Source organism: Coturnix japonica, chromosome 11 (assembly GCF_001577835.2).
Source record: "Coturnix japonica isolate 7356 chromosome 11, Coturnix japonica 2.1, whole genome shotgun sequence".
Taxonomy (NCBI): Eukaryota; Metazoa; Chordata; class Aves; order Galliformes; family Phasianidae; genus Coturnix; species Coturnix japonica.
In genome coordinates this window covers 11,380,130-11,524,308 of record NC_029526.1, presented here as the reverse complement: position 1 = coordinate 11,524,308, position 144,179 = coordinate 11,380,130, and the positions used below count along the sequence as shown (strand labels likewise).

Below are 144,179 nucleotides of genomic sequence, written 5' to 3'. Positions count from 1 at the left end.
TCTGTACCTGTAGGTGTGCACACTATGCACACAAAGGAAGGTACATGCTAACAGGAATAGTCTCACAAGAACTACTTCCCTGTGGTGGAGACAGCTATTTTTTCTACAGCACAAAGGAAATTTTAATATTGGTCCATGTATAAGACAGAATGTATGCACTTGGAAAAAGCTGAGAATCCTTTTATGTTCTGCAAGGTTCTCAGGTTATAAAATGTAATACTATAAGATTCAAAATTAATTTAGATAAATAAAAGAAAGGTTTCCATAAGCAAAGTGTTAAAATTCTACATTTATTATGTTTTTACCACAGAACAATATTTATCTAATACATTAATATATGACAATACATTGATGCTGAACCTGATCTATGGGAAGCAAATCTCCAGTGAAGCTCATGGTCATGTAAACTACTGTTCTGTTTCTAAGTACAACAACAAATCACCTTCTTAATTACATCTTCTTTAAGATGTAAAGTGGTTGTGATCATTGAATTACTGTCAAAACTCTGGGATTATCAACAGTAACTGCAAAGAGACCACAGAAAGAGGAAAGGATGAAAAAGGTTTGGAATGACCATACAGTCCCAAAGCACCTAGATGATTCTCCTCTCAGAATGTATGTGTAAATCATGAATTTAGGATATGTACATTCTTTGTGCCAGTCCAGCATAATGGCTCAGGGACAACATACTGATAATTTACATACTCTTATTAGAAAAAATCCAGGTGAAGTAAACCAGTACTGCATGTAAATTCTTCCATCCCTATCAAATCTGAATGGTATGCTAATGAAAGATCATGTGAAGATATAATTTGCAAAAGTAGAAAGAAGCAAGATTTCCAGATGAAAGGGAGGATTCCTGGTGGTCAAAAAGTCTCTCTCAAGAACAGATGTATTATAATTGCTATAAGGCCTGTATGAACACCCTACCTAGAAGCAAAAGAAGCTGTCATCACATTACCTTCTAAACCCACGTATGATATTCAACAGATCAATACGTGCCTTTCAACAGTGCTAACTGCAACAATAGCATTGAAATTTCTATGTTTGTTACCCTTTTTTCCATACATATCATTGATCTGATGAGACTCAAAGCAGTCTGTGTTAGCAGTTCCCCCATTTGCAGATGACCCTGAAACATACGTTCATTAACACAGTTTGAATGCTGTAAGCCTTTTACTTTATGTGCTGGGAAGAAGCTGGGAAACATGATTCTTCCCATCCTTTCAAGTTGCATTCCTCTTTTTCTATGCATAAGCTGGAGAAAGTCCTTCTCTGTATCGAAGGAAAGATGAGAAGCAACCTACAAAAGGGAAATATCAATCTTCCCATCTTCTACCATTTTTACTGTTCAGCTGCTATTACTCAGATCAGGAATCAGTATAATTACAGCAGTTTCACACTTCCAATTTTGTCTAATGCCAAAGAAGATGGCATTAATGCTATAAAATTACTGCTATCACACAAGGTTGACTTCTGTACCTCTCTGGAGGAAGGAACTTCAATATACTTCCTCCTCTTAAGCCACAGCAGTGGTTCACAGCACATTGTGTACATTCCAACCAATAATATTCAATGCCACTTCTTGATGAGGATTAGTATTTACACACAGCTCAGCAATTAGATTTGGTTGCAAACAGAACTGAGTTAAAGAAGTACTCTGCTAGGACACTAAATACATAAAATTCACTGGCTTTAATCCAGTCAACCTGTATCAACATATGCTAGCATGTAGGATGCAAACAGGCGCCATCACCTCAAATCCCATGTACTGTTTAAAGATTTATGATTAAGCAATCTACATCAGCTGCCATGTACTGAATGACACTGAATCAAATGCAGTCTCCAATACTCAGTGTATAGTTTCCAAACAGAACTGAATGATATTTGGTCCAACATAAGGAGCCATCAACTTCAACAAAATGCAAATCTCTGAAGTATGCTGAGACTATTTTCAAATTTTCTTTCATAAAAAGCTACAACCATGACAACAACAACAACAACAAAAAAAAGAAATCCGAAAAATTTGAGCAGAATTTTAAGAAAAATAAGAACTCACTGTTGCACATTAGTGTTCAAGTGCTCTGAATATTAAACATGCATCACTTTCTCAACAGTTCAAATGAGAGCATTTGTACTTCTACACACTTTCAGACAACACAGACCTTCCTTGTTTGACTGCCCTAGAACACATCAAAGATGACTGAATGAGAAAGATAAGCCTCTCTTTTTTGAGGTAAGATTTGTTCTATGTTCTACTGAGCAGGAAACTAAAATAACCTGAAATATTGTTTCCCTTTACATTCCAATCACAAAATCAACAACACCAATCTAATAAATTGTGCTTTATCACCTATTTTATTGTCTCCTTATGAACAAGCACCATTGTTATCTGTTGGAAGCATTCTTTGAGTCTCCGCAACATCATAACTCGACCAATATATGATCTACAATTATAATTATGACAAAATATTTGAAGGCTGATATACTAGACAGGCTGAGAGGGAATGAGAAAAAAATACCAAAACCTGAAAGATGAGAAAATATCAAAATACTTGTGCTTCACTCCTACCAATTAAATAATGTTACTGTAACTCTGTTCAGTAAACCCTGTTTACTGAAAGTAGAACTGTAACTTGTACATATATGCAGCAGCACTTAACATCAAACAGGATTTTATTAACACTTGATATTGAGGAAGAGATACCTTTGAACTTAAATTTAAGCAAGCTCAAATAGGTACACATTCAATGCATCTGAGCTGAGTAATATTAACAGCTATAAATATTTAAAAAAAAAAAAAATTAAAAAAATCCAGTCTGAAAAGGTAAGTGATTTTCAAAGCAGACAAAGAGGTTAAGAAAATCTTTCCTACATCTGTATGACAAGAGCAATAGGCATTTCTTCATGCGTTTTCCCAAAATACTACATGCTCAAACACCATAGCTTCGAGGAAGAAAAAAATACAAGTGACTTCTTTTTAAGAGGCAACATCTATAATCCACTAAACACAATGAGAATTTCTCTGCTGAGATCAGAGGACTCTAAATCTACCATAATACAGGAGAACAGACCTCACGTACTTTTGGTTCACTGCAAGAAGTGTCCAAAAAAATGAAAAGTCTTTCAAGTATTAGAAGTGAATATGCCTACCTCTAGTTATTATCACACCAATAATACATTCTTTCTTTTATTTTGGACAAAGTAGACTTCAATAAGATCAAACAAAAAAAGCAGTACAGTCATTTTTCTGAAATACTACTTAAGTGTACAAAAGTATCAGCTATTGCAAATCTTTCATAGCTATCACGGGCACTTGCCGATATTAATGACAGAGATGCAAATGCATCAAAAAAACTGGATCCAATCTGGTAGGGAGTCAGTCAAAGAAATTTTGTACCAGGGCCTCCAAAAATGTAAAAGGAATCTGCAGTGAAATAAAGCATTTTCATTTCTTTCTGGGCCCCCACACAATATTTCTCTTTTAAACTATATTGAATTCTAATACATAGTTTTTTCACAAGTGCATGCATCCCTTCTACTGCCCGTTGCTGTGAGCTTTGTTCTCTAAGACATAATGCCTGAATGCTGAAAAGAAATTCTTCCTGACAAAAGTGAGTCAGATGCTATGCACAGAAAATGCTTGACATGAAAGTGTAGGATTACACTTCTACTGAGAGTTGTTTTGTTATGATGCTAGGTTTTTGTTTATTGCTTGCCATATGCTTTTTATAGTTTAATTTTAAGCTTTGTATTGAGGTACAAATAACATTAAATATAGATGATTGTACTTATTGAAAGTACAATTCTCTAAACAGCTAGTTTAAATAAAGCTTATTTTGGTTGGCATTTTCTACACTGTGATGTTTTGCAGAGAAAGGCTTTAGGGTCCAAATTAGTCTACGAGAAATTAATCTATAGGCAACAGCAAATATGATGGCTTTGCAAACATTTTCATAATTCATCTTTTAAAGATAAAGTATTTGTCCAGGAAGCTTCTTGTAATAACACTTAATTCTGCTCACATGTTCTGAATTTAAAAAGAAAAATAAAAAAAGAAAAAAGAAAAAAAAAAAGAGAAAAAAAGACTGTAGAAGTTGGGTAAGCTGTTTCAAAAACAACACTAATGTTCATGTCTTAGTATTCTATGGTATCTGAGTTCTGTTATGAAGAATAACAGCTAAGCAAGAAGTCGTGAAAAGTGCTGACAGATGGGGAGAGGGAAACCTTGTGAGAATTAACTTTTTTCTTTTTTTTTTTAACCTTGTTGTTGTTTAACTGGTAAGCAGCTAAACACCACACAACCTTTTGCTATATACATCTGCATATATACACAAAGCAAGTGCACAAAGCACTTCTCACCATCCAACAACAAAAGTCCAGCCAATCCCTGGGCAGTGGCTGCTCCCATCAGTTTTTTGGTTTTGTTTTTTTTTTCCACATGATACCATGTGGCATGGAATATCCCTTTGGCCACTCTAGAAGCTGTGCTGCTTCTGTCCCCTCAGCCCTTGCTGGCAGGAGAGTACAAAGGCTGAAAACTGAAGTGTCCTTGGCTCTGTACAGCGCTGTTCAGGAACAACTAAAACATCAGTGTGTTATCAACGTGGTTTTTCAGCTTGAGCCAGAGCATAGAATTGTACCACACACAATGAAGAAAATCATCTCTCTCCCAGCTGAAAGGAGGACAAAGCTTCACCTTCCAAAGACACCTGTCCTCAGCACCTGCTTAGAATAAGCAATTCATAGTTGTTGCTATGTGTTACATACACATGCACAGCTACATGTGTGTATAGATAGCTCATTCAAATGCAAAACATTAATAACACTGTTTTATTTTTGCTATATTTAACATTAATAGTATGCTTGCACAAACAATGCAATTTCCCCAGTTTTTAAGGCCTTTTTTTTTTCTTTTTTTTTTCTCTTTTTTTTTTTTTTTTTTGAAGCACGTTGAGAAATCACTTCTGATGGTCTCTTTGTTTATAACTAAATGACCCACATTCCCTCTGAAAGACATGTGGTATCAGACTGCATCTTATTTTGCAATGTGTTTCAGCAATATTCCTCATGTAAATTCTTTCTATACAGATCAACAAGAGTAAGAATGACTTACCTTGGAGGCAATTCCCATTTTCTAGCTTGTTTCAGTATTCATATACAGTATACTCAGTATGTACAGAAGGGATTCACTTTCCACAAAAGGCAGAATGTACTATACAATTTATAACTATTACATAATTGTACTATTCTTCAACCTCTTCAGCAAGATGAGGAGTAGCCTTTAATGCACCAACTCTTCAGTATCAGCTTTGTTTCTGATTTCAGCTGCCTATACCAGTTAATTACTCCAGAGTAGAGAGTTGCCACCTGTTACCAGACATCAAGCACAGAGCCCAAATGCTACTCTCAAATACCCTCTTGAGTTCTTAAACTCTTTGAAATTTGATGGTGCCCACTTTATCTTGAAAATAAGAATCACAGAATGACTTACAGCATTGTTTTTGCTTGAGAAAAAAATGTGTTAAAAGCCTAAGCTGTTTGAAGGCAAAACCCCTTCTTAATTTCAGAATAACTTATTTACTGTGAACATTTCTGCTCTAATCAATGAGCATATTAGAAACCAACACTGGAACACAGAAAATATTTTATCCAAGAGATGTCTTGGGGCAGCTCAAGACTGCAGAATAAATCTTCCAACAAACTAAGGACCTCCATAAATCTTAGCAGATTTCACTTAGATGCTTGGGAAACATCTGTTGATAGTGCCACAAGCAGCAAGTATGGGATTGTGTACACATATGTGCTTCTGTGAAGGAGAGCTGCAAATGAGATTGTGTATATTTGTATTTACAAAAGTATATCCCATATGAAGCAACAAATCAAAACAAATTAATGTGCCTGAACATGCTTCTGTTCTAAAGAAGGAATTCCATGACAGCTGTTAATTGTTTTGCTTAACGTACCAATAGCAAAAGAGGGACTACGCTAAGAATGTGAAGGCTGACAGTGACCTTAACACTGTCCTCTCAAAACAAACAGTGGATTAACCCTGCAGAGGCAGCTGAACAATGTGCTGTCTTACTGCTACCTTTGCTAGAACAACTCTTGCCTAATAGAAGATATCAGACAACACAGCTCTTTCTGAAGCACTTGGAATATAAAGTCAAGCTACAGCACAATACTCTAGTTGAAACCCTATGAGGGCAGAGTGGAAAAGGACAATCACCTCATCTTCGAAGCAGATTACAAAACCTCAAAGCAAGCACTAATTTCAAAATGTCTGCTAGTTTGAATGTGAAATTCTGGGTTACCTTATTTAGAATACTTACTTACAACAATCTTTTGTTTTGTTTTGTTTCTTCTTCAGTAATTGAGATTTACAAAACTGCTACTGTCAGAATGGTCATTAGTAACTCTCTCCTCAACTAGAAAACTAGGCTTTTCAGCTTTTTGGAGTAGCCGCAGTTCTGGCAGTGAATGATGATCAAGACAGATGCATTAAACATCTGCCCTAATGAAGAGCCAAGACAGTGAGATTATAACTTTTAAGAATGATGCCAAATAACTTATTTATACACTTCCTACATACTTCTATCACTTTTATTTATAGTGAGGTAGCTTTTCATTTTTCTGAAGCACTTTGCAGAAAAAAAGAACACTGAAGGTGGATTGAAAGATGCAGAGTAATACCAAAGAGATAAAGTGAAATAAAACAACAGCTTTAACATTTCCAGAGAACAAAGAGCTGAAGCACTGACTAGATGGGTTACCCAGAGATGTCACTGTCCAAGTTAATTACGCTTTTGCATCAGCTTTGCAGCAGGATAACAAAGTCCCAGTTATGTTTATGCATTACGACTCCAAGACTTAAAACAAGTAAAAAGATGAAGGAAATCATGAGCTCTGACATTTTTTTCCTACCACTAATGCAAGAGAAAAAAAAGATGCTTATATGGTGTGACTGACATATGACTTAGACTTTAAGGGAGCATAAGAATTTATATCCTTGTTTACAGCAAAACAGAAGAATAAGGAACTGTTTTCCAAAAGCAGAGGTATAACTTTCATTATCAAATTCGGTTTTCTAGATACCGAAGCATTTATTTATATTGGAGAAGGGCAAAAAAGACTTAGTAAAATATTTGAAGAAATTAAGACAGAAGATACATAATTACTGAGAGCCAAAATTTAAGAAAAACAGTATTACACCACATGTATGGAGGACACAAGTTGTTCAAAAGCAGTCAGTACCTGAATCAGCCGTTGCATTCCTTTTCCCCAGCATCTGTTCAGAGCACAAAGGTAAGGAAGCCCGCTTCTTGACACTTCTGTTAAAATCAAGAAACTGTTTCTTATGATAAGAAAAGGTCCCATTACGATTCACCAATCCGAATTCAATTTCAGCCAGGCATTACCATATGTCTATCCAGAAAGACCTCATCTTGCATTTCCACTTTTGTCCTAAAGACCTTACTGTAGCAATGTCTGCTTTCAAACAGCTGCTGAAGTTCACTGCAGAACTGCCTCTATTGATTAGGACATGAGCACAAATGAATTAAGAATAGAAGAGCTGATTTGAAGTTGGAGACTGTAAGCTTATTAACTGTTATTACAAGCAGAAATATTACACTGAAAAGAATATTGCTAGCAGAATTCTAAGCCAAGTAAACAAATACAGACAGGAATTGTTAGGTTTTTCACTAAGAGGAGAAAGGCAAGTACATAAGAGCTATGCCCATGTGTGCACGTGCTCTCCCTGTCAGAACATGAAGGAGGATTAAATCACAGCAGAGCTTATGTTCCTACTCTGAGAAAGGTCCAAACTCTGCCACACACTGTTCCAACACAGAAGGTAATGGCAGCTTCAAAGATTACAAGGATATGTAGTGTCAGTATTTAAATATTACAGAATTTATGAGAATATTACTAATTGTTCCCTGCCACTTGGATATGTTATTAAAAATAAATATGTATATATTCCATTCTCTGTTCTTCAAATACAAACAGTGGACTGTGTTTCCACCAGAAAGCAGGCTTTTCTGCAGCAAGCCACTGCTGCTGTGGTATCAGTTATTTATATTTGCATGACAAACAGTTACTGGCTCTTTGCCTAAAGCGTTGGTGTTCGAACATTTGGTCCAAACAACGCGTCTGCCAGCTAAGAACTGCACTGAATCTGTCAGAAAGTGTTAGATAAGTGTGTCATCCTTGGCAGCCTGCATGTGTATAACTTGCAATAAGTGCAAGTTATTGACCACAGTGCATTCCCATACCAGGGCTGCATACTCTTCCTATGCAAACATAAATAGTGATTGCAGCTAGAGAGCCATTCCTATTTTCTGACTGGGGCTGTTGTACTATTCCCACTACTTAAAAAATTAAATCAGCTTCATGCATGCAATAGAAGTGGGCCAAGCCAGCCTCTACAGTAAAAAATAAAAAATAAAAAAAATAAAAATAAAACAAACAAACAAACAAAAACCAACAAAACAACCCCACACAGAACCACAAGCTAAAAAAATAGGAGAAAAATAAACACTCCTATCCTTGGAACTCAAAATCTTATGCATCCACTAGGCTATTAAATACAATAAGCAAACTCTCAAATCACTTTACTGTAAAGATGCTACCACTCTCACAACCTGCTAGCACAAAATACCTCTTCCCCCATCAACATGCAAAGCAAGCAGCTTGGGCAATCAAGTCCTACAATCAATACAATGAGCCACCAGAGCTCTCACCAGTCACTATTTTGCATCTCTTCAGCTGCACAAGGCCAGATGTGCTCAGCTCCACTTGACCTGAGATTGCAATGGTAACTCAGAGACAGAGGATCCCAGTAGGGGCTATTTTAGGAAGTCAGTTCTCCATTCCACCCATACTCCAATCCCACTCCCTTTGAACTCAGTAGGAACTGGTTTCAAAGAAAAGAGGAGCAAGCCCAAAGGCACCCACAATACAGGCAGTATCAGGGAAAAACTATTCCTATGGGATTCCACTGCCATTAAGGAAAACTTATTTTTAGTGCACAAAAATGCATTCTTTACAAAGCAAGCAGAATGAATTGTAATAATTGAAAACAGCATGAGTGCTCACTGTTAATTTTGGAGAAGGGATCTTGAGAACCAAACAGTTAACCATCAGAAGCAAAGATAAAGAACTTAGCAGCAATTTATATAAATACCAACTAAATGTAATATGAATTTAACTGAACAGCAGATGGAAAGGAAAAGTTGTCTGTGCTTTTGACGAAGCTTACCGTAAATGAAGTCAGCAGGATATCTACTGAGTGACACTGTACTTAGATAATAAATACATCTCCACTGGTAAACCGGGGAAGTGAAAATGCAACACTGGTTTTGAGAGCTTAAAGCATGTATGCAATATACAATCTTTATTTGTTCTGTTCTCTGTATTATTAAGAAGAATACATGAAAAAGAAAAAAAAAAGCAACAACTATCTTTGTCTCTTTTTACTCCATTATGAACATGTTTTGTGATTTTTTAACACTCTGTCCCTCAACCTGAAACAAAAATGAACTATATTGTACTCTTTTGTTAATTTGTTTCCTACTGGGAAGCTGAGCCTTTAAGTCAACAAAAACAACTGACTGTCCACATCAGGATAGAAAACTTAACTTTGTTTAGAGGTTTCTAAAACATCATTTCTACCTTAGATACGATCACTATTACTTCAATAGCAGTCATTTACGACAAAACACTGCCTGTATATATTTTACCCTAATCTTCAACATAAATGTACTTAAGCATGGGAATTAACCTGCTGAACTGTACTTAATTACATCCACTGGAGGAAAAGGGCAACTCGGGGCCTGCTGTCCAGACCCAGCTGGCACTCTGTGATAGCAGCAGTGCTGCAAAGTTCACTGGGCCTGAGATCGGGAAGGGTGGCCCAGCCACACCAGTGGCTGTGTTGACAAGCAGAGAGCTCCGTGGGCTGTCAGCTGCAGCACAGACTGCTCTGTCAAGGGGATAAGGACAGAAGTTTTCTTTCAGACCCAGATGACAGACAAAAAGCCACTGCTGAGTTTCTTGTGACTGTTCCTGCTTTCTCCTTGCAAAGCGAGTTTTGTCAGTGACATTCTTACCTTTTTTCAGTCAGAATGAGCAGGAACATTTCAGACAATTTCTGTAGTGAATCTCTTTGAATCCAGCTTTCTGACTGAAATGGGTCAGAGAGCTTTCAAAAGAACAATTGTGCTGGTAGGGGAGAAGACCCTACAGGGCGAACAGCAGGGAGCAGGCATCACTTACAGATGATAATTGCTTCAATAGGCAAAACAAGATGCAGAAGAGGACATCTGTCGCTAGCCTGTGACTGCCTATGAGCTGCAAGTGAAGCACACACATAGCTGACTGAAGGCTGCACGTGCCATGGTCCCTTTTTGCACCCAACATAGCCACACAGACAGGTGACACACAGTGTCCCTTCCTGTCCCACACCTACCTAAAACTCAAATTTCGTTATCTCTTTCCCCATACCTTAATTATTTTATTTTCCATATAATTTTACAGTGCTTTTCTGAGAACTGTACAGGAAGACCAAACTAATCCACACTCAAATGTTATGTAGATATTGAATAAGAAAGCTTTTTTTTTTTTTTTCCTATTTGCCATTGTTTTATTTGTACAGCATTTTGAATAACAAGAAAATATTGTGACTATCTGCAATAAAACTTCTTTTTCATATCTGAGAGTTTCCAGGCAGTTTGAAAATGCATCGTGCTCAGTGTCACACAAGCAAAATTACACTCTGCCTCTCAAACTAAGAAGTATTTCCATTAAACACAGCATTCTCAGAGAGATGTTTTCTCAGTAGTGAATGCTTTGATTGACAAAGGATTAAATTACTGCTGAGACATTCGTTATTTATAGCTCTTAACACCTGTTAGGTGTTAAATTCACCTTTTCACATCTCTGCTGTGCAAGGTATTTGCTCCCACTTCATTATTTTGTGTTTTACACCCATGATGACATTTCAGCACACAGTGAAAAAAATATGTTGCCTTGTTGAATATAATGCTAAGGCATTTTCTTAAAATTTGTATTTTTGTTCTCTCCAGAATAGAATCAAAGAATTTCAAGAGAAAACTGGAGCACTTCTTGTTGTCCCCTGCAATCTGACAAGAAGAAACAAAGATCTTCCTGGTGACTATAGTTCTTGGTGTCTATTTTAACAGGAATGGACATAACACATAAATACGTCAAGTAATCAAGAAGGGATTCCCTTAAGCACTATGAAAAGCAAACAAAAAAGGGATTCACATAGCTTTGCAAATGCAGCTTACAATTAAAGATAAAATGAACAGTAATCATCAGAAATTTCTCTTATAATAAGGAAAATCACTGAACTGTTGCAGTAGTACATAGATAAAAACCACTGAGACTATCAGACCATTGCAGTGTATTTGTACAGGCAAGAAGTGTTCAAATGTTTTAATAAGGTCCTGTGCAATAATAACTTCAGTGTACCCAAATTATAGAATCAATTTACAGTCCTTTTATAAAACTTAAAATTGATTAATTAGCATCTAATAATAAATTAATAGTAACGATTGTTATAAATTGCATTGTGAGATTTACTTCAGTTATGTTACTGTTCATAGTAGTATAAACCAGACTTCTAACCTATTACAGGCTGAAGGGCAATCTCTTTATAATATGGGGAATACTCAAAGGCAGAGTAGTAACCCTGTTTGCAGAATTCTCCTAAATCCCAAGAAAATTACTACAGAAGCAGTTGCATATATCTTGACAAAAGCAGCGCAATGAGACACTGTAGCAATGTGCTTTTTTGAGAGAAGTTCTGATTAATTGTAAAGGAATAGGCAAATGAAAAATAAACAGTTTCTAAACAAGAACTGTGATCAGAGTTTGACTCACGTACAAGTAGCAGAAGATGGCTGAAGTGTTAACTGAGACTTCAGGAGGGAAAGGTGGTCACACATGATGCCCCCCAGGGGTCTGTCTTGAGGCTGGTGCTCTTCCACACGTTTATCAGTGATGTAGAGGGTCAAAGCGTACCCTCACCAAGCTTGCTGATGACAGCAAGCTGAGTGGTGCAGAAAGAAGGATTGCCATCCAGAGGGACCTGGGCAGGCTCAAAAAGCAGGCTTAGTGTGAACCTAATGAAATCTAACGAAGCTCACATTGAGCAATTTCAGAGACTTAATACAATATGTATTCGTGTATTTGCTCCCATATTAAACCCAAGTAACTTGCATTGATGTTTTCAAATGTATTTAGAAGACAATATAGACAAAACACAATGAAGAACAAGAATCCTTGGGAAGAGAATTCCTCAGAAAATTGAATATCTTGTTGATCCAAGTCAGATGATTTGGAGTCAGAGAGGTCAGGAATTTGGACAGACACCTGCCGGCAGTTTTTTGTGTCACTCCAACCAGTCCTAAGCAGCCCCTTCACCACTAAACATAATTTATTAACTCATCCTCATAAAATTCCTACCACTACTTCTTTAAATCCTTCTGGGAACACACTCTGAATTTTCACATTTGCAAAGCCTTAATTGGAAGCATCAAATGTGCCTTTCTAAATCTCAGCTGACAGGAGACTATACTGATTCAAAATGAGATATACCCACCAGAAGCAAGATCTAAGTTGAATTTACGTGCTCGAATTCACAACAGTGATGCTCAAAATTATCGTCTACTCCCTGCAAATACATACTTTTTTTTTCCCAGCAATATTTGAAGTGTTACAGACATGCTTCTGCACATGCCCAGAAGGACAGCAGTCTTATCAGAGCTGAGCAGGTTGGTACCATCTTATACAAACTCCCTGCACAATCTTCAGCAGTGCTCTCCTGCTATGCTCCCCAGAGGGAACATTTGGAAAGGTATGATGGCATAAAACACTGTGCCAGATGCTTCTTTCAGTCAAAAACACAGCTAGGAGTGGAAAGAGGCAGTGCAAAGCAGTGCTGCACTCCACATTTATCCATGAGCTGGTAATAGTAGTACACAGCAAAGCTAGAACAACCAAAAGGCATCCTGTGGTTTGCTGCCCTTGGCAGCATTTGTTTTCAGTATTATTAAAACTACAGAAACAGGTTCACATTCTCCTTCAAATTCTCCAGTGAATTTGTCTCACATTCTTATTTTGGTCCAATTATATGACAACTAAATGCAGTTTACATGCTACTGTGGAGCTTATGTATTAACTCCTCCTTTCCATTCAGCCTTTCTCCTGCCCACAGTCTTCACTGTGACAGGCTGGAGCATGTCTGATCCTTTGATGAAATAGATCAGAATAACTCTTGGATTGTTTGGGGGTGGGTATTGGCTTATTTGTTCCTTGATCAGTTCATTAAATGGGCTCAGTAAGCATTCAGCAAAGAACCAGTCTTCCCACTGGCACAAGTGACCACACAACTAGGTGTAGAACTGCTGTATGGAAGTACAGGGTGCCCTACGATCTCTCTTGGAAGATGCAAAGTGACGGAAAGATTGCATCTGGTTTTTACAAAAGCGTTTGTGACCTACAAAAAAGATGGTTTATGGGCTGTGAATTGTTGTGCAAAGGCTTTCTGCCCCAAAGTCAGGCAGTAAATTCCTCAAAGAGCTATGACATAAGTTGAGAAGTAGTATGTTGGTAGTTCTGTTAATTATGAAGTCAAAAGTGCACTATTAAGTTCTTTTCTATGCTCTCCTTAAGCTCCTAATACAAGCTTCACGGTTTCTTCTTTATCTGAGTACCCTGGGGATACCCCAGTTACAAACTCAACTAATCAATTCAGCATTTATAAATAATGTTGACTAAATCTATCATGTGTGGACTGTTCAATACAAAATCAGATAAAAGATGTAAAAAGAAATAATTATTTCTGTTGGCTATTTTTGTTTTCTGAGATGAAAGACTTTATGAAGCAAAGATGAGAAAGTTACCTATTTCTTTTCTAAATATTATGCTGAAAAAATAAGTGTGTTTTGACATATTTTCAGACAGAATGAAAATAGGAAATAATGTTGTTAATGAAAACATCTAAACAGCCTAAGGTATTTGACCTTTCACAAAGTTCACTATAAATAATTTCCAATAGTGTGACTTACTCTGCAACTGCAACAGATTGATAAGGAACAATGGCAATGGGAAGGGAGGAAAACAGACTATGAAATGCTATCCTCTATTTCAGATATTATGATGTAAAACATTCCTGTTGATACACTGTGAATACCAAGGTTATGTGGTTGAATCTGGTGATGTGATGAACTGCTGAAAAGGATATCAGAATTCACCAGGTAGGAACAACAACAAAAATCACTAATTTCTACAAGAGCAAGTACCATTCATTTTGAAATAACTTGTTTCTTCTAATAATTTCCTAACTAATCTGTAGCTCTATGTTATGTGACTTAAGACAGTATCTTAAGAAATAACAGCTGTCAGCCTAATGAGAGAAAGGGAGATTCAGCAAGGAGAAATACAATAAAACAGAAGGCAGGTATTTTAAAAGGGTTGCACTCTCCCAAAACACGCTATTCCATATTGCTATGAAGCAATCTTTTACATAGTAAATCCATCTTTAGAATGATTTTTTTTTCCACTGCCTGGAAAAAAGATGATATAATTCACAATTCAAAATTCCAGTTTACTGGAAAGGTTTTTATTTCCTAAAGGTGACTATTTCCTCTCTCTTTAGTGCAAAAATAATGTGAAAAATACATTATAAACACAGGCAAAACAGTACTGGTAGCTCAGTTAGGCCCCTTCACAACCCTTTGGTTACCTTAAAATTACTCCAAAAATTAATGCATCAAAATAAAACAGCCAGGATGGGTTTTTTTGTTTGGTTGGTTGGTTTTTTGCTTTAATATTTACCTGGTTACTTGTCTTCTTGTTAATGAAATCCTTTGAGACTGTGTAGTAATCCTAACAGATCTATTTAATACCCTGTAATCATTCAGAGAAAGCCTTGAGGTGCACAGTTTTAAATAAAAATGTAGGCCTGAAACAGTTGGTCTGCTTGTTTCTTTTATGAATGTATTAGACAGGAAACTTCAAGACAAGGAAGGATCCTTCAAGGAGAGTAAAGAGGTGAGCAAGAATGTGCTTTCTTGAAATGTAAGAGAACCGTGTAAATCGTAAAAGGAAATCCAAGTCTGGGCAAACTGCAAGTTGTAGATTATAAAAGGATGCAATTGATTTGACTGTGCTAGAAGGTTCCTCTATACAGGAATATAGAAAAAAAAAAAATTTGAATGGAAATAAACTTTTATTTATAGATTCTTAGAAATAACACTTCCTTAGCTCTATTAAATTCAAGCACCGCTACATAAAAGTTAAAGCAGTTTTGCTATACATTCATACTTTCTCATTAATGTTATTAGTTAAAGACAACAGCCCACTAATACAAATCAAGTGTTAAGTTTCAAATATGCTTCTGAAGTAACGTGAACATCAAAAGGAACACAAACTTTCCTGGCACAATTCTTGCTGTGTCATTAAAAAAGTTAGTTGAGAGAAATACCTCATGAAGAGTAAGGATACTAAAAATTTGTGACCTGAAAAATAACAGATGGACGATGGTAGAATGCAGGTTCCTATTCAACAAGATTTCAGTATGGCATTTTATTGAAAGTGTGCAGTTCTCAATGACAGGTTTGTTTTGTAAGATTTTAATACTGTTCCAGTATCTGGAGGGAAATGACTGCAAGAAAAAGTAAAATAATGTCTGTAAATTTATTACTATCCCTTCAGGCACAAAATCAATCACAAAGACCAATAGCTGTGCCCTTTTTACTGTTCATTATTTATACACACCTGTATAGTAGCCCCAAATTATCAATAAATTGTTTGGTTTTGTTCTTAAATCTATTAACCCCAATCTTGTTCTCACAAACTCAATACATGCCCTGAACGAAGATAAACACATAGCCCTATGAAAAAGCTATTTCCATTAATAACAAGATCACTTTCACTGGCACTGAATGTGTTGCAAGGCTGGCAGGAAGAGGTTACATATTTCATTTGATAAATTGACATTGTTAGAAAATGAAGACAAGTTGCCAACTGCAAAAACTCTTTGGGTCTGAAACAAAACTTTCCTCCTCTTGTCATTTGGAACAGCTTTAAAATCTTTATAAGACAATACACATTTTTTGGGTTTGGGGTTTTTTGTTGTTGTTGTTTTTTTCCTATTGAGAAAGAGGAAATTAAGGACAATGATGCTCAGACAGAACTTGAATAATAAATGATCTCATTCATTGCAGGAGAGAGAAACACAGAAGTAGTGAAGCTTATACACAAAAACTCTCTGTAGATTGTACAAAAATAGTAAAATAGGCATATAACAGCAAGCAGCACCACTATGGTCATTAAAGCAGCTAAATCTAGAAGACATGTTTAACAAGCATTTAACTTCAGAGACTCATGTTACGCTGACTGTGTTTAACTAGGGAAAAGCAGGATGATGTATCTTTGTATGATATGGGATTTGAAAAAAGGCATACTCCCACTGAATATACACTGTCATGGCTTTGCTCTGCTGGTATAGAAGCCTGTATTTAAATACATGGCTAACTATAAGCTCTCACAATGCCTAGTTGACTTGAACAGGATTAGTCACTTATTCAATTCAGATTCATTCCTATGCTGAAACAACAATAGGGCACTAAACATCTTTTACTTATGCCAGCACAAACTCCTGAAGAAAATTTGCTTTGCATCAGTATGAGACAGGAATACAGAATTTAACACTTATTACAAAGCAGCTCTTCCTTTAGCTGCTATCAAACAACAAGGTATTATTTGTTGTTTTGTAGGTATCTTGGTGATTAATGAAGTTTAAGAAAGGCACCTTCACTAATAATATGTGCTTCGCATTGATCATGTTTCCAACAATCATTAGTATTCATTAGCACCAGTCAACTTCTTAATTCCTTTTTGCTTAAGTCCAAATTATTTTCAGTTATTTACAACACCCTGTAGGAAAGAACAAGTCCCTCACAAATCTTAATGGCTTATTCCTATCTTCATATACCCGCACTTCTGGGAAATACATGCAGACCGCAAAAATGTCCTAGGCCCTAGTTCACAAAATTAACTGCACATAAAATTCTACACACAGAATAAGCAGAAGACAAGATTGCGTAAGGAAAGGAGGGTGCATGGCAGAAATATGAGATACAGGAAGGTTATTTTACCTCTTTCACATCTCACTCTCTCTTGTAAATTCTGTTTTGTTACATTCTTCCTCTCCAAGCCACCTGATGCAGTCTCCTCAGACAGTAAATATTTTCTTACAAGATAATTTTATCGTACTATTTGTCAGGGTAATTTCAGTGGTAAGTTCCCAAGGCATTTTCATTCGACAAGCTTGTCCAACACGTCTACCAATTTACAACACAAAGAGTCACCTATTATTTTTCTGTCCCCCCCAATCACATCCTCCCCTGCTACCTTTCCATTCACCTCTGCACCAGGTGTCTATGGGAAGGCAGTGGGTCTGGAGGGCAGCCCCTGTGAGTGGAGCCACAGCCAGTCCTCAGCCATCTCTGCCATAGCCCCAGCTGTCTGTCACAGATACTGGTGGCACAATTGTGTAAGTGTATTTATGAAAGGCACTGCACTGTAAAGAGGCTACTTCATTCATCCTAAGGTAGACTTGTCATATTATAGGAAAGCTAAAGCAAAAATTGCTGTCAGAGGTTTACTAAATCAGCATGTAATCACTTATTCTCTTGCTATTTGAAGTATCGCATCACTTTCACCCACTGGAGCTTTCCAGAGCCACCTCTTTTGTAACTGAACCTACCCAGCTACCCCTAGGTCCACACACAAAGCTGGATATCCCTAACATTCCCTTCCAGCCAAGGACTCTTACTCAGTCAGTCCAGGCTCTCCTCAATATTTTCATACCAGTGACCACATTAATGTGGAATAGTCAGTTTTTTTCTGCCTGAGAAAAGAGTAGGCAGCCTCAGAGTTGCCCATATGAATGACCATGGAGATATTTGTCATTCAAAGACCTGATTTCATCCATCAGTTAACTGCATGGATTTGCCTGCGTGAGTTGGTAAATAACCTTACCTAGCCAAATGTTTAAGCAGCTAAGACATTCATTTTCTAACTGCTTTCTTTGTAGCAAAGAAACAACTAAATAAATTATAAAGCAGATTTTAGAGAAAGGCTTGAAAAATTAATGGAAATCTGAGTGATCAAGCCTGGAAATGCCTGATGTGAAGCTAGCTGCATAGCTCTGATCAAATCAAAATAGTCAGGGAACTGTTTCACATCAATGCAGACATCTCTGGGAATACTTTCATAGTGACACCACTTCAGCACACTTTATTAAACTTGTTAAGATACATTATAATCACATCTGACAAATGAATAAGCTTGAGTCTGTTCCAAAACGAATCTACATATCTCTATAGTTACTTTACATGCTGGCTTAAAAATATGAAATTATGCAGTAGAGATAATTGCCTCCTAAAAGGTAAAGTATGAAAGAAAAAATAAATAAATCCATCAATAAAATTCATTTTCTTTTCTGATGATACATTTCTTAAACTTCCTCTTGAGCTCCAACAAGACAACATATATTATAACAAAGGAAAGGAGCTGAGCAATTCCTCCTCAGTAGTTCTACAGCTAGGTTATGAAAGCTTGTGTGAATTAATAGAAATTATAGCAGAAAGCTTTATTCTCACTAGTACTTAAAAAATACAAAGTAATATCATTACTATTTTGTGCTGTTATTCAGAGTTTTACAGGTAGCACTGAATGCTAACATTGCAGCATCACTCTTGTTTTAACACTCTGCTTTTTCTGGCTAAAACTTTACCCATTTGTGTTGACATCTTCTATGAGTCTCTTTCTCTTGGCTTGAGCTTTTCTTTTTTGTTTTTGATGCTTTCATCCTGATCAGCTCAGCCATTTCTGACATTGCCAGTGGGAAGAGAAGAATTTTGCAAACCTGTTCCCAGACTTTTTGTTTTGAAGCCTGCTAGCATTTCCACACTTCCCACACATATAAGCAGGCACTCAAAAGATTAACAAGGAAAAGAATCTGTTCTCAGGGACTAAACTGAAACCACTTGTGGCTCAAATCGTTTGATTTTGCTGACCGGATTTGCTGGCATTGTACCTCCACTGGAAAGCAAATATTAAATTTTATTTGCAACTCAATAGTGTTCCAATACCTTAAAGTAAGCATATCCTGTTCTTCAATAGTAAGAGTGAGAAAGGATTTCAGTAACTGCTGTTAGAGACCATATTAAAATTAAAAGCAGAGATCTTGTCTCCTTGCACTCAGTTGGTCTTCTAGCATCACCAAGGAGAAACCTAGTTGAATTACAAGTTAAAAAAAGAAAGAAAGTAAGCAGTCAAACTGTAGAAAAAGTGCCAAAAAGCTGGCTGGTCAAGAAAAGTGGAAGCTGATGGTTTGGAAGAAAAGTGTTGATAGTTATGCAGGAGAAAGAGCTAAATCTTCTAAGGGCAGAACCAACTAACTAACAGGAACTAACTAAGGAAGCACAGGCTTTGCTGGAGAACAGTGTATAATCAAAATGTGCAAGTAAGGAACTCAATGACAACATTCTGCCATTAAATTCTAAAGACATGCATAATTTTGTTTCACTTATGTTTTTCAGGTGTACAAATGGTGGAACATAAACACTGACAGGTAGTTAAGAAATGCAATTTCAGTTTCTGAAAAATGCTTATTAAATATATATATATATATTAGAAGTTTGAATAGGGACAAAACCACAAAGATTTAAATCTGTACTTTTTGCAGAAATATGACATTTCCAAAATGAAATATTCACATTCTGACTAGAATGAAATATCTATTTTCTGACTATAGATCTTAATTTCAGAAGTTGTGGCAGGCTGAGGCAATCACAGCTCATTAGGGATCTCCCACAGTCAAGAAATTTGGAGATCACATGCCAAGTGAGTTAGCCAGCCTGGAGATCTAGTCTAGATATGGTTCATGGAAAGCTCATAGCAAGTAATCTTAAATACACAATAATCCTAAGAAGCTCTGGGACATTGGCAATACATTTTAAATCATAAATAGCTGACTTAAGAGAATTTATAAGCTAAAGAAGGAAATAAATAAATCACTTTTATGAAATACTTTCAATCAGTCAGTCTGGTAAATTCAAGAATTGATAAAGTCCCAAAATACATGACCTGTGACCAGAAAAATTTTCTGGTAAATAAGTGCAAGTCTTGTGTTACTCCCCTTTATTTCTACATCATATATTTTCAAATCCCTGAAAATTCTATCAAAAGAACATAAGCACCAGCTTTTTCTTGTAGGAAAACACTTCATATTGTAAAGGCAGAACTTAATATTATTTACAGTTTCCTATCATGACATATCATGTACATATAACACAACATTATTGCAATATATGTACCACTAGTGTTATATTTTTAAAAAATCAAACAAAAAGTGTATACTTGCTGAGAAGAAAACACGAAGCTCTAACAACACAGACTTGCTGGAGAGGATACAGAAAACCATATAACATATCTCACTCTGGGACTTAGGAGTAAATGCTTCAAATGGAATGTACTTTCTGAATGATGAAGAACACACAGACGAAAGCCACACAGAGAACTAATGACACCAGAATACAATTACAATTACAACTGATCCAAAGACTGCTCTCCTAAAGCAAACATTTTTTAGAACTGCTTTGAGATCTATGTGGCAATTTAAGGTGGCTTCTTTAATGATGGACCTCTTACAACAATGGGAAAAGCTCTGTGCCATAAACTTGAAAAATGGTTATTTCTCCTTTCCCATATAACACACAAGCATTTTGATTACTACTCTGCACTAAAAGGATGTTTCAATTTAAAGCTCTTCAATAGGCTGCCAGGAATGCTCCGCTCAATGATAACTCTATTGTACAAGACAAGCGAGGAGAACATTACCTTTCTAAGTGGCCAGGAAAGTATGTTATTTACAGCCAAGTGACAAAACAAAAAGACATGGAAAATGTCAAGGAGAAAATCCAAGACCCCAAGCATTAACAAACAGACTGAAAAGTACACCACTTCTTTTTATTCCTTCAACCTACCCAGCACCCATTGGTCCTTATGTACTCTGAAATTCAGAAGCGATAACACAATCTTCTAATGGAAGACTCAAAGCAAAAATGTCTAAAGATGGTGACAAGTAAAGCAATGATGATTAACAAATGAAATATTTCAGGAGAATATTGAGGAGGATATCTAAAAAAAGTAAAAAAAAAAGTAATTGAAATCTAATATATTTTGCTTTGTAATATTTTTACTAGATTTATTAAGGATAAGTGGACTTGTTTTACTATTACTTGGGATACAGCTGTCAAAATTCCATTTAAGTACAAAATTAAATACCAAGTGTATGATTTTTAGAAGTTGGCACAGAAAGCAGTCTGAAACAGAACCATCTCCTTGCCATTGTGGAATCTAAAACAACATGATGTTATGTGAAATGACATTACTGTTAAATGAAAAAGAATAATCTTTGCCAAAAGGCTGGTTAAACTGAGAAGGACTTATGAACAAATCTGTCAATGGTAACCAAAGCCAAAAGAGAAGTAGAGGCATGGGGACAGTGAGGAACTGTGTGTGTCTCAGGAACTGGAATTCCTCAGAGGCACTGCTTACTCATACATTTCTAACAATTTACAGTTGGCAATAGATTACAGGTCTAAAATTCAATATACACACACGTGTGTATATATATACACGTTATGAAATACCAGTCTATTTATAGTCTACTGTTTTTATTATGATTCCCTGACACACACATCAGGACACTTGCTAAAGGCCTGTAAAATGCATCTAGATTATTCAAATGTCTTCACTGCAAACTGGATCAGATTTTAAAAAATCAGGTATGGTAACAGAAAATAGAGTAATGTTTCAACACAAATACGGGAGAGAAAAAAAAAATGTGCTTATTAATTAATCATTATAAGAATGTCTTACTTTACTTTCTTCAGGCTTTACAAATAGTGGTAAAGTTCTCTGGAGCACTGACAAGACGTAGAAGTTTAGGCATGACCTGGGGGGGGGGGGGGGGAGAAAAAAAAAAAAAGAAAAAAAAAAGAAAAGAGAAGAAGAAATGATACAAATTGTTTGATACATTTTTACATGCAGAATACTTGTTAGAAATCTGTGTCAGTCCTTCAAGAACCTTTTAAGTGGTTGTCTCTACTGTATGTTTTGCCTAAACTTGCATGGCTTGATGGCTTGGTGAGGTTTCTGACCCAGTGTCAGCATTCAAGATAATAAATACCAATAACTCTCACAATGAAAACCACAAATAACAAACACTACTTCTCAGGTGACCCGAACTTTGGGAGGAAAATATACAACTGCCAATTATTTCAGATTTTATGCACATTTCTCTCTAGGACACAAGCATTATCTTCTGCAGAATATCTGAGCCCAAAATGCATTTATTCTTTTGATGACTATGCTGCCAGGGAATTTAATTATGGTTTTTTGTTTGTTTGTTTGTTTTGTTTTTAACAAATTATGTTTGTAAGTATCAACTGGACAATAGAGATGAGAAAAAAAAATTAAAAAAAAAATAGGGTTAATAACAAAGAAACAGACATGATACAAAACCTTTATAATAACAAATAAGCATGTAAATCTTAGAAGTGATGCTTCATCATGTCAAATAATCCGGTCACTGTGTACAGTAACCTGACCAGTAATCTCTCAGGAATATGCCTTGAGTTTACTACAGCTTTGGTCAAGCACTGCATGTAAGCATACATTCAATGTTAAGAACCTGTACAACCATGATAACCTTTAAAATATACAAAAGTAAACACTTCAGCTGACATTATTCAACTACACATATTTACTTTTTCTGAATGAAGAAAACAAACAGATAAGCAAAGCATGCTCTTAAGAAACAGTGTGAGGAAGAACGATTTGAAGCAGAGAATTGCATTTTGGAAACCCCAATAGTTGCATTGCTGTCTATCAAAATCAGCTGCTAACTTTAACATCATGCTACATGATAGCAGTAAAATTAATCTACCAATAAACAAAAGTCACTATCAAGTCCTATAAAAATGTTGAGAGTAAGCATACTAAAATCACAGCCCACCTCTTCTGCAGGTAGTCAGTATAGCTCACAAGAGTGGAAAGTGTTCATTGATAATTCTCCATTTCACCAGTCAGGAAACAGTTAGTAAACAAGTATTAGAAAAATAAAATGACAGTTGGATTTTATATAAGGTTCTTCAAGTTTAGTACTTACTGTGGCATTCAACTACATGCATTGGTATACAACACTAGCATAATAACACAAATACAGCACAGAATAGAATCACAGAATGGCTTGGACTGTTAAATTTTGTTCAGCTGGAGAAGAGGAGGTTCAGAGGAGACCTTATTGCTCTCTATAACTACTTAAGGGAGGTTGTAGTGAGCTGGGTGTCGGCCTCTTCTCTCTTGTAACTGGTGATAGGACTAGGGGGAATGGCTTCAGGCTGCGCCAGGAGAAATTTAGGCTGGACGTTAGGAAATACTACTTCTCTGGAAGAGTTCTCCAGCACTGGAATGGGCTGCCCAGGGAGGTGGTGGACCCACCAACCCTGGAGGTATTCAAGGAACATTTGGACATTGTGTTGAGGGACATGGTTTTAGTGAGAACTACTGGTGATCAGTGGATGGTTGGACTGGATGACCTTGTAGGTCTTTTCCAGCCTTGGTGATTCTGTGACCTCAAACACAATCCAGTTGCCTCTTGTGCACTAACAGGGCTTGAGGCAACAGCGAACTCACTAGGAAGCCTATTCCCGTGTTTGATCACTTCCATCACAGAAATATTTTTCCTAATATCCAGTCAGAATGATTGTGATTTATGAAAAATAAAGTGATTAAATTGTGATAGTATGGTATTTCTAGAATAGTTGCGGTCACTTTCTTAGAGTAAGTGTGTGCTTTTCATAACAAAGTTGCTCAAGTTAAATGAGCTTGACAGGATAAGGGTCTCCTATAAAATTCATCACAAATTTTCTCTTCCACAGCTTTTTGCAGTGGCTGTACATTTGAATTTTAATATTGCTAATGATAAGTATTGGCCCAGCAGGAGCTCCGTAATAAACTGCAGAGACAGTATGCTATTGCAGCAATTCACCACAAAGAATTCTAGCCATAATCATCTATCTATAGAAATACAGAAAAAGCAGGGAAATGACATCTTCACTGAGGCAAATAACATTCGAAATGTACCAAGCCATGTAAATCAATCTAGGAGAGCACATGTTCAACTTCATGAGCAGGCTATGCACTGACAAGTAGATCACTCACATCACTGGCAGGCATGTTAGCAGTTTTCCTTTACTTGAGATCTCAGCAGTACATGCTTATTTAATACAAAGATATGCATTTATACTGCTGTTATAGGCATACTTTCACCAAAGCGGTGGGGTTTGTGTCAATTAAAATTCTATCAGGTGCCCAGTGTTCAAAAGGCATTTGCCTCTAGAAATCTGAACATAGATGTCTGCCATAGAATATTTCTCTTTTGCAACATTTGAAATGAAATATAATCATCTGAGCTCTATTTAAATTACAAGAGAGCCAAAAAAAGGAGTCCTAAATGCCTAAAGAACTGAAGCATGGATGTAGTCCTTTTGATCCTAAGATCACAAGTTCATATAAAGTTGCAAATGCCTCTACAACTGCAATACTGCTTTAAGAAAAACTGACAGCCACAAAGAAATTCAATTTATAAGAACTGAAACTCTTAGCTAACACCATCAGAACTGTCATTTCCATGTGATGTTTTGGAAGCAATCCAGAATGATCTTCTGTTGTACCGTGACAGAAAAAAAGTTTTACGGGCTGATACACTTAGTTGTGCAAAGAGCAAGGCTCACTGATCTTTCCAGCCACCCTTATAATACCAGTACAAAGGGCTTAGTACATACTAGAAATTGATCTATTGTATTACAAACACTGAAGTTGTAAGAGAAGCTTTAAGAAAATATAGCAATCTTTAAGACCACAACATGATCTTAAAAGCATTATCCTCATTAAAAATGATAATGAGATTTGAATTTGGGGTTTGACACAACTGAATTAAACATCACCTGGGAAGTTAAAAGTGCATTTTTATGAACCTGTTTCACCAACTTGCTTTCCCTTGATTCATGTCATACAGTGCATTCTTTTTTATTTTTTTTTCTCCAGTCTAGGAGGCACCATGGATATGAAAAACCTCCCTATTGCTAAACATACTTTAGAACAATACTCAATGTCTTCTGTGCTTGGCTGGCAAGCAAAACTTCATGTCAATAGATGTTCAGTCAGAAAAATGAATATAAATTTATAAAAAAAGATCTGTAGGGTAGATAATAGAGTTGTAGTGAGGACTGGAGAAGAAAATTTGCCTCCAGGATAGCACAGAGTAGAAAATATACGTCAAGTTGAGAACAGATGTTAGAAAGCTTATCAGGAGATTAAGCCAGTGAAATGGCCCTGAAACACAATGCATTCCTACATCTAGTGACATGCTTAACAGGTTGTATCAATACCAACTAAGCACATGCAAGGAGGAAGAGGGAATTTTTTTTGTCATTTCAATTTTCTACATATTCCTTAACTCATCCAGAATCTGTTGTTCTGCTTCTTAATAAAGAAATTGCCTCTCAGAGCCTATCAGCCAGCTTTATATCTCCCCCATCCCCTCATGTAATACTGTCCTTCTAGAGACAGCAGCACTTTAACAGAAGCTGGAGATTTTCCTCTCCTCTGTAATGAACAAGCCCAGCTTGCATTATACTACTTTATTTTCTGCAAGAATCCTACAGGAGGTCCAGGTGAGCTTCGTAACAGTCAGAAAAAAAACAAAGCAAGAGCATGAGACATACCTCAAGAGAGCAGAAGCCCATGAGAGAAGTTTGCAGCTTTGTGTGTAAAGGCAGATTGCTTGCAGGTCCAAAAAGCAGCAGGAGAAAAATAAAACCTACTTCTTTCAATTCTCTTTTTTAAATCTTTATTCTTTTAAATGTTGTAAGTAGAATTTGGGCATTTACCTGAACACAACTTTCAGGTATACATCATTTTACTCTAATTGCCATCCCTACTTTATTGAACTGTCATCAATCAGTTTAATTTCTCTTCTCTGGTAACCTAAGAAAGGCTAGTACTGATTAGGTCAGATAATTCCAAGTAGTGGATATATTGTGCTTAAAGTATGGTTATTGTAAAATTGCATATTAAAAAGTATACTTAAAAATATCTCTATTCTATATTCAGTTTGAAGTTTTTGCATTGTATCTTCAACTTTTGCTTTGGTTTTTTTTCACACCTCACTGATCACTTCCGTGCCGCTCAAAAATAATAGAAATGTAAAGTTTTGGAGAGCAGATTCTTTAATTAAGCCTGAATAAATTAGATTAAACAATGTGGAAACTGTCTTTTGAAGTCTGAGAGTCATAATTCACATAAATGGATGCATAAAGTAAAAGTGATTAATAATCAATTCTGTGTTTTTCTAAAGTTTAATAATAAGTAACTTCTGTTATAATATTGTAGATACTTCAGGGTATTATTAAATCAGCTATTAAGTAATCCCATCCTACAACACAACTTGTTTTTCCCCAAATGACATTAAAATAATTTTTCTTACTTTACACTGACACTCTGGTATATCAGCAGTTGTATTATTCTCTCTAGTCTACAACAGAAGTAACTGTCAAGTGGCAAAGAAGTAAAAACCTTTTGTTATGTTTATGTTCTCTTTTCAATAATTTTTTCTTGACACCAAGATTATTTGAATTATTTTTCCACTTTTGATGTTCAGATGATGAAGTCAGCTCAGGAGCACTGTTAGCTTTGTGGCTAACACCAACTCAGCATTTGACATATTTGCTGGCACTGCAGTACCCCACTAGTTACAGCAACATTGATAAGATTTAGTGCTGATACTTAGAATCACAGAATAACCAAGGTTCAGCGTGATCTACTACCAGTAACCTACTCATAGCCAAAGTCATTTTATCAACCATTAGAAATTCTGTAGTCTTCACTTCCTTTTTATAATAGATTCATAGCATTTCATCAATAGAAACTAATAAAGGAAAAGAGACGTCAATGTTGAAGGGCACCCTATGCTGCAATCCCACCAAATGCCAGACCATCTTTGTCTACCAAATGGTTATCTGAAAGCATTTATCAGTTCAATCAAAATGCCTCTGCCTAGCAACCTCTTATCATATAGTACCTTTTACATAGTGTGCCACAAACATCAATGCAAATGACAAGAGTAAAAGCAGTGTCCATTACTTTCAGTAGTCTTCGTTAAAGTATTTCTCCCTCACCTCGCACCCATGCAGAGAACACCAAAAAGAGATGGTGAGAGGCTGAAGCAGCAAGCTTCACATTCACCCAAACACTGACATGCATTTTATCTGGGTTCTAAGTGGCACAGTCAAGTGATTTGTCACCAACCCAATATCTTTCTTCCTTTGCCCTCACAATCCACTGCTTTCTGGTTTATTCCTCCACACTTACCCCTCTCTTATCTACTTCACTCTTCTCTCTTATTTCCCACAAGTTACACTGTAATTTCTACTTCCCTGAAAAACAAAATAGATGAAAGAAAAATGTAAAATCTCACCTTAACGTTATTTGTTCCCAGATACTGCATTTCTTTCACTTTTGTTTTTTGTCATTTTAATTGTGAAGTCATTGACAAAAGGATTACCCTATTGTTTTCTGGACTTCTAATACCTGTTTCCTAGGCATTAATATTCTATGCAGACACTAATAAAAAATGCCATGCAATTTAGGTCTAAGCCCCATCTCCAGAGTTAGATCCTTAAAGGTAGTCTGCTAGACATAACTATTTTCTGACATTTGGTACAAATTTAAAGCTTATTTTTAAAACCCTTTCAGTAATAAACATCAATACTGTCCTATCTGACATACTCATACACCTCACAAGAAGAAGAATTCTTACCTGCACTCACAACTTAGAAAAAGTATCTTATGTTGTTGAAATGCTTTCGTGGAATCTTACAATTTTACTGTGAAATAAAGCAGTTCCTATGTAAGCCAGTAGGGCACTCTACATTCTAAAAGTTAAACTCTGCTTAATAATTGATGTTTGCTATTTAGTTTGTTGAAAACTCACATTCTGGATACCAAAGAACTCAGATTTGAATGAAAACAGGATCCCTGGAGAATTTAATAGCATACTTCCAATGGTTCAGAATTTCTGAACAAGTCATCTTTTATCAACCATAATTGAAGTTGCCAAATTTAAGAACAGAACTGATGTGGCTACACACTGTGAAACCATTTAGTGACAGCACAAATACAGTGCACTGTAATTAGCTAGCTGTGGTTACAAAAAGAATTGTGCATTGTACAGCCATGCCTACTTAAATTCCAAAGAAGTGCTTATGTTGTGCATTACTTGTAGGGTCACCAAAACTAAGTGCTTTGGTTTGCAGAGATGTAATTTTAATTAGTTGATTCAGAACTATCTGTAACTGAACAAAGTTATCTGACATGTACTAAAATAAAAGAGTTATTGAAAAATCATTACTTATATCTGGAAAAATAACATCATTTGAAATGTTACATTTTTAATTACTCCAACTAGTGAAAAATAAAAAATAAATAAATAAATAAAAAATGGAAGCACTATCTGAAGTGTATTTAAAAGCAGTTTAAGTTTCCATCAAATACAGGTTGTTGTTCGCCTTATGCTATTTTAGAGTCATTCTCTGAGATTTACAACAGGTCCTCCATGGTGCAACTTCACAGCTGGCAAGCAGTAAAAACTAAGAGACTACCAAACAAAAGGCAAAATCTCACCCAAAAGAAGGACATGAATATATGTTTCTGACTTTTGATTTGTATTTTCTATATAAAGCTTGACATAAGCTTTCATCTGGCCCTTTCCTTGCCCCTAAAACTCGAAATATGCACAAAGAATACACACAAACAAACAAGCATCATAGGTACTATTTTTTTCTTTCCTGCTGCTTCAAAAATTTACCTCTGAGCACAAAGTAGTTTATTGCTTTTTATATAGCAGCATTGCTCAAACTTTTAATCTTTACCAGTCTAAATCAATATAATACAATGCCCATAATGTCTTCCATCAATTTTCATCAGACAAAATTCTTAAAATACAGCAAAAAACTGTATATACCAAGGATACTTACAGGAAAAAACACACACACAAAAAAAAACAATAAAACAGTGGGGATTTTCTTTCCATACAGTTCCATATTTATACCTATTATTTAACACTTCAGTTGGTTTGTTTGACAAATTTAAATGTACTTATTTTATATTTATATATATATATATAGTTTATAGTACAAAAATTCAGACATTTTGTCTAGTATCTTCTTTGACCAGTTCTCTTCATCTCTCACTAGTACTCGCATCAGATATTTTATCACCTCATCAGTTTGAGGATTGCTGTTTGTTCCTGATACAAAAACAGTTTAAAGATATTCGTTATTCCTTGGTCACAATCACTTTAACTTTCAAAACCAGATTCTCCTCCTAGAGTAGACAAAACATCTTTTTGCATCTCTCCAAGTTTCTCCTCCATCAACTCCTGATGCTAAAGCTCTCCTAAGTTTTCCTTTGGACCACATTTTATGGAATTTTTCAGGTGGGTGCTGAAGTTTCACAAAGACCAACATTCTCTACCAGTTCTTGGACTCCTGTTTGTATCTTGCTTCCATAAGCATGAAAATCTTCAAAAGAATTAAACAATTCTTGAATGTGCTGTGCACTTGCGCCTTATCTTGGTCTAAAGACTTATTCTATTTTCAGCTCTATGCTTCTGTGACACAGCTGAAATACTCAAAAATATCTGAATTGAATGGTAGCAATTACATTCAATCCACAGCAGAATTGTAGCTGTTTTTCCCTGAGACCACAAGGTATTTCAAAGCCTGAATTCAGAGACTTCCTGGGAGGAATGCGGTTGATCTGAAATTATTTCAGACAGAACACTTGGTTAGAGCTATGTGTAACACAGCTCTTAACATTCCTTAATATAAAAGGAAATAAAACATGTACATTCCTATAAACCAAAGGCAACACAGTAATGAGTCATAGAGAATAATTGGCTTTGGAAGAGGAGGAGGGCATTGAAACCTCAGAGGCTTTTGACCAGTTCTGCACAAAGACTGAAGTTAGTGCCAGAAATTCTTGCCAAATATCATCCTACAAATTAACCTCTCTCACACTGCACATCTTTCCCAACACTCTCTATTGGGCATACTTTGCCTTTCTTTCCTGGTAACTACTGTTTAACACTAGCCCTCCCTGCTTATAAATAACTGCAGAACAGTTCCCCTTAGCAATGCTCTGCTCTCTTCTCTGTCCCCCAGCCAGCAGTCCTTTCCAAGCCCCTGGCCATGCTACACACTTGGAGAGCTCCCCATACTCCACTTTGTGAGCTCTCTTGCAGGGCTCAGAAACTGCAATTAAGTTGCAGCACATTCAGAAATCTATTATCGCGCACATAAAATCAGATGTCTCCCAGGTAAATTTCGGATCTGAGTAAGCATGCAATTTTTCCACTGGGAACAATTAGCAGCAGTACTCCTTTGATCTCTGTGCCCAAAACTAAGTGAGTTTCAACGTGCCCTAACATTAGTGGGCAACAGTCTTCGTCTGTTTCTGAATTTAGCTCTACTCCGCAAAGAGAGCTTAAAGACATTAGAATTAAAAAATAAAATCATTACATGCCCATTGTGAAAATGTGAGAGAAAATGTGATTGCTTAGGGAATTGGGGTTTAGTCATTTGCCTTTCTGCCTTCAGAAGTTTTCATGTAAACAGGGAGAGAGGGTGTCTGTGTGTTTTCATCTTTTAAGGCTTTAAAAATGTCTAAAATGTGTTTTGAGACAGACAGAAAACTTAGCTCCTAAAGATAGAAGAAACAGATCTGTACATTTCATTTGTATACAAACAAGTTATTGATATTAAAAACAATGCAATTTTAGGGCTAAAATCCTTCTAATCTGAAGGCTGCAAACACATCTGTACCGAAGGACAGAAGCATGTGGATGGCATACTCCTGTCCAGAGACTACGGATGCGACTGTAGACATGCACACTGGCTACATGCATCTATCAAAATGGATTTTGGAATGCCTCAAAATTTAATGATCTTAATGCATGTAGGTAGACTGTGTATGCAACACCTGTTCATGCCAGGTTCCTGGGTGTCCAACACAACTGGCTGGCACCTAGAATAATTGAGCAGAGGAACAAATACTGCATGGAAGGAAGGATACAAAGAACAGATGAATTTAATAAGTAGACTCAGACTTGAAACAGATTGAGTAGTCATTTGTGAGTTTTGTTATGACATTCAAGCCTGAATAGCAGTTGAGATTCTACCAAAACCTTTCTATCAGCTCAAATTAATATTTTTAAAGTAATCATGTAGCTTGAAGTAGTTTGGTGGCAAAGCATATACATTCTTATATGATGTAGTGAACAAACACCTTCAAGCAATATGAGAAATCTACAAATAATTCATGGTGATTAATTACAATTGTAGTTTTCAAAAAAAGAAGGAAACCTTGCTAGCAAGATTCCACGTCACTTTGAATCATTTCTGGTTCCAAAGACCAAACAAATTTTTAAAAAGAAAGGATTTTAAACCTTTTCTTCATCATTCCAACACAGTACATATGAAGTAACATTGTACAGTACTGTCCTGAACAAAGTGTATTAAAAAACGTAATTACATTACCTTAAAAATGTAATTTAAAATGGGCAGATTGTCAAGATGCCTTTTTTTTCTGCATGTTCCAGCTAGATTTTTGTAATGAAGACAAAATATATATATATATCATATATAAACAGTGCTCATTTAAACTGAAGAATAAACAAGCAAAATCCTATACTTATTTGAGGTGTGTTTCTTAGATGCACATATACTTTTTGCTACACAACCTGAAGTATTTAGAAATGCAGTTGAATGGCATTGTAGTGAATTAACTGTACTAACTAAAATGTGGCCAGTTAACTTCACACGATTGCCTGTATTTATTGCAACGGTTTAGCTTATAGAGGAACAGATGGTTTCCATGTGCTCCCAATCAAATACTCTCACAACTGCTTATTTGATCATCTGCACTAGGTTTTTTGATTTAAATAATTGAGCCTTAGCATTCTGTGCTTCTTAAATGTGACCTGCTTCTTGCAGCTCTTTAGACTTGTGGCAATTGTTGTTGGCTGATGGCCAGCACCTTTTCTGCAGACTTTTGAGTATAGTTAATTCAGGAGTGAATTAAAAAACAGACACTGTATTACTTAGGACAACACAGTCTAAATTCCATTCTCCAAATAATCCCTATAGATGCAAGTAAACACAATTCATAATTCAACCATTATCCACAAACGAGAGGCTTGTTTAATCTCATTTAACACTTTATGATGTTATGACACATACAGACTAACCTAAACCTACTGTTTATATAACTTTCTCTTGTTCTTTTGTTTAAGAGTCAAAGGTCACTGAAAATCACTCTACTGTGCTCCATATCTTAGACTGTGCAATTGAAGCAAAAATATGTACACAGCTGAGTTCTTCAACTGTTATTTGTTGGAAAGAAGCAGCACACAGTTTTAATCTGAGGTTTAGTTTGCTTCTACCATGGAATTTGGATGTTTTATCAAAGCAATATAAATTCACTTGCTTAGCAAATGTAAGAAAGTGAGCATTCTACTATTGCCTAATTATTGAATGACCTAAATGTATTTTAAATATCTAACTCCACCCCACCCCTATTTGTCACATTTGGAGAGTTTTGCACTGCTTGGAGAGTTTTGCGTTAAATAAAAGGGTTAAACATCAACATAATCTTTAAAGTTAATTTACACATTACAGTCTATCGACTCAATATGAGGAAAAGAGCATGTGAGGGATAAAGAGGCCAAGAATAAAAAAGAATATTATTAATGTACATATTTGTTCTGAAAAACTGAGGCCTGAAGATTATTTTATTAGACCACCTACTGTCTATATAATATCTAAAATCTCTGATACTGAAGTCAGATAAATCAATTTCTTGGAACAAAACAAAGACTACTTTTTTTGTATGTACTTTTTTAAAGCAAAATACAAAGAAATGCAGATAGGGATAGGAAGGACCACTAAGTTTTTCATTGCTTCTGTCCTGAAAGGGTTAAAATAGTCTGGAATTTGCCTATGTATGACAGCAGAATTTCTTTAGAGAAAAGCAAGAAAGGTGAAAGAAAAGAAAAGGATTTTGAAGTGCTCCCAAATGATAAAATAAATCTCAGTTTTGACACAGTGGAAAATGGCAGGATAGGGAGGAAGGATAGGAAAAGAAAGATATAAACACATTGAGAAATAATGTGTTCAGAGAAAAGATGGAAGTAGTCTAAGTCACAGGTTCTGGATTCAGGTGTTTAGAGTGGATGTAACAGCAGAAGGAGTTTCTGTGAGGGGAAGAGAAACAATAGTATATATACTAAAAAAAAATAAAAATAAATAATAATAATAAAAAAAAAGGGCAGTACTACCAGTACTGCCAAAAACAACAGTACAGTCATGGAGGAGGAGGAGGATTCCATATGCCAGAAGGATGGAGCTGGATGCAGCCAGATTTTCAGAGATACTTCAGTACCTAACAAATGTTGCTGAGTGCTTAGCTGCAAGACATAGTAACAGTTAATTGCTATCATTGATTAAAAATATATGTAGCAGCTAAGTCTTGGGAACCTTACAGAAGGACTTTCAGATGACACCTTTTTCAGCTGTTTTTCACCTATCTGCATCTACCCTGGTGGCGCAGTGGTAGGAATTCCGCGTTGCAACACCGTTAGGCCCGGGTTCAAATATCCCCTGTGGCGCAAGTGGTAGAAGTGCTGCTCTGCTACACAAGAGGTTTGAATCCCGGGGGTTGGACTCGATGATCTCTAAGGTCCCTTCCAACCTGCACGAGACTATGATACTATGATCTACAGATTTTTGCTGTATCCATCTAGTACTGACCAGGTCCACAAGTTTTCCTAAATATTTCAATATTTGAATTCAGAAAGTATCTTGCCAATTCATAAAATATTAAAAACCGATTACACCGGTGGAAATATTCTTGCAAACCTTCAAGTTTTGTCTTCTTTTAGTCACTGCACTGAGCTTTATTTGTTTTTATTTTCTGCTAATTAGAAGAAGAAAACACAAGGAGTAAATACTTAAAACAGTTCGGGTAAAGCATTTGCATAAACTATGTTAGGCTGGAAAAGCAAGTTCCTGCTCCCACTAATTTAGGGAGGGATACTGAATATATTATCTCAAGCCCAAATTCCCAAGCTATGGAATACTGTACAGCTGCTCTCATTCAAACATTTCCTATTTCTGTGAAAGAAATATAAAAAGTAATGAAGTCTAGAAGTAGTGATGGTCAAGTGGGAAGAAAAACTATTCAGTGAATGAGACTGAGGGGAAGTCAATACTGCACTCAACATTTACATACTTCAAAGTAAGAATTCAAATTTCTGTTGCTGAGGGTAGCAGTAGAAATTATGAGTGTTTCCTACACACCAGAAGACACAAGAACACATCATTTTTTATTCTAAAAGAAAATACAGTCTGGAAATCTAGCATTAGTTGGATCTACAGTTCTAGCCTTTATATCACTTAATGTATGTAGTTCTGCTGATGGAAATGCCTGTGTCCAGGGTTTAGCAGCAGGTGAGAGTGCTTTTAATACGATCAATTGCATTTAAAACAGATTAACATGTGCAGAACATGCAATTTTAAACATCCAAGCAAGACTGAGATATTCAAGGTTCCTTCTTTGTGAGCTGTGATTGCCTAGTGGGCGCCAACAGCAGTAACAGTGTAAGTATGATGGACTTGGGAGTCCTCAGATGGCAGAGTTTGGAAAGGCTCCCTTTGCCTTGAACATTGTGTCTTCCAAGCTTTTCTATTTCCCTAAATAAGGCCACTGACTTCTCTCAGTCTTTAAGATATGAGAAGTAGAAAATACTGCGGATAATTTTCTGTGTTCCACTTCGACACAAACAGGACCTTCCATCTGTTCCTAAGATGATTTGGGAAGAACACATACCACCATTTTTTTTTGCCTAGGACTACAAATATGTACAAAACAGGCAAACTTTTCACTAATGCTTAAGACAAAGGAGTACTGATATTCTACCTGATTTTAAACACCTTGAAACAAACAACATTAATTCAACAAAGACCAGAATAAGCATAGAAGAGACCAGAAGTGAAGTTCAATGAAAGGTGAGTTACAGAAAGGCCGTTCATTAAAAGTAGAGGGTAAAGAGCATAGCTGCTTGCTGAAGAATCAAAGGGGGCTTGCAGATCTTCCTGGTTTTATTCTTCATGTTAATTAAAATACTTTGGCTGTGTAAAAATCCCCTACTAGCTTCTAAAACATGTATAAGTTCCAAGCATTTTGCAAGATGAAAACCTAATATGATGAAAATAAACACCTTTCTCTTTACCAGAAGGAATTAGTTTATTCAGCGTTGCTTAATTTCATAAATACCTAATCATAATTAAAGTCACTGGATGGTTTTTAAAAGTAGTTAGTTGGTAAGATGATTGGCAGTTTCCCTTGCTGTTGACAACACCTAATGATACACTGCAGGATAGAAAGCTACATTAAGAAATCCAAAAATATCTCTTCTGTACTTACCACCTGAGATAATTCTAAGTTTTTCTTTCCATCCATGTTTTATTGGTGTTTATCACTTCAAGAAGGTTGAAGGATGTCAAAGACCCTCTAAAGATGTTTTTCAGATCATTCATTCTGTTTTCTTGAAAAAAAATAAAATAAATAAATAAAATAAATCTCTTTTTGGAAAACAATAATTCACTATCCTTTACAGCTCCAACAAATAATCAGCCACCTGAATTACTTCACAAATTCACTGATTTATATCTGTCATTAAAGATGGAATAGAATCACTACTCACAGCATTTAAACTCAAGTATTTGATTAGTTAAACTATAGGTACATGGATAACACTGACTTCATTTGTCTGTGCTGCAGACAGAACGCCTACCGAATTGGTGCAGAGACCAAAACGTGCCCAGAAAAATGGGGTCATCCTGATATAATAGTTATGTATAGATAAGTTTGTTTCAAAATAATACTTACATAGCTTTAACTCAAAATCGTGAAGACTGAAGTTATCATTTCCAGCTCAGGGCAGTCAAGCTACATGTTTGTAGCAAGCCCAAAGGACACAGCACACAGCTTCTAAATCTCACAATTTTTGATGCTTCTCTCACCAGTGCTTGTGCCTTGATCCTACAAAATTGCCTATATATATTTTAAGAAAACACAAAAAGTTGCTGTGATCTGCTCCATGTCTCTGTTTTTTATTAATGTTAAATAGGGGTTTTTCATTGCATTTAATTATGCATATTTTGTATGATAATCACAGTAACCATAAATTAATCCTCAATAATAAAAAAGAGTGTATAAGATTTTGTCTAGATTTCTATGTCTTTTTTTTCTTTCCTTTTGCTCTGTAACATCACTGTTCAGTTTTCTCTCCTTACAAAGGAAAGGGAAAAATAAATAATTTGCAAAGTTGACTACCAATGTTTGTTATTTCTCCTGGAAGGCTCTCATTAATTCTAATGAGGACTTTGCTTTAAGTTATACATAATTTAGTATTTTTTACTCTGCACAAATATAGCATAGCAACAGAACAAAACAGTTACTGGATAAAAGTTTTAAGCCTTTTATTTTTTTTCTGGATTTTTAAAGAAATGCCTGACTTCTATGAAGGCTGAGTAGCTGAACAGATTCCCACACAGGATCTCAGACATTACAGACCCAGTGAAGACTGCAGATAAATACCCAATTTTACCAATGCCATCCTCTGTAATGTGCCAAAAAACAGATTGCTTGTACAAAATAACAGTAAACTTGATGCCACTGTATGAAGTTAATTCATGCTGAGCAGTATTAAAAAAAATAAAATGCTAATCTCTGATAATAACCACTAATAATAGTTCTTATCACAACTTTTTCAACTATGCTTAAAGGAGAGCTACACCTCGTTCTTAAAGTCATTTGCTTTTTCTGTAACCTCTGACAGTACAGAGTAAAATGATTCATTAAATGACTACTTTATGGTTATTTATGAGATGCTAACTAGGTGTATGATGTGCTAATTATTAAGAAAGCACACATTTGGAACATCTCCAGGTGTCTTTCCAAATTTTTTTCCCCAGGTGCGGTTGTTTTTCAATTTCCTTCTGTTTGAATGAACATTAGAGCATACACAATTTCTTTACTTTTATTGTTTCAAACTAAGAACACCTGATTACCAGCCACTCTATCTGGGCACTTCAACACCAAAGATACAAATACTTTTTTCCATCAACAAAAAGAGGAAGTACTGTATTTTTGAAATGAAACCATGCAGAATATAAGACTAAGGGGCTGCTAATATCTGAAACCACTGCAAGGGCAGTGAAGAAAATACTTGAAAATCTCCTGTGTACAAAAAGTTTTTAAAAAATCTCCCTCAATTCATCTCTGTCTAATCTAGGAAAACATTTTATTCCTAATGCAAATCAGAGAGTCAGGATGAGCTCTTATCATATGCTGCGTAAGCATCTTGGAAATAATTACTAGACCAGAGCCTAACTTAATCCTATGCCTCATTTCCTGGGTTGCCCAGACGGGTTTGCTATAAAGCAGCTGAAGAGCAGACCTGGAGTTTGTGGTACTGTGCTGGGCTCTGGAGGCACAAGTGATATCAGGGGCACAGTGGGCACTACAGCAAGCAAGAGGAGCCCAATGGGGTAAATTTTAGTGTGAAGTTAAATGGGACACACACCATTTCATGGACTACCATCTCAGGCTCATACCCTTACAGTAAGACTGTATTTAGGTGAAATTAAAGTATATTTTAAAAGGATTAATTTACGTGGACATCACTGCCACTGATTACACTGATGTGGACATGCCTGAAAAGATGGCTAAGTAGCAGAAAAGTTCAGAACAAATCAACTTTGACACATGTTCAAGTGCAAAATACATGAATTCATAACACAAAACTGGGAAAATAATGAGAATCATCAGGCGCTAGCCCAGTATAAAACTTTTCCTGTCTCAGCCCCATTGCTTTCCATTAGATTCTATTAAGAGGATTTTCACATTACATTGGATGTTTACACACAGCATGACTATACCTATCTGCTTCAAACAAGCACCAACAAATACTGCATTTTGAGTTCTGGTAAAATGGAGAATAGAAAAGAAAGATAATTTTCTGACAACTAATTGGAAATTAAAACAACAATAACTAGGTGATCTTGGTGGTCTTTTTCAACCTTAATGAGCCTATGATTTCCTAATATAAGAAATATTTTTACATTTTACATAGCCTTAACTTAGTTTCAGTCAGATGGACATTATTTTCCCTTCCCTTTCCTGCCTATAGTAAGCTCTTCAACCAACTTTGCCAAGCCTATCCCCACCAAAATTTCACAATGCATTTAAGATCACTATGGCTACCCAGACTGCTCACATCTTATCTGTCATTTAGCATTCCACTTCCTACATAGAAATCCAGACTCTTTCTTACAGAATCATTTTAGTTAGAATTAAACATCTGAATCATCACAGATCTTTCTCAAATGAAGCACAGACAAAGTCTAGATTTGTGTCCAAACAATGGCTCCAGTATTTGCATGGCTCATTCAAAGTCCAGTTACAGGATTAAGTTGGATCCATGGCTAGTCCTAAACAGGCTTGAAAAGAATTCTTTTAAATCTTGCAAAGGCAGCATAAGTAACTAAGATGTAGGAATTTTGCTAGTAAGATTGATTAAAAAAAAAAAAAAAAATCCAAACCAAATACCACACAGTTTTTATAAAGTCTAAGTATTTTGTATCCAGTATATTGGAAGAATCTAATAAGGAAAATTAATTTATTTTACTTAACATAAATATAACAACGTTTCTAAATGTTTGCTTTGTTACCTCAGATTTTCTTTATTATCAGTGTTAACAAGATTGGCAACAATCTATACAAGAGTAAAGAAACTTTGGAATTTTACAAAACAAACTGGGAATTGAGAAGATTGAGCAAAACCAGGTCTAAAATACTTTGCTTCTAAAGCAGTTAGAAAGAGGCCAGGGTGGGTAAGAATAGCCAGAATCTAGATATGGGACCATTTCAGTGCAATACAACAGAAAAGGCTTTAAGGTAATGTTAAGTCCTATTACAGTGTCTCATTCCACTGGGAATTTTCATTAATATGAAAAATAAAAAAGCACATTACTATGACAGTGATACGGTGTGAGCAATTTTATTGAAGTAGAAAGCTAAAAATGATAATATGCAATAATTATTTTATTGATGCATAGGAAATGAATTATTCATAGTTACAAAGTATCTGTGGATAATTCTAATTACCTGCTTTTAAAGTATATGAGAACCACAGAAAATACATTAACAACTTTGATTGAACACCTGTGATCCCGTGGAAGATAACAAGCACCAGGTTCCAGACTTTTCTGACTCTACAGTCAATGGCATCAGGTCTTCCAAGTGTGTACTACTAAAAGATTACCGAGAATTTTGTTCTCCCTGAGTAGTGATGACTTGACCATTTCTGACATAACTAGAAAAACATTAGTGGCTTAATTTCATGTGTTGCTTCATATATTTTTATTTCTATATGTTCTGTATGTGATTAAATATATATATTTGTTTTTGCTAATGTAAGTATGTAGCAATGAAGGCTGCACTTCATGATAAATTTATTAAATTCTCAAATATTCATATGTCTTAATGCAGATTTTTTAGTGATATATAATATTGGGTATCTAGACATGAAATCTTGTTTGGTGTATCTGGTCTTCTGTAGTGCAGTTTTTGGTATATGGAGAAGCTAATTTAAAACTTTTAAATTCCTAAAGATCAAATTCTGTCATTTCATAGTAAGCATCACCTTTAGACTAATAAAAATTCAGTTCTTCTATTTGTTCAACAATAACGTAAGCAAAACGGGGAAGATAAAACAATTAACTTCCTCACACCAGCTGCCATTCCAAGAGTGGTTTGCAACACTAATCCTATTAAATTCACAGAATCATCAGAGAATCACATAATGGCCTGGGTTGAAAAGGACCTCAAAGATCATCTAGTTTCAACCCCCCTGCCATGGGCAGTGTTTCCAATCACTGTATTTAATTAATAATTAATCTGGATACAGAATGCAATAGAGCCAGAATTTACCTGTTGTTTTAGAGTTTTTAAAGTTAATTTCATATACATAAAGCACATTCCTTTATGATTCAGTAATTTTTAAAGATTCCTTTGTTATACATGCTGCTGAACTACAACCAATACTGCAGAAGAAAACATACATTCTTCAAAAGCATCCCTTTGGGAAATCACTTGTTTCCTGGACATTTTGTACCTTCCATTATGGGGATCCACATTGTAGACAATACTTATACCTCAATGCACTAGGCATGTGCTAAATCAGGCTATGCAATAGTTACTGTTCATACAGTGTGCTCAGTCTCTGCTAAACCAAATCAATTTAGTTTTACAAGCAATCATTCCACTGTTAGCTTTATATTGTCTGACTAAATGTTGACTTTGCTTGTAAAACTCCTTATGAATGTGCTTGCTAGGGCACATATAATAGCTCCAAATAAAGGAAATGTCAAGAGAAACTAAAGTGTTGGAACTGAAGGTCAGCTAATTTTTTCCTGTGTATATTTGTCAGGCTCGATAATTATTTACCTTTTCTCATTTACTTAAATGTTTAATCAAGCAGATGTATCAGAATTATGAAACAAGAGTAAATACATCACAATCAAATTAATACAGACTTAACAATATCAAGTTTGTTGTACGAAACACTGAAACCAATCTTGTGTTTACAACTGCCTGTGACATTCCAGAAACAGTCAGTTGGTGTCTACTACTTAGCTAAAGCAACACAAGTACATAAGAGTAGACAGAGACAAAGAGATGTTACCACTATCACTTAGATGTTACCACTATACTTAGGTCATTGCATCCTGTGCAGTATACAAGTTCTATTAATACAGAGCTGGCTACAAGACTAAGGAGCTGATTTGTTCATTCTGCACATTAGTGTTTAGAGGTTAGAAGACAAAAGAACAATATATTTATAACTGATAACCAGTATTTATAACACACATGTAGAATAAAGTTGTTTCTTTTAGTTAAGTAAAAGATGATGAAAAAGCATATCTTCCCACACCAGAGCCTTATGTTTCTAAAGGTTAAGTCAGCTGATTAATATAACTTCATACGTTTTGCAATATTCTCTATCTTGCATGACTGAAATCCATACCAAACATGCACAGAACATGGTATGTTAAGAGAGAGGGAAATTAATTGCTTTGCTGAAAAAAAAAACAACCTTAGACTTCTCTTTAGATCACTGTCTAAAACATACACAGAACCAAGTAGGGCAGATACAGGGAACCATGCCTGTACCAGTAAAAGGGTTGTTGATTCTTGATTTATTTCATGGAAGTGCAAGGAAATTAAATTATAGAAAGTATAGAGCTTAAATATGACAATTAAAAATATGGCAGAGAGTTGCACCAAGGTGTAACTCACTGAAAATTAGATTAAAATAGCATGTAGCGTTAGAGAATCAATATTGTACCCTATTCCAATACTTCTTGTTTATTGGCTCTTAGCTGCAAATTGTTTTTCTAAATACACTGCTTTCTTCCACAAAATTCAGTTCAGTTCATCTAAAAATATAAACATTTATTCGCTCACATGCCTCAGAATCAAACAAGCTTAAAAATGTAACATACGAACATTACAGATGAAGCAGTACACCTAGAAATGACTGATCAAAGCAACAGGAAAAAAAGTACAGCCTACCCTTGAATTCATATTCAAATACTGTGTTTTGCTTTCCTTTAAGACTGATGATATGCAAGACATAAGGTGCAGTGAATAGTTCCTGCTTTTTCCATCTAATTCTTGCACATTTTTATTCAGATTGTTATTAAAAACGGTTACTAAATTTTAAATATTTTATAGCTGAAGTGATAACAGAAATGTTGTGTGCCCCGGTGGTGCAGTGGTAGGAATGCTGCATTGCAACACCAGAGGGCCCGGGTTCGAATCCCCCCTGTGGCGCAAGTGGTAGAAGCGCCGCTCTGCTACACAGGAGGCTCAGATCCCAGGGGTTGGACTCAATGATCTCTAAGGCCCCTTCCAACCCGCATGAGACTGTGATACTGTGATGTTTGTACATAGTAGCTAAGGCATAGCTTTCCAGGGAAATAGCAAGATAGGACACTTTCTGTCTGTGAATTAAAAATAATGTCAGAGCTGAGTTGTAATTGGTGAGAAAATATAAAGCAATTTCATATGTCAAAGTTCAAACAGCAAAGATAACCTTAGTAAGGAAAATAAACTGCTTTGATTTTTTTAAGGAAATGCTGATTTATATGGGCCCACTAGATACATGAACAATGAATACTTATTGTTTTAAGATATGCTGAGTACTGACAGATTGAGAATCTAAAGTTTAATTTGTTATTGTAATTCACTATTATACCAACATAACCTCTAAGTGCAATGAAACTGTTCAACTCTTCCTGGATCATTCTAAAAATGACAAGAATTTTCTCTTGGTGAAAAATTATCCCTTGAAATTGTAAAACAATTCCTTCTCAGTTTAAAGTCTGGAAAGAAACACAAATGAAACAGTAAAATGCAACATGTACTGTTCAACAAAGCTGAATTAACAGAGCAATATTATTAATTTGTTCCTTCTTAAGATACTTTAGGTTTCAAATAGAGTTCAAAGACAGTAAAAGGGAACAATGCCAACAAACAGATAAAAGAAATAACGCCAACAAGTTGACGCTCTTCCCACCATTGAAGTTGATATGAAACATGACACCATGTAGTGACTATACACACATAAAAAGATTAAAAAAAAATAAAAAATAAAGGCCAGAGTGAGCTATTTATTGACATTATTGTCAGTTTTCAAGAGTCCAGGGTTTGATAGCAGCTTTGTTATTTTATGCCACAAAAATTGCTTCATTATTAGCTAGGAGATTTATCTTTCGGCTTACATCTGACAGAACTTACTGTATTCTTGGGGTAGATATTTAATTCCCCAATAATAATGCATAATAATTGCTATTTTAATAAAAAAATGATGTGTGTACATATCATTAAGAAAAACTGATTATCGGAAGATAAATGTATATTCCTAGTACGTTATATAATATTGACTAAGTTCAATTTGTATATACAAAGTCCCTTTGTATAAGCATGAAGATAATATACAATCATCCCTTTTTAATGCACTGTATTCAGTTAAAATATGTTAGTAACAAACTCTCTCTGCATGAAATTCAAATAAATACCTTCACACGTCTCACATTTCTGCCATTCTTGCACCCATAGCACAATGTTTTAAATGACATAAGTAACTTATGTCTAACTCTAAGCCATTAAGTCATCTTTGTACAAATTATATGCATGCAAACATCTACACATGGTAGATGGATTTCAGGAGGTATTAAGAATCATGGCAAAATACAGATTATTTTCTTTCTTTCTTTCTTTTTTTTTTTTTTCTTTTTTAATGTCATTTTAAGCAAGAGAAAGTTATTTTTTTCTCAAGCTTCCTGTCTTTGTTAAAGGTAGCAAAGAGACTTGATAAAGGAAACAGCAAGGAAGCATCTAATACAGTCTGAACAACCACTGAGAATGAGCAAAGTCTATAGAGACCTTTTAAGTTACTTAATCAAAATGGAATTTGAACTACGGTCAAGAACTGCTCTATTCAGGGACAACAATTTCATGTATGTCCTAGAAACAACAGCAGTGCAACAAAACCAGAAAACCCTAAGCCTCACAAAGGAAACAAAGGGCAGAATCCTGAAATGGGCATTCTGTTCAATTGACATAATATGACAAATGATTTAGCACCTAAGAAATATCCAGAACCACAGCATTTTTTATTATTAGACACCTTAATAATTACTTTAATCAACTGCTCATATTAAAATCTATTTCCAGAAAGAATCGTCTCACCACCTATCACTGACTGCCAGCGTGAGCCATGAGCTTACAGTAGTGTTCCAGATCCTTTGTCTACCATCAGATTGACCCATGTTAAGAATAATGCTCTCTGAAAGACTGCCTCATCTCTAGATAATAAGGACTAGCTACAGTGTATCACACTATCTTCACTGAAAAGCCCGGTACACAAAAGAAATTACTGCATTTTAGGTGAATTATACATTTACAAAAGGCTTCTCAATTCACAGACTCTTATCTAATTAAAGAAAAAAACATTCTATGCATTTTCACTGTTACCTTGAAGGTAAAGAGTGCAAACAACACATATGGATGATAACACCACTTTTCCCTCCCATACTCAAATGCATGTAGAGTCTCTAAGGTAAAGGAAATTGAAATTTTACTCAAGAAAAATACCCTTTAATACCCTTTTTAATAAGCCTTAGCTTTTTTTTTTTTTTTTTTTTTTTAAATAATAATAATGAAACTTTTAAATACACACATATGTAATAAAGACACGTAAATAAATATCATAATGACAGGAAAGTGGAACAGCATTTTCAAAATCAGAAGTTTTTCGTCACTCTGAAGAATGTATGGCCATTTCATTTTTGAGAATTAACTGAATTTTACAGAAGCAGATTTAGAACCCAAGATGGAATTGCCTTCCTGGACAAGAGTTGTTTTTTGTTTTGTTATGTTTTTTTCCCCCTGTTTGCATGTTTTGTTAAACGCATTATCTATTACTGCTTTCTCAAAACTTTCCAAATAGGTAATATTATTTAGGAGGTAAAAACATGGATTCGTTTAAATGAAATGAAAATTATTTACACATAATGAAGAGATGTTCTTAATCCCACTTTCAAGATCCCTGTCAGGACAGTTTTTGAACTAACAACTGCATGATGGCTTCACTTACTACTTTTCAAAATATGAGTTTCTATGAAACCAGAGATAGACAATTTAACTCCATTTAACTTTATCCTTTTTCTGTACAATACATGCCTTAAGTAGAGCTGCCAGTTTCAGTTATTAATATATTGCTTTATATTACACTGTTCGAAAGACCACCAGCTTTTAGACAGGGACTAGGAGAAAATAAATGCTTTAATTCAGGAAACAGCAAGAATTTATCTCAGTAACTGTTGGAACAGTTCCATGACATCATCAACCCCCTTCAAGCCAATGCAACTCTTCTCCCCTCCCTGTCTTTTCCCCCTGACTCCGAAATCACACACACACACCAACAGCACAGATAATTCTCACACAGCAGGCATCTAACAATTCACCACTGTACACAAAACACTCCAGCAACTTGTGAGGATAACAGGGACAGCTTACCAGCCAAAAGATTTAAGACGCCCTGGTAGATTGCAATGGTGAAAAAAATATATATATATAAAAAATAAGGACAAGTGGGGAGGAAATCTCATTTTTCCCCATGTTTCCTGACAATGTCACCCAGATTACTGGGTCAAGGATATATGTGATTTTCAAAAGTCTCCACAGTTCAGTTCCTCTGACTTTTTTAGCCAGATCTCAGGCAAATATGAATATTTCCAATCAGCTGTGCACTCACAGCCTTACCATTGCTATTACAAAGCTCCTCAATTTTTGGTGTGGCTTCCTATGAATAAAGTAATAAGCTATCTTCTTCTTTCAGAACCTCAATTTTCAGAGGTGTATGTGATGCATTTTTAAGAATACGTATTTGTATTCAAGAATAACCAAACTATTTATTTGTGCTTCTGTTTGCTATATATACCCAGAGTAATGCTGAAAGAAAAATATCAAGCCCTTGCAAGCAACACCATCAGAAAATGTCTTATCATAATTATGATAGATTATTTTGTTTAAAAGATGATACTGAGAATTATTATTAGGCTAGTGGATCTGTGTCTAGCAATAATTCATTTCTTTCAATAGCAATTATAACTGAAACTGAAGAAGCATAGAGCTCTATTTTTAATTATTATTCTTTGTTTACAGCTCATGAATATATATTTATCATTTTTATCATTTCTATTTAGATAGTTTGAATGTTAATGTATTATTTGTGAGACTACTGCAGTATCAATATTCCTATTAAGAAAGTAAAGGAATGGTCACATGAATTTTGTACCTTTTAATGTATTTTCCTAGATAATAGCATTTCATTATTGAAAATCATTAATATCCATATTAAAACAGTAGACAGTTTATCAATTTTCCCACTGGATTTCATTCAATTCTAATAATTCTCAACTAAATCTCATTTAAGTCTGATTTTTTTTCCCATTAATTTAATTACTTTGAATCCCTATCAATAGACTTGGTTACTTTCAATTGCATTCAATAAATGTTCAATAACATAATTTTACTCATTTCCATAAATTTGTTTCTTTTGAACCCATTTGATGGCTTTTAGACCAGTGGCACCCAACACTACAGGCACAATGTCTGACAGATTTTTCACTTGAAGTACTGTAGAGTTGGGCTCTGAGAAAGTCATATAGAGCACATATTTTGGCAGAAACTAACAAAATAAAAGGTTTGTATTAACTTTGTAAGTTTCCAATTACCTACAGAATTTAATACTGTGTACTGATTAAGCAGTGAAACCCTCAGCTTTGTGATCCATTGACGTCAATTTCTCACACTGGCCCTATGACATACTGTTCATTCCAAGGCATACTCTTATGATGTGAAAGCCTTCACAAGGATATTTCATTAGACTTTGTTTCAGAGATCTATGTCAGGAATTAAGTAGGACCAGGGGCTGAGTGAAGTACAAACAGACAACTATTTCTGGATTAAATAAACATTATTCTCCCCCATCTCTGGTACTGTGATGCAGTAAAACACTTCACATGCACCACTGTGGTGGCAGCCACATGTCAACAACTGTCACAGTCTTGTAGAAGTGCAAGCCTTAGCTACAGCATGCAAAACAGAGAAATGGAGAGCTGGATAAAGGTCAGATCAAGAAGCACAGAGAGGAAACAAGTGCTACCAGGGAAGTGCTGTCATTCTAATATAACTGAATTACCAGCAGCTGACTTGCTGGTCACTTTTGGAGCATGGTGGTACAGTATTCCAAGACCAATTCCAATGTTATTCCCTCATCAGTTAGAAGTTTCAAAAGCACTAGCGAGAATTCAAAGATGCTTGATGATGACCACCAGCTCATTTCCTCCAAAGTCATGTTTCACAGCTCACCCTTCCACTCTGTCTTTACACACTGAATATAGAGAACAAAGCTTTTTAAAGACAGAAGCTGACAAATGTTTGGTCTGCTTTCTCTTAACTCTAGAATCTGTGCAAATCTTTAGCTATTCAGCTAGATGCCCAGCTCGCCAAGGCAAAGCACATTCCACAGTGGGGGCATTTCCTTCCATCTACATAAGCCACATTTCAACTTGAGTCAGAACATCAATATTCCCATCTCCCATATCTTACCTTACCCGCTTTCACCAGGAAATGATTTTTACTACTGAATTTGGCTGAATGCCACAAAAACCCTGTCAGAAAAGATACTATTTCCTATTAAATATAACAGTCCAGATGAAGAAAATTTATCTCCTTCAAATCACTGAGGAACACACATACACACACCTACAGAAAACATCGAATGTCAAGATCCATAAATATATTTCTCTTTAAAGAAATACACTTAGTGTATCCATTTTCCTGCATCAACCCCCCTCTTCCAGCCCCCAGTGTACTTCTGTTAAACTTTTGGGAAGGAAAAAAATAGCATTTCACACCTCTTACAGAAATATAACAAACAGTGATAAAAGCTTAGATTTTTATTACAAAAAATAACAGAAAAATAAATACACCAAACTTCTCGAAGAAGGTCTTCATTCTAAAAGAAAACGTGCATGTTTTAAGGCCATTTCTGTATTAATCCTAGTGTTTCCCCTCATTAAATAAAGCACAGTAAGCACTCACAATGCTTAGAGTTGCTGATAATTAGGCCATAAGGGATTCTTTCCACAGTGGGTTGGATCAGAACTGGAGTGCCTTAAGGCCAAACTCCATCTTGCTGAAAGTAGGCAGTTGAAACAAAGCTTGGCTGGTTTGTTTTCTTTAAACAATTTTTATGGTTTTCTTTCTTTAACATGAGATCTGGTTTTGTTGGTTGTTTTTTTTTAAATTATTATTATTTTTATTATTTTCTTTTATTTTTTTCTTTATTTCTCTCCAGCCTCTTTACAACTTAATAGAGAATAACTCGACAAAACATTCAGAACCTGGAGGGGGAAAAAAAGAGGGGAAAAAAAAAAAAGAAAGTGTAAGCACCAAAGGACTTTGCTAGAGGTCTACGAACTATAAAGACCACCATAGTAATCACTAATTTGCAGAAGCAGTTTCTTGAACGAGAAAGTACAGTTACAAAAAGTAAAACATGAAAAAAATAAATAAATTAAGTGATAATGATCGGATAAACTCATCACAACGTAAGATATAAAAGAGATATCGAAAAAGTACAAAGGATTCATTCTATACATATGGAATAACCATTATGGTTATCTCTAATAGGAGTGAAGTGTAATTGGTACTTAAGCAGTAACTTTTCAACTGCTTATCACAGTAACACACACATTGATAGACATACATAATGCATATACATGTATACATATACATACATACATACACACACACACAAATATATATATATGTATTTAAACTCCATCGCTTCACAGGAATCCTATTAGAAACTATTTGAATGGCTGCAGAGGTTAAAATGCAGTTTAACTGCAGTCACGCTGCCCATAACAGGCACATAGTGATCAGCTCAGAACTTTTGTCAGCTGGAAGACAGTGAGCTTAACTGAGGACTTGAGAGTTCAGCCTTTATTCTTAGTCTACTTCTTCTTCATTATGATAAGACAGCAATTACTTCCCTGCTACCCCCATTGCAGCATACTTCAGATTTTGTCATCAGATCCACTCAATGTTATATTATTTCTTATACTTTACTTTGAGATTTTTAAGTATATTGAAAATGCCATATGAAGTACCTTTGTATAAATATATCTACTTCTGAATGCAACTAGTGGAAAATGTGTGTTGTAATTAAAACAGTGATGATTTAGAACATAGATACATTACATCTAAACTGAATTTTCTAGTATTTCTGTACCTACATATTAGAAAATAATTACATAATTTTTTTGTTACCATGAATTCTGTGACCATATTTATCTGGTTTAGAACCGGCAGTGGAAGGAACTTCATAATCAGTTTTTAAACTGCTTTCATTTTTCCAGCTACTGTTAGTTCAAAAATAAATAGTGAAAAATCACAGCAGAATTGTAGCAGATATGCCAAGGAGGGGGTGCATTCAAAGAAAATCACTGCTTCTAAACATATATCATTTTACCTTCCCAACAACGTAAGTAACTTGGGTCTCTTCAGAATACTTGTCAAGGATTACAAAAAGATGTAGGTTTACACGTGCCCAATACTGTTAGGCAAAGGGAAGAAACCCAAGTCTGATACCCCCAGAAGTCATCTTTGCGCCTGATAACAATTCAAATATTTTCCATTACCACAAAAAATGAATTCATATTGATCTACATTCTCTCTAGAGCATCCTTTGCAAAAGTGATATATATGTATAAATGAGGCACTGTTCACTTCAGTACCATAACGATTGGTTTCAAGTGAAAAATGAAGACAGCAACTCATTATACAGTTCACATGGGGCAACATCTTTGTTTCTATTTTATTTATTTATTTATTTTTGCTAGAGTAAATGTTCTTATTTGATACTTCTTTGCCAAAAATGCCTGTGCTAAGCTATATCACAAGGTGGCCTCGTTACATTCAGGCATATGACTATAAAGGTAAATACCTGAGCAAGGCAGTGCAGGTGGCATATATCACTGGAATGTGGCGTATTATCATTTCATCTTTTTCTGTGATCACTGCAACACGTGCTTCAAAACCACTGATGAGAGTAGCTAAGTGACCTCAGCAAAGTAATTAAATAGGATTTTGCAACTGAAAGCAAAACAAAACTGGTGCAGAGACAAGTAGCCCAGCCTTGTCTCTGCACACACCGGGGCTATCTCAGAACATGTCTTCACCAAAAGCCACAGCAGACGCACAATGACTTGAAAGAGCTTGATCTTATCTAGCTCAGGTACAAGATGGAAGTTTAAGTTTATGGACCTACTAAATTAACTTGCCTTAGGCATTCATGTTACAATCGCTAAACGTGACAACAAATTTGAAATATGTTTGCTCCACACATTCTTATAAGGATAAGAAATACCCATTGTTGACTTTAAAGTCATTTTCCTACTTATAAACATATGGATTTGTAAGATTGCCATATCTGCACAGATATTCAATGCCCCACCAGGCAGACCTACATTCATCTGCCGTGCTTAACATCACAAGGACTCTTTCTGCATCAAGGAGAAGCATCTGGGATTGCTGATGCAACCGCCACAAAGCAATAAAGTGGGAGATCAGGGCAAAGCATTTGGGGCTGTTTGTGCATGTGTGCCTGGTCTGGCAGAAGCAGAACTCAGAGCTGCTGCTGCCCAAAGCGTGCTACATCTATGACACAACTCTCGGAGGAGGACAGGAGTATCCCATCAATATTTACCCTTCTGGGCCCCTCTTAGGAACTAAAAAGGCACTATTCCATAGCTGGAATCCTTAAAAAGACTAGCTTTTTCACTAGTCAAGATCAGGAAAATATAGTTGCAACAAATAGAAGGATATTTATATCTACTTTGTGTAGAAAGACATTTCGCGGGTTTATTTCTTAGCAGAGAATTTCTTGAATTTCTTGAATGTCCAGTCCTAACATAACTGCATGTCAGAAGGATCCAACAGTTTCCAAGGAAGCCAGCTAAAGGACATCCAGGCAAACTGCAATACTGCCATAGATTTGGTACTCACATGTTTGTGGAAACATGATAAACACAACATTTAATCCACCCAATTGCAGAAACCCACTGCTAACAGCATGTTAAGTCCACACCCAGACAGACAGTGATGTACTTTAAATATGCTGTAACTCCAGCAGACTTTTAAAACAAAGTAGAATGATTTATGAGGAGCAAAGAAGGAGTTAAGCAAGGTGAAGGAAAGTCTCTGCAAAGAGGTCCCAGAAGAAAAGCTACAAAATGTAGCTGTGTAATCAGTAAAATGTTTTCTTTGACTTGAGTGTTTGGATTTCTTTTCAATCACAAGCACCAAAGTCGAAGTGGGACTCTGATCACCTTGCTGAAGTTTACCAATCAGGATTATATGCCAATGTGTAATGAAGTGGAACTACAAGATGTGGCAAAATATGATGTGACAGGTAAATTTTACATGAGAACCCACTAATCTGGAAAGAGTAATTGCTACAATTCAGAAAGCTCCATTACTTATACACTGAATTTTCAAAGCTGGATTCGTGGCATATTTTTAACTGGTTTAAGTGTCAACTTCAACTGAGCAATTAGCATTTAAAAAAATATTTCTCATCAACAGAGTACTATTTATCACCTGGCAGGTAATAATTTCTTATTCCTGCCTTTAATACCCTGAATACTTTCTTTCAAATAATATACTTAATCAAAAGAACACAACATTTGATGCTAATGTAATCTTTGTACAGCTTTAGCTAAAATCTCAAGTACTGATAATTACAAGAAAATCCTGTGATGGGATTCCAGGAAACTGGTGTGCTATTTCTTTATCTTTTGGGGGGACAAAACTTGATCCTCAGAAAATTCACAAAGAACATTCAACAGCAGAAACTGTCAGTATTATCTGCATATCTTATGTAACTAGTATAGGCAATGGAAATCTCCCTGTAAGCTGGCAGTCACTGCGAAGCCTCTGAAGACCTTTGCCATCTAGAAATAATTTTATATCTACATACACTACTTTGAGAGGCCAAACTTTCAGCATTCCATTTTGTCAGTTTGTTAGTTAAAACAACTCCAGGTCCTATATAGAAGAGCACTCTTGCGCAGTCTAACAGTAGCAGATTTTAGTATCTCCAAAATAGCACAACTCTTCAGTATCCCAGCTAAACTTTCTGATCCAGCATTCTGCAGTTTGCAGCAAGTGCTTTGACAGGCAACCTTCACACACAAACTATGAAAGCTACAGACATTTCTCCTAAAATAATGTCAAATCACATCTGATATCACTAACAATAAGCACATCGTCTCAGTAGGAATAGAAAACATTGGAAAAATTATAATTGTCTGTTTTTACACAAAGGATGTATCTATGTTCACAAGATGTAACAAAAATTAGGGCTTCCTCCTAACAATACTTTTGGAGCTAAGCAATGTAACACTAATTTCCCAATTAAGAAATCTGATGCCTGAAAGGGGAGTCTCCTTAACAAAAGCTTTCCATCATTGATAGGATTGTTTGTAGCACAATGCATTGCACATCTGTTACAAATCAAGCCTGCATATAGAATCAAATGAATTCCAAGTACACAGAATTCTATTTAAAATTTCAGTTAAAAATCTTCTAACTAGGAAATTAAAACTTTGATTTTTTTTTTAATACCATCCAGTTTAGCTCCCCTGCTATGGAAAGAATCACAGAATTGTAGATGGTGGAAGGTACCTCTAGAAATCACAAGTACGTCTTTCACTACAGGATGCTTGAAGGCAACCTGTTCCACCAGCTCACTAACCTCAATGTAAAGAAATTCTTGTCTATAGTTGCCAAAATGAACAAATAAATACTTATATCCAAGATAAGGCATAAAACCTAAGTTATTTTACATTTTATCTCTCACTGATTTAAGAAGATGTTACAAGCAGCATCAGAATGGATTCTTCTTTGTTCATCCCTCCAAAATTATTATTCTTACTGTTATTTGCTTGTACTAAACTTATGTTAATAACTTAAAATTGCAGGTGGAAGGAAAGAGAGATTTAACCTCATTTCAACTTCTAAGATAGGTTTATTGATCCAATTATCCAGTTGCTGAAAAGCTGTTTCTGAAGGAATAACAGTAGCAAAAGAACTGAAGCTCATTTCTGTTTTGACCACTAATAACAGACCACTGTATTTTCCTAGGTGAAGCTCTGTAATAATAAGTTTAAGAAATGTTAGTAAACTTTAGCATGCTCGTGTTTAGTGGTCAGTACTATACAAGGGTTATATGGCACATGTTCATACAAAAGCACATTTATGTTTCAATACATGGGACTTAAGCATACTATATAGCTCAAGGTTTCCACATATCATCCCACATGCACAGCAAACTGCCCATTTCTTGTTGCTTGTATTTTTTAATGTTTAGCGAGTTTTTCTTTCACCGTAAATGGTTTTCTCCTGTGAGGTTTCATAAAGGATTCAGCCACAGTTCAAGCTTCTGCACATCTTAAGTACCCTTAACATCAATACCAACTGACTCTGAATAGTAAATAGAAGGAATTTTCGGTTTCTGCAATTGACTTGGAACACATCTATAGCTAGCAAAATACTAAAAATCCTCAGCTCTCTCCCATCAAAATGACTGCATGCTATCAGCTCTATTTTCCAGAAAACCATACAAAATATCTCATTTCTTTGGATGATGTACTAACGTTATCATGTTTTAAACAGTTCCATGAAGTACATAATCATTTCTAATCTCTCTCATCTTTAGGTTTGTCATAGGCAATACCCAAGTTTGCATCAATATTAATTGCAGACATTTAAGGCAGGATTAAGTGGTACTTCCAAAAAATAAATAAATAAAATAAAAATTGGAGAAATCAGAAGGAAAAGGTTTCTTAAGCTCTTTTAGCAGCTTAGAAGTAAATCATAAAATGTCAAGCTACAAAAATTGACTCTGATAAATGAGATTTTTTTTTTTTTTTTTCTGAATTAGTTCACTAAGCTGTTAACCTTCCTAAACAGTTTCAAGTCAATCCTAAATGCTATGCTTGCCTTAATAACTAACAGTCATGTTACCACACATACTAAAGATTCCGTGTAGGAGCTATTCTCAAAGTGAAAGAGTCGGTCCTCATTTGTGTAAGGACAATAAGGAATCTAATTGCCACTAGAAGGAAAAACAAAATTATTAAGATAATTTTAAGGTATTTTTCTTCCACTAAAACTAACCCTTGTTTTCTTTTCCTGTTACTTACTCACCAGATTTCAGTCATAGGAATGCCATAAACAGTGACCATGATACGATCCAGTTTCTGTCCAAGCCAGTGGAAGTATTTTACACAGTTCCACTTCTGATTTTTAATTGTATCTTTGTTTCACAGTTTCCCAAAATATAGGAAACTATTTAAACTTTTTTTCTTCAGAAAATTACGTAGGAAGGACATTGCATCTCAGTACTCCTGAATTCTCGATGCCTAATGGGAAAAATAAAAATAAAAATAAAAATATCACTGAAAAGACTCCAAGAAATGACTTGTACTTATTTTTATTCTGCATAACAATTCATAATGTCCTTCAAACATCGTCCTAATCTCTTTATTATTGAGTCTTTTTCAGACTATTATATATAGAATAAAACAGCAGCTTCACTTTTGAAGCACAACCAAGCCAATTAAGGGATCCAAAGTACTGGGTAATTGATTGCATTTTGACCTTTGAGAACTAATCTAGGGAATAAAATGGCAGATCATTAACAGCTCAAGAAAAATAATTCCTCTCTACAAGTTATATTAATCCTTCATACAGTACAAGGATAAAAATGTATATGCAATTTACTTAACAGCATTTGCTCACTTCCTATATCTTTTATATTCCAACAGCTAAAATCTAACATTTACGTATATTTTTATCTCAGGATCACTCTCTACAATGTTCAGCATGACGTAAGTAACTTTAATCAGTTTAAATGATCTACCTAATCCGCCACGAAGAATATTTAAGGACTTGGACCAAGGCACAGAAACACCCTACAGTTTGTATCTGATCTGAAAGAGATCCTTGAGATATGTTAAATGTCCAAGAGGCTATTAACATAGTCTCAATTCAAATGCCTGTATCATCCTCTGTCAACACCTTGTCTATCTCAAGCTGAAGTATATAAGCAATAAAGTTTAAACTTCTTACTAATTGAATGCTGACTATCTGTACACTTTACCATTGGTTCCACATTCTTTTGGACTATCACAGCTTCAACCATCACTTACTGCAAAGGAAACTAACTCAATTTTTTTTTTTTTTCAATTTTAGCCTCCTAATGTATTTTACTTTTCATATTCCTAAAGCCTCTAACACAATTCTAACATACTCAGAATTGCAGAAGTCATTTACGACTCATCCTTCCAGTAAGTTACATGTACTCTTTTTCATTTGACAAGTACCATACCCATTGCTGATATTTTCAGACTGCTGTATGAATAATCTGTGTAATGTTACCTCATGCTCAGATTTATTGTGGTTGCTTTGCAACACAGAGCTTTTTCAGTTCAGTTCTCTGAAGCCTTGGGTTAATTTCCACATCAGCTAGAGTCTTGGCAATACACCTAAGTACAGCAAACCAAATTACTGGCTGTTTTCATTGAGGGGAACTTCAAGGCTGCAAGATGACAGGATATCTTCTCAGCTAGGAGGAAACAATGTTCTCTCAGACACTGAGCTCAGAAGGGTACAAGAGCAGCAGAAACTAATCTCTGTGGTTGTACATGGAGAACACAGCGAATCCCTTTTTATTTATTTTTTATCTTGAAGGTAGCTTAATCATATGAGAAGAGAGTCTTATTAATGCAAATGAAGCTCTAATAGCATATTGCATGAAATTCCTTTTATTAAGCACTTCTTTGGAAAACAGCCTACAAACTGGATTAATCCAGTGCACTGTTTTCAATAAGCACCTAACCAAAGTGCCTTTTAAAACAGATTGCTGAGTAAACTTTAAAGTGCCCAATACAGTACTTCCACTACAAAAAGAAAGAAAAAAAAAAAAAAAGAAAAAAAAAAAAGAGTTTCATATGTAGTTAATTTCACACTTATTTGCACTGGAAAATTAAATTTTTACTTATCGACATACCACTGAAATACTGGGAAAAACTCTGCTCTGATGTTCTACGCAGAATTTTTTGCCCTAGGCAAACTATAATAAAATTAATTGATAATTAAGAAATTGACATTATAATCCCAGTAATACTGTCCAGTATTCCAATGACACTGTCCACACTGCTGGCCTGTTTCAGCCAAAAGAAAGTAAACATTACTGTATCCTCTCAGAATGCACCTAAATTCCCTACAGCTTTAAAAACAGAATTGAGGAACATTTATCATTTATGTATTTTTGAAAATAGATCCTTAGGCCTGCCATTCCTGAACACTCAAAATTCTCTTTGACTATAATGAAAAAGAAAGTAGAACCGAGTGTCTGTGACTGACAGTGACATCTTATACTAATTCACTACTCACTTAAACTGAGAAGAAATAGTGAAAATATTTTGTTGGCAAAAAGGAAGAAAAAATACTTTTCTCTCATTTAAAATAAAACACTCTAGATTTTATCTAGGCCAAATTTAAAGGGTTGGTTCAATATACTGAAAAGCTGCTTTAAAATGTCTTTCAAGAGGTATTCCTAAATTTGTTTTTGAATGTCATTTGTGTTTTGAGTTCTAATATTACTGATAGATCTTTTCTGCTTCTTGCACTCAAGTTCTTCTCATAAAATGTGTTACATCTAATACATTATAAATGAACTGTACCTGACAGAACTTGAGGTTTATCCAGTACATCAATTAAGATTTAAACACAGCTAACAATGATGTAAATTTAATTATTTGTTAACAGCCCATCAATAATTTCTTATACAGTTTTCTACTGCAAAGTCTAATTATTGTAGAATCAAAATCAAACTAGGTAAACTGAAATAGTGGAGGATTTCTCCAGTCAGTTTCCACCTGTCTGGAAATCACAAGATCAGAAATATGCAGTCAATTTTCAACGCAGCAGAGAAAACTGTCTCAGATTTCCAACAAGAGCTTCACTCCACTGTTGCCCCTTTGTAGCACCTTTAAATTCTACTATAAATTTTCTCACAGGTAAAAAAACCATTTTTCCCCATCCTGACTAGTAACAAATGACTGACACAAGGGGATCCAAGAGTTTTTCCTACTGCACTGTGTGAACAACTCTCAGAACTACAGGTTCCAAGGTGACAAAATTCAGGCTTTGACTTCTCTGCAGCGATCCATTCATTACAGTACTTAGCAACAGGACTTCTCTGGGAAGCCTTGAGTGTGGGACACAGCAGCTGTCCCTTGCACACATTAAATCCTAGAATGTTCAAGAGATTGTATATCCCCATTACTGAAAATTTAGTAGGCTAAGTACTGACCCTGAAAATTTCAAGAATGCAAGTTGCAGACAGACTTTTATACATTATCCACTTTTAATAACTAGGCAAAAAAGAGTCAAAAGATTTATCAAAAGGTCCACAGCATCTTATAAACAGTATGCAGTACTCCATATAAACAGTGAATATAAATATCATGAGTCACTGGCTGAGTCATTCTTCCTATGCTTATCTTGAAGTTAAAGCCTGCTCTGTATATAATCAAACCACCTCTTACTGGCAAAAGACTGAACAGAAAAACAGTCAGGAAGAGCCCTCACAATTGCAAAAGGCTTAGAAGATCTGAACGACCCAGATACAAGAAGTTGAAGTACATGTTTGTAGCAATCCATATTTTTCCCTTATTAAAAAACACTTGGAAACATAACTAATGGATTGATTGAGGGATATTTTCCTATCTATTAGTAATTAGTAATTGTCTTCTTTCAAATAATGAGTAGCTATAGAAAAGGTACAAAAAGTAATCAACTGTAACTATTTAACATATGGACAATATAATCAATTTGTTGTCCAATCAAAAAATTCTAGTTATGTTATTCAAATAATTATGGTGATTTTGAATCTTTTATTTTTTGTTTAACCCATCAGAGATGCTGGTCTGATGAGACTGCTGTTTGGTTACTTTCAAGTGTTGAAAGGTCTATATTGAAATAAGTTTCTATATGATCTTTCTACAAGAAAGATCTATACTGAAAATTGCCAGGAAATTGCATCTACAGATGCGAGATCTGTAGGTGGAGGGCAGATTAAATACAAATAATTACAAATATTTACCGAGCAAATCAGTGTCGTCATGACTGTCTTATTTACAATCATGTCTACAGGTCTGGCTGTTATGACTGCACACATCCATATACTGAAAGACTATTTCTCCTCTTGAATGCCAGACATTTAATTATTATTTGCTAATTTGAACGAGTTCTACTTTGTTTAGTTTGTGTAAACTTAAGTTTGTTTTTTTCCCTCCAGTGTTAATTACTTTGCTTCTTTCCCTGTCCCTTCTTTTTGTTGGGTATAAATCATTAGTATTGTATAAATATTAATGGTGAAACTCTTCAGACTTGCTACTGCCCGTATTGATTCTTACTCTTCAGGCACAAGTATTCCTTGCTGCCTTGCTTTTCTGAAGAAAGACATCACTTACAGACATGGTTCTAAAGCAAAGTATCTTCACTGTTGCTGCCAGAACATTCTATCCACATGAGAGCTCCAAGACTTACTGAGGTCTGTTTCTACCTGCTGATCCTTCCAGCTTCCATTCCCACACCCAGTGCTCTAATTCCAAAAACCCTGTAGGAATACTCTGCCTGGAGCCCCATTTTCCAGCACTCTGTTACTCAAGGTTCTATAACAACGTGTTCAGCTAGAAATTCATTGGTGTGTCATAAGGCATTTTTGTATCCTACATGTGTTGAGAAAAAAATTCAGCATGCAACGAAAGAAAATAATATGTGTTTTCTGTCCTCCTTCCATCTCTGTGTCCCTTCAGAAGACAGGGGGTGTGAAGATAAGTGAGAGCAAGAGGGGGATGGAGTAGAGGACTAGAAAGGCGGTAATGATTATTTATAGACTTTTCTCTTTCCCTCCTCCCTGATTCTACTATCCCAAGCTGACCTGAGGGAAGAAAACAGACCAAAGAGACAAGTAACCGTAATGCAATTGTCATATATTATCCTAAGAAAGGCATCTGACAGGCAGACATAAACAGACTTTGCTTTGAAAGTTTTAGAGCAAGTCAGCATCAAAACTGACACAAATTCATAAGTTTCACTTTTACTAGAAAATATCTTTGTCTTTGGAACTGCAGAAAGAGATCTGGAATTTTTTCCCAGTGCTGTAAGTTCCTGCTTGCTCAGCGGTATCAGATGACCCTCAGATAAGATTCCACCCTCCCAATAAGCTGAACTAGTAGAGGTGCTGGTAAACTCAACACCTCAGGCTTCTTCAGAGTTGTACCCATAGCTTACCAGCACATTGTCTTTAGCTACTCTCAGACGTTGTGAATTCTTGCCTTTAAATTTTTAGTATTAAATACGTTCTTCCTCAATTAAAAACCAACATCTAATATAGTCAAAGAACAAATCAGAAATAGATTAATAATACTTGCTTTGTACAAACATGCTTTTAAACATACATTTTTCTACAAAATATGAACCAAAGAATAATTGTCTCCATATATACACATACACTGTGAATGCTTGTTTTGTGTTGTTGTTGCTTGTTTCTATTTTTATGTTTTTCAAAGACATCTTTTCTCATTTTGACTGAAATCAATTATTGGATTGATAGCAACAAAGAAACAAAACAAAAACAAACAAACAAACAAAAAAACACCACCAACAACAACAAAAACTGAAAAACCAGAATCCTTGCTGTTTCACTGATTCCTACTCTCAACTAAAATCTTCTTACATTCCCATCATTTTATAACAAATAGTAGAAAATTCCACAATGGCTAAATAGACATGTATGTGAGAAAACTTGTGCCTGTAGCTTAACTTAGGATGCCAAACCACACCTAACTATGATGTACCGTTCATTAAGACCAGAGGCTAACCTTGTTAGAATCTCATTCAAACAGTGATTATGTGGTAACACTAAGTATTTAAAGGATCATGACCACTGTTCACCAAGTAGACCAGACCAGCTGAGATTTCAATATGTAATTTCAGTGTAGCTGTATCTTTCATCGGAGGTTCAGTTTACCATGTAATGATTTCCATTCATTTGCACTGAGAAATATTATTCTCAGCCTCGACAACATCTTGCCCATGATTATATATAAAAATCAAAGAAGCTTCACATAATTCGTAGCAAAAAAACAAAAATACAATGACATACTATGTATAAGCAATAACAACAGAAATGAGGTAACAAATTAGGGAACTAGATGTATAGTGGCATGGAAATAAAATGACTAATTACATTCAGGGAGGTAATTTCTGTGGAAAAAGTAGAAATCCTTTGTATAGACTACATGTTACTCTGCACTAACACAACTCTGGCTACAATATAAAAGAATAGAGTAAAATATGTAGTAAGAGTGATTATTTTTTAAAATGCTTATGTCTAATGGATTATACTGACTAGAAGATATGGCAAGATCTTCTCCATTATCTTTTATTTACCACCTTGCCATTCATAGCACTCACTGCTTGTTTTTGGAGCCAAGTCCTCTAAATTCCACCAAAACACCAGGTATTCTACACCTCCAACTGACTGAGCAGGTCTCTGCTTAAAAGTTGATTGATAGCAATTCCTTACATTTCTTAATAGCAAAGGCACTTGCCTAGTCACTATGTAAGTGCCCAGTTTTAGCATCCAAGGAGATATGAACGCTATATTCTGATTTGCTCAGATCTGTTGAAGCTGAGATGCTCCAAAGTAAAATGCACACATTCAATTCCAACATTTATAAACTAAATTCAACCCCTGACAATCAATGGATTTGTATTCACAAAATTCAAAAGGAGATGCTAAACTATGAACACTTTCACAAGATTCTGAAGAATTCTGAGAACTCTATCTTGTGATATATTAGGTATTAAGCTTCATACGGTGTATCTAGGGTGTATCTCCGACATGGTGCCAAGGGTTTCCTATGCATCTCTAGCATTAGTTCGTTATTTTTTCCTTCTTTTTTTGGAGATACATTTCTTGAGTGGACTTCAGAAGCTATCAGTAGATTTAAGAGTAGTGTTGCACTGTGATTAATAGTAGTAGTAACATCGTAGTCTTGTTATTAATCTGTTGGACAAATGAATAAATGGAGATAGCCTTCCTATAGTTTTTCTCCAGGCTTACATTGCATGATGCAATTTAAACTGCTATGAGATAGAATGAAAGAAATATTTAACTGTTAAGTTGATGCATACTGTCAAAATATCTGACTGGGTTGCAGTCTAATTGCAAGTATGATTTGACTCGGTAGTATAATTTAAGCACTCAAAAAGATATATCAGATACTTATATACCACTTTGAATAGTTCACCAAATGCAGTCACTCAAATTGATATACATATCCCACACAATCTTTCAGAAAAAAAAAAAGTAATCATACTTTATGTTTTGATGCCTAACTGGGGAAAGATTAAGATACTTGTTTCATCCTGCGTAAAATAAGCTGTCCCTTTGAAATCAGTTTCATATAGATTTATCTGTTCCGCAAATTTTACACTACCAGGAACTAGTCTAAGTATCTTCCAGGGCCTTCCCAATGTAAAAAGAATTGCATCACCATAAATGGACTCTTTTTCTCTAAAAAGAAACAGGGTGAAACTGTAGCTTCTCTGAAGTCAAAAGATTCTTCCTTTAGCAATGGGTCAATAGATGCTGTCACACACATCTTTATCTTCCCTTTATTCCGTGAAAAGGAAAACGTGGGAGAATAATTGCAATTCAACAGCAGAAAATATAATCACATGTTACTCTTGAGGAAACATTACAAAAAACAACTGAATGTGTTTTACATTCCTCTCAAAGACGATCATCTCACAGAAACCCGGCAGCACTTTGCCTGTTTCATTTTCAGTTTGTTTTAAAAATCAGTAGAATTGCCCAGCCTGTATTTCACTATCTTTCATGGTGTTGTACATTGAATAGATTTTATAGATGATTCTGTAAACCAGTGTTTAAATTTACTGAAGAAAAATTTGAGGTGATGACAATGCTAAACTGCACAGAGAAGATAAAGATAACTTCAGATATTTTATTTTACCAATTTACTCAGTCTAAAATGCTTTTATATTTAATTGCCTATGATTAATGCAATTCATTCTACTTTTTATTCCTTATTAACGCCTTCAGTTGTCTACCAAGCATTCAGCATGATGCTACTCCTTAGTATGTACTGAAATGCTGAAGATTGTTCAAAATTTTTAAGTTCTCTCTTAATACATGTGGTTTCTCCTTGACATTCATGATAAACATTCTCTATAAAAATAAAGCTATCCTCTAGAAAGCTAAGGAAGTCACCAAGTGTTTCTTCCACTTGCATTATAAGTCAGCAAATGTATTCATTTAGGCCTTGTTGAATAAATTCAAGGAGGTTACTACTGTAATTGGAATTTATAATAATGTCACAAGTTCACATAATCATATTTTCACATTTTAGGACAGAAGATATTTTTCTGGTAAAAAAAAATAATAATTGTGACAATATTGTAGAAAGTAAATTAAATGCCTATTAAATGTATCATAATGATATTTTCAACTAAATTGTTATTTCAGCAAAGGACTGGCAGGGCCAGGGTGGGAAAAAGCAAACTTCTGTTCTATGGAAAGAGAAAGCTGAATTAAATTACAGATGAAAATGAAATAATTATGAATTTTACATAAATTAGTAAAAGTAAAAATACTTCTCAAAGAATCTGTATCATCAAAAACTCCTCCATTTCAGTACATAAAATTTTTATTAGATGCCTAAATCTATGTGCTTCCAAATTTGTTTTTTGCTGTTATGTTATACTGGAAAGACTATATTGCTAATGAGTTAATTTTCTCAGTATAGAATGCCAAACTCAGTTGATGTGTATGATAGATTAATGCCTATGCTTGTCCTTTTAATCAGGAAAGCAGGTATTTTAATCTAAATGAAACAGCAAAACCTCATGTAGTTTAAGAAGCTCAACATGTTACAGTGGAGGCAAGGGTTCAACTTAAGCCTTAAGTGACCACCACGTGCACATTTTCAGTAATGTTTCCAGATACAATGCACAGTCTACTGCATCTTCCTCTGACGCAAATACCTCCTACACAAGGCGTAAATGCATTTCACAGGGAAATTAAAGCAGAATGTTCAGAGACAGATTTAATGAGCAGGCACTTGTAACAACAGAAATTGATAGTTTGTTACTACGAAACAGCTGACATTTTATAAAGGAATTAGCACATGATATTTCCGTGCTTTCCAGCCTAAGGTTAGCAGATAGAGATGGAAATCTATGAAAACAAAATAAAGAAGAAAAATATAGTATACTGTTATATAATAAACAGTTTGGACATGCAGCTGCACATGCAAAAACCCCTGACATGCATAATGGCTGTTTTGTGATATCTTGACAGAAAGTGGCAAGCCCTGTTATTTCATTATCATGAAGACATATGCACCAGAAAAAGCATCATCATATCTTCATAAAAAAGCATAAAAGCATCATCATAAAAATAACCATCCTGATAAACTAGGCAGGAAAAGTAATAACTAAATAGAAGAGGGTATCGGAAGTTATTCTCTAGAAGATATTTTCTACTAATCAGTAAAAAAATCAGTAGAGTTCAAGAAAGGTCCGTTTTCTTACTTCCATAAGAGCAAATAGCATCTCCATTTAAAAAATCACAAAATTCAATCCAGACTGCATCTAGTCAAACTTTTGAGACAGAAGACTGAAGACTTAAGCTCGCCCTTCTGACTTCAATCTGATAACAGTTTTAAGACACACAAATGATTTTTTTTTTCTTTTTTTCTTTATATATATATATATATATATATATATATCAAAGTAGTTCTGTGGTTCAGTTATTCCACATCCACAGGCTGTGACTTTGGTTATATGTAGGAAATTGTACCACCACATGTTAGAACCAGGTAAATGAACATCACCAGTGTCTACCATGGTGGTTATTTTGAAGCCTAATCTTGTTCACAGATTACACAGGCCTGAACTGTAGCATGGCTTTGTACTGCAGGCACATGTTCAGTGCAAGGAACCTCACAAACATTTGGCTGCCAAGTGAGAAGGCTGTCTAAATGTCATTTTTATCTTTAGTAATTTTGAGAGGTGAAGAGGGCTAACACAGATTTTCCAGCTTGTGTTTAAATGCTAAAATAATTGCCTTCTCAGAAGCACAACCAACAAATAAGGCAACATTAAAAAAGAAAACACAAAACACCGAACTAAAAACTAAAAAATTCTAATTATTAAGACTCCTGTAACTGCCAAGATTTCTTTAGAAAGCCTATAGTAAAAAGTTTAGTGTTGTAGCTCGGCTTTAAACTGCAGAGCATCTAATTAAAAGGTCACCACCACTGCCTGCAATCAGTTATCATATGATGAGAGCCAAGACCAAACTGAAGGACTGATTTAGCAGTAAGATCAAGCTTAGTGCAATAGAAAGGTTAGTGGCACAACAGAGAATCTCATTTTGTTGTGTGGAAAACACTGCTAGTGAAATAAATGAAAGACCAGTTTCCTTTTTCTCTCATAGGGTACACTGGACTTAAAAAGTAACAAATATGGCAATAGTTAATATGTATCTTCAAAAATCCTTGAAGCTGTAAAACCTGCAGAATAATTGATCCCCAGTTTTGTGCATATATCTGTCAGAATGTATGCGTGGTTCGTTATTACAGCCATAGGAAATGAGTACTTAGGTTTCCCCTACATTCTTCAAACAAAAATCTCGTAATGGTTCACTGATAATGCTATCAAAGGTCAAATAATTTTATTATATGTAGTAAAAGAACAGTTAGACTGAAGTTATACCTGGCTTAAGGAAATCTGTCACTTTTTTCCAAAATACATAACATCATGAATTTAAGTAACATTTTGCAAGATATTGCTTTATCTTTGCATCTTAAATTCTGAACTGCCTCTTCTAAGTCCATTACCAGCATGCTTCATTTCAAGTTTCATCAAAGTACCAAAAAAAAAAAAAAAAGTATAAAAAAAAAAGTGATATAAGCACACTGAACTACTATAAAACAATATTTCTTATCACGTTCCAGCAGTTCACATGCTTCTTAGCGCCTTGCTTTTCTTCTCATTTCTCCTGTGGTTACATTTTTATTTTTTATTTTTTTTAAATCTCCTTTTAACATTTTGAAATAAATGAAAAGAAAATAACAATCCCAAAAATCTTATGCCAGTTGGCAGAGAAATTAAAAATCACATATTCAAAAGTACTTTCCCAGTTCATGAAAACATCTCTAATGAGACAGATGAAAATATGAATTGCTCCTAATGAGCTCAAAATTGCACATACTTCCCTTAGTTTAATTTTGTAAGCCTTCACAGATATTTTGTGTAATACTTTATTATAAAACAAGAAGTGGCCACAAGGCTGTGATAACCAATTTGTGAGATTAAAGTACTCAACTTGAATGGTTTCATTAACTTTTAAGTCGTAAGTTAATGTTAGCACAAAATACAATTCTTTTGCTATTCATAGAGGGTCTCAGTGACTTCCAGCCTTTAGGAGTTATTTGCAAATGGGAAGAATAACACTTCAACTTGCTGTCACTTCCACAGTTACACAAGGGTAATTTACAGCAAGGCATCAAAGAATAAGGTCATCGTGAATCTGGACCCTTGTTTTCAGCTGTGACACATAAGAGTCAATACATCTCGTCCACAGTACAACAGTATTAATCTGCATTCTCGATCAGCACATTCTATTCAGATTTGGAATGAAATGAAACAAAAAAACAACCAAATAAACAAAACAAAACAACAAAAAACAGCAAAAACAAGCTTGATAGCTTTTATGAAAAGACTTCAGGATAGCAAGGAATGCTCTAGGTCACATCCGAAGCATAGAAACATGAATCATTACACTGCTGATAGAAAATAGAAATTGCAAATCCAGACTTAATTTAGACAAAGAAAGATATTAATAGTTTTTAAACCTTCACAACTTCACTAAAGTTGCTTTTAAATATACCTGCTGAAAGTGATAGAAGCAGCCTAGGACAATATGTATTTAGCTTTTTTTTTTTGCTTTTTTTTGCTTTTTTTTTCCCCTTTACTGACTGCTTATTTTTCTTCATTGGTTTCAGAAGAGTCCAATTATTGAATCATATAGAAGGTGTGTATGGCCTTTAAAATCCTTGTAAATGACTACTGTTGGCAGAACAATTAGCATTTAAAAGCTAGAATGACCTTAAATCTGTGCATCACTGTGATTAGTTTGGATTTTAATATCAAACACAGAACCAAGAAATACCTTATTTGTCAAGATAAAGGAGTTCCTAGCACCAACAAAAGGACATTCATTGGGTAATAGGGTGAAGCATGTGCAATGAAACATAAAGGACAAACTTGTATGATTATGTTTGATTTGTGTTGATTTAGCAACCAAGCAGAATGGCCTTCCTGGGCAGTGAGCATAGAAAAATAAGAGATCAAATCAACTGTTTCTGATGTAACATGGATGCACTACAGCTTGGGAGAAACAGCCCACACGAATTATTCTTCTGCTGAATTTCAGGTTGCTGAAGATAATAAGCTGTGCATAAAATTTTGTTTTCAATGAATCACTGGATAATCATACTTTAATACAAATGTTCTAAATGAAAAAGATTGAATACTTTACATATATAATTTATATATGTATTTTAATATATATAGCCTGTATATTTAAGGGCTGTCATTTTAAAGATTGAAAATAATTACACAAATTCACATAATACCTCTGAATTCTGAATTTGGATAACTTATTGTATCTCTAGAAATGACACATCTGGCTTAGGTGCAGGGGAGTGTGCTAGAGCTGCTGCTACAAAAATAAGCGATTCAGTCAAAAAGCCAAAAACTGAACATGCATGCTGGAATCCTGATGCTAGTTTTCAATACCATAGATATGCTTAGCTGAGTCTGCAATTAAAACAAGATAATGGTCTATAGAAGTCTCCCCAGTCAATGAAATTGTTTAGTTTAAAGCATTATGGTTCAATTTTGTTCTAGCTTTCATTCTCATATTTCAAACTAATTTAAGATATATTTAATACACATAATTCTATATAGTAAATATTACCATAAATGTCCTACATTGTAATAAATACGATTGAGTTCAATCTTTGGAACTGTATTAAGATAAATGGTATCTGAACATCAATTATTTACGTGAATAATTCATAAGGATTCAATTTTCTCAAAGTCAGTCCTACATAACCAAGTAGTCAAGATATTAGTTATTACTGATACTAGTAATACTGCCAATGTAGCACACCAGGAAACCCACTGCAATCCAAAAATCTCATAGTATACCAGTCTTCACAGAAACACTAAGATACTACAGGGAATGTTATAGTTTGGCATCACTGACATTTGGTCATCTGCTGTCCTAGCAAGGAGCAGGCAAACAGCATTTCAGAGGGTTTTCAACAGACTCCCTAATGCAGATTTGCTAACTTATGTTAAGTGCATTATCTTGTCAAATTTGCATCTTCCATCTGGATTAAACCTGTGATGTACAGATTGCTAGAGAGGAGACTATTTAAAGTCAGATGTTAAAGCACATTAAGTAATTTATGCACTCATTCCAGGTGCTCTACACAGATATTTCAGATAGCAATTTTCTTAATATAGCTTACATAAATAGTAAGGTGTCTACTGTTATTTAAATTCTAAGTCACAGAATATCATTCAGGAGATGATAGTTTCATATAAATATACATTACCAATATATGCGAATGTACACAGCTTCTGACCGTATTTAATAATTCACAGGTAGATTAAGGGTCAAACTAGACTACTGTTTGACATACACACAAAAACATTAAAGGCTTAACAGAACACCATGTTATGCTCCTCTGTGACCCAACCAGCAAATCCAAATATCTTACCAAATTCCTTCTTTCTACTGCAGACACTCTTTGTGCTCGGTTCTCAAAACACAACTATTTCACTAGGCTAGGTCAATCCTGTGTACTCTGTACTTCCAAAATACAAACTGGTGCAAGTTTCAGCAACTTCATACTTAAGTTTTTCGACTCTCCAATGTTAGAAAAAGCTCTCTAATGAAATACCAGTGAAGCTAATCATACTCTAAGTCTCTCCTGTAGTCTAAAATCAGTGATATAAAATTTCCTACAAAGACTGCACTGTAGATTTTACAATTAATTTCCTATGGCTGAAAATAGAACATTGATTCCTACATAAAAAGGTTAAGTTCACGGAAGTCAAGGTGCAGGATGTTAGCATCATGTTTTATTCATGTGTAGTATAGTTTATTTTATAAAATTATGATCATTATTTTCCGCCTCAATTTCATTTTACATATAATTATAACAGCATTTTAAAACCAAGGAATTTTTCTGCAACATTTGTAATTTGATCAGACTAGTGATGAAGATGAACGGGAGTGGAATTCATCAGCATATTGTGAACATTCCCACACTTCCCATCACAACTGAAAGTTTGATAACCATACATTTTGCAAAAACAGACTGTGAAAGAGCTCAAGGTGTCAAATAGACTAAATCTGGTAGTAAAAACCACAAGAATTCAGTAAGCAGAAAAAGTTGAGTTAGGAGAAAAAGAATGCAACAAATAAGAGATGTAGAAAAGAGAGTAATATATGCATTGGTAATATCAGGAGCACAGAAACAAAGTTTAAGACATAATTGAGTCATGTAGTACTGCCAGTATCTGAATAAAATCACTGAATAAGCGGGACAATGAAGAGGTTTAAAATCAGAAACAAATGTCTGGGCAAGTATATCTGGCAAGTGACATGGAAAAATCATCTTGGAAGAAGTGGAAGGTCCTAAACTATATAACATTGTTTATAAGAAAAAATTATGTGTACATATACATACATATATATAAAATAAAAATGGCAACAACACAAACTAGGACAGAATTTAGGAGGTGAGAGGAAATAATCTGAAGAATGTGCAAGCCGTAAAGAACATTCAGTTATATTTTGGCATGAATGTAGGAATAAAAAATAGGATGCTGTTGACTGTAAGCAAGCCTCTCTCATTCTTATACTAGCTCTTGAAATTCTTTATAATAAAGTCCAAGTGTCCTTGAAGTATGGCTTGTCAAGCATGGGCACAAAGGACTGATGAAACTTATTCTTCCTGTAGTTAAGACAAGTGATTCCTCTATTACAGTTCAAAACTCTCTCCCTTTCATAGTGGTTATCTGACTGAAACTATGAGTAATGGGAAACAAACTACAACTGATTACATGCTAGAACTACAAGGTTCAACGCTGATGCAAATTTTTGCAAAAGTCTGCATGCTATGAAATTCCATGGAGAGGCAACTAATGGTGGTATTAGGTCTCATTTATTCCCACTAATCTTACTAAACTGCATTCAGAACAAAGAATACCTGAAGAAACTTCATAGATACAGTTTGTAAGCATTGGAACAATATTGTTTGGAGTACTTACTTTACAAAGTGCAGCTCCATTCTACTAAATACTTGGGTATAGAAAGCCCAAAAGTCAAGATTTTATTATGAACCTTCAACATTCTAACTTTTTTAATGTTGCATTCACTTAACTTTCAAAATCTAATCTATATTACGCTGTGTGGGCTAACACAAGCAGCGTGATAATCAATTCCATTTAGTATGCTGAACCAATAAAAGTAATTTCATTACATACTAATATTGAAAAAGTACTAGGATGAAATTTTCCTTACACAGGCCTTACACAGAGTTATACCTATTTTTAATAGCAGTTAATATACCATACACGGACTGCTAAGATTTGCTCTTCAAAATCCCAATCCCAGTTCTTCTTTAGGTATATGTGAACATCACCATTAAAACTGATCACAATATTTCAAGTTTACTGTGAAATAACAACTAAATTAAAAATATTGCAAATTAATTGTTGAAAATGAAAGGATGCACAGAATTACAATACAGATTCCATTCTTACTGATACATTTTCATTTACCTAGTAATATTCTTGATTTTTCAAATGAATAAATATTTGTCTTTCCAAATGAGAATGAAAGCAATGTGTACATCTGGATGTCTTTTAAAAAAGAATAATTCATAGGTCTTGAAAAGCTGTTAAACTGCTGAACTAGAAACAACTCTAACCAAAAGAACCTTCCGTCAAAGACAGACCATGTAGCCCACTGTGCAGGCATATCACGATTTAATAAACCCTATGTAAAAAGTCTTTAAAATGCTTGCCCTGTTGATCATGTGTAAAATAAAATATTTTTATAAACTGTGACTAAACCCTAAATCAGCACTCTTGAAGTTTGGTCAGCTGCACCCAGGGCAGTGTCTTTGAAAACAGTCTTTCCTTCTTTTCAGCCTCCTCTTTCAGAGAATTCAACTTGACAGTGCTTGCAGAAGATAAAAAGACAACTCTTTCACTGCCGGGCAAATGCAGTCTCTTAAAGAAACAGCAAGAATGTGTTTGCAAATGCACAATCAAAACCAGCCTAACTGCTTCCCTTTAACACACACCTGAAGAGCTTAAATGTTATTTCCAGCCAAAAGTCACACAACCTTTCACATTACTGTCTCAGATGATTGCATTAACCTGCAATTCAGGATTTTCCCCTGCAAGGTAATAAATGGCTGACTAGTTTTTTATAAAGTTTATAAATCTACAGAATATAAACCCATTATAGCGCTCAAAGAATGTCATTGTTATTCTTTTGTTATTCAGCTATGGGGCATTCTAGAAAAGTTGAAGCCTGGAAAATGAAATGAAAACTTACTCATGAAAACATAAAAATATCATGTCAATATGCTACTAAAAATTATCATTAAAAGCCTATTTAGTCTCTAAAAGACCTTAAGGTTGAAAAACTGATATTCTTTATCAAATGAGTAAGGCAGAGTCCAAGAGGGTATTTGCATTAAAAAAAAGTCATATCGCACACAAGGGAGAATGGCTTTAAACTAAGACAGGGGAGGTTTAGGTTAAATATCAAGAAGTTTTTCACACCGAGGACAGTAACACACTAAGTGACACTTCTCTGAATTACCAAAACCACTACTGAAAATTAAACAGTGGTTAATAAGAATTGCACTTATTAACACAAAGTTACAGACTAAGAAATCTAGAAAAATAATTATTACCTTACATTTAATTATACCAATTAGTTTGGGTTTTTTGTTTTGTTTTGTTTGTTTGTTTTTTGTTTTCCCATTGTTAACTCCACTCACTAACCCAGATATTAAAGATCAGATAGATTCATGCATAAAATTAAAAGCATTTTATGTATCAAATTTCAGGGAAAAAATATTTCTACATTCATGTTTAAAGACTGAGCTTTAAAGACTAACACCACCTTTGTGCTTTCCTCTCTATACTTCTTTCTCTACCCAAAAGCAGAACCCAAGCCATATGTTTACACAAACTTATAGCCACCTACTATTTTGAACTGAGTGCAAAATAATTTTTTACTTGAAAGTTTTCCAATCTTCACTTATTTGACATTTCTACAGTCTGCCTGTCCAGAACATTCTAATATGTTTTACATCAAGGATTTGTGATATGACTTTTTCCATTAATATAGTGAACTTGATTTATTCATCCTTATTAAATACTTAAGCAATATAACAAAGAAGGAAGATAACTGGATAATCAATTATGGATCTTGTCATTATAAAGTAAGTGTTAAAAGCATTAAGTTGGTATAGATGTTGAAATTGCAATTTTGGAAAGACAGTCATTTTTTGCTACGAAGAAAAACAAAGTACAAACATGATACATAGCTTTAAAAAAGGCCCAAAACAAAAGCCTTCTCCTCCTTGCCACCCCTTACAAAAAGTCACACTGCATAGTAAATATTTCTTAAGGTGTCTGAACCCATACAAACAGCACAACAATATCTCAGGCAGGAAATGAGATCATATATTTACCACCGTGAGTTTCATACATGCTGACAACAAATGTATGGCGACTACTATCAGAAACAAAAGTCTATATTACATCCTTTCAAACAGAGGAAATGCTGGGAAGACAGATAAAGCTGTCGTGAAAGACAGCCCCGTAGCCAGTAAGCTTTTTCATTATTTTCAATTTCCCCTTGGTCTTTTCTTAATCATCACCTCTGTATGAATATGTAATTCTGACACTTCTAATATTACAGTGAATAGTACATTCACTATAGTGACAATTAAATAAGAAAAATTCACATTCAGAATGCACAAAACCAGTGTGAATGAACTGGTTACAATTTTTCTTTGAATTTTATTTTAACATTTTCCAGATATTACACTGTTTAAATAGCCGATTATATATATATATTTTGCCTTCTTATATAATTTGGAGAATATTTTTAGAGACATTTCAAGCGGAAAGAAATGAGTAATGAGTAAAGCTTTATTTTTTTTAATTTTTTTTTTAAATACCTTAAGTAACATAGGGAAAGAGATACCTTTGTTACTTCAGTTTTCTGACTAAAATATTCAGAGCTGTGTGTCTTACATACTGCTTCATTTTGCACTTAATTAAAAATGCTCAGATATCATGAGAAAAGAAACTTTTTTTTTAATGCCCTTTAGAACAAAAAACATCAGAGCAATGCTTTGCCATCCTCTGAAAGGAAAGCAACTCTGGAAGGTCAGCAATGACAAGGATTTATCTTGGAACCAATCATTTCAGTACTTTCATTATATTAGCCTGGCAGAAGAAACAGATAAGCACTGCTAAAACAAAGTTAGGGCTACTGTCAATAAAGAGTAAAATGGGGTAACACTAAAATGCATTATCTCAGTGACTGAAGTTATGGAAATTGAATGAAAGTCAGAAGCATAAAAGACAATTCAGCTAGCAACTAGCAAGAAAACCCACCACCAAAACAAAGATATAATTGATTAGAAATCACTGCAGAAAGCAAGAAAGCCTTAGAAGCCACCAATGCAATACAACCCTACACCTATGCAAATATTTCACAGTATCACAGTCTCATGCGGGTTGGAAGGGACCTTAGATATCATCAAGTCCAACTCCTGGGATTCGAGCCTCCTGTGCAGCAGAGCAGCACTTCTACCACTTGCGTCACAGGGGGGATTCGAAGCCGGGCCTCTGGTGTTGCAAGCAGCACTTCTACCACTACACCACCGGGGCACATTTGTAGAAGTCAAAAGATGCCACCAAAAAAAACCAAAAAAACAAAAAAACAATTTTAAATAGAATATAGAATACTATGCTTTAAACACATTTTAAACATATATGGAGGAACATATACAAGAAAACAATGTTGGAATGACTTCAGGCTTGGAGTTTTATGACAGGATGTGCTCGCGCATCAGCATGAAGGCCGAATGGAAATGAATGAATTATGAGTGGATATATGTACACACTTAGTGTCAGGGTTCTGCTTATATCCATTTACAGCAGATGATGTCTGTTAAAGTTCTGTCTTTAGTAGCCCTTGCTGTTATTGTTGTCATGAGAGCTAATAAAACTGGTTGGAAGAGAGATGTCAGTCTCTTTGAGCTACTGTCTGCAAAAGCCTTCACATCTACTACTCGTCTCTCGCCACAGGCCAGCCTTGTGGACCAGCTCTGAGACCCACCCCATCAGGAATCCCTTGTGAATATGCCTGCCACCCAAGGCCTCAGGGATGCATCTGCAGAGGCTGCTGTAGAAGTTCTGCAATAGTATATGGAACAGATACAAGAATAACCCTGATGTGCTGCAGAAGAGAGAGAAAAAGTATGCAAAATGACTAAAAGAACTGTTTATCACAAAGACCAATGTAATTTTGGATTAGACTCATGGAATTACTAAAGCTGGAAAAGAGCACTAAGATCACGTAGTCTGTTGCAGAAAGGAACCAGGTCAAGACTCGAACTTGTGGGTACTCCAGGGTTGATTTTTTTAACAAGCTCAGTGCAACTTGCATACAGAGCTTGGGTCACTCCTAGTGAATGACAATCAAGCTTTACAGAGGTCCTATATTTATATGATCAGGAAAACATTACATCACTTATGTTATTCATTCTCGTGATTAATCACTATCCTCAGTTCTTTCCCAAAATGCTGTGTTCCATCTCAGGCCCAGACTTCATGCTTCACATGTTATTCCTCTTTTGAACTTGTCCAAAAATTCATTATCTTCTTTCATCCGAGCCATCTGAGCTAGACCAGTCCATTCCATCTGTCTTATGATTTTAACTTATTAACTACTAAATAGCAATGTCAGCACTATTATTGTCTAACTCTGCTATAATTTCACAATAGTCTAACACCCCTACATGGGTCATGGTTCAGGGCTATACAGGGGATACATGAGTAGCATATTGGTTGAGAACTTTACCATTTTCCCTATCATAGTCCAACAGCCATTGACAGTTCATGGGTTTAAGCTGCCAATTATTAGAGCTATCAAAGACTGAAAAATCTTCTGGAACAGTTTCAGGTGATAAACACGAGTGACAAAATAAACTTTTAAATATATATATATCTTAATAAATTTAAGGAAGGAATTCCTCTTGTGCTAAATGACTGATGGGACTAGACTCAATGGTCTTTCCAGACAATTCCTTCAAGTCCTATGAGTCCATCTCTATAGTCTATTAATTTCATCAATACAGACCTTCATTAGGTTGTTCCACACTCTCCTATGGAATTATTTATATTCAGGACATGCACTGGAAAAAATCAGTGTCAATTTTATGTCTTAATTTTTTACTTATTTATTTAGTTTACTGAAAGTGCAGGAGTAATATTGCAACGCAAATGAAGAACAATACAAGAATCAAATATACAAATGTCATCAGTAGGTGGGTCAAAACTATATGCAGCCTACATTTAGTCAACTATAAATGGCAGTTTGTATCCAAATGATCTTGCATGCTTATAGAGACAAGATAGATTTATTAGCTGTTGATATGTTCCTGCTTCTATTAGTAGATCCTGTTATTGTAGTTAATGGATTCTGTTTTGAACTTGCAGAGAGAACACTTCTGCTAGTGCTAAGCGTAACTGGAAAAAGTCTTCACCATTTCAGAGATAAATAGAGCTAGGCAAGTATATAGATATCTATATAACAATATGTTTCATAAAACCTTTTTATTTATTCAATTAATAACTGCTCTGCTACTTTTATCTAAGAAGAATAAAAATATTTAATGATATTGACTATCACTGTTCTATGCCATGTTAATAAAAACAAATCAGTAGAGGGATGCTTCACTAAGCAATGTTAATTATATTTACAGTGAAATAATCATCTAGTAACTGTGCTAAGCTGGTCCAGCCGCACCAACTGTATATAACGTCATGTAAATTAACTCCAACTTGATGTTACAAAACAGCAAAGTCACGTACGGTTCAAGCATATTTAAAGAAGCATAAGAGATTGCAAAACCACTTCTAAAAACATTCAGCTTACACAGATGTTGCAACACCTTTCATTGTACCTGCTCTAATGAGATAAAGCATATCTCATATGTATATGTTCAACCTTCACATCCTGAAACAGTGCATTGTTGCTCATACACAAACCCCGCAGTTCACAAGGACAGTAAGTACAGTTCATGTCCAAAATAGCATTACATCATTTTCAATAACACACAAGCTTTGAGGTCTATCTACTCAATTTGGAAAAAGGTTTTAAGCTAGTTCACGTAAAGACCTGTAAGGCTGTAAGAGGATCAAGAAAATAGGATCTGCTTCCTTTAAAATGCATTTTATACTGAGTTAAATCTGCACTGTCTTTTTCTTTTCCAATTTAATTTCAACATTGAGACATACAATGATTCAGTAATAAACATGACTGGTTGACTTTATGATATTATATGAATTGTCATAAAGAATGCTTTCTAGTTGAATTAACGTGACAGGTATGTAACAGATTCTGCAAAAATAAAGTCACAATATGCCATAATATTTCACAAATGACAAGCTGTACTCTAATTACTGCTCATACTGAAATTCTAAACAACCATTTTCATATATTTACTTTTCTAAGCAATCTATTATTTCACTGCACCCTATGCTGAAAATGCAATTGCAGTTCGAAAGCAAAACAGTGATAGATTTATTTATCTTTCATACTTATCAGAAAAATGTCAAGAGCTAACATGATAAATTAAACAGCTGGCAAATCACAGAAAACTCCAGAAAGGATTTGTAAACAGAATCAAATGTACAAATAAATGTGTGTTTTAATTTCTATGTTTTATTCTTATTAGTGAAAAAAAATTTACCCAAAATGCTTCTTCACTTCTTAGAACTGAAACAACTATTGTTGCTAATGCAAGTCAAACCTCAACATACTGTAAAGTGAGAAGGATCTTCCTAGCTTTAGAGTCCTACCAAGGAACAGTTTTCATTACAAGGGGAAGAGTAGAAGTATTATCAAATAATGTAGTAGTCTTCTACTCAGACATGTATTTCACAGTACCAGCCAAATTCTGGTGATAGACTTAGCTTTTCAGAAAACACCTGCTTACAAAAATCAAAACATTTACCTTGCCATGATGTATTGACACCGGTAAAAAACATTTTACATGAAAAGTTTCTACAGAAGTTTTTCCTTGAGAAAAGAAATCCAGTAGTACTCCCAAGAGGAATATTATAAAAATACATTTTCATCACAAAAAAAATGTATGGGGGGGCTACTTCAAAAGTAATGTCTTCTATTTCAAATAGGTTGCTTGCCTCCTACTTATTTCCATGGAATTTACAACAGATAGAATGGACACGATAACACTATTTCATAAAGTTCTCAGACAAAACATTTTTCCAACACAGTCATCATCACTAGCTTTGAATTTTTTTATTTTTTTATTTTTTTATTTTTTTTAGCCATGAAAAACAGTCTGCATGTCATGCTTGTAAAAATCTTCATCAGTGGAGGCGACCCACAGTCACGATTGCCACTGCTGAAACACAGTCCCTACCACCTCACTCTGCTCACAGGCGCTGTTTGGGGTCTCCATAAACATTGAGCAAGTGTCTATGAAAGTCAGTGGCTACAATTCTTTCTGCGTGGAGGAATTTGATTCCATACCTTTGTTTCACACACACTTCTATGTCAGACTGCCACATACAAGCATGCAAACAATTAACTGAATCACTAGGCGATACGGGGACTGGTTTTTCAAATGCAGGACATACTAAGTTCATTGGACTTCAGCCTGCTTATTACATATGTCTACAGGGCAACTGATGCAATGGAATACAAACAACAGGACCAATAGATGTTATTAAACCACATATTAAAAGAAATCTCTAGATGTGCTTTTAAAGTTATAATTTCTTCTGAGTGACAATAGGTCATGTGTTTCTTCCAATTACTCTGGCAAGAGCCAATGCTGATTATTAGATGGCTTGATGCAGCTCTTATCAACAGCTTGTAAGGATTAGGGAGTTGTCAAAAAAATGTGTCATTAGAGGTTTAGTGATTATTTTCCTTCAGTAAATCACCTTAAATTAGAATCTAATGTTTTCTCTCTTTGATGACTCTTTGTTATCTGCAGGTAAAGGAATACAAGCCACAAAAGAAATCTGACATTTCTTGTCATTAATTTTTAATTTGTTTTGAAATATTTTCCAAATATCTTCATAGGCTTCATAATTCATTTCAAAGACCATACAGTACGTATTCTTAAGTAGCACAGTGATTGAAAAGTCACTTTAAACATCAAATCCTAGAAGTTAACTTGTATAGGTAGCGCTGCTTTTAGCACAATGGCAATGAAGGCTGTTTCTGAAGCCCACTGTGAAAGAATTCATCTGGTTTTCTAGGAATAATATAAAATGAACAGCTTACCTTTAAGTACACTTAAAGATTTAGTCTTCTACTTGTAAAATAAAAATTGAAAGAGACCTATCACACACACAAAACAAACAAATGAAGAAAAACAGACAAGCCACACAAAAACACCATTATCAAAATCAAATCTAGCAGCAGTTCAGTATTACTGATTTTTCTGAGTCTAAACATGGGGTAAACTATCAGGGACCTATAAAAGGAAATTCTACTCCAAAGCTCCAAGTACCAGGAAATGGTAAAGTATCTGCAAAACTTGGATCAAATGTGTAATGTCTGTGAGTAGACATGTGTCAGGAAACATGGAGTACATGTTCCCTGGCATATAGCTTTACGAGGAAACACCACTGATAGCTAACAAAAAACATTCTCACTTGTGTCTCCATCTACCTGTACTTGCAGTACTGCTCAAAAGAGCTGAATTTGAGACACAAAGCAGCTTACGACACACTTCACTTTTTTTACTGGGGGAAAGGGGAGATGAAAAGGTATTAAATTCATACAACATGAAGAATTTTGAAAACTGTGCTATTGAATTCTCATTAAAAGGATCCTGCATTGCTGGGTTTTAAGTTTTTTGTTTGTTTTTGGTTTTTAATGTGGGTTAAGATCCATTTCATGTATCACATTCACCAAGCATACAGACCACATCAGATTGGTGAATACTGTTTCCAAAAAGCACTTTGTGAGGACAGCAAGCTCGTGGTTTCCCTGGTTACCTTCAATTTACATATCACTGAATTAGGAATTAGAACCCATTTTGAGCCAGAATCCTTATGGGTTCTATCGAGAGAGAAAGATTTAGAAAATGTTAATCTCTATATTTTTAAGGCTCCACTAAAAATAAACAAAAAAATGAATTGTCAATATAGTTTACAGAAATACAAATGAGAAAAAATTAACTGCCCTCAAGAAAAATGACTTGGATGTTAGGATTACATATCCATGATTGGAATGCATACAGTATGTACATGGCATTAGACTTAGATGATGAACCTGACTTGTGTGCTTCAGAAGCAAAATCCCCAGAACACTGTCAAATTCCCTTCAGAGCTGACTAAGACTCCTACACAATCACAGCACAATATACAGAACTAATTATCAAGTACAGTAGTTTTACTCTTAGGCTAAACTTATGTTTGAAGTTCAAGATTTGGTTAGTCCTTGATAAGAACTGACAAACACATATACAAAGTTACACTCAGATTTTTTACAGTATCAACGTTTTGCATATTATTAATGGTGGGTTCCAACTCCTCCTGCTCTGATTCCACAGGACTGTTTGTAATACAACCTACAGCAGCCAGGAAAAGCCTACTACCCAGTGTGACATAGCAATAACATAATTAGTTTTAAGTCTCCTCTGATTGAAAGTATGCCTTTACAACTGTATTTATTTTACCACCTACAATAAATGACCTCACCAGCAACCAATTAACCCAGGAACAATTCTTCATTTTTTCAGTCCTCTTTTCACTGTTGTAATCTCATCAGCCCTAATCTGGGAAACGCTAAATATTCCTAACCTCATCTTTTGTTCTGTAACGACCTCTTCATTGCTTCACACCAGTATGTAAGAGTTTATTCAAGAATAGAGATGTGTTTTAGGTGTTTGGGAGGAAGACAAAGAGGAATACAGCTTACAGAAGATGAGGGGTGAAAAGCTAGGCTGAAAATAGCCAAAAGGAAACCTAGAAATGTGCAACGTGAGAAATTGGAGGAGGAAGTGTAAAAAAAAGGCTAACCTTGAGAAAGGGAAAAGGCAGATGATTAAAAGAAAGTATTACAGAACATATATATTCTTAGTCTTGTAAAATATGCATGAGTGAGAAGATATTTTATCCCTCTACTGAGGACTAGAGAACACAGCAGAGACTGAAGATTTTGTTTCCATGTACAAATCCTTAGTGTACTCCTTGTAACATACGAAGTTTTATACGTTGCACTCTAACGGTTAAGCATAGTGTCATATTATTAAGATTTTATTTCTTCCTTGCCAAAGAAGTACATACGACTCCAAAACACAGAAATATTGGGGAAAAAAATTAATACTAAGGCTGCTCCAGATGTTATGCCTCCTAATGTTTTAGGTGGGCCCGTGACATCAGAGGGAGATGGTGATGCTGTTGCAGTGGAGCTTCAAACATCCCAACAGCGTTTCATCACATTTTGCTACTGTGTGACAGATTGCAGCAGAGGAGCAGTCTGACAAAATGGCATCTGATGTGGAAGTGTGTAAGAAGCAAAGGCATGGTATTGAGTCCCTCCGTAGAAAGAACTGCACTCACTGACATTCATAGGTGTTTGCTGAATGTTTAAGGAGACCAAACAGTTGATGTAAACAGAGTGAGGTTGTGGGTAGTACTTTTCAAAACTGGCAAGAGTGACATGAAAACAAGCCATTCCCAAGACAATCATGGAGATCTTCACTACCACAGTGTGCAGGTTCTTGTTCAGAAGTGCATAGTTAATAGTGATGACTATACTTTAAAAAGTGTTTTCTAGCTGAGAATTTGTTCCATCAAATAGTGTTTATCTTACCCTTTGTATCTATTGTAGTTTCCATAGAAACAAATAGGAGGCATTACTTTCAGAGCCATCTATGTACTATAATGATGTTACTTTCAAAATAGTTATATATAGTCTTATTTTTCATGCCATGCCTGCATTTCTGTTTCCCTTTTAATTGGTCAGAATTTTGCTTTTTTTTTTTTTTTTTTTTTTAAAGTTGATGAAATGTAAAAGAAAAAAATTAAAACAATACCAAGAGGACAACCGAAAATTAAACCATTTCAGGTAATGTGATCTAATTTCACAGAATCACAGAATTGTAGGGGTTGGAAGGGACCTCTAGAGATCATCGAGTCCAACCCCTCTGCCAAAGCAGGCTCCCTACACCAGGTTGCATAGGTAGGCGTCCAGGCAGGTCTTGAATATCACCAGAGAAGGAGACTCCACCACCTCCACATTTTAAAACATCACCCAGAGAACAAAATGTTTTGCAACATTCCAGGATCTCATTAAAAAAAGAAAATAAATAAATAAAGCACTAGTAATTAATTATAACACACACTCAGCGTTTTCATTAAAAATTAAGACAATTTTACTCTTCAGAACACATTCTTTACTATTTCTTTAAAATAAGGAAGACATAATTAATTGCTTAATAAACAACTGAGGCACTGATTTCTTCTCCCACCAGAAATAAAGTTACACATAGAACAACAAGTCACTGTCAGAACACAAGTGTCACTGTGGTACTTGCTGCAAAAATATTTACCTTGGAGAAGGATGTGGAGAGGGAGCCCACTCCTCAGGTACACACAAAGAAAAACCATCAATCATATCTACATGATACACAAAGCATTGCATAAATATAGAACACTGCATTGTAACTATTACTAAGACCTGGAGACCCAGCATGTACTGCAGTGCTGACAGAAGGTCCTTTAAACACCACTGAAAGTAAAGAAACTGCCCCGATTCCAGTTCCCTCCTCCTACATCTCTCCTAACCGAGAGCTCTTCCAGTTTGTGGCATGCAAGCCATTAGAGAAATAAATACATCACTGCAATCCTACTTTCTGCCTAAAGCAGTAAATAAAAATACCAGCAATAAAGGCGTTAAACACCAACATCCTTCTCTATTCAGCAAAATTTCTTCTCAGACTTCACAAGTGATTCACAAGTGATTAAAACACAAGTGGCCAAAACACAAAGCTGGTTACCATTAGAAAAACAAGTAATTCTCTGTGACATTATGCCATGAAATCTCCAATAATATTGAACTGCAGCTAGAAAATCTCCAGCCATTAAAAGAATAAAGTACTTGAGGAACAGATACATTAGAACACAACGACAGAGTTCTGATCAGGATCCCTAGTGACCTGAACTATGTCAGAAAAACAAAAGACAGCAACAACTGTAAGCAACAATTCCAACACAGGAGAAAGGATAGATAGCTCTACATCTGCGCTCTGTTGCTCAGCTGGTTTCTGTACACATTTTCATAATCAAAAATTAAATTTGCCTCAGTTAAAATAACATTAATGCTTTCACTTTAAACTTCTCAGCATTTACTCAACAGGAGACAGTTGGTAGGCTAAAAACTTACACAGAGTAAACTGACACTGGAGTCATGTGTTCTATTTTTGAGATAACTGCAAAAAATATATAAAATTGGAGATCTTAAGACTGGGAAGTTAAGAACCAAGTAAAAAAGTTTCCTTCTGGGGAAAGGACAAAGAGGGAAGACACAATTCAATGCATTAAAACTTATTATCAAAAGTATCTGGCCTTTAAACCCAATAACACACAGCCTGCCACATCTTTTTCCATTTCATTTATACTCCCATTTCAAATGCTTTTCTTCATCACTTTAATGAACTTTAATGTTCTGACACTACCACAGAATGGCAAAACATAGATACTTAAATAAGCTTAATAATTAAAATTATTGCAGAAGTCAATATATGATCTATAAATTGAATATTCTGTTGGATGGGATATAATGAATATTGTGGGATTTAACACATGCTACAATTTATGAGGAATAATGGTTACTTTATTTCAGCTTTTAGCCTGAACTGTTTCAAGCCTGGAAAGTTTCAAAATATTTCAAATTTTAGCCTTCTCTCTGACTAATCTGGAGTTTTCACATCTTCAACAAGTACGCCAATTTGGCTGCATTATATTCTGAAATGCACTGATCTCTTTTGCTGAAGCAATTCCACTTAGAATAAACCTGCTAGACTAGTCAAGAAAAAGTCATCCACTCACCTCACTTTCCAGATGAGTCTAAAGTACAGTGCATACGCATGTGAAAGCTCACTTTCATCTTGCCCCAGAGGAACAATGAAGAAAAGAACACGCCATTCCAGCATCCAAATGAGAAAGTTACTCAGTAAGCTTCGTTATTTTTTGCAACCTGGTCATTTTTTTTCCTTCCTGACAAAACTTCCTGGTTAAAGTGCAGATCCACTCAGGGCAACAAAAATGACCTCTTCCTGGGGAAAAGGGTGCACAGCTAATCTACTGCAGATGTAAATTATCTGATCTTGCATTTTGATTAGCAAATATTTCTGAATATCTGAATTTACACCTTCATATAAGAAAAAAATAAAGAGATGTGGCAAAATATTCCTTTCTCTTGTATCACCGCATAACAAATGTTTCACATTTCTTCCTCTCAATTCACATCACTTTCAGTTTTCTACAATGTATTCTACTATATACTGGAATTATCTGACTAACAACAAACTTCTTGATGAACTCTCCATTATAATGCTTGCAAAGATTTCATTTTTGAGAGAGTAAACTGCCATTGTGATCACCTCATTTTCTTCAGTTAGCAATGAATGCATCACAACAGGAAGGATGTAATCATTCTTTTGCCAAGTACAAACTTTCCAAAATACAAGCACCTCCATAAGCAGAATGGTCAGCTCTAGCAAGTTTAATCCAACCCTATTGACAAAAAGCACTATTTCCCCATCACCTTTAATAGCTCTGGATTTCTAACATTCGTGAAAGCATCCAGCAAAATAACAAATGCAGTATTTCTCAAATTTAAGAGCATACTTTAACTACTAAGTCTTAGACTAGAGTGAGAAGGAAAGTAGGACATTTCTCATTATGTATTTTCATTTTTCTTATGGATCACAAAAATTGGTAAGGGGGAGGGGAAGAGCCAATTGCACTTCTCCCAGGTTTAGTATACATATGGTGCGAGAACATTAATACATCAAAGAACACAAGTAGCAACTTTGCTACTCACAAGGAACTTAACACAATCATTACAACATTCACAATTACACTATCACAAAAATGTACAAATAAACACTCCTCTGCTTACGAAGAAGCAAAATTACTTCTGGTGGGTTCTAGGAGACACCAGGATAAGTATTTGCAGGAAGAACAATAGTCATATACAGAAAGAGGAATAGAACTCACCCAGCTGGTGAAGGAGCTCTCTGTCTACACAACAACCTTATGCAGGAATCAACCTAGATCCAGGATATCCTCTCTCCTCAGTGACTAGCGCTTATATGAGCCCAGGGTGGCTCTACTCTGAGCCCAACCCTTCTGGTCCACTGGAGAGCACAGGTGCAAGCAATTTGCCTGCACTCTGTAAGTCAGTCACACCTTCAAGAGGTGACTAATCACCAGTGATTAATCACCAAGCCTTGACCTAAATATTCCCCTACATCTACTGAGGGAAATCAGTATATGTCTTATCCAAAGTCTCATACAAAAGATGAAGAACCTTGATTCTAATCCAAACCCTGTCTTTTTTTTGTTATAATAATTAATTTCAAACATGGACCCATGTGCTTGTTTTCTCCTTTTTCAATTCTGTTCCTCAAGCTGAAGTCATATTATTACAATCAAACATCTAATATCTGCAATATGGATAAGTTACCTTGCATTTGCTATGGAGTAGTGTTAAATACTTAAATAGTTAGAACTGGCCAGCTGAGAGATAGTTGTTCATTATGTAATGGTAACTTACTCATACAACTAAGCCTTATGATTTATTCTGCTCAAGGCTTACATAATCTATTTAAAATAATACTTTAAAATACATTCAATAATCTTTCAAGAACATACAGTTTATCTTTAGGTTATTTTATTAACAGTTAAGTATACAAATCTGCATTTAATCTCACATCCATATCCATTAATCACCCACTGTAACAAACATGGCCCTTAAAGCTGTCACTCTATTTGATTACATCCACCAGATTTATTCTCATCTCCCTCCATTCCCCCTGCCCTCTCCCTTCCTCCCCCACCCCCCAAAAAAAAAAAAACCAACAAAACAAAACAAAAAATAAAAAGTAATGCTTTCTATTCTGTTATAGTGGCTCACGATGTAAGGGCAGATGCTGGTGGTATGGTAGTAGAGGTTGAAACTCCCTGTCAGTATTCCCTTACATTTTGTTGCCACGTGGCAGATGGCAGCACAGGGGCAGTCTGAAAAAGAGACACCTGACATGGAAGTGCATAGGAAGCAAAGGTGTGGAATTCAGTTCCTCTAAGTGGAAAAAATAAATTCTCATAGGGAATTCTTTACGAGCCAAAACATTGCTACCAAAAAGATCTAAAGAACCAGAAGTACAAGAGCTTCATGGGACAAAGAACAGTTCAAAACACTAGTGAGGTGTTTATTGTATGAACTGTGACAGTTTCTGGAAGAAATGAATCTCATATTTGGATAACACAGCAACAGTTATGATGCTCTTTCCCATTCCTCTCTCTCTTTCCCTTCCAGACATATTTCCAGGAAGTGAAAGTAAGACTCAGAAATGTTATAGATTTATAGTTTCAATGCAAACCTCTTTTCAAACAGAGACTGTATCTAAAAATCTTAGACAACAATTCTGAAGAGAAAGAGCTTCTTGGCTAAGAAAACTTGCAGTCTTCTTTAGGCCTGAGGCATTAGTAAAGGTCTTCCTGCTCTTAAATCAGTGACACATACTGTCAAATAACGTAGTCTGAAAGGACCTTTATTAAAAGGCCTAGAGACCAAGAAGTCTCTGATCTGGCGTGATCATAAAAACAGATTATGCTTATTTCCCCATAGCAATTACCTGCAACTGTAACATTACCGAATTTGGAAACTATATATTCTAGTGGGAAGCTTTCCCAGAAGGACAATTTCTCAAAGGTTAACATGCAATTAAAACATAAAATTTATTACACTGGATGGAATTTTTAAAAAGCAAACACACACACACACACACACACACAGTGTTCATATTACTTTGAAATAGACATTTCTATTACATCTCCAGTAAAGTAATTCCAATAAGTTAAAGCATTTGTAATTAGTTATTTCAATCAAGTATGCTCAGAATATCAAGTATCCATAAACTAATGACACGAGGAAAAAAAAAAAAAAAGAATTCGCAGAGATAACTGAATTCCTACGAGATTAATTCATCATTGTAAGCAACAGTAACAATCTATACTTCTGCTCAAGTTGTGCCTAATGTCTATTCTAACATTCTAACAGGCACATAACAAAATTTAACAAGCTGGACATCAATTCAATGTGTCCTGATCACTCAGTGAAGTGAAAATCTACTCTAATTTTCACAAACAGATACTTGTCTGCTCAAAGACTGTTTTTCTCTTGCAAGTTTGTAAATATGCTTTCATAAGTTAGCATCTAGATGCTGATTTTTGTTTGTTCTGTTTCATTGTTGCTGTGTGGGTTTATTTACTTTCTAATGGCCTCAGCTCATCCACACACCAACCTGAACATAAAAATAAGTAAATGTGTTCTACATCACAAAGCTAGTAAAAACATACATGGGTATTAGCCAGATATTTTAAGAGGGTAGGATGGTCTGAAGGGCCATAGCAATCTAATTCAGAAGTGCTTAGAAGTGCTTTATATATATATATATATATATACATACATACATATATATATAAATATATATATAGGTTCTAGCTTCCCTCTATAAATATATATATAGGTTCTATATATATATATATATAAATATAATATTATACAATATTATTATATTATTTTTATAATATATAATTATATAATATAATAATATATAGTACATATTATATATATTATATAATATGTATATTATGATATATATATAATATATATATATTGGTTCCAGCTTACCTCTATAAACTTCTAGGAAATAAGAAAGTAAAGAAAAGAAAAAATAAGAAAAAGGTGGAAAAAAAAAATAGCAAGACAGATTATCAACGCATTATCATAGGGTAAACACGTGAAAAAAGTAACTGTGCTTCAACAGTGCCTAAATATCACCATATTCCAACATACTAAATTGTGTCAAAAGACTGAGGACTTCAAAAGAACTTTCAAAAGAACAAAGTATTCCAGCATTTATTAAGTTCTTCTGTAGCCAAAACATTTTACATAGAACAAGTGAAAGAAACAACTGTAAGAGAACAGAAACAAAAGAGAAAAAGGCCTATGGCTTTCCACACTACTTTCTCAGCCACTCACTACAGAGGTAACAGAAAAAGCGTCTTGAATTTCACTTTGGGTTTTCCTTTATCAGGTTTTCCATATTTTTTATTAGAATATTTGGTTGAACTTTTTGCTCCTTGTACTTCTCATCTCATTCCAGCACTTGAGAAAACAAAAACAGAAAAAACAACACCACTGCACCAAACAACAAACAGCCAAGACAACAAGATGCCTCTTTCCTGCAGCAAGAGTATTTAGCTCTCCTAATTTCCTCCTACACCTCCTACACTACCACACACTTCTTCACTCTTGCTTAAAATTCTCTGAACAGAATCTTTAGTTTTGTTACAGTGTCTTCCATTTCTGAAGCTGCCAGTGGCAGTCATTGTCAACATAAGTCATGCAGCTTAGCTTTTGAGAGCATGTCTTTTAAACAGCTGGCTGTATCCTGCTGTTACCACTTTTGTGTTGGCCACATTGGTTTCCTCATCTGGAATTTCTTGCTGCTAGTCTTTCTCTGTCCAGTGTTACCATAATATTGTTTAACAACAAGAAACACTGAAATTTTTGCTACTCACATGGATTTATAAATTCAGCTTCTACCTATGGATACTAACTTTTTTTTTCATTATTATAAGGAGTACAATTGACAATCTTCATCAGCAACAAAAGCATCTATGTGTCTTGACATAAGCAGCACTCTGTAGTATGAGCTGTAGTATGAGCTTTTTAGTGTACACTGATAGATTTCAGTGGGCAATGTGGCATCTTCTCTCTGCATTGTTTCTGGTGAAATAGTTTTATCTGATTGTGTTGCTATGTCAAACCGCACATTCGAAAGTGCAATATCTAAATACTGCAATATCATGACACTTCTTCAATATCATGACACCTGTTCCTTTGGTTGCTATAAATATTCCTAAATAATTTTTACTTGAAAAATTGTGCTTCCTGGCATCCTTTTCAACATGCTATTTTTTAATTTTGTTTACTTTGCCATTTATGAATCAGCCTGCAGCTTTTAAGGACTTTTACACACTGTATATGTATAAATTATATGCATGAACACTTTAGATAGTTCCTGTGCTGTTTTACTTACAGATCCATCAGATGAAGACTTCGTAATTAAGCCATAGGCAGAATAACTTCTGATATATATTAACCACTAACCTACCAAAGAAGCATTACAAAATTCAAACTATATGCATTTGCTGTAAGACATAATTTAAAGGGAATTTAAGGTTATTTTTCATTTAAGAATTCAAACAGTAAGACACACATCTGCCCACAGGTTTTACATCATTAATGAACAACTGGACCTAGTGAGAAACTATTGGCTAAAATTTCCTACTCTTTAAACAACATTTGAAAGTCATCATAGACATATTACTACATATGAAAATGTAAACACTTCAGTGCAAACATGTATAAATATATTCTGACTGTATTGCCAGGTCACCAGACAGCCCCAGATATTCAGATTTTATAGGCAGACTGCATCCTACTAATAGATGGTCTTTCTGGCTGAGATATAAGACTTTTGAATATATTCTTTAACAGATAGCAAAGAAGTTTATCATTTAAAGATGATGCACACTTCCAAGCAAACCTGCGCCTGAAGTGACACCTGGTCTCATACCCATCTGTGAGAAAATGCATCTTCATGTTTAGAATTAAAAGAACAAAACACAATGCAGATCTCTGACTTCAAAATGCAACTATCAGCCAGTGGCTTTGTTGGCAGTAAGGTGGGGAAAAAAAGAAAAAAGAAAAAGAAATGAAGGTAGTGCTGTTATACGCATTATGCAAAATAATAAAATAATATGCATAAAAGAACTTGATGTGCATAATAGATTATATTACCTATATCAAATTACACATGTAGCTAAATTTTTCAGAAGGGTGACGTATAATTTTTTATGCGTTCTAGAGCTGTGTTAATAATACATTTAGCATTTGAAATTCAGATGGCTATAGTTACAAAGCTGCTGACTCATAATGCTTGAAAATGCAAAAGCAAGTAGGATGTTAACTTGATATACAACTTACTGAAGCTTTATAATTTCTATAAATTATTAACTCTGTGCTACTTACATGTGTTTGTACAGAAATTCCCATATATTTAAACAAGTAATATTACTTGCATTTAACCCACTTTCATATTTTTTAATTTAATTTTTGATGCTTCATCAAAACATCATCTTCTCTTATATTACTCCCAAATTATTTGCAGGAAAAAACAAAACAAACAAACAAAAAAAAACACCATCAAAACCAAAAACCAACTATCATTGTGTTTGCACTGCAGGTAGACAAGAGTATAATCCAGGACCCAGTTTAATGAGGCTCAGCTATCCCTAATGTAAGGCCCAATTCCACAAAGCACAGACGTATTACTTTGCCTCATCTTCAAAGTAAAAAAGACTGCTGAATTAACAGAAAAAATATGCAAGCTAAAGACTCACAGGATTTTTTTTTAATTTTTTTTTTTTTTTAGTAAGTTGAAATAAAGAACAGAAACTTCTGAGTTGGTAGCAGTTTATAATTCAAATCTAGAAAGAAAACGGACAAAAGGCATAAAACTTCTTGAGGGAAAATAAAATGAATTCCAACATAATAGCTTAGAAATGTCAAGACACATTCCAACAAAAACCACAGGCTGACACCTTTCTTTTTCACTGATAGAGCAATTCCTAAGAGATTCCATCAGGTAAGGTTAAATATTATATTTACCAACCAGAACATTAGTGTCAACTATTTGCTTATTGTGCTAAACAACAAACTGCATTTTCCTATGCAGTCAAAATCATCTATAAATTATGACCACTTCTTAACCATTTCCTGATGTTTCCCCTCCTAACAAAATCAGACAGAAAATTCTGAGTCCCAAATGGAACACTATCAACACCTGGTGCTCCAATATTCCAGAGGATTTTGATTGCCTACTCGATTTCTCGTTCTTGATAAGCAACTCTATTTTATAGAAAATAACTGCCTTTATCTTTAGTCATTTCACCATTATTACTCTTACTGCACCACCCCTTCAACCTTCCTGTAATCACACCCTGGCTAACTATTTTGGATTCTCGGTTTATTTACTGTTTCACACATTCATACCTCTACCTCTCTAGTTCCTCGGGGACTATGACTCCAGTTAGCATCCTAGTGTTTTATTCTCTTCTCAAAAAAATAGAAACTGAATGCATAAAATCTGTTTAATTTTGTATCACATTATTAGTTATTAGGTATTGCATAGAAACTAAACAGAAATATCAGTGTAGGAAAGAGACTCAGATTTGTGCAATATATTACCTATTGAGAAAGACAGGTTTTTATGCATCTGAACCTCATTCCCCATAGACTAACCACAGCAGTATTTTCACCTAAAGAGCAACCTTGCCACCTTGATGGGGAAAAAATAATAATAAAAATGTGGCAGAGCAGGAGAGGGTTGCTGTTTTACACGGTACAGATTCCGCCCAGCCCTTTGGTTGGTTTTTGTTTTTGAAAAAGCAGATCCAGAAATCTCTAGAGTAGCACATAAAATTCCACTCTAAAAAAAGACCCACAGAAACAAAAAATAAAATAAAATAAAATAAATAAATAAATAAAACACACCACAATAGTGTTTTTAGACAGGAAGAATTTGGAAATGGAGAATACAGGAACTGACCACAGAGTAAAATACTATTATCTACTTTACAGGTCAAGCACCTGAGTGGTACAAGTCACAGTCAGCCTCAAATCTCCAATAAACTGGATGGTAGGGCTCAGAAACTGATCTTGAACTAGCAAGCTAATTCATTTCTTATTACTACTATTAATAGAATTTGCTGGTAAATGATTTCCAAACATTTTCTTCTCCTATGAACTCCAACACAGATGAAAACAATAAGAAACAATGTGCCAGAAGACATGACTACATTCAAAGCTAAAGAGAGAGACTTGTATGATTTTGTGAGCTTGAACACACCGGTCCTACCATACTGGCCCAATTCCATATCCTTCAGGCCTTTCAGAAATTGGTTTGGGAGACAGCCTGACTCATCAGCATCTGGCAGCTTGCAGCTCCCACCCAAAATCTGAATGTTTACCAGCCCAGGCTCTTACTTCCCACAACAAACTGGATCTAAGCTATAACTTTGAGGGTTCTACCATGTCTGTTTCTGTCAAGCAGCTGTTAGCTTCCTGTACACAGTGGACATTCTAATTACACATGATATAGGTATGTCTGGCTATGTGGTCAAGGTTAGTTAATCTATTTAATGCAGTGGTAATATTATCTAAACAGAGAATTACTTATTCCATAAATTTGTACAGTCATTTGCACGGCATTTTCTTGTGAACAATTCTTAAAACCATTCAGTTGAACATAATGCATTGTTTGATAATGCATTGTCATCACGTGCTGCGGCATATTCATTTTAGCAGCATTCCTCGATATACAAAGGGAACATTAGAACAGAACACCTGGAGCTAAACCTCTATCCTTTCAGCTGTCCACAAGACAACTTTTTACAGTTAGCCTGCTCCTGGAAGAAAGGAGACTTTTCTCTAACAACTAAAAGGTGGCCAGGAGCACAGGTTTACCTCGGTTCAAATTCATGTTCCAACAAAACATAAATACATAGCAAAAGTAACTTCAATTTCTCTAGTCCCTGATACTTGGGCTTCACTTACAAGATGTTTCCTTTACTAGAGGGTGGACAAAATGCATTCTTTCCTATGTCTGCCTGTTGATAAATCTTATTACTCGCTATAAATCTGATATTAATTCTATAAATAATTTTAAAATGTTAACAAAGAAGGTACCCTGAAACAAAAATATAATGAAAGCAAACAAGCAAGGAAAGGATAATTGGATTTATCTCAGGCTACGCTAATCTCTAAACTATAAACACTGTCTGGTTACACATGAATACTGCTAATTTGCATGTAGGTAGGAGCACTGGCAGGAAGCACTACCACATTACATCACAACACCTAACACTAAATGCTCTTTTGGTCTTCCAGGATTTCAGTTGACTTGCATATTTAGATACGTAAAACTATACTTCTAGAACTATAAATCAGAGGAGATTGCTTCCAATACAGTTTTAAAAAAAATCAAATGTGAGTATTTGATCAAGTGTTTCTAGTAAGCAGATGCTATCTAGAAGTGATATATGCAATAGCTGTTTATGCCTTGCTTGGCGAAAACAATCATTGAGATATTGGTATTCAGACAGTAAAGTGCTTGTCAAGATCAAAATGCTAATCATTGCTTGCTGAGAAATTGAGTTCTTCCCAGCTGTACTGAAAGCAACACGCAGCTAGAAGCAGCTGCAGTATGTTATTAGTATCTAGTGTCCCAGCTGAAGTAGGATTCCTACACAAGGTTGTCAAGGAATGGTTGCTTGTGTACCCCAGAAAATTCACAGAGCATGTGACTACAATGTGTGTACTAAACATTTAAAAGAAAAGTGAAATTTGTATCAGAAGGTTCATACTATATAAACAAGAACACACTTTCTAGCAGTGAAACAAAATGAGGGCTCATCTACAGTTCTCAATAATGCTGCTTCTTTTGTACAAAGGATTTGGACACAGAGTCCAGAGTAAGTAAAAAAATGTCATTCAATCACATTGGTATACTATAATATTAATTATTATCTTATTAATATACTGTAAGTTATATGTCCCCGCATACACCATGTTTATTTTTCCTATTAATGCAAACGCCATTAAAAAAACACTGAAGAAATCTTTTTTATCTTGTTTATGTATTCTGAAAAAGAGAAAAGTTTAAGGATTAAATGAACTAGGATACAAAAAAAAAAAAAAGAAAAGTCAAACATGGAAACAGCCAGTCTTTCAGGTTTGTCAGCCTACAGCCAAATTCATGTGCAAGAAACCTTTCATCAACTCCACTGTTCTTAATGGGGTTTCACAGGAGCACCAGAATCTACTCATATGGACTGGATTTCAGAATCAGACTAGATCATCAGTACATACTGCAAACAAAAACAATTATGAGCACTCATTCATCTACCATGCACACTGCAATTAGAGCTGTGGGTTTACTTTTTTTTTTTAACTGTTATATAATTATAGACTGGCCTCTAATTACATTGCATTATTCTGTCCTAATCCTGGCAACCCATCAGCAACTAACTGCATGTTACTAAACCATAATAAAAATATTTTTATTAAAAAAAAAAAAAAAAGTCCAAGCCTTTATAAGATATGACTTTGCAGTGAATACAAAAATAATCAAATACACAATCTCATTTTACAACTGGACAGACAAACCAATTATATTACCTCCACAATCCCTTACTTCTCTCACAAGCTCAGCAGCTGGCTGTGAGAAGTGCAGGGATTACGTCTACTCATTAGCTAACCAGAGGAAACATCTAACCATAAATGCAATCTTCACAAAATGCATAATCCTGTTTCGAGAAGCAGTTTAAAAAAAGACAGAAAGAGTTGTAATGTTGCAAGTGTCGACTATTACTATTAATAGCAAAAATATCAACCTCTACCTGACTTATGATAAAATTAATGAATACGAAGAGAATTGTTATCATGTATTTGTCAAAAACAAGTTATTGTGTTTTTAGACAGGCATTACAAACACATAATTAGGGTAAACAGGAATACGCATGATGGCTGGTACTACTGCTACAGTATTCCTGTCTGTTTTTTCTCACTTTCTCATTTAAAACATTAAGTGTCATGGCTTTTGTAGTATTTCCAGGAACACAACATTCACCTCCTTGATTGTTAAATACCAGTTTTAATATACCAGACTGCAGTTTTAAATAGTGGAAAAGACTGATTTAAGCTGCTGTGTTATGTGAGCTGACAGACTTTATAAGAAGCTTACTAATTCCTGACAAAACAAATAACTTCCAAGGCTGCATTTTATTAAAAGATTTTAGAAGGATTGAAAACACATTGAAAATACATAGATCAATACTAGATCCAGTTTCACATTTTTTTTGTGTCTTAAACAGTAACTGTAAACAACATAATTCAGAAATTACAAGAATATGTATTAAGTGCACAAAAATTAAAAAACTGATTTTAATCAGAAACAGAACTCAATAACTTTTAGGTTGGGAACTGTTGTATTTCGTGTAAGTTTGTCCACTACTTATCTCCTTTAACTTGTTAAAAGAAAGAGGAAATTGAAATATGGGAACACTGTAGGATGTAGGTTGGTGATAACTTATTACCTCATTGATAGGATAGGTCTCTAAATTAGGACTCTTAAGAACTCAGTTTTGGAATGAATTGGAAGCAGGACCTGAAACATAAGTTCCAGTGAACCTAGTTCTTGTAGCATTTCTCTGTCGCCATGATTTACTGTCTTTTTACATCATGTCCCATTGATCTAAATACTTCACACTTGCACTGAAATTAAAGGCAAACCTGCATATAAAAGCCTATGTATTAGGATCTTAAAGTCATTAAAACTTAATCAGAATTATAACGTGAATTCCGTTCATTAAAGCTGTATGCATATGAATGCTTTAATACAAAACATCCAATCATGGATTTTGGAAAAAAGTTTCAAAGTTCCTATTGCAGTGGAGAATCTTTTCCTGCACTTCTCACATGAAATTCCACTAGATGAAGTCACTACATGAATTCTAGCAATACATACAAATTAGATGCTTTACATTTACTCTACTGAATTTATCTGACTGAACTATTTCTATAGAATTTGATTTTTCAAGTGGTTCTCAAAATGAAACAATAAATCATACTGTCCTCAGTAGACTCCAGATATCACAGAATCATATGCATTCACAGAATCATAGGGGTTAGATGTTTATAAGAATTGATAACATCCCTCAGTCTTCTCTCTCCAGACTAAACAGTCCTGAGTCTCTCAGCGTTACCTCATACAAGAGATGCTCCAGGTCCCTGATCATCTTTGTAGTCCTCCATTGGACTCTATCCAGTACTACTTTATCTTTCTTGAACCAGAAAACCCAGAACTCCAGATGCCCTCACTGGGGCAAAGTAGAGAGGGAGGACAACCTCCCTTGACCTGCTGGCCATGTTCTTTTTAATGCACCCTGCAATACCACTGGCCTTCCTGGCCACAAAGGCAAACTGCTGCCTCATGGTCACCTGCTGTCCAACAGGATATCTAGGTCCTGCAGACAGCTCCTTTCCAGCAGGTCAGGCCCCCTACTACACACAAAATGCATGTCTACTTATTCTGATTTAAATCAAGACAATTCTAATTTAAATTCTGATGAGAATATTAAATACATTTTCAGAATCAGTGTCATATTTTCTTGAGTGCTTCCCTTAAAATTCAAAGACAAAAAATGATGTGCTGTTCTGTTAACAAGCAGTTTTTCAAATAATCACATCCCAAGCACCTTTCTGAGATAGCAGCAGCAGCAGCAGAAGTGCTCTCAGCTACTACAAAATTTATAACTCATTCTATGAAGGTGAAATCAATTGTTTTTCATCTCCTGTTTATATAAAAAGATTCATTTGTTTTTCCATTAATTTTAAGTTAGCACAGTCATTTTACTGTTTTAGAGCAGTGAAACACTTAGGACAAAACTAATCAGCAATGCTAACAAAGGGGTATTAAATTAAATGAATAACTTTTCACACTGCATACTATTGAAAGCCACTTAGGGTGTCAAAGATACATTAACTTCTTGCAACTTTAAGTGAACATCAGAGCTGTAGACTTCATAAGGTCTCTTATTGAGTATCACAGTCATCCTCTGTTCAGTAAGGCAATTGAGATGTGCAACACTGGATTTATTGCTAGGTAATAGAATGTGTTTGCAACTATCATCTTGAAATTAAAGACAAAATCCATCCCAGTACCCTAACCACTTGTGTTTAGGATAGGCAAATATAGTGCTCAAAAGGTTAAATATAACCCTTAGACAGCTGACAAAATTAATGCTGAAACACCAGCAAAAACAAGTTGAGTCTTTTCAGCAACCCTTCCCCACCCCTCTTTTATGTTTTAAAAAAAAACATCATTTATGTATGATTGACTCAGATTATGTGAATAATTTCCAAAAAAACAAAAGGAAATAAGATTTCATTAAGTAAAACTGGAAAAGGATCAGCAGAGACAGATGAACCACAAGCAACCTTTTCTTTAGTAATAGAAGAAATTCTTGGACGCATCTATTTCCCAGATTTAAACCCCCATGTTCTGAAAGTTTCAAGTGTATATAAAATATCTTTAGGCATATTGAAAAAGTGAGTGTAAGGCTATCATCAGCCAGTGACCCCCAAAGACTGAAAAACAACCTCTATCAAAGAATAGGCATTCTATACACACACTTCCCACTTCACAAATATGCCTTTACAGCTCACTCACAGAAAATTACTTTCAAAAACAGAGTTGTAGCTATACAAAAATGTGGCAATGTTAGTAATTTTCTGAATTCAGAAATCTGCAATTTAAACAGATCTGTAATAAGACATTATTTGCCTTTGTAGCAGGGTTAGAAATTCAAGAAAACCTAAACAACTTTCTGAAATTATAATATATGAAGACTTCTCCAGAAGTAATGTCTCATTTATTTCCATGAAGAAGTACAACAGGAACAAAGATCACAATACCACTTGTTCATAGAGCAAAACTATTTTTCAACACAATCACCACCATCAGCTCTGCATTTTCACCAGCAAAGAACAAGAGCCTGCATGCCATAGTCAAAAGTCTGCCAGCAGAAGAACCTACCACCACCACTGCTGAAACTCAGCACCCACTCTTTGCTGTGCTCACATCTACTGTTTGCTCTCTGTAAAGGTTCAGCATGTGTCAGTGAATGTCAGTGGGTGTCATTTTTTTCCATGACGAGGAATTCAATGCCACAGTTATGCTTTATATACACTTCCCTGACAGGTGCCATTTTGTCAGACTGCCCTCTGCAGCCTTCTGTCACACAGCAACAAAACGTAGTGAAAAATCAGCGTTAATATTCATCCTCTACTGCCATATTACCAACATCTGCCTCTGATGTTGGGCTGATGCAGTTAAATTGGAGGCATTACTTCCATAACAGCCCTTGCATTATTTTTACCCATAAAAAAGGTGTTTTTCCTATTTGCTGCTCTCTTAATTTATAGCAATTTCACATGGGAAATCAATTTCATAGGCCCATTTCAATCTCTTTTTTACTGTTTTTAAATCAAGAGAAGGCATTTTAAAGTGAATAGCCATCATGAAATGCCACCAGATAAGTTTATTATTCAAATGTTTTGTGTGTTTAAAGAACAGATGTAAAAAAAACAAAAAAAAAAGATGCAGCTAGCTTCCAAAAAATCAACTGAGAAGTATGCAAATCTCATTACATACAGTGCTGTTTTGTTACACTGGAACTTTGCAAGAAAATTAAAAAAAAAATAACCTGTGAAACAGTTACTGAAAAATATATTTCTCAGAAACCCATCTTTTCTATTCCAAGATAACATAAGAAGCAGAGTAGCCACATAAACATCATGCTTTAAACTAGTAAATTATAATTGATTTTATGCACACAAACATTCCTATTACAGAAAAAGTAACTTAAAAGTCATATTTTGTGCAACGTGCCCTGAGTCTCATAATTCTTTATTTTTCTCCCTTTCCTCCCCCCCCCCCCCCCTTTCCCTCATATTGTTGTTATATCTTCTTCTGTTTGTTATGCGATATAAGGAAGAAGTACTATTAGAGATATATTCATAGTTGCATTATATGTGTGCAAGCATATCACTCATTTGCCTAAGATGAGGTTTTTTCCAAGTGACACAGCAAGCTACAGTACCTCTGTTGGATGTGTTGCATTTAACTTGCATAATCACATAAATACATGAATATTCAAATAATGAGACTAGTAACACTTCTGAAGTTTTAAACATCCAGCAGTGTTTCAAGACAATTCAGTAGTGACACAGACCAACAGTATCAGTGTTATGAACATACTGCTAATAGAACAAAACAGGATTATTTTGCTCGTTCTCTTCCCATCAGACAAATACATACACAAGCATACACGTAATCCTTGCAACATTGTCTAGCTTCACTATCAGCTTATATAGCTCTCTCTGAATCTCAGTCATTATCTAGTATCAAAGCAACTGACAGATCCATCTAACAATGTTGTGTTCATTGCTACACTCCTGAAGTATTTTTTCATATTCCTAAACTAAAAGATAAATGAAAGCGTTATTTCCCCAAATTCAGATCCATTAGTGTTTTATTTTAAAGATAAATACTGGATCCCCTAACAGTACAACTGTGCTTCAATCAATTCAATTCTGAAGAAGGTCTTTATAATGTATGTAGTAGCATTTTAGCAATAATATTGATCTCACACTATTAAGATATGCAACATTTCTATAACCCATTATCTTCCTGCATATTAACTCTCGCTAGCAAAAAGGGCACTTTCTCTGTTAACTTTTGATAGATATCAATGCAAAAAAGTAACACTACCTGCTATGGTGCCTGCCTGACTGCATGATAATGTCAATCAATAAAGAAAACCACTTTCTTACACAAAGCAAGATGATTGCAAATTCAAATATTGAATATATATAGAAAGTATTCTAATGCTCATTAGTATTTTCCTGAGAGAAATTCATTTTCTAACACCCATTTCATGGATATAAGTAGCAACATCAAACCACTACCTCTGACGTTTTATAAAGGAACTGTGACTGGATGACACCAGAATGCATTTATAACATTAAGAGACAGCCAACATGTACAGCGGGTCATCACAAACACTACTGAATCATAAAAGAAAGACCTGTCAAGTTTCAGATAAGGCTGGCACTTGATGATTATAATTTATTTATTAAGTGTTCGTGTTGAACCATTATGGAAATCCTTTCTTCTTCCTTCATCATCCATTCAACTCAAGAGAACATTACCCGCTTGTTCTAAACCATCTAGCAAAGGAAAATACATTTTCAGAACAGTAAACAATAATGGATGTCAATATGAGAATACCAGATAAGGAGAATTCAGAGCTAGAACTGAAAGTAACGCTATTTTCACCAGTAATTTCAAGATTATTAGGGATAATATAACTTGTGAATAATCATATTTAGGTGAACAAGAAAAATATGTCAGTGCAAAGTACTGACAATGCACGACCATTAGAAATATCAGTGTCACAGACTTAGTTCATCTTGTATACACGATTTTCCACTGAAATTCTAAGATCTCTTGTGAAGATTCAGAAGCACATCTACTTCATTTCCCAGACAAAATCAGAAGAGATAGGCTGGAAATCATTTGAGAATAGCCAACATGGTTTTCTTATATCATGGAATTCTGCCTTGCCAACCCAAATGCATTCTTCAAGAACAGTCTTTCTTGTTCACGCCTGCTGCTGAAACTGGGGCCTGTGTGTGCATTTATCTAACCATTTCAAAAGCCCCAGTAAATTCATCTCCACTCATATCAGCTTATCTGGGTATTTAACTGATGCTCAAATAATCCAACTGTGAAACAAAAAACTCTGTGAGCCTAGAAGCATTTCTAGCAGTACATTTTCAATAAAAACAGTCTGGGAAGTCTGGAGCTTTACTACATGGAACTTCATAAAGTTCAAGAGTGAAACTATTTCCTACATGAGAATAGCTATCAAACAAAATTAGTACAGTCTTAGAAATAAGGCATCAACCTCCACAATAAGGATTTTTTGAGAACTGCATCAAATTCTCTTAAGTGAAGAAACAGTACATATAACCTCAACAGAAACAAACAGGGCCATCAAAACCCCACACTGCTGGATACTTTGCCCACAGTCTCTACATCTTTACCTTCCAGACAGAAAATCCAGTTCTTCTCAAGTATGTTGGAAGTTTGGCTACCACTAAAAACAATAACATGCATCTGAAGCCAAATATTACACAACAGAGGCAGGGTACATAAATTCAAACACCTGAGTCTCAAGTCCACCACAGAACACAGATCTTATTTAACTTCACCCTGGATATGAATTTTTTTTCTATAAAACCAAGGCAAATTGAGCAATAACTCTGCACTTGCATTAAGCTTAGAGATCTGCTATTTATATTTCAGCCTACAGGAAAAGCTTATGTGCTTTAAAACTCATCTAAAGTTTTCCAACCCTAACATTTGCCCCTTTAAGTTATTATAAGCCCTGGTCTTGTCTACTTCCTTAAGACCATCATGCCAATAGCAAAGCTCCATCCTATAAACCTATGTAGGTCTTGAAAAATTATTTTAAAATTCATTCACTGAAAGAACTCACTTGAAACTCAGTTATCAGATCACTAACAGGAACTATAAGGAATATCACATTGTTCCCTTTTTTATCCGTTACAAAGATAAGGAAATTTCCTATGCAGTATTTTAGAAATTTGTAATAGTTTAGCTGTCTTTCCACTATCAAAAGTGAAATACTCATATGAAATAAGATAACTGGTGTGTGAATACTGCACACTCATTCAGCAGTCATAGCAGAGGGAATATTAACTTTCTGTGCATTTTACCACACATTTCTTTTTTCTTTTTTTTTTATACTAGTATCTGAACTATGGATATAAACAGGTATACTTTGTTTTTATTCCCAAGAAAGCATTGTCATATATAAGAAACTTTCAGCACTTCTTTTAATGAGAAAAATAATGTCAAATCTTTATTCCCAGGCTCTAATTAGACTCTACTGTAATAAGTATGCTCTATAACACAGATTACTAAGGTACCTGGAGAGAATGCTCTGCACTGAATATATTTGGGCAGCACTTTACAATATACTCTTTATACATGAAACATTTGAAACAAATGTTTTTCTCACTGTTCATCTGAAGAGGTCCCTATTCAATTTCCTTTTTTGCCAGTACAGTAGCACTTTGTGTAAATGTTAAGCTAATGAGGCTTAAAATCTGAGATTAACTAATCACAAAACCAAATGCTTATATGTCAGTAAGTGAGCCTAACAAAGAACTCTAAATATGGCCATAACTTGATAAAGTTTTAATCTGTATTCTACTTTTATTTTAATGAAAAAGTTACATGATACACAAGTTACAGAGAGTTGACAGAACGCAAACCTCCAAACAAATACTGAAAATCAAACATACTACAAAACACTGGCATGGCAATTTAGCAGTTGGACTCCCATTAACTTTGTGGAAGCATAAGGGAAAAATTCTGCATGCTGCTTTTGAAATGTAGGAGTGGGTGTACCCATATTTACAACAGAGCTGGAAATGTTTTAGATGTCAAGGCATACCCCCCACCCCTTTCCCTCTCCATTCTCTTTCATGTTCTTCGAGCCTCAAGAAATAGTTGAAACAGTATTTAAAAAAAAAACCAAAAAAAAAAAAAAAACCAAAAAAAAAAAACACTACAAATGTATTTAGAACTCAGCCTCTTTCTCTGCCCTATATAATAAATACTATGGAAGTTTTAAGGTATTCTGTTGTTTTTTCTTTCCCCCTCCTGTTCTCAGTAACAAGCAGAATCCAAATCACAGAGGATGACTGGAAATTCTTAAAGGACTGTTGCTATGAGACACCCAGGCAAACTCTGCCAGTACTGGAGGTATGGATTGTTTGGATAAACACAAAGAACTGATGTTATAATTTGGCTTCAAATACATGAAAAACACAAGTTTTCCATGTTGTCTATCAGTGTTCTACCGCACAAAATAGCACAAAAGGATAGGATGATCCTCATCTTTAAAACACCTTAAAGTAAAATTTGAACTCTGTATCCAAGATGGTAATTATGATGTTATCAAAACTACCACCTTCTCCTTTGATTTTCTACCAGCAAGTATTCAATTTACATTTCCCAGGATACTTGCCATAGCTGGAGCTGTCTCATACACTGTTTTGAAAAATGAGCAGGTTTATTTAAATTCTAGAGCTTGTTTAAAAATTCCTAAAAATAATCATTTAAATTGCCAATGCCTTAATAGATAATAATCGATTTTTTGCTCTTCAAGAAAAAGACAGCTGCCTTAGTAATAAAAAAAAAAAAAAACAAAAAAAAAACTACAAATTACACTAATTTGGTCAAACAAAATATAACCACTAAATGCAAACTTCCTCTTGTTTACAAGTGTGGAAGAATTTTCCTGTTATCCCTATCCATTGTTTGCAAGTATAAGTACCTTAATTACAAAAACACAGTAATGGAAGTGCTGATTAAAGAACTGAAAGAGATGGGTAGATGTACTTTGCAACATGACACAAGGTTATTAAAAAAATATATTTTGTGTTAAGACTGGTCTGCAAAAAAGTACTAATATTTCCACTAACACCGTGAAGATTGGGATTTTTATCTTTTTATTATCCTACTCTGAAAATGAAAAGTGTTTTAACACTTTAGGATCAGTAGTACCAATCAGTTACTGGGAACACCTAAAGTTGATCAACTGACTTCATCACTGAAGGTCCAGGGCCTACCTGCAACCTATTATTTCTTCACTGGTAGCCTTAGGGAGACACTGAGCAGCCATGTTCTTTTCTGAATGTCACACAGTCTGTCTACACAAAAATGCAACTCTAAGTGACTCTCCCGTTTACCTTAGCTCCTATGCCATTCATCAGCAAGTCAAGCTGTAATTAGACGTGGCAATTAAACTGCTCAATGACCACATCAATTGATCACAATGCACTTTTAGATGACAATTTTGTTTTGCAAACGAAAGTGTTATACGTATTGTAGACACTCAATGTATCGATCACTTCTTATATATTGAACGCAAAGGTGGATGTGCTCGAAAAAAAATTCTGAATAAAAATAACGTGGAAAAAAAGAATTAAAGTTAAACAGAATAGCTGTTCCATTCCAACTACCAAATAAATAAATACAATCCAGTGATTCCTTTACAGAGATTTCTATAATCATTATGCTGCAGCGCAATCATCTGTAAGAACAAACTTGTCAGAAATCTATTGAACAAAGTTGAAAGGAAGAACCTGCCTCCATAATCCAAGCTGCATTAGGTCTGTGCTGAGTCCCAAAGGGGATAATTAGGTTTGGAAGTCTAATCATTCACTATAATAGAGCAGCCTTTGTTCTCATCAAGCGGGACTTGTTTCAGCTCATCATCTGAGAAATGGAAATATTTGATGTCAATAGTCAATTGACCTAAAGAAAATATTTTCCACTTCAGAAACTTTAGTTCTTGAAAACAAATAGCTTCCCTCCTCTTCCCATGCACCAAATACAGATATTTGCAAGGAACATTTAAAAATGACTCCAAATCTCAGTGATTTCAGTGCATTGCATAACCAATTAGAAAACACAGGTATAGATCACACTGCTCCTGATTATGTAATATGTAAACATAATATGACTGGATTTGCTGTAAAACTTCATTTGAAATCTGTGCAAATCGCAAACCGTGTGCTGTTCTCAGGAATAAAAAACTAACAACAGTAAAAACATTCCTGCCACCTCCCTGACTACATTAGCCTGATCAGGCTTAGTTGGAAAGCCAATTTAAAGCAGGAGAACTTTAATTAAATGCAAGATTTTCCTCTAGGTGCAGACTTTCATACTTCTGTAGCGGAATATCTACTGAGCAGAAACATAAGCATACACACTGTGTAAGACATTTGTAACAAACTTGAAGCAAGTAACTTTCTACACAAATTATCTGTACCCTAGCATTAAGGCTACTATGTCCCAAGGACTTCACTTTGCAACATGTTCAAAACAGTTATGGTAAGTTTAGAAGCCAGTTGAGTATTTGTTCTTCAAGGACAGACTAAAGACATGAACTGGACTGCAGTAGCCAGAAATACTACTCAAGCTATACTAAAAACTGAAGTTTCTATATACTCCATGAACAACAGACATGTAAGGAAAAAGAAGAAATCAGTTGCTTGCAGAATCCTTTCACAGTACCAGCAGGGCCAAGAGTTTCTAAAAATACTGTGAAGTGTTTTTTTGTTTTTTTTTTTTTTTGTTTTTGTTTTTTAATTTAATTGCGCGAGCTTTTACAGTTGTGATTGCTGTTCCCTAATTGAATCAAACTCTTTCTAATTTATCTGACCCACAAAAATCAATGGCAAAAGAAAAAAAAAATGAGCTGGAAGTAACTGTTGCTTAAAGGTGTTTCTCAGTTCTGTAAGCAAGATCTCCACTGCTGTGAGAAATATACTGTAGATTGACTTTATGGGAATTGCTTGAAAGCAATGCATTCTTTAAAGCACAATTTTCCACGCCATTTTATAAATGAGAACACATATATCCACCTAAGTAGTTTCTTTCTCTCACGAACTGAAAATTTAAACACAAATAAAAGGCATGTTTGGAATTCATTATCCCCTAGATTTCCACACTTCCAATATACCAACAGATTTTATTCTGAATACCAAAAATAAGGGTTCCCATACCACAATGTGATAGAAGATACACTCAACAAAGGCAAGAAAGTAAATGCACCTGAAGTTCTGGAAGTTCCCGCCCCCCCCCCCCCCCCACCCCCCCCCCCCCCCCCCCCCCCCCACCTTTTCTATTCATTAATAGTACTAGTTACTATTCAACACTGGTACATGATATGTCACACTAATAAAAGAGCTTTGCTGCCCTTCTTTGGGCCTGCTCCAGCATCTCAGTGCCCTTTCTGTTTCTGTCCAAAACTGAACACAGTACACAAGGTGAGGCCTCACCAATGCCAAGTACAGGGGCAGGATTACTTCCCTAGTTCTGCTCACCACACCACTCCTGATACAAACCAGGATGCTATTGGCCTTCTTGGCCACCTGGGCACACTGCTGGCTTGTATTCAGCCAATATTCATGTATATGCGTATATATATTCATATAGGAAACTGGCTTACGTCCTCTTTTTATTGCATCACCTTTCTCAATTTGATGAAATTTTTATTGCATCACCTTGCCATAACACACTGCCTCTTCAGTGTCCTCCATGTTCCCAAACAATGTCAGTCACAGAGTTACTAGGCAAAATCAAAAGAAACCTCATTCACAGCTGATATACTAAGATTAGTTTGCTTGACTGAATTCCAACTTGAATTCTGAAAAGAAGCCATACTGCAGAAAGCAAATCAAACCTGTGTTTCTCAGATTAGAACACTTCCTTAACAACACAATAATAACCAATGTTTTCTTATAAACCATCTTCAACACTTGGTTAGGTACTCTTCCTCTGCTGACTTTCTCAATGACAAAGGTAGGCACGAAATATAAAAGCAAGCATATACCATTCAAACTATCAATCCTGCATACAATATATTTTTTCCACTGCTAGGAATCTGAACTCTAGAATGTGTTCACACAACATGCAATTTGTAATTTTATGGACTCAAATCCATTTTTAAGCTGCACCAGGCCAAACTGTGCTGTATCTGTTAGCAAATACTAGACTTTCATATCAGTTAAACACATCAGCACATCTACCCAACAAGAAACAATGAAAACACTTCTCAAACATACCATCCAAGAGCATTCATCATCAAAACAATGGTATCATAAAAATAAACATTTTCCAATCAGATCTGAAAACAAGTAATACGGCCTACCAAATGCCCTCAGGTGAAAATAAAAATCTAATGCACTTTTCACAGTTTTTTTAATTTACACCTTTTCAACATTGATTTCACAGCCTTAATCTACCAGAAAATGTATTTAAAAATATTGATTACTATAATGTACAATTACATCTATTTAAGCAGTTAAGATACCAGCACCTAAAAATAACAAAGTATTTATTTTCAAAAAATGATAGGGAATACAGCGTCCACTTTTAGGTCTTTTAGCAAGTATCATATTTAACAAAACATCAAGTTAAAAAGCAGTCTCAGGCTGCTGTGAATTTTATCTTTTTACATGACTATTTTAAGCAGGAGATACACAAAAGCATGTTTGTTGTTGTTGTTGTTTATTTCTTCATAACTGATTAGCTTAAATGACAAGAATGCAAAATATCCAAATTCCAAGTTTACCCGAACTGTCAGATTTCTTTTGCCATCAACTCCACAAAGACCAAGGAGTTCACAAACTACTAGAACCGTTTTAAAAGCAATGTGTAGAAGACAGAAATAAGATGCATTTCCCTACCTTCTGCATTCCTCCATCACTTCACGATGCCGATTCCATGACTTCCTCAGCTGCAGCAAGCTCTGCCCACTAAATAGTGCATGGGAAGTCCCTCTTGCACTGGCACATTTCTGGCTGGTTCTTCCCACCTGCACAGCTAGGCTCCAGTGGCACACTTCTCACCAAGGTTCCTTGCTTTCAGAATGCATGCTCAGAGAACCTTCAGCAAACAGTCTTCCCAGGAGAAAGAATGCAGCCTAACACAAGGCAAAAGAAAAAATATTCCTCTCACAAACTTCCACTTTTTTAGTATACTTTTTTCTTGTAATATAGTTCTGAAAATGCAGTATTGGTCCTTTGCCTCCAACATCTAACAAGAACTGTGTTGGGAAGGACACAGAAGAAATGGAAACACACAAATGAAAAGCAAGGAACGAGCTGCTAATCTCCTCAGGAAAATGTTTTCATTTTCAAATGGTCAAGTGGTAAGGTTTTGTACTGCATCATTTGGCTTCATTTTCAGATGCATATAAGTTGTGAGCACTAGCAAACATATGAAAGAATGCCATGTAAGACTCACATTTAGAAGCTCATTCCAGCTTCTCCCTTTCTGAAAGGAGGGCAGAAGGCTATTAAACAAAATCTCAACGTTGTTGTTGTTTTTCCTTTTCTAAATGTACACATTCTACTTCATCTATTTAGTCCCAATTTATTCCTTTCTTTGAGAAGGGGTATAGCATATGAAAGGCCACTCTTCAAAATGGTCATTTACCATGACACAGGTCCTAAGTTAGTGTCATTTGCATTTTTCCATAGTGAAAGAGTATTTAGATCCACTTTTAATGGAAAATGTGGCAAGGCTGATGAAAATTGAAATTCTGATGCGAACCCAAGTACAGTTTACTAGTAAAACATACTACATATGCATACATGCATACACTGATGAAGCCATCTTATAAGTTTTCCACAAACCTAATTTCAATCAAAAAGCATTACTAAAATCAACTCAACATTTCATGTTCTTGAGCCTACAAGAAAAGGAACCTTGCTTTGGTACTTCTCTAAAACACAGATTTTGATCTACTTTTTTTTAAATACAGAATAACTTATTAAATCAAAACAAACAAACAAACCTAAAAAGCTGTACTGAAGCATTACTTTCTTTCCCTACAATAAATGATAGGTCTGAGCCACTATGTAAATATCATCTATTAAATATGAAGCAGGTATAGATAGAATAATTAATATATGGGACATGTATCTCCAGGGAAAAAGGAAAGAATTTTATCAGAAGTCAGAGATGAAACCAAAACTCTAATTCTCTTAAAAGGGGGGAGGCCTCGGCTCCCTAACATAAAAAATGAATATACTGGGAGTTACCCAGTATTGAAATATTTAATGTTGTTGAACTAAAATGAGAAAAAATCTTCTTTAAAGCATTTCTACATTTATACTCTTTTAAAAAGGAAGAGATATTCAATATTTTAATAAACAGGAAATATATTTTAATAGATAACAAAGAGTCTGTGATTNTCATTTCTACATTTATACTCTTTTAAAAAGGAAGAGATATTCAATATTTTAATAAACAGGAAATATATTTTAATAGATAACAAAGAGTCTGTGATTCAATAACTTCTTAAAAACAAGGTTTAAGAGTAGCAAATTCTTTTAAGAGTAATAAAAATAAGAGTTGCCATGGATATGAAACAAGAATACATTCCTTCCTACTCCCTTGAGCAAAAGTACTACTATTTTACACTGCATTCAAAAGTGTTTCAAAATGAAAAACAGGATTCAATGTGTATTAATAGTGTAATTACTCTTTAAATTTTCATTAGCAGGCAAAAATCCAAATCTCTTGGTCCCACCTCTCAGTGATTATTTAAATTAAAGTCCCCAATGAAGCTAATAGGCTACATTTATGAACAGACAGGAGTCCTTTTTCTCCATTAGTGGGTGATCTGCACTGCAAGATGTTTTTTGGCCAAATCCAATAGTCCTTAAGTTTACTGAATTATTACCAAAACAAGAAACAGCCTGTTATATTTATACGAGAGGATGGAGCAAAAAAGAATTAGAAAACAGGCTGCAGGGAGTTATCAAAACCTATCTGAATATGGAAGCTATTGATTTACCTTTTTGCTGTGACCCCTCAATCTATGGTTTCATCTGTTTACTCAGCTTTAAATTAAATCAACAGCACAGCATGGAAAATGAGTCATTACAAGTGGTATACCTCATATATATATATTTATATATATATATATATTTATATATATATATATATAAAAAAAAAAGGACCAGAGGCTACACACCTGGTGGAATCAGCTATGGAAATCATGGTCCGGGCAGAATTTTAAACACAAAACTATTTTCTGGAGAGAGACCTTCTCAATGCAGGTGAGCTGCTTGCACAGCACAGGTTGAAGATTGCCAGCACTGTGCAATAGTTTTTAGAGAAGTTTACCACCACTACCATGTAACAGCAGCTGGGACAGCAATTCCCACCTTTTCCTCAGGCAAGCTTCACAGCATCCATCTCCTTGCAGCACTGGATTCCCAAAGGAGTAAGCCAACACATTTACTGAAAAGAAACACAGGATTCACGAGAATGAGAAAAAAGAAGGCAGATGAAACAGCACGATTACACTGCGGCTGGAAGAGCAGGGGACTAAACACTGAAAGCACCAGCACCTGCTGCCCATCAACTGCTAAAGTTTCCAGAACGTTCTGGGTTGCAAGACAGACTAAAAGCCTCTCATATACTCATAGTGCCCACTGTGTTCAGCCAATCCCATTCAGGCTGGGGGAAGCTATTTTTTCTCATTGGCTCATTCAAACACCCTTCAGCACAGCCTGCTCCCACCCTGTCATTAATGAGGGGCTGAGGATGGTCTGTCTCTTCTCAGTAGATAGAATAGAAGGTGTGGCAGCAAGTGGAAAATGACGTTAGTATGTAAAGGTTGCAGAATGCTTGGGATATAAGCTACCTGGTGATGCATCTGCAAGCAAAACAAGGCAAAGCATGGAGATTTGCTTAGCAACTTTCTGTTAGCCCATCACCCACTGCTTGGGAAAGCTGTGCAGGTGCTGAGCACAGCTGACAAGAACAAGTTTTACTTCTCCTCCTTTGGCTTGTCTTTGTGGTGTTCTGGAGACAGTTTTTAAGTTGGGAAAATTCATGGAAATATTGAGATTCATCCATCAGTATCTTCTAGATAAAGAAGGAGAAAGCACTAAGTAAACATGTATAAGATGGTCTGTACTTTCAAAGAAGATCGCCTTGTGTCCTTCAGCACAGGGAGAAGCAAGAACTGCTTCAGTAGGTGTCTGAAGCAAGAGCTGCTTCAGTAGGTGCCTGACAAGCCCCCTGTCCTGCTTCACCTCCTGCTCTTCTCCCCACATTCAGAGAAACATCCAACCTGCAAACCTATTAAGTTCCATAAGTGAAATTTACCAGTGTCAGAACAAAACTGAAATTGTTTCTGACAGAGAAGAACATCAGAAAGCTTGAATGATGGGTGGAATGATAGGTAGCTGGTTTTGGTTTGGATTTTTTTTTTTCCCCTGAAACTGATTTTATCCTGTAGAAGGAGCTGAGAACAATGATGAATGACCAGGTCCCTTAAAGACAGAACTGTGGCTTGAATCTGTGAGGGGAAAAAGTCTGGTAGAAGGATAAATAGAGAAGCTAGAGAAAAATCTGCAGTTGTTAGGCTTAAAGCATGGATAATTTGAGAGGAATATAGCTGCTTGGCATTCAGGTGAAGCTTAGAAGGATTTCCAAGGCATTGGTCTCAGTTTTATACTTGCTTATTAGAAATAAGCTCAATAGACTGCAGAGAGGAAGAGGCAGAGCAGCTGCCCAACTGCTTTCTTTTTCTTTTGCTTTTGCTTTTTCTCTTTCTCTTTCTCTTTTTTTTTTCTTTTTCTTTTTTTTTTTTTCTTTTTCTTTTTCTTTCCCTTTCTCTTCCTCTTCCTCTTTTTTTCTTTTCCTTTTCTTTTCTTTTCTTTTCTTTTCTTTTCTTTTCTTTTCTTTTCTTTTCTTTTCTTTTCTTTTCTTTTCTTTTTCTTTTCTGGAAATGCAACACCATTGACAAATTATAAGGTACAGCTTTGGAATTTATGGAACATGGAATTAGAGAAGTTTCAAACCTCAAACAAAATATATGATTTTTGTCAAAATGCCAATGCAAGAGAGATTTCTTCTAATGAAGGGTTTGGTGAGGCAATGTGCTGTTCAAGGATGAGGAGATGGTCAGGCTGCTTCCTGGTGTCCACTCAGTTCTCAGAGGACCAGAGGTATTCGCTTCTTCTAGTTAAGTCAGCTGTCAGGCAAATATGAAATCTGATTTCCACAATTCTGCAATCATACAGCTCCTTGGAGCTCACTTTGCTCTATTGTTTCATATTTATATGCTGGTGGCAACCTGGTTCTAAGCCAGAAAATGGCTCACTGTAGAGCTGTAAGAAGGGGCTCTGTTTCACAGGTAGACTTTTCCAGAAAATTAACAGAGCTTAAGCAATACTAATAGATAGGTAATTGTGTAGTTACAATAGAATCAGCTAATTAAAGTAATGCCAAATGGGAAATATCCACTGTTCTGTTTTGGCAGGCAACGGAGAAAAAATTATCCACTGCTTTCATGTATCCCTGGGCCATTTATATCTATAACTCCAGACCTTTTCTCTGTCTGAGTGAAGGATTAAAATCTTTTATGAAAACAATGTTAACAGAAGAAAAACAAATAGAAAATCTTGGTTTTGAGATGGCAGTTAAGTTCTGAAATTGCAGTCTGGAAAATGGTGTCCTCCCACCATGGTCAAATTTGATCTTACAGCTCCTCAGCACATTCTAGTTCATGGCAAAGCCAAAATTTCTTTTCAACAAACAATGAAATCAGAAACAAAATTAGAATAATTTAGGTGCTTTTTTTTGGTATTAGCCTTCTAAAGCAAGTATGAGGGAGCAAATGAGATTCTTTCCCATCTTTAACCTCAGTATCAATCATGTACAGAATTGGGGCTACACAATATATTGAGGGTTACTGAAGATGCAGAAAAATAAATTTATCCTATCCTTTCACTAGTGAGAGAATTCAGAGAAAAACAGAAATTGTTTGGCTTGGAAAAACTCTGAACTCTGGGCTGCGTATTTCACTTGTGGTGGTGTGAAAGACAAGGCAAGGACATAATAGAGGAGAGAAAAAATATCAGGAAATGTTGAGTAAGTTCACTAATTTTTATGAAATGTTGCAGAATCCTCCATGTGTATTGTCATGCATTTTTGTTATAGAACAAATATGAAGTATGTTTCTTCATTGCTTTTATGAAGGGGAAAAGGAGTGATCACTGCCTCTGTTGACCTGGAATGTCTTTGGCAGCAGCAGTCTTTAGAGGTAGTACGATGAATTTTTTTAAAGAATCTTTCACTGGATGCAGAAGGTATAGAGATAGTTTTGGAGAAATACTGGAAATCCATTTTCTCCAACTTTTCAGAGGTAGCCAGACAAGCCATTAGTAAAACTAATGTAAGGCATAATCATACAATAGCAAAAATGACTGCATGACTTAATGCATCTCTTCCATTTTTCTGTCTCCCACAATTCTTTTGATAATCTTATCATTGTGTAACCATCACAAGCAGCATCACCAGAAGTAATGGTTAGCTATTCTCAGACCACTTTTAAATTATTCACAGCAGCTATGTTTCCATTTCTCTGACTCATTCTTTTAGAAATAACGGGAAGTAGAAAACATGGAAATGGAAGAGTTATGACATTACATTTTTAGATGAAGAGAGAGCTAAAAATTATCTAATCTATTATTTCTTTTCTCAGCAATGCAAGAAACATTATCATCTTACTGAAAAGTTACCCACTGAAGCATTAAAAAAACACCAAATTTGTTCCATTTGCACCAGCAGGTTTTCTGATAATCTTTACCAGAAAAAGGAATGAAGATGCTTTCTAATATGAAAACAAGACCTTTTATCAGCTTTTGTTTTGTTATTTATTTTTTTTTTTTCATATAAGTTCAACTCTTCAGAAAGAGCAGCTGCAAAAGAACAGTCTTTCCAGGTACCTTTCAGTGAGTCATATACAGGGAGAATGTCTCTGAGTGTCCGAAAAAGAAACAAGTGAAAACTTCAGTACTACTTTCTCCTAAAAAATAAAAATAAAATAACAGTAAGAATCAGAGGCTACCAAATGAAAAAAAAAAAAAAAAAAAGAAAAAAGAAAAAAAAAGAAAGAAAGAAAAAAAAGAAAAAAAAAGAAAAAAAACCCGCTAAATTAATAGATTATCATTTCAATGCATTTTTCTCAATCACACATCTCAAAGGTCAGACTTTTTAATTCTTATTTTAGGGAGAGGACTAGGGCACAAGGAGAAAGGTATCTTAGCAAAGAGCTCCTTGTGAAGAAGCAGAATTGAGGCCTGAGCCCCAAAAGCATATGCACCATTTCATACTGCTATCTAGAAACTGGCTGAGCTTAAGAAGATACGTTTTCAGCAGCATATATCTTTGTCTCCATTAATTTTAATTTTAAATGGAACTTTAACAAATAGAAAAACTAATATTTCCAGAAGGTGGAAGAGAGAAAAGACAACAAATGTATAAAGGGGATGGGCTGCAGCACGCCTGCTGTAAGAGTATATTTTGAATGATGTCCTCCAAAGGTTGTTTAAATTGGCTTCAGGGCTGCTGGCCTATATAGAAATATAGATTAAAAAATAAATAAATAAAAGGCTCTAAAAGGATGATCTGTCTGAAGATCTCTATGGTAATAAACCATTGGACAGAGTGTCTTACACAATCTTTCAAAAGCAATTCAAAATGGCTTGGATGCAAGCCAGCTGGACTGGAAGTTGGCTGAGGAACTGCAAACAAATGGTGATGTTACACAGTAATGTATCAAGTTGTCCATTCAGACACCAGAAAGAGCAGCGTTCTGTCAGGTCTTATTTAAAGTATTGCTCTGCTCTGGAAAGTGACAAGATAAAATGGCACCTTCTTTCTCAGCAACTCTGATCTGTGTATGTATCCAGTCATATCTAGTTAGTGACAAAAATTTATTCCTATTACTCCTGCAGAGCCAAAATAATTTAGAGTTGACTAAAAGGTGTTACTGCCAGTACCTCATTGAAATAGTCTGCTAGGTTCCAATCAGTTATAGTTGTACAGTAGGTGATAGAGTAGACAACAGGGCCCTAATTCAGTGACTCTTTATTAATAGTAATAATGCTTGAGATGGCAAAAGAAAATCCACCTTTGTGAATCTCATAACACAGCCTGAGTTTTCCATTCTGTCAGCTAGATTCCTCATCTGGAGAGTAATACAATCTGTAAAGACTCATCAAGTTGCAATAACAACCACTTAAATGCATCATCCACCACGTCAGTGTGCTAAGGTCTGCTGTTCGGCCTCAATAAACGTTCATCAAACATTGATGAATGTCAGTGGGTACAAAATTTTTCTGCATGGAGGAACTGAATTCCATACCTTTGCTTAATCCATACTTTCATGTCAGATGCCATTTTGTTGGACCATCCCTCTACTGCCATCTGTCACATGGCAACAAAATTTAAGGGAATATTTGTGAGGAGGTTCAGCTTCTACTGACCTACCTCCAACGCTGCCTCTGATGCCATGGACCAACATTATAAAATAGAGACATTGCACATCCTATATTGTAACTGGATAGCCCTATTCTTAGCTAGGGTGGTAGTCAGTGTCTTGGAAACAGTATAAAATTCAGTAGGTGGTATTGATCTGACCTAAAATAAACTAAGCTAAATTATAAAAGCCTAAGGTAAACACACACAGTATACTACAACATTAAAGGTTGTAGCCTATCTCTTATAATGGATTTCTTGTGGTTCCTAAGTAAGCTTCAAGTATTGACTGTTTGTAATAGAATCTAGCACAAATTAGGGAGTCTCAGCAGACTCAAAATTCTAAGATACTCTGCATTTTCAAAAAGTATGCAGGAAACTTCTTTACAGGAGATTTAAATAAAAGCAAGAAACAAGAAATTAGGGAATGCTTTCTGGGAAATTTCACCATAATTATGCTTTACTTTCACTAATAAGCAGAGGACTGACTTGCCCAGTTCTAAGAGATACCCTCCCACTTCATACAAGAATACTGTTTCTAGCAAATATATAGGAAATTAAATTGTTTCCCCTCTGCTACAACTTCTGTGAAGTTCTTTGCAAAATCACTTGGCATAAGGACTTGTTTCCATTTGGAAAACCATATTTTCCAGGAGAAGGCATTAAGGATCACTTCTCTGCTAAGGCCAACATTAAGAGAATATGCTGTATGTCCTTAATTTGCCCTTATGCTCCCAAAATGTGAAATAAACAGTTTCTACAGTAGCCAAAGAATTAAAAAACAAAAACTGAACACTGAAACCAGAAGCAAATGTTCTCTACTTACTCATATGAAATCTTAGCTGTACAACTAAACTGTTCCCCTGTCCTCAGGATACTTTCATAAAATTTTCTATTGCAGTTCCTTACATGGAAGACTCTATTTGAATAAAGACATTATTTCACCTTACAGAGATGAAGTACTGCTAACTTTTATGTTTTTTTCTTCTCTTACATACTTCTTCAAACTTTGGAAATGATTCCATTTTTTATTTTGACCTGTGAAAGGAGGCTGAGACCTAAAAGCTACTAAAATGCTACATTATAATACTCAGAAGTTTTACATATAAGACTCAGAAGTTTAATTAACGCTATTATTTCTCCCAATAGACCTTGATTCTCTTATGTTCTTACACAAATCTCAGTATGACTGCTGCACTCTTTAAAGGTACTCTTCTGCTTAGAATAACCATACATTTAAATTTGCATTTTAAGTAGTGTGACATGCTTCTGTCACTTCGACATTAGTACTGAAATCAAGATCTTCTTTCAGGAACCCAAAAGAAATTGTCATCTTCCACTAAAGAGCACCAATTATCTCGATTACAACTGAACCTCAGTAAACCTCACCTTATTGTCTTCACTTTGTTACTTGCCAGTGCCCATAGGAGAACAGCATGATATACTATTTTTTTCTCAAAAGATCAATAAATGTTACCAGATAAACAGATCAAATGGCTAAAAAAACTGCCATTTTATAACTACCTATCAGGTGAAATCAAAGGTGGGAACACTTCACAGTGATGTTTTAAATATCTCTACAAATATGTACTTCCACTGCTCAATTTTTTTCATTGTTAAACGCTTTTTTTTTCCTAATGTCTGATTTAAATATTTCCTTTTATGCAGTAATTTCACGCTATTGCTCCTTATTATGCCATTTTCAGCCTCTACCAATAACACAACAGGGATTCTTACTGCTCAATTATTTGTAGACAGTTATGTCCCTAACATAGCCCCCTCTTTGACTCCTTTTCTTTTGGTTCCGCATATCAAAGTGAGGTTCTTTCTGCAAAGTGTAAAGTATATATAATGAGATATGGTATTTATCATCCATCATTTGTTTTTGTACAAAAATGAAACAACATTTGCATGTCAAAAGCCTTTCTCCCACTTCTCCAACTGCTAGAACAGCAAACTCAGTCTGGGCTCTGAAAGTCAAGCTGTGTTCCTTCTGCTTCATACATCATCTTTCTAATAAAAGTTCTACAGTGAGACCCAGCTGCAATTCTGCTGATGACGCATGCAACAAAATATATACCAGCTCATAATACCATTGGCTCTACAGTCATAACAGAAGTAAAAACTAGATGTCATTCAGCGATTGTGAGTGACATGAATTAATCACCCGGGACCAAAAAGTGTTGTCAGTACCTTATGCCTAGTATCTAGCAGAAGTCTTTCCTTTAGACAATTTAATTTCTAGTGCTTAGTTCTGTGTACAAAATAATGGAGAGAAAATAGTTTTAAAACCTTTTCACTGGTTTAAAGGAGTGATTCATATTTTGCTGTTTTCTCCTGAGTTGGTTTCCAGCCTTTCAAAACTGTCATTAAATGTAGTGCCTTCTTTAATGTGGACTCTCTCTGCAGGATTTAAGGAATGCTCTTCTGACATACAATGGAAAAAACAAAGAGAATTTTAACAAGCAGCTTGTTTCACTTAATTCATCTGAGAGCTAACTAGAATTATAACTCACAGTACAGAACAGAGGTCTTTTTTTTAAGTTTTCTGCTAGGGTAAAGATTAACAGCAGCCATCCACAAGTAGTATTCAACCACTGGCAAAATGGTGATTCTCTTTGCTGCTGTAGGTACTAGAGGCCTTGTGTTGTTCACAAGTTTTCCCTCTTATAACAACGTTACAGCCTATCCATTACTTGAGAAACTGTCCTGAACACGATTAGGAACATTCTAACTTGTCTGATTCTGTAGGCTGTGCTATATGTTAGAAGGCATCAGAGAGGTATAGACCATATCCTTCTTACTATGAAAAGTTCATATCCTTCATGACTTCTTGCTAGTCTGTACTTAGTTTAACCTTTACATGGAAGCACAGCAGTAATCCCCCACAGTTCACGAGCCAATTACTATTCTCTTTCTCTGCCAAGACGTATGTGTCATGGTTTTGTAATTTTGTAATTTTGCTATCAGTATTCCACATCATAACATCATGTAAAGTATGGATACTTCTATTGAATGTGCAGTCCACAGAAGAAGACTACATATCCTAGAAAACAAAGGGATTTCTTTCTCCCTTAGAGCAAAGCTAGCTAGCTCTGACTTTTACAGAGCCTGCCAGCTATGAATCCACTCTTCATCCCAGTTGCTCTGTTTAAGGGATTGAAAGCAATTATGATCTTCTTAAAGTATGGTCAACTATAACACCATAATTGGGTGTTGTGGAATTGTGACAGTAATATAGCCTAATAAGGTGGATACTGATGGAGACACCTGCCTGGTACTTTTATGAGATGTGGTATGGTCAGAATTTTGGCACCTACATCCCAGATGGAATTGTGAATCTTACAAACACTGGCACCCCAGATGGGACTCGAACCCACAATCCCTGGCTTAGGAGTCCTGAATACTGATAGCAAAATTACAAAATTACAAAACCATGACAGTATGCAACATAAAGAGTTCAGAATGAACACAAAGAACAGTGAATAACTAAAGATGATATTATTTGGAGTAATTAGGATTCAAGTGTTGCTAAAGGAAATGTAAAACATTAGGATTGGATTGTTTCATTCATAAAGACAGTAGCAAAAAGTTAAAAGCAGAAAAGTGAGGGGAGCTGAGACACAGTGGAGCAATGACTTAGACTTATCAATGCAGTACATAATTTGAATAAAACAAAAACAATAGAAGTTGTATGAGAAGACTAGTTCTTACAAATGAAGTATCTGAAAAAATTAAGGCAGAAATATTACATCAGTGTGTGTAAAATAAACAGCCTCTCCGATGGTAGCTACAGTGCTTGTACACTTAAGTCACTCCAAAACAGCTTTGTTAGACATGGTAGGAATCTGGTCTATGTACTTTTAAGAACATAGCACATATGATGCCACAATGTATTTATTTATTTTATCAACATCTTGCTTGGGCTGACAGGTTATTTCAATAAATACTACTGTGTTCAAAGTGCAAAGATGAAATCCTTTCCTAAAGCTATATTCTCAGATTATTGTTTCTTAAATATTTTTAATAAAAACTATTAGTTAATGGAGACTGTAAGTGCACTACTGAGTTACTTTCTATTTGTGGTATTTTAAATTTGATTGAAAACAATTAGCAGAAGAGAGAGATGCCTGTGAGCATTCATTAAAATGAGGCTTGTGGATTGTGACTGCTGAATTTTCACTGTGCATCTGGAGCTGTTTACACTGATGGCACAGTTTTTCGTCATACTAAAAAAGGGACTGTTCACTATAAAGGTTAGACTGGCAAAAAACAAAATGTATTAAATCCTTCCAAAACTTCCCATTGAAAAAGTAGCAGCTTGTTACCCAGGGGATTTTCTCTATCAGATGATGATGGCTCATGGACAATATAATTTGCTGTTTAGTTTAACAGCTTGTAAATTCCTGTCCTATAAATAACATCCAGTTATAAAAATTGACTGTTAATGAGATGGCTGACCCTCGGGGTCATGATAGCAGAATCCCCCATTGTTTGCTTAAGGATATAATTTTCATTTCGTCTAACTACATTCAAACATAATGTGATAAGAAATGAAATAGATAGACAGATAGATAGATAGATGATAGATAGATAGATAGATGTATATATAGACGTACTTCACTGGTATAACTATGTTATGGGTTTTTCTTTGAGAAAAATCTTTTAGCTTGGATTGAAATGCTACTGAGGCAATGAGCTGACTCACGTGGCTCTCAAATGGACTGTAGGAAGAAATATCCACACTGAATAGTATATTAAAGCAAACAAACAACAACAAACAAAGCAACACATGGAAAAAAATATGCTGTTTTAAAATAAAATAACTTTGTTCATTGTTCCATCTTTTGGGTACACATTTGAAAATTCAAGGTGATTTGAATGGGCAATTCACACCTTTTAGTTTTTAGCAAATTAACATATGCTAACAAATGACTAAAAATAGAAGTAATACTAAAAAAATTATCTGAGGAAAATTACAGGCTGTATGTAGGCAGATGATACCTCATTTTTATATTTATGCATATTCTGAACTTAATAAGAGCTGTGTGCTCTGCATGTCCCGTTTACATCTCTAAGGGTTCAACAACAGGGTATTCAGGAATTCAAGGTCTCCATGGCAATGATATGGGTTGAACATCTTTTTCCTCTGAATTAAAAAAAAAATAACTAAAAAAAAAAATTAAAACTGATGACTGTATTTTTATTCTACTTGGCCCTGGTTATCTCTGAGCACAGTCACAGCTCAGATTTCTTCTTGAGATTCTTCATCATATTTTCCCTTACATATATTTTTTCTTAGAAGTCAAGAGGTGATATTGTTATAAAGAAAAACTAAGACTGCTTGATAGAAAAAAAGGGTGAAAAAAAAAAGGTGAAGATTACAATAATTTTCAGAAAAGGTCTAGTTGTACTCTTGAATTTCATGTTCAAAAGTAATCAAATAATTAAATAATTTCAATTCCTTTTTTACTTTGGAGCCATTCAATGACAGGCAAGCATTATCACTTTTTTTTTTTTTTTTTTTTTTTCATTTTTTGTCTATTTTTCAGCAGAAGGGCTACTTTTTTTCCGCAGTTCTGTTTCTTACATTGTCATTTTCCTTAGAAATTGTATAGAGATGCCTTAAATATTTATAGCACTCCTGCATTAAATACAATTCCTAGACTGTTTTAGGAGTTTGCTTCTTACCTCACTGGTGTCTTGTGCAGCCTTTCACACTGGTGTCCTATTTAGCACTTTACAGTTCTGCTTCTGAGGACTTCTGCATATGGTTAGGTAGCTAGCACTGAAGCAATCATTAATATTTTCTATTAAAAAGGTTGGTTTTTAACTTTTCTTCTCAATTACCAAAAAAAGCCACAATCCAAAAACTACATCTTTAGCACTGCATGAACAAAAGTTTCACTATGACAACAGCCAGCATCAGTGCAAGAAAGATGTCATGCTGTCCATACAACAAAGCTAAAGCTAATGGGAACAGTTGTCATTGTCCAAATACTACCACTTGACACACCACTTAGTACACTTGGCCTTTATATGCAATTACCTTTCTGATACAAGAAGTAAAATAGTGGTTCTCTATCTATCTTCCTTTTCCTTCTCTTTAAGAAAAGAGCAGATCACAAGGAGATGAGAGGAACAACTAGAATGAGACTTGTATTTCTCAATAAATCTGCTGTAAAATGAATATTTTCAATTTCCTTGAGATTTGACCCATTTCACACTTTCACTGCCCTAGAAATAGGAAACAGGTCTGTTTTGTGGACTGAAACCTGGCATAAAGAACAAGAGGTATCACAGGCAAACACAGATGTTTTAGCCAAAAAAGTAAAATTTGTCACTCATTTCTGAATGCCATCTGACTTCCAAAATATTAAGTGCTTTGTATCAGAAGACCAAAAACCTTTAACTTTCAAAAAGTTTCCAAAACTTGTAATTTTTAATGAAACATTGCCAGTGGTTTCCATTCCTTTGCCATTTTGAACATAGCATATAAGTACTACTTCATTATGCCTGTTTGGAGTTATAAATGAACTACATTTAAACTGCTGCAGAAAGCAACTCATACTATATTCACACCATCAAGGAAAACACATTTCTATATTTGTGGCAGAAATTTCTGATAAAATGAAGAATTGTCTGCAAACAATACTTAAATATCTTCAGTAAAGAGCAATTGAAATCTTTGCATGACAAGAATTAATTGTTCAGTGTTCTTGGAGAAACCAACATAATCTGCAAGTTTTTGTGTTATAACTATTTGAATAATGCATATGAGGGATAACAAGGTACACTGAGGAAGAACTGGACACTGGATAAGTACTATATGGAGGCCTCATGATTTTCTTCAGTATCGAAAATTTACATGAAATTTTTTAGTCACCAGAATTTCCCTTCAGACTCCCAAATGGAAACAATGTCACTCACTCTGTCCAATGTGTATTTGAAGACTCTCCCATGTCTTAGTTATATCAGCTCCTTCCTAGCAAACATTGCGCTTCAGCAGTTTCACATGGCAGTACTTGAAGATAGGAGCATATGAATAGAAATACAATAGAAAATTTTTCCATGTGTCACAAATGGATGCCTCTAATTTCCTTGTGTAATGACAAATCAAATCAAGACAGGCAGATACATCTCAGCTCTGATGGCACATTGGCAGTATGCAGAAGAATCTTTGCAATAGCTTATCTCAGTGATCCCTTTCCTAAAAGATGTAGGTGCTGTTTTGGCTTATCATGGTTAAGCAGAAAGGCCATTGTTAGATGCTGATCATAACTATGTTATGGAAACGACGTGATCTTTTTACAGAGCCGTACTTCTCCTCCTTCTTAATGAAAAGTGTCTACTAGTTAAGTAATAATGGTCTCGGTCATTTGGGAGCAAAAGCTGTCCAGCTGTTAGCACTCTTTAGAGCAGAAACTGTTAGCTGCTTGTTCTCTGCTGGGGAGTATGTTGTTAGGTCAGAGCCTGCGTTTATTGATCAGACTGAGAAACCTAAAAAAGCACAGTAAAGACCTTGAGTGTTTTTACCAATAAGAAAATAAGTGTCTGTGGCTTGAATAATTCTTTTATTTGTAGGCTAGCAACACAGTGTAATACTTCATCTGAAAGAATTGTACAAATGATTTTATTGGACTAATGGGAGCCCCTGGTGAACAGATCTAATTACAAAACTGCCATGGAAACATCAGCACAGTTCCCAGTGATTGATAACTTCTGTTATTTCCAAAACACAAAGAACAGGAAGAAGGAAATATTTAGGTAAACAACTAAAGCATAAATATACAGGGAAATGTCATACCTTTAAAGAATGCAACTGTTCAAGGAGCTACTCTTCTCTCGTCCTTTTATCTATAATCATCACAAAAAGCAAAGTAAAAGTCATTTGCAGACATTCTCCCCAGGCCTTCTGTTTTTTCCTAAAACACTCAGGAATAGTACCTAGGACCTTTTATTACATGGGACAAATGAAAAAAGAAATATGATGAAAGCAAAATTGCTATCAAGGATAGCATTTGTTACACAGATGTTTCCAGGGATCAGTGTCCATATAGGGACAGGATTACACCAGCATAAATTGGAAAGTAGGATAGTAGGCAAGCTCACTGATGTCAGGTTTTTTTCCCATTGGCTTCAGCTGGCTTTGTATCACAAATATAATTCATTGATGTTATCGATGATTCATATTTGGGTAAGAAATCATTAAAAATCTGGAAGGATTATGGAATTTCCTGTCTAGATGGAGGTTTTTGCATCCACCCTCTCCAGGTCAGTTCTCAGGCTGGCACATTGTAACAAAACAGAAGACTAGCAAGGTTGCCGTGTATTTTGTATTTCAAAGATTTAAATGAAAATTTTCTTGCAGTTTTACAGAAAATGCGTTATTTGACAAGACACACTCTTCAATATTTTTTTTTTTTCTCCTCAACTAAGGCATCCTGTATTACCTGCTTGCAAATCAGCTGGGAACAAATGATAATGGTCATTTGTCCAATAACTCCATGTGTCAAAGCAGCTCAGTCAGTAGCATAACTCCTTGATGTTTATGTCAGTCAGCTTCAGAGCAGATGCTCAGCAGGGCTGAATTATCCAAGGATTCATCACATTCACAGTGCATGCAGTGCAGGGCTAAGCTGAATGTTGCTGTTGTTTAGAAGTCTTTCCTTCTCTATTCTCCATTCCCTCAGGAAATGGAATGCCTAACCCATAAGAAGTATATTTATTCTCTAGCTTGTGGGCAGCACATTCTGGATTCTGGGCATGCTCAATTCACTACTTATCTCTGTGTGCTTATATCTAGAATTACAAGTGTGTCATTGAAGTGTAAAACTTCTGAGCATAGGAATGGAAGCCTTTGCCACATGATCTCCAGAGATTGCTTCAGAGTGAATAAAAGACAAATTCAAACTAATGTGAAAAAGAAATAATTTTAAATAGAGCAACCTTTATCTTCATTTCATCTCATTGATGTGATGCAGAAAAGGCCTTTTATGATGCAAGGATGATTCTAAAATTTTTGAAGGCTTATTTCAAATGCATTCCAAATGCTTGCCCAAAGCACCTTTTTGGTATAAAGAGCAAGCCAGAGTCATTTTCTCATCCCTTGAGACATCCATCCCCATATGGACTATTTTTCCACACTGTTCCATCCTACTCAGGTGTACCAGAGTGCAGAGACATGCAAATTAATAATAATATAGAAAGAAATCAGAATTTTGAAGCAAAAAGGAAATTTTAGATTGATTCACTTAAAAAGCATTAGTAAGAAATCATACATCTGAACAGTGATCTGTCATTAACTAGTCAGTCTGTTGCACTGACATTATACTCAGCAGAAGGCTACTCTTCAGTAGAAGCTGCAGAACATTACAACAACATTAAAAGACTATATTCCTTTCATACGTCTAGTGTATTTTGCTGAGTAGATCAAGCTGACGTAATAAACAAGCAACAGATATAATGGTATTTGCCTAAGTAAAATACATCTACCTATCTGTCAGAGAGCAGGGTAAAGATTGGCAGGGAGAGAAGAATTGGCAAGGGAGGGTTTTTGTTTTTTTTTTTTTTCTTTATTTGTTTCTTGCCACTTCCCATTAATAAAAGATTTGGTATGTAATCCATTCTACAGGAATATCAACAAAGCACACACAGAAGCCAGAAATATTTTTTGAAAGAGTAGCATATAAAATAGGACAGCACAGAGTAAAAGGTAATGAGAAATTGACCATTGTTCTGAAGTATCTGCTTGGGAACTGTATAAATCCTCCTTATTGATCCATGTATTACAGTGACAATTCCTACTCAAAAATTCAAGTTATTTATAGTTCCATAACTTCTTTAAGCTTATTGCATATATTTTACTTTTTTCCCAAAGCAGGATCTGAAAACTCTTTCTTAAATCTCAAGAGGAATTAATCTTGCGGCGGACTAGATACATTGTTTCTTATCTTCTGCAGCTCTGATTCTGATGTCTTTATTCACACTTAGCTACGTGCTCAGTGTTACTTTAGAACAAAAATCATATTCAGGTCTCCCGATGAGACAGGACAACACTTTTTGATAAATCTGAACTCATTTAAGCTAATCTAAATAGACAGCACCAAGAATGCTTCCATGATTCACAGTCCTACTACCATGTACAGCCTGTCCTCATGCACTGATGTAAAGTCATTCCAGACTCATCAGGAAACCACTACATAGTTTGGACTTATTGGAACTTGTATCAACAGGGGAGCAAATCTACAGATGTATCTGAGAATCTTTTCCTTGGATATTTTCAGAATTTAACTACGTAAAATCATTCATTGTCAACCCAAAACTGGCTTAAACCTAGAAGAAAATTTCTGAATTCTCTCTCTTTTCAAGTGCCAATATTAACATCATCAGATCATTGCAGTTCTCCCTTGTATGAGTACAGATTAGTGTTGGCAGGGAAATACATCTTAAACAGCAGAAAAAAAAAAAAATCCCTTCAGGTTGCAACAGAAAAAAATAAAGCTGTATAAATATCAAATCAGAGATGAAATACCAAAACATCACAAAGAAATAGTTAAAGATGTTTGATTGTCTCTAGCCTTTAGGTGAGAGACAACCTGAAATACAAAACCTTGTTTGAAGCTTGGTTAGTTGACCAGATGTATTTCAGTGCTCAGACTTACTGCGATTGTGGTTCGTTTTAAACCAAGAAAATTACAAGTTGCTTGTTTTACAAATAAGAGCAGTGAATAAAAAAGCTTAAGCAGGTTCTAAATTTTTCTAATAGCTAACTACTTAGAATAGAAACATTCAGTGATCGTGTAAGCTAGACTTTTACTCCTGCTTATAAAGACAGAATGTCAACACATTAAGTGTTCATGCTTACAATTATTTTTCAGAATTTCTTTGTTATTCTCTCCTATATTTTGCATGCATACTCCCTCACACTTTAGTACATGTGGGACAAAGAAATTCTAGTATGTTACACTCTTTTATTCTGCTTTCTGCTCTGCTACTCATGCCAGAAATCACTACATTCCTAATCTGATTTGGGTTTTACTGCATATACACTAAAAACAATTATATTCAAACTCAGATTGCAACACAGTGATTTGATTAAAAGTGACACCTTATGTTTTAGATGTTCATTCACTTTTAACTCTTGTATATTTGAATTCTCACCAGCTGACTGGCACAATTTTGAACATTTTCAGCTTACACTGCACTACAGAATTTTAAAGCCACTGAGTAAAGGTATGGAAGTTACAGTGATATATGAGACTGCCAACACAACAGCAATAGCCTGCAAGTTTGAAGCCTATTCTCTACATTTATGTCCTCAGAGAAAATCACTGTAGTGTTGAGGGCTTAAGTGTTGTGGGTTTAAGTGTTAATTAAGTGGTATATAGGTCTCAGTCTGTTTCCTTGCACAGAGGAAGTTTTATGATTTAAGCCAGGTGAACTAGTCACAGCAGGGTTGAATTTTTGGGGGTGGTTTTATTGCTCTTTCCCAGTTGTATCCCTTTTTCATCATTAGCCCTCCAAAACTTCTAGAAACTTCATAGAATGTTTGACATGAATATCTAGAGCTATGAATATAAACCACATTGTATGTGTGCTGAAAGGTATTCTTAATTTGAATTTCAGCTTTGAAAAAATAATAATAATTTGTTATGCTCTTACCTGATTACCTGCATTGCACCACATCAAGATATGTTGTATTGTCTGGCTTGTGCCACAGGTTGTTTTTTCCTCATTTATTTATTGTACTTCACATTCCCTGTAAAAGCAATCAAAAGCAAATATCAAAACACAAATATATGCTTAGCACTTTTCAGGCTAAAATACTCACACTTTGGTGCAATGGGCACTTGATAGGACTACTCAATTTTTACCCTGTGTATGGTGACAATAATAAAAAGATGTAATGAAAAGATGATAGTTGTAAATACCCAAAAGGTTATTTACAGGAAAAACTCACCTGTATGGAAGCCTTCGGTCTGCTGGAAACCGCTGAGGTAATCACCACCAAGGAGCAATCTCCAAGAGATGCTGCCTTAGTGGTGGTCAGCCCTTAAATGAGAGGGAATGGAGTCAAGCTCTACCCCTTCTGGGAGCACAGCTAAATTACTCTCACCTGTGCTCCCACAGCTGACCCAACTCTTGCCTCAGCTGATTAATCAGAGGTTCAGGCTGTGATTACCAATTTCTCATACACCCTTGTTAGTAGTTACTTCCCAATTTCAGGATGCTAAGTAACAAAATGCTTACTATAGGACCCCAAACTTATAACTGATAGGATCCTAAGTTCACTTCCAGAAATTCTGATCAGCCTGCTGCTTTCTAGATTCATACATAAGCAGAAAATTAGGATCAGAAAACACATAACAGCATACTGGAGTACTACTTAATTTTCAGTTACTTAAGCAAAAATGCCAGCAGGTTACTGACAACTGCCACCACTCCAGTAAAATTCTTCTCATTTTGGAAAGATATCACAACCATCTGTGTCTTCCCAACATTTTTTCCTATATTTTGTAAACCTTTTTTCTCTGAAGTTTTCAAGGTTTTTACCTGTCGTGACTTCCAGCAGTCCAATGTAACCAAGCTATCCTTGAGGACTAAAGGTCTCACAATTTCTTGAAAACCAAATAGATATTAGGTGATCATTTTTTGTAATCCACATAAAAGGATCATTTGCAGCAATAATATGTGTTCCTTTAATATAAATAATGTTTCAGTGACTGGCAGTATCTGCATTAATTCCCACAAAATATTCCACAAATCACACTTAAAAATAAAATTCAGTAGTCAATTCTCAGTCTTTCATAAGGAAAGACACTAGATTTCAATTTGCAGAAGAGTTGTATGTATACTGGTGCCTACAATTAGGCTTGAATGATGTAGGAACATACATATATTACCTCCTGAGTAAAGAATAAGGAATTTATCTGTGTACTCTGTTCCACAATGCAAACATTTGGTTTAGCATTTATTTCCTGGGGCAAAGTTAGCCAGCAACTATGGATTTTGGTACATGTAACTTCTATAACTGGAATTCTTATGTGGTGTTCAAATTGAAACTGGATGGAATCATTCTGAAGATTTAGGAAAATATGTATTTTATTATTATTACTTTAATATCTTCTACTTTTCTTCTTTCCATTCTCAACTGGAAGTTAGTTTATGACAAAAAATATCCAGAACTTGTCCCATCATTTTGTGCTCATCTGACAATCACAATACATAAAGGGAAGTAAATTCTCCTAGTTAATAGATTCTCTTTGTGCCACATTAGGGTTGACAGAAAAAAAAAAAAAAAAAAAAAAAAAAAATCAACCAAAAAACCACTCACCTCAGTCTTTCTTGTATGATTAACTGAAAAAATATATTTGGAAACAGAAACTGTGAAAAAACATGAAAAGCAGTTATTAAGGCAATCACAAATTTGTAAAATACTGCTTTTCTTCCCTGTTATTAACACACTGCCTGAAAGGAAGGGTTCTGAACAGAATCTGAGTCAAGCAGCTCTGTAATGAGCTATCATGTGGAAAAGACGAGACAATGCTAAACATAATTAATGGCTAAACAAGACACAAGTGTTTATGAAGGTGGGACAGAGAGAAGTCAGTAATATAGTCTTCTGCTCTGATCAGATGTTGTACTGGTTCTATACCATTTAAAGGGTCTAAATAGAGACCCTTTATCATTGCTTTTATTTAAAGAAGAAATATTATGTACAATAAAATAAATTGCTGCTGTTTCATGTGAAACAAGGGTTGGAAAATATCTATTAAAACCCTACAGCATTTGATGATTCATACCTGGCCTTTTTCTGCAAGGATTAATTGTATCTCCTGCTCCGTGTTGCAATGACATTTTACCTAACAATACTCTGCCTTTATTTGGTATAACAGGTTATACTGTATTGCTACAGCTTGAAACAGTTAGACCTGAAATTGCAAAAATTGAAAAGAAGCCAGTGCTGACTAGAAGACTGTAAAAGCTGTGTTAATACAAAGACTAAAAGGCTATATCCACACCTTTGTAGACATCAGGATCTAGACTACCTTCATTGCTTTGGTTCTTCCCTGGCAGAAGCTTAGATAAACTCCTTCAGTTACCTACAAAATAAGCATTCACTTGATTGTTGCAACAAGAGCGGTCTGTGTGGAGGGGGTGGGGCATCAATACACATTGCCAAAATAATCTGTCATTTACCTTCAATTATTTTTCTACTTATTTGCATCACACAACTGAGACCTTTTGTACTCAGCTGTGGATTATACTTGTACATGTGACTGTGAGTCTAAAACTGTATATTTTTGTTCACGATAAAGCCATTTTATACTTTGACCACAGATTTAAGTAGTGATGCACTTCTTTGTAACACATAGCTAACTTATTTCCCAGAAACATCTAAGGGAACAATTACCTGTGCTGTCTGCCTTCTGTCTTCCTGCTTATTCCAGGTATCACAAGTCTGATACAGATTTGTGTATATATACCACAGTATATACACAGATTTGTGTATATATACCACATATACAGAAACACAGCTATGTGTTCATGAGCACCATGGAGTGAGTCTGCAAATGGATATATTCGCCAGAACAAATTTCATGAATGGGAATTTGAAATGCCAGTATCCAGGAAGAGCTGTTGTCAAACACACAGGAAAAGAACAGTTCTATTTTGTATATGCTGAAGAGGATCTTTCCCTGGATATATGTGGGGTGTTGACAATGCAGAAGAGGAACTTGGGGTTTTCATATTTATTAATATTAATTAATATTAATATTCACAAATATTTATTTTTATATTTTAAAATATTTATATTAGATATAGATTTAAAGTAGAGCATAATACTGCTCTCAACATATAAATGTTCTATTCATATAAGGAAACAGGTAGCCTCTACTCATCCATCCCATCTGCCTGTTATTATCACATGGATTTCATTCATGCAAGCCTCTGAAATACTGGAAGGAAAAGAAAGGGTATATTATAAATTATTACATATTCCCTCTGAAGGAAGGCTGAAATTTTCATTTTGTTCATTTCAATGGTTTAATTTTTGCAATGGGGGAGGTGGAAGGAGGGATAAGAGAAGAAAAAAGGAAAAATAGTTGTGTTGCAATGCTAATGAGCACATTTACAAGGCTCTGCCAGAAACTGTGTGCTTCAGCTTGCTTTTATTAGCCATTTTGAAAGATATCTTAGTTGCAGTTGCACAAAAAGCATTGTCAGTGCTTTTATATTTTCTCATTTAGAATGCTATGACATTATTTGGAGAAGGACTAGTTCTGCAGCACATAAGCCTGTATCAGTATTGTATAATACAGCAGCTAGACTCATTTTGCAGTGTGATTACAAAACCCATCACAGTGAATTATACTGCAAGTTAAATTGGTTTCCACCTTCTTCAAAGCCAGAATATTATCTTACACAAATAGTGTACAAATGTAGAAATAATACAAGTCCAACTTATCTGAATGATAGACTACAGAAAGCTTCTACTGCTCACTCCATCAATACTCTGTCTGCTGCTACTGACACCTGCTACATTCTGAAAACTCTAATAATGGTGAATGGTTCCACATTTTTTTCTTTATTAAGCTTCAATTTACCAGGGCAGTCTACCACTGCTAAAAACTCCCAACTCCAAAAATTAGTATTATTATTATTATTTTTTCAGTAACCTCTCATTTCTCTTGGCCAGAAAAAAGTGTGAGCAAGTGATGCTACTGCATATCCTTTCAATTAACTAAACACTGCCATCATTGGCTTTGGATTTTTCAGCATCATTTTAAACACTGAAGCAACTCTTTGGTATAAGTAAGCAAGACTATGCACTCTTAAGTTCTCCTATGCAAGCTTTTGTGTTGCTTACAATCATAGTGGGTTTTGTTGTTGTTTTGTAACTGTTTTGAAACTCCTTGTTTCAGGGAGTTTAAGCACCATTTAAAATGTGGTGCTTAAACTCCCTGAAGTAACAATACAGCCCCGTGACTGCATCTGCATTGCAAAATAAAAACAAAACTGTACAAAATAAAAACATACAAATAGACTAAGAGAAATTAAATATACTGTTGTGAAAGTGACTGCTCTGGCTTACCTGCTTGTTCCCAGTTACTGAATGCATCATCTGAAACCAGCTGAAAAGAAGAGCTATGTGGTCATATTGAACTTCCTAACATATTCGTGGTATCATAGCTCCAGAAAACTGAGGGGCAGGGAGAAGGAGAGAAGCAAACAGCTCAATTAAGACAGAGATTATATCCCAAGAAACAACAGACACAGTAGTTTCCTATAGCTGGATGGATCTTGGAAAAGCTTTGTAAAATTCATCTATCCATTTCTAGCATTTAATGACAATGCAAGCTGTTAAAATAGTAATAATTAAAAAAAAGAATCCATGCAAACATGTAGGTATATACAACTGCATGCATATAGTATAGTTGATTTAGTCTTCGCTATCAAAATCAGCAGGCTTATCTCTAGCTGTGCTGTAGAATTAAATGTATTTAGATCATACCATTTTGCAGACATTCTGTCTGATCTCCAGATTGAGAATTGTTACTGCTGTGCTGAGATACAGTTGATGGTATTTGGAGTTGCCATAGTGTTAAATGCTTCTTCTGTGATCAGCAACTGCTGATTTAAATGAAAATCTTCAGCCATTTTCTCTGCTGCATATTTTACAGTCATTTCAAATTCATCATAGACAAAAAGGTATAAATGATACCAGATAAAAAGTACATTATATCTAAATGAGCTTTCCATGATTTGTTTTCAAGGTCACAGCACACAAATAGCATCTGCTTTCAGCTGCTTTAAAGGACAGAACATGTTGAAGAACTTAAGTCATCTGAGTTATAATTAGTAAAAATATACATGTTCACTTCATAGCACTTCCATATTTAAATGCCTGAGCTGAATTTCTGGTCTGGACAATGTCCAGGCCAAAAATGCATAATCCCAGCTTTAATGTGTGGGATGATTTACTTTAGCAGTTCTGACAAATGAGTGTGAGACATAGCTAGGTGAAGGCAAGCCAGAATCAATGGGACTCTGAGGCGCTTGGCACTTGTAAAAGATTTTCAGAATTAAATTCTCAAATTTATCAGTATTAATAATTCTAATTTAATGCATTTTCCTTGTCACTTACAATGACTCAATTGCTAATTAAATGTTGTTGAAAAAGAAGAATTACCATTCTACATGCTTAAAAAGAATGTTACTAATATGTCTAAATCTAGATGTCAAACGTAGAGTGGTATGATTCTAATCCCCCTAAATACCACTGTTATCCAAAACAATTTTACACTGAATTAATTTCATTGTCAAAAAAAGGCACAAATATTGGACAACTGAATGATCCACAATTAAACTTCTACTATGTACTGCTCTAAAATTTATATTCAAATGACACTGAATTCGTTTGCAGAATGAGTCTTTCCCCTTTGGTGGGGTATCAATGACTCAAGAAAAATAGCATGTGGCTATTGGCAGAGCCCATAAATTCATTACATTTTTTCTCCCTTGTGCATTTTAGATATTCATGTTTAAAGCCTGTATAAATGCACAGTTTAAAGCTATGCCTACCAGAGTAACTACCATCTCTGTCTGACTGACAATGATGAGATTTCTGTCATGCTTTGCCTCTCCCACAGTGCCAGTGATGGGATTTTTTTCCTGAAAATCTTATTACTGGATGTGCTGTCAAGGTCTCAGATGGAACTTTCAATCAAAATGGCAATCAGAAGGTTATCCATTTGTGAGTTTTTCTACAAAGGATTTTTGCAAAACTCTACAGTGAGTACTATATAACACATAGTCAGAGCTACTAGTCCTAAATGATTATATGACTATAAACAATAACATGATCCAAATCTCACAGCATCTTCCAATGCTCCCAGGGTTGTTATGTAGTCTAGAAATTGGCTTGGTGCAAGGTTCAAATCAGACTTCTGCATTTATACTACTATACACAACTGCAGCAATTCTAAATACGTTGGAACCTCCTACAAGATAAGTAAGAATGTGTCTGGCTGTTGTTACAGTGTCTTACATAGCTATATGTGACTTCATTGAAATCTTGATAATTTCTATCTTTATATGATTTCACCATAGGGTTAATAGTATTACTGAAATTGCTTAAAGATTGTCAGATACAGAGCTTTTAAACAATATATAATTCAAGTGAACTGGATGCATCATTCAAATACAATTCATATAGAGATGGTGTTAGCATATAAGTTGTCTGCAAGCTGGAGTCATTAACTCCTGATATGCCAAAGCTGAAGCAAATTCTGTTTTGAAATATAGACAGTGTTGGGGATGATGCATTCAGATGTTTATCTTTGTGGAATAGATGTTTCTCAGGAACCTAAGGAGGAAATACTGTTTTTACTTGCACTATTTGAAAAAAAGAGAGAAGAAATGAAAGGGAAAGGGAAAGGAAAAGGAAAAGAAAAAGGCAAAAGGAAATGGAAATGAAAAGGGAAAAGGAAAGAGAAGAGAGAGAAGAGGAAAGGAGAGGAGAAAAAAGAAAAGAAGAAAAAACAAAAAAAGAAAAGAAAGGGAAAGGAAAGGAAAGAAAAGGAAAAGAGGTTATTTTTCAGCATGGTGCAGTAAATTAGACACACATAACTCCTGTGGTCACAGTCTGCTGCATATCTAATTTTCCAAACACTGTCAAAAATTGCTTCAAACATTCTCCTTTTTATTTTGACTGTATTCATCTAATAAATAAATGATTTCGGAGAAACTACATTCCTCCACAGACTATGAAGTTATTCAAGCAGATTCCTTTCTGCAGTGTACAGGTAAAACTGAAAGAAAAGCAATAACAAGAAAAGTATTTATAAAAATATATTTCACAAAGTAGGAAACAATACAGGAGTTTCTCTGAATACAATACATGGAGTAAATAAACAAACAATAATATAGCATCAAAACAAAGTAGAAAATTAAAATGATTTGCATGTAATACATAGTTTTATTATACAATTGCTACTTCTAAATGGCAAGTTTGCATTACAAATTGAGTATGCTTGCAACTTCTAGTGCTGTTCTTTCTCTGTGTGCAAGAGCCCTGGTGCATCACTATGAATATTATAGAAAAGAAATGCTAATAACATAAGCAGTAAAATTATGTACACACTGGTTCCTGCTCTAATACAGTGGAGAACTATAAGCATGTTTTTTTGTTTTTTTGTTTTTTTTACTGTACTGTGTAATGTGTGGATTTCTAAAAGTCTATAGTTTAAATATTCACATGAACCAGTTTACTTCCAGCTGTTTGTGCTTGTATTAAAAACACCAGGTATTAGATTTATGAAGAAGATACAAAACTGTCAAAAGGTTTTTTTTTGTCTGGGAAAGTTTTATTCCTGCCATCAATCTCTTAAAATTCTGCTACTGCAAATGAAGAGGTTACTGCTTTAACCTACAACAAATTGTCATTTTTCTTTTCAAAATGTACATGTATTAAACATTCATTATGTATAGAAAAAAATCTAAATGATATAATTTAGTTTTCTTTATAATATTAGTCTATAGATTATCAATCTTCATAAATAAAAGCAGTAATGGACCCCAGTAAAATATTCATTTCAAAGATTAAACAAATAAATCTGATCTTTAGCAATAAAATCAGTAATTCTTTCATATACGTAAGTCCATCCCCCTTCACTGTTTTTTCTTTCCCTTCAGAAGTACAGGATTGACCCTTCTTTTAGAAAAAAGATCCTTTTGTAAAGCAAGGTTTTGGACCCCTGCATCTGAATCTTTGCACGTGAGTAGGATTTATTACCCATAACTGGAATGGATTAAGAACATGTGAATATTTTAAGGCTTGACACAATATTTAACGATGATATTCAGTCTGTGGTTACGTGGCCAACAATTACTGTATGTACAACGTATGGTCACTGCACAGTAGAAGCCAGTAAGGATAGACAATGCTATTTCTATTCAGCATTGCTAAGAAGACCAAGATATTGCTTTTAACATTTCTGTGTTGGGATCTTTGTTGGCAATGCAGAACGAACCATTAGCTTTACATATACTGGCAGGAGCTACTGTTCAACAGCAAAATCCCTGCAAGTCCATTTCCTAAGAAAGCACCAATTCATTCTTTTCAATTCACTGAAGATAATTAAAGATCTAAATCTCCATCTTCAGAGTGGTCAAGTGAATATCAAATATCCAAAGACTTCTAGACACTCCACATACTTTACTTCACACTCCACAAGACTTAACCTCCTAACATATACTTTTTTATTTGGTTCAACATTACAATGTAGTTGATTTTATAGATGACTGGCGCTAAACTTGCCTCTAAAACAAAAAGCCACATTAGTTTTAACTAACAGCAGTGGCCCTAGAATATTACATGATCGTTAATTCAACAGTGAAAAAGAATGTAATCCACTGTCAAGTTTCTTTGTCACTTTCTCCAACTGAGTAAAGTTCTCCAAGTCTTTTAAAGCGAGGACCCCATTCACTGAGGTAGTCAAAATTCTGATCTGAGTCTGATGCAGAGGACTCCAATGAACTAAGGGAACCAGCAGCTGAACCTCTTCCTTCATAGCCATAAATCTGGATAGAGTCATATGGAGGAGCAGTTGGATCGTTATCAGCCTCTTGAATTCTTGTGTTGATGAAATCATCAACATCAACACCATTAGGAACAGGCGCAAGACCCTGCCTGGGCATAAATTGAAGATCAGGTTTAATATCCTTACGAGGCAAAAATCCATTAATTCCATCTGGATTTTGCAAAGTTGCTATGTCAAAAGCTTCTGTATCTTCTTCTCCACCTCCTTCATCATCATAGCGAATAATATTTTCTCTAACATCTTCATCATCTTTGATGATTAAAGGCTCATTCTTATGTCTTCTTAGTGTTACAAACAGCACCACAATGACTGCAAAGAAACATCATGAGCCAATTAGGTAAAAAAAAATTAAAACAAGACATGTTAGATGTACTTAAGGATGATAATAGGTTGCTTTTTGTGAAAATAAAGGTAATAAGGACAGAAAAAAGATGAAAGACCTATAAATTCAACCCCACTCAAGTGATGAAAATTTGATCAGAACCTCAGGTTGGTCCTGTTTTTTATTATCAGTCCAGATTTATATTTGATGCTCAATTTCTTACAAGCAATAAGATATTACTTAGAATGAAGTTTTCCAGATTTGGAGGTGCTTTTCTGAAAACAGAGCCCTAATGATGGAAGGAAATTGGCCTTTATTACATAATTGAAAAGAGAATAAAACAGCAAGAGAGAATGAAAGAGCTTAGGTACATCAGTTCCAGAATCACGGACAGATGCATAAAAAGCTCTAAATTGGTTATACTTGCTGTTTTGTAGTTTAATATTAAAATCTCAGTTACTAATGTAAGTCTCTGTTATAAACTGATGCTGCAAAGTACAGAAACAGGCTTTCATTGTTCTACCTCAGACGTTTTATTTCATTAAAATACACAGTGCTTCTTATCTCTTGTAATATCTCTTCTGCCATTACAATCCAGAGTAAACTCATACAAACCACACAGATACAACAAAACTATTTTCCATTTGGTGCAGTATACACTCTGTTCAACTCTTTATTTCTGTGAACTGGTTTTTGGTTTCATAATTTTTTAATGCATTTTATATGTGGCACTCCTTCAATCAGTGACTTTCTTTTGTATGCCTTTCTTCAGTCTTTAGTACAGAAGAGATATAGTTCTAAAACATCCTTCAGTACTGCTGCAGATTCCATTAGATTCTATGTCCTTATATGCGACGTCTCTGCTTACTTACAGCTGCCTATGAATCAGAAAAAATTTGAACATCAGACTGTGAAATGAATACTTACCTAGTAGCAAAATGATGCATGCTAATATTGCAATTAGGGCTCCCATGCTGAGTCCAATAGGAAGTACGTATGCTTCAACATTACAGGATTGGACAATGCCATCACTGCTACAACCACAGACTCTAATGGTAAGAGTGCTAGTACTGCTCATGGGAGGATTTCCACTATCGCTTATTATGATTGGCAGTAGGTACACTTCTTGTTTCTGCCGACTGAATCCATTATGCTTTGCCAAAATGCTGAGAGTATTATCTGAAAGAGGGAAAATTTGCATTGTTTCACTGCATAACATAACAGCTAGAGCCACCGATTTTTTATTTTTTTTAACACATTCATCAAAACCTCTATGCAAACAAATATGTATTTTACAATACTGATCAAATCATCAGCATGTGATTGAGTGGCCATTCCCCTTCCTGTCTGACTTGCCATGACCCAAATGAATGACTAGAACACACGCACTGTTGTGTCAAGAGTAATGAATCTAATGGCAACCCCTCACTTTTCTCTCTGTGCACACCCTTACTGATGTCTTTTCACCATTATTCATCACTATTTTTTAAGTAACTCAGTCACATGTATGCTTGTTTTTACTTAGATGTGCTTGTCTTCTTTTTTCATAATGGTTTAACACCATTTTGGAAAAGTACTAAGTTGAAGTTTTTACATGGCGCCAACAGAGACATGTATAGACACTTAAGTTCAGCCTTAGAGTTAAATACAGCAATGACTGCAGATGTGTTGGTATTAAGACTCAGTCCATTTACTGGCAAATGCAGACAGAAAAGGCAAATGCCTTTTCTATGTGTATCAGGTGGAACATTTGATATACTTATTATGCATGTGTTTTTGTCCTCTTTCTCCCACACAGTGAAATTTCTCATACTCAGTTCCCAGTTTCATTCAAACATGGCATATCTGATACTTTAAATGCTATTTTAAATTATTATCATTATAAATTTTAAATTAAAAAATGCAATTGATTGCTCCACTAATTTATTCCAAGAAATTTGATTTTGCTTAGAGTAATCATATAGATTACATCATATGTAGTTGTAAGGATCTAAACTGGTCTTTCCACATATGGGTAGTTTGTAAATAATACCCCTGGGTCTGTACATGAGATCTTCTAGTCCTTTTAGGTAATTAGAGATTCTAGCAATTTAACAGTATATTCCTTTCAAATACAAATTGTCACGTATGTGTCAGCATACTCAGTTATAAACTCCATCAGTGAGCATGTCAAATATGCAAGCCACTGACTTATTTACATTTCCTGAGTTTGAATCAAAAAATAAGGTAGCTGAAGTACATGACAACTTGTGGTTGTATGTACATATAGTGACTGTAAGAGAGCTTGGTGTCTACTTTGATCTTGGTACTGGTCAGATACTCACTTGGAAACATGTAATAGTTTAGAGATGTTTAATTTGCACTGACTATGATCACCAAGAACATTTCTGACAGCCCATGGTATTTGTGCAGCATATATCACTACCACAACATAAAAGACACAAGTATGTTCCAAAGAACTGGCCGTCCATGAAGTACAAAAGAAAGATGCAAAGAAAGAAGTGGAAAACATTCACAAAACTAATACTGTATAGATATTTTTAACATTCAAGCCTCTCCCCCCCCTCCAACAACAATAACAACAAAATTAAATGCAGTATTTTATCTTTGATTTCTTTCAGATATATATTAGTAAGGAATAAAGGCAGTTAGAGAACATGATTACTAAATATTATTGAGGTTTGGACCTGTATTAAGTTGGAACTATATTAGTGGAAAGCTATTAATGTATTGCTGGCATAAAACCAAAGATGAAGAAAACCTATGTGATATTTAAGAACATGGGGGAGCTGATTCTCATGAAGGAACACAGGAGGCTTGCTTTCTCATTCAGTGACTATGAAAATGAACTTTAAACAATCTTAATCTGAAGTTCATGGTCTTTGATTTAGTAGTCTTCCTGTCTCCTTTCCTTGTTGGAAGAACCTACCAATCAAATTTATACAACCTAGAGAACTTCTTCCTACAACTTTACATCACAGGTTTTCAGTGGTTTCAGAGATCTCCATACCATTTAGTATACATAACATGCGAAGATCTACCTATAAATGAACTACTTGTAATGAGGTATTCATACGAAAACTTCAGAATTCCTTTGCAGAACAAAAAGAATTTTTAAGATTTTTCTTTCCAGGAATCCAGAGTTTTTATCAATTCGAGTTAGAAACAGTCACATCACAACTGATAGCACCCTGGGGCTAAATAAATAGACCAGTCCTTTCTTGTGCTCTTTTTAAAGTTAAAGGAAGCATATGTTTCTACTACAGATAAATTTCAGAGAATGAGCTCTTAAGGATTCTGACAACTCAAATAGGATGCAGCTCCTTGATGATAGCCCATTATTTTATCTGCCTCCATGAAAGTGGAAAAGGCAAGTATGTTTCAAGTCAACAACTAGCACAGTTGTTGACTTTAAAATTAAGAAAAACCTGCCCTTCTTCTTGTTGGCTGAATGCATCAATGATTTAAAGTTAAACTGCTCTCAGTGTCATTCTTGCTATCTAACTGCTGTGCAAGGAACATTACATTACATTAGCAAAAAAACCCCAAAAACAAAAACAAAAACAAAAAACAAAACAAAAACCATTAAAACAACCAAACAAAACAAAACAAACAAAAAAAAACATACAACAGCAAAACCCCAGAAACCCTAAAAGAAAACAGGTAGCTGTTTTCCTGAATATCAATGCACATAGATCTACCACAATAAGTGACCAGTGTGTTCTTCTTATGTGATAGCATTCCTTTCCTCCTCAGCACTCATGTCTCATTTTCAAACAGTGAAAAATAAATTTATCTGTCCACTTGACTCTCCTGAAAAATTAAAAATATCTCAGCATGAGTTGCATCCTTAATCCTTTCACTTTAACCTTTTAAGAGAAAAAAATGGTGAGGCTCAGTTTACAATTCTCTGTGAGAAATCCCACTCAGAATACTGTCACATCTGTAGCCATTTATTCAGAACTCCAAAGACTTACAGTTACATTACACAGGGACTTTGTGTTCTGGAAATCCATATCAATATAGCTTCTTCCTTCCTATGAGCCTGGTACAGTTCTTATCTGTCTAAGCTGGAGGACTGGATTGATATGCTGAACACAAGCATCTTTGCCCTTTACAGACAAGTGGAAGAGGTATGGCACCTTGTTTAGAGAGAAATGATAAAAAACCCTACTCTTGTTGATGACAACTTTACCTTCTGAATCACTCACTGCTATTCAGCTTGGTTCAGAAAAACCTCCTAAGCCAGAGAAAAAAAAAAAAAAAAGGAGAAAAAAAATATAAATAAATAAAAAATAAGGGTTATTATAAGTGACAAAAACAACAGGATGGAAGTGGGATGGAGAAAACAAAGTGCTTATTTCTGCCAACCAGTTAAGCTATGCTGTGTATTACAAACTACCTAGCACCAGTAATGGTTATCAATTCTGGTTCAGAAGAAATAAGATAAAAATAAGGAAGATATCTGGGACATTTATGCCCATCATTTATGTTTAAAACTTGTTTTAATGGCTGAACAGTTAGTATCATATAGTAATATATCAAGAGAAGGAGAAACTGCTATGTTAGGCAATTTCTTTTGCCCAGGGAGGAAATAAGGAATAGCAGTATGAAGGAGCCAATAGGAAAAGAAAAAAGAAACAAAACAAAAACAACCAACCAAAAAAAAAGCAAAAATAACCAAATAATTTTGCCAATGATTTTGTTTAGCAACAAATGATTTCCCCTTCTCTGCTGTCTCCTAAGACGAAATATCCCTTCATGCTGCTGGAAATAGGACTCATGAGTGAAGAACAATGACTCTCCAATTGACTTTTTAGTTGGTTCTCAGAACTTGCAAATAAATTCTAGCAGCTGATTAGCAATAAACTCAATTTATCTGATTTGCTTTCTACTCTCTGTGGACATTCTCCTTGCCCATAGCTGAGAAAACAGCAGGAATCTCCTCCAGGAATAACCTCCAGCACTGCTGCATGAATTAACTTGGCAGCAGGTTCTCAGCAGGAGAGGGGACGATCACTTTCCACTCATCTTTCCAATTAACCTGCTGATCCTTCATTGTAGCACTGTTCAGGTTACTTATTTATTCATGTTACTTTTAACAAAGCAGGGAAAATTACACATAGGCAAAAAACCTCAACCCTCTCTATTAATAAAGCTCTGAAGTAACCTGCCACAGGTAGAGAGAGACATTAAGTCCTTACTGACAGTCAGGCATATTCAGAAATTTCCTTGACATTCTCAGTATCAAAGCAAGCCTCCCTAACTGCTCTACTCTTCTCTAAGGAAAAGAACTGAAGATTGAAATGACAGAGTCCTATTAAATTCCATTTCATTGATCATGCTCCAAATACACAGGATGGACTAGTATCTATATTCCATCTTGCAAACCTAAAGGATAGTGCAAGTTAAGTGATCTTAATAATTTTCTTAACTCTTCACATATCTTTCCATCAGCATGAGGTCACATACAACACATCTCTAAAAATACATAATCACAGCTTTGATCTACAGCTCATTTTAATCACATTATTTAAACTTAAAATCAAATCAGTCATTTAGATAACTCTCAGTTTCCAAAATTTACCATTAATAAAAAAGAGATGACTGGGACACCACAATATCTGTGGATCTTACTGTAAGCTATGTCTCCAGATAATGGTTTTGATATAATAATTCACTCTACTAATTTCACTGTTCCCTTTATTTTACGCAGACATTTGTGTAACATCTGAAATATTTTGTTGTGTTTTGCTGATTTCTGAATATCTGAATCATTTTCCATAGTGTAAAACAGAGAAACATTTAGGAGGTAGAATTGTTTTTTATCAAGGAATACTTTGACCAAAAAGGAAGGAATAAAAACTTATGAGCAACTAGAGAGCGAAACTGCCAGGCACTGTTATTTATTCCGGTTGTATAATAAAGTAAGTAACTGCATAGAGTAACTAGCTGCACCTTACAGCTTTCCCCAGATCTTGGTTTAAAACCAAGTTCAATGACTACAATTCAGTTTTCTCTAGATCTGCCTACAAGCAGATTTGTGAAACAACCATTAAATAGACTGCTGTGGCAATATCTCTGTCACAGCTGAAACAAAGCGTGACAGTATGGTAAGTCTTCAGAAAATGCCCAGTGTGATTTCTAGATAATAGTGGTTTCAATAAGCATAACTGCGGCCATGCTTAAAAGAGGGCCATGTGCTTAATGCAGATTTCCAACTGTTCTCGAGAAGCCCTGATCTCTTTTGAGGTTTTTGGATGAAATATTTTGAAAGCAAATGTAGTAATTTTAATACAAAGCAACTCATGTGTTTTTCAGACATGAGTGACTGTAATGGCATTGACACCAAGCCTGTTGTAAAAAGTAACAGTCAGGACTCAACTTTTTCATCTCCCACTTTGCACAGGACACAAATGTTGCAAGTTTAAGTCCAATAAGAAATGGTAGAACAAGAAAAAAAAGACAACAGAAGCAGTCACATTATATACAAGTGTTTTCTCTGCACACACAACTACAATTCTTTAATTTCCTTATGATCTCTGTAATATTTTTGAGTGGACTCAAATTAATAATTATATAATAATTATGCATTGTAATGGACCTTATACCTACACAGAGAAATTTTACTTTCTCTCTACTTTTTATAATTTTCTCAGAAAGATCAATTCATTAATGGTATTAAGGACTTTGTGGCAGAAGTCTTCACTGCATATATTACTTACATGAAGAAAGAAAGTCATAATTAGAAACTTTACAGCTACATGCTCCAGAAGCAAACATATGTGTTTCTTTATGTTTATTAGATTTTCAAAACTACTTTCTGAAGTCATTATCTTAAGGGGGTTCTGTGTACATTTTTAGTCTAAAAACAGAGGGTGATTTGGCAAAAATAGAAGAGCAGAAAGGATATCCTTATTATGATACTTCCTGCTTCCTCTAATGAAAAAAAGCAGCTCATTCATTTACTTTCTCAGTTCATAAATGACATCCATTCTCATAGAAAAACTCGAAATAACAGAGAGATTAACTTATTGTCATAAAGGCTTCACCAGATACTCCTGAAGTACATGCAGAGAAACCAGAACTTACCTAATTCTATGAAATGTTTTTTATTTAATATTTATCAGTCAACTGCAAATGCACCAGCAAAGAACATTCAGCTCTTTGCATAACTATTAACTCATTTACACACCTCCTGTAGTACTTATTACACATTACTGCAGACCTCACAATGCTAAACACAGATTTTCAAAAGATCTGTATAATATTGGTATTTCTGTTTTTCTTTAAAATAAAGACCTAAAGACAAAGAAATAGAGGCATATAAGGAGGATTGCAGTTCCCATTTTAGAGACTGGGAACTAATAATTGTTGTCCAAAGACACAGATGTCTCTCAAAAAGACTATAAACTTCCTATGAGCTGTAGCTTAATCATTACTCTTTTGCATATTTTATTAATAATGCATAACTTTCTATGAAAGAATTTACAAATAAAACACATTTAGACTAAAATGGAAGAAACAAAACCAATGAATGTAATGCCAACGACTCACTGATCACACTCTCCATGTGATTTCTTTCCATAAATCGTCCAGAATTTGTCTTTATTCTGGCAATAACAAGAGAAGTGTCAAAGAATATTCAGTACCTGCTGATCTAGCACAAAAACAGAGGAGGCAACACAAAGCATCAGTTGTATATCATGGAGAAAAGAAAGCTCTGGGGAAACTGTAGTGTGGCCTTTGTATACATACACTGCACTTGTGAGAAAGAAACTGAAAGGCTTGTAGTAACTGGAGAAGAGGCAATGGCTTTCAGCTGTTCAGTGTAGATTTGCTATCAGCAGGAAATTCTTCACGATGTAAGTGGATAGGCACTGGAACAGGTTTCCTAGAACAGTTGTGGATGCCCCATCATTGTAAGACTCAGGCTGGATAGGGCTTTGAGTATCTTGATCTAGTGAAAGATGTGCTCCTGGACTGGACTAGATTATCTTTAAGGCTTCCCTTCAATCCAAACCATTCTATGATCTATATCCATAATGTTCCTGTGCTGAAAACTGATCTGTATTTTTCATACCATGCTAGAGTATAGGTTGGAAACATCAGTAACTTGCTTCTAAAATAATGCTGCTAATGTGTTTTGAAAGATACAGCTGTGCTAATGGAAGAGAGGACTTATTTTGTTCTGCATTTGATTATAAATGTGCTAAAATAATACCTTTTTAAAAGGGAGTGATTCTAAGTTTGCTTCTTACAAGGTTACCAGTCTTTAGTAGGTGAAGAAAACATCATTAGTATAACAATTTGTTTCCTGATTCAACACAGTATATATTGTATATATGGCGAATATATTCACAAAACACACTGCTTTGAGAACTTATGTTCACAACTGTTGTGTGTAATTTTACATATGTGCTACAGCATCTGCCTACAGCATCAGGAACCTGTGATGCCTTCCAAAAACTAGATTTATGACTGCTATCATGTTTGATTGCAGATTTCATTTTCAAAAGTAAAAAGCTCTAGTGCTAATCAAACTCTCTTGGCTGCACCAGACTGATATGTAATGATAATTCATAAACATGCCTATGACACTATCAAACATCTTAATGAACTTCTATTTTTCTAGATACCTAGGCTTTCTATACGCACTAATAAGAGCACAAGAAAAGAAAGTATTCCATGGGAAAAATATATTGATGAGGTAAAGAATAAATATATATGTATATATATATTATTTTGTATTTGGATCTTTTCTTTACCAATTGAGTGAAGTAATGATAGCTGAATCTACTAGCAAATAAAGCAACTGAGCACATCTCCTTTGCAGAAATAAAAAGTGCTGCTGAGATTTTAGAATCATGAGCAAAATAATATTTAATCATGTAAAAGTATACATCGTTATATTAAGATTTCTTGAAAGGGGAATAATCATGTTTAAAGTAATGTCATGCAGAACGTGTAGTAAATAAATTCTAGACAGAATTAAAACACAAACACAAAACCAGACATATAATAGCAAAGGAATGGCATAAGCATTTTCCCCTACCTTCTTCCTTTGAAAAATGTGAACTTTAGATAATGGTCTGTATAATTTCTAGTTCTATTCCTTTGGAAAAGTCTGAACTTTAGATAATTGTCTCTTAAGTATTCTAAAACTTTCCTTTGACCTTTAGTACATCAGAGCTATAATCAAACATTTCTATATGGTCACTTGCAGTCTAACAGCAACTACTGTATTTTTTGTACTTTGTTTTTTTTAACCCACTGAAGGAAGGAAAATCCCAGTTGCTGATATAATCATGTTGAGGCATGCATGGTGTGAAATAATATTAGTTTTATTATTAACAGTGAAGAGAAATCATTAGGATAAAATACCTTTTTTCCCTCTCTCTCTTATAATTTACAGGTAATAATGGTAACTCAGAAAAGGAAACCTTGGGCTCTGGGTCTGTTCAAGCTATACAGTTACCAGAGTTCTCACTGAACTTTACTCAACAGCCCTGATTTCAATCTCATCCACTTGGATTTTATGCCTATTTATCCGTTCCAAATTTCATTTTGCCAGTTATGATTGACACTTCCATCATCTGAAGAAAATTCAGGCCAGTGAAGATGCAAGATATGATAAAACAGCACTGGCTTTTGCCTCTCATTTTTTCTGTTCTATACTCAACAAGTAAGACACAAACTTGTTTACTAATAATCACATTGCTTTGACATGCTTTACTTTATTCGGATCACATCACTACATGGCATGTGCATTGAATGTTACATCTGTAAAGTATAAGAATTAATGCAGGTTGCCAA

At 35.1% G+C, this 144,179-nt stretch overlaps 1 protein-coding gene and 2 long non-coding RNA genes across 13 annotated transcripts in view; all 3 read right to left on the bottom strand.

Moving 5' to 3' along the window:
• Positions 1–53,052: 53,052 nt before the first annotated feature.
• LOC107319351 lies at positions 53,053–108,602 on the bottom strand. The gene is made up of 4 exons (XR_001557755.2): positions 108,509–108,602; positions 108,323–108,398; positions 105,833–106,068; positions 53,053–54,419 (listed from the first exon to the last, which is right to left on the bottom strand). It is a non-coding gene; the product is annotated as an uncharacterized LOC107319351 (long non-coding RNA).
• Positions 108,603–118,146: 9,544 nt separating this feature from the next.
• LOC107319353 lies at positions 118,147–125,490 on the bottom strand. 2 transcript variants are annotated; one of them, XR_001557756.2, is made up of 5 exons: positions 125,395–125,490; positions 125,097–125,193; positions 121,240–121,289; positions 119,124–119,220; positions 118,147–118,581 (listed from the first exon to the last, which is right to left on the bottom strand). It is a non-coding gene; the product is annotated as an uncharacterized LOC107319353 (long non-coding RNA). The 2 variants fall into 2 exon arrangements; XR_001557757.2 differs by lacking the exons at positions 118,147–118,581; positions 119,124–119,220 and adding an exon at positions 119,953–120,932.
• Positions 125,491–132,277: 6,787 nt separating this feature from the next.
• The window catches only part of CDH8 (cadherin 8), a 121,566-nt gene continuing 109,664 nt past the window's right edge, over positions 132,278–144,179 (bottom strand). For 4 of the 10 annotated variants that reach the window (XM_032447060.1, XM_032447061.1, XM_015874095.1 and 1 more), the window contains 2 exons: positions 135,291–135,542; positions 132,278–134,350 (listed from right to left, as the gene is read on the bottom strand). In XM_032447060.1, the coding sequence (XP_032302951.1) occupies positions 133,857–134,350; positions 135,291–135,542 (746 nt within the window). In that variant the 3' untranslated portion in view covers positions 132,278–133,856. Of the gene's footprint in view, positions 134,351–134,394; positions 135,242–135,290; positions 135,543–144,179 lie in introns of those variants that run through there. The other 6 variants (XM_032447066.1, XM_032447062.1, XM_032447063.1 and 3 more) reach the window with 5 other exon arrangements.